The following is a 142,173-nucleotide window of genomic DNA, read 5'->3' as shown; positions in this document are numbered from 1 at the left end:
AAAAGGCCAGCCTGGGCTGCATCCAAAGCAGCATGGCCAGAGACAGAGAGGTGATTCTGCCCCTCTGCTCTGTTCTGCTCTGCTCTGCTCTGCTCTGACCTCACCTGGAATCTGGAGCCCTCAACACAAGAAGAATGTGGACCTGATGGAGGAGGACCAGAAAAGGCCACAAAGATCATCAAGGGGTTGGAGCAGCTCTGCTATGGGGACAGCCTAAGAGAGATGGGGGTGTTCATTCTGGAGAAGAGAAGGCTCCAGGCAGACCTAAGAGCATCCTGCCGGTACCTGAAGGGGCTGCAGAGAGACTGTTTGCAAAGGCCTGCAAGGACAGGACGAGGGCAATGGCTGCAAAATAGAGCAGAGCAGGTTGAGATTGGATGTGAGGAACAAGTTCTGCAGCAGGAGGCTGCTGGAACCCTGCACAGGTTGCTCAGGGAGGTGGTTGAAGCTCCATGCCTGGAGATATTGCAGGTGAGGCTGGACAGGGCTGTGGGCAACCTGCTCTAGGGGAGGATGACCCTGCTGAGTGCAGAGGGGTTGGACTGATGCCCTTTGGAGGTCACTTCCAACCCAAACCATTCTGTGATTTTGAGATTCCTTCATGTTTCTCAGCTGAGGAGCTCTTTCCTGTTCGATTTTGGTTTTTCACATCTGGAAGCAAATCTCAAAAGGGTTAAAAAAAAGGAGGAAAAAGGGAAGAGAGAGAAACAAAGCTTGGAAAAACTCAGTATTTGCCATCAAGGCAATTTCGCATTGTCCTTTGTAAGTCCTTTGCCAATACTTCAGGCCTACAATGCAACATTCTACCTACTACTGCATTAGCACCAAGCTTCTTTTTGCACTGTTTCACAGATTCATAGATTCACAGAATGGTTTGTGTTGAAAAGAACTTAAAAGCTCATCCAGTTCCAACCCCCAGCCATGGGCAGGACACATCCCACTAGCCCAGGTTGCATAATGCCCTCATCCAGCCTGAACTTCACCATTATCCAGGGATGAGGCATCCACAATCTCTCTGGGCAAACCCATTCCAGCACCCTCACTGGAAAGAATTTCATCAATAATGTCCAGTCTAAGCTGGGGAGGGGCCTGGAGCACAGCCCTGAAAGGAGAGGCTGAGGGAGCTGGGGTGTGCAGCCTGCAGAAGAGGAGGCTCAGGGCAGACCTCATTGCTGTTTACAACTACCTGAAGGGAGGCTGTAGCCAGGTGGGTTGGGCTCTTCTCCAGGCAAGCAGCAGCAGAACAAGGGGGACAGAGTCTGAGGTGTGCCCAGGGCAGGTCTAGGCTGGATGTTAGGAGGAAGTTGTTGGCAGAGAGAGTGATTGGCACTGGAATGGGCTGCCCAGGGAGGTGGTGGAGTCGCTGTGCCTGGAGATGTTTGAAGCCAAGCCTGGCTGGGGCACTTAATGCCATGGTCTGGTTGGTTGGACAGGGGCTGGGTGCTAGGTTGGCTGGATGAGCTTGGAGCTCTCTGCCAGCCTGATTGATTCTATGATTCCTTGATTCTAATTCTTTTCCTACTGGATGGCTGTATATATGAAACAAGTTTTTTGGTGTGGGAAAACAAACCAGAACTAAAGAGCTAATAACAATGAATATAAATAATAGAGAGCAAAGAGAAAAGATTTGTGCATCAAAGAATTTCAGGCTGTGCTTTGTTGGCTGAAGGGAGATTGTCCTGGAGGCAGGAATGAATGTGGCTGAGTCAGGAATTACAAAAATAGAATTATATTCTATTTCCTGAAACCCTGCCCCAAACTATCTCCAGAATCAGTTTAGGTTTATTTACAGATTCTAATTCAATTGGGAAATATTCTCACAGGATGCTATGGGCAAAGGTAGAGATTTAGGGAGTCAGGCAATGGAAAAGGCTAAGCTACAAACACAGCTTGACCCCACTATCCATCAGGCTGAGCAGAGAGTTAAGGCAACAGCAGGTTTTACTCATGGGGCTGAGAGAGGAGATTGAAGATGATCCCTTGCCGCATTTCTCTGCAGCTCAGCTGCCTCCTGACACTGCAGGCAATATCCAATAGTCTGGATCTGCATGGCAGAAGCCCAAGGCAAGTGGAAAAGCCACCAAAGGCAGAAGTGTCTCAAGACACAGCTTCCACAAGACAGGGATGCCTGGAAGCAACGCTGCTCAGCAGCAGCAGAGGAGAGCCAAACTGCTGGGATCTGCCCAGTTCGGAAGGGCAGCCAGGAAGTAGGACTGCTAACATGGTCCAAGAGTAGCCAGGGCCAGGTACTGCCACCAGCTTTCTCTCCAATGCATCTCAGGACATGCCAAGCTGCCAATTTGCCACAGAGTGGTGCAAAAGTGAGGAGAACCATCCAAAGGCAGGGTTGGTGTTAAAACCAATTGCTGTGTAAAAAGGTAGGAGCTGCCAAAAGCACGGATGGTCCAAACCAGGCGCTCAGTCACAGCAGGAGCTCTGTGAAGGCAGGAACCCTGTCCAGTAGGGAGCTCTGTCCCAGGTGGGAGCTCTGTCACAGCAGGAACCTGTCCAGGTGGAGCTCTCCCAGTGGAAGCTCTGTCACAGTGAGAACCCTGCCCCAGGTGGAGCTCTGTCAAGGCAGGAACCTGTCAACAGGACCTCTGTCAGGTGGGAGCTCTGTCACAGTGAGAACCCTGTCCAGGTGGGCGCTCTTGTCAAGGCAGGAATACTGTGCATTTCTCCCTTGCTCAATTTATGCTTTTCTAGGAAAGTGTCCACTTGCCATTTCTATACTGGGCAGGACAGAACCCAGCACAAGCAGCAGACCAATTCCAGCTATGCTGGAACTGAAAACAAAGCACTTAGAAATAACTCACTTGGAGCATATGATGATTTCTCACACGCAACCAGGTGTTGATCCATCTGCCCATAGGCACTCCAAACCCCAGTCGCTTTGGAAGCCTTCGGAGAGAAGCTGCCACCCAGGTCTGTGACACAGCAGCCTCAGCCACTCTATTACTGCTCTGGCTGGTGTGTGTAGTGGGAAGGAGAGGGTGGCAGGTCAGCTGCTTGCCCACATGTGAAGTCCATCTGCCAGCTGCTGGGAGTGGCCCTTGGAGCACCATGGGGTCCTCCTGGTGTGAGCAGGTATGTGACAGTGCCCCCAAAGAGTGCATAAACCACAGGGGTACTGAGGTTTGTTAAACTGCTTGTCTGCATCCCAGAATCATGTGGCATATGGTGTTTTGTGTATTGCCCCACACGTGGGCACAGGAGTGGCGCTGAGGTGCAGCCGAGCTGATGCCTGCACGGGTGCTGCTGGCCCTGGTGGCGCTGCCAGCTGGCACAGGGATGTCGCTGTGGTACTGTCAAGGTATTGTGATTAAATTTGGATTATGATGAGGCCGGTATCAAAAATACCTCATTATTCCTTATTAATGTTTGCTTAACCCTCTGAACTTAATTAAAGTCACACGCGGACTGGGTTATCTGGCGGGGAAAGTTCGCTATGCAGAGTGCCTGTACAGGCAATCAGAACGATCCAAACGGCATTAGAACACTGAGAAACAGTAATCGGTTTGAGAAGAGACTCTCGCGGTGCATCTGCCGCTTGCCCTCTAGGGGTAACGCTAAAGGAAATTTCAGCCGCTTACAGTTAAGCGGCAGGCACAAAGTTCAGAGAAAGACTCCATGTACTCACGCTCCATGTCCCGGAATTTCAGTATTGTAACGCAAACAGCGTGCGGCTGCACAAACCAAAGAAAGACAGCTCCGAGCCGCGGAGGCTGCTCCCCGTGGCGGTGGCAGAGGTGCTGCAGAGGAATACCTGGCAGCGGCGCCTGCAGGTTGCGCTGGGCTCGTCGGCTCCGGCGACACGGGCACGGCAGACGACTCCTCGGTGCGGGGCGGCTCTTTCCGTGACTCACAGGGTGCTACCGGATCGGTCAGCTACCCGCGTGAGGCAGGAGCCAAGCTCCCGGGCCTTGGCAGTCCGGTGGATGCTGTGAACGGGGCTGGCTCCGGTCGGCAAGAGCGGTGCCCGACGTCGCAACCCGATGCCGTTAGGCCTGAGGCTGGGGTCGAGCGGTCCGCGACTCGGCTGGGCTCAGGCGGGCAGCTGCTTCCCGGAGCGGTTCCAGCCCCGGGCTCGGTATCGAGACGAGCAGTGCCAGCACCTTCCGTTGGCGGGCAGAGGCAGGGTCTCAGCTCCACACGGTGTGGAAGCAAGCAAGGCGGGGGCAGGCAGCAAGCAGAACCAGCAACTTTACTTACCAAAGCTGAACGTAAGCATTTTGCCCAGAGAATGTTGGTCCAACAGGAACAGATAAAAATTCCACAGTTAGCCAGTCCTGGGTCATGCACACCAGAGATGGAAGATGCAGGTGCTTGGCATCAGCTGTCCCCAGGTAAAAAACGTGGATTCCGCTTACCAGAACCACAAAGCAGGCTCAAAACAAGCCCAGACGCGGCGGGTGCTGTCTAGACTGACAGGAGCCATGGCTACTGTATTTCTTCCCTGCCTTGCCCCAGCCCGGGAAAGGGGGAGAGGGGAGAAAGCGAATGCATATGTTTGTGTGCGCCTGGGGACACGGAGGGACACGTCCTGGAGATGTACTTTGAGCACAGCTTTGGAACTTCTACCACAGGTATGCACAACTGGTTTTGACTTAATGTCATCTCAGCTGTTAGCAGAAAGAACTCAGAGCAGCATCTTGGGCCAGGAAGTCTGTGTTGAGGCCAGATGTAAGGTGTATGCAAAGCAGTTCACCATCCCCTCCTTCTAGCACCAGTCTGCAGTCAGGCTGGAGCCAGGGACCTCAGCACTTTTCAGGTCAGGGAGAGAAAGTCAGCAACAGCTGCCAGTCCACCATTAGGCCTGGAAACAGCACCATCAGACTCATCCCCTTTGAACTGGAAGTGGATACCAAGACTACAGAGTCAAAGGAAATCCTTCTGGACATATGGTTATGTTAGCATCATCTCTTGTCTTACCAACCCATTCGTCAAGTGTGGAAGAATTTCTCACCAGTCGAGGACATAAAGTCATAAACATGGGTAACTGGCGCTGAGAACGTCCTTGGTTCCCAGCGAGGCTAGGAAATCAAGATGTAAACAACTGAGCACCCCACACACAGCTGCAGTGGGCAGAGACTAGATAACCAAGGGGGCTGGAGTGGGTGGTCTGGGAGGCTGACCCTTAGAATGTTGTGATAAGTTAACCTATGCACACCTTACATGTAACTCTGGACCCTCTGACTGTAACCAATCTTAAGCTGAGCACGCCTCTTGCTAGAACGCATATAAGTCACTGTATCACGGAAATAAGGGGATTTGACCATCTAACCATATTGGTGAACAAAGAGTCATCTTCCCATAGCGCTCCACCGAACGTGATTCCCAACAGTCAAGGGCAGATGCAGAGATCATCCTGATCTGCTGTATCCAGTTATTTCCATGGCTCCCAGAGACAGAAATATTATTCTACTTCGTAAGTCATCATAAGGGGCCAACCAATGTCACTGCAGTTGGACAAGAGGAGACACCATAAGGACTCTGGCTCCTGTGATGGAACAGCCTTGTATACACACAGGCTTTGTCCCTTGCATTCAGGTTCATAGGTACCAGCCAGATTCCTCCTGTGACAGCCTCCTCCTAGTATCAGAGGAAAGATTAATTTTGTAGTTCACTAGGTTAAGGAGAGTTTCCACCCATCAATCTCCATGAGTCTTGGAAACTGGTTCATAGTGCCTAGTGAAACCTTCCCGTGTCTGGCTGCACTGGCAGCTTTTGTGTTACACACCCCAAACGCTCATTAAGGCTTTAGTCGAACTCCCATTACAAATTTATTTCCTTCATAGCAGAATGATATCTACAAAGCCCCTCAGTGTACTTTGAAACTACTATAAAAAGGCTGAAGGCTTTAATCCTGAAGGCCCAAAGACTCAGATCCCAAGTATTAATACAAGCCCCTTCCATTAAAACAACTTCTCAAAGTTCAGATGTTAGCCAAGACTGGACTACACACAAAGTAAGCCATGTTTAAAAGGGGACACTTTCTTCCTGCATGTGCTAGTTTGAAGCAAGCTGGAATGTTTTGGTATAAGAACTAGATAACAGGCAGTGAAATGAAAACAATTGATGTCAACTTCTCTCACAGTCTCGCTGAGAACTCTGGGAAGAAGAAAGACTTTTTCTCCATTTTGTCTCTCACTCTTGCCTTTGCCTTAGACCTGGTCACATCTCAGTAACCTTGCTCCTACTAACCCTGCTCCCTAACCTCTTGGCTGCACCTCTCTTCTTCCTGAGAACTGGGGTAAGGTTGAGAGGGCCGGGGGAGGTGTTGGGGTGGTTTGAAAGCCCCTCCTGGGACTCAGGTTTCTGGGAGGGGAGTTTGCTTTTGTATTGTTTATCCTTTGTATATTTCTGTATATAATTGTATATAACTGTATATATTGTAAATAGCTGCTTGTAAATTCTGCTAGCTGTAAATAAATTGCTTCATCTATATTCCCAGGGTCCGTCTGAGTTAGCTGGGGCAAAATTCAAAAAGTGTGGGGGGGCGGGGTAACCCCCAAACCATCACACTGCAGAAGGTCCTGTCTTTAATTTGTACTCCAGCACCGTTCAGGGTAGGGGGAGGTGCTGATTAAAGAGCCTTAATTCTGCTTGGATAATTAATTAATTGATATTCTAAAGCCTTTATCATGCTTTTTGGTGAGCTGCTCTGAGTTTTCAGTTGATGCAACCAGTCACAAGTGAACTGGGAAAAGGTGACATTTCCAAACAAGTCCAAGTAGGAAATGACTCAATGGTTCCACAGAGCAAAACCAACTGTGAAAGACCATTTGCCTATGCCAATGTCTGACCATTTTGCCTGTGAACAAATGCTTCCTAATGTCCAATGTAACCCTGCCCTGATGCAGCTTGAGGCCATTCCCCCTTGTTCCATCACTACTTACCTGTGAACAGAGACCAGCACCAACTTCTCCATAATGTCCCTTCACCTAGCTGCAGACAGCCATGAGGTCTCCCCTCAGCCTCCTCTGTTTCACACTAACTATCCTCAGCTCCTTCAGTCTCTCTTCACAAGATGTACTCTCCAGGCCCTTCCCAGCTTCCTTGACCTCAGCACTGGCTCCAGCACCTCCACATCTCTCTTGTACTGTGATGCCCAAAACTGGACCCAGCACTTGAGGTGTGGCCTCTCTGGTGCCAAGCATGGGGGGGATAATCCCCTCCCTAGATGGATCTAAAGTGCCATCTTTAGTTTCCAGAACATTCGCTGTGCAATGGTGGCAGTTTCTGTCCCACATCTTACTGAGCTGGGACAAGTTAGCAGGGTGAGAAAAAAATCACAAATTCAGCACTGGCCACAGAAGCAGATTCAAAAAACTGAAATTTGGAACATTTTCTGCCCAGCTCCTGTGCACAATTAGGACACAGATTAGCAAGGAATGTAAATGAGAGAGAAAGCACAGATCCTCATGGGCAACAGAGATAAGCAACTAGCCCAAAGGTGTTACTAGAAAACAATGGAGACTATGATACAAATAATAGCCTCAGTGTCAGCACAGACTCCCATCAAGCAACATCTCATTTCTTTGCCTGATTATTTCCAGGGTTGCTGTGCTTGGTTAGATGGATGCCAGTGCTGCTGGGCATCATATCCCTGGGAAAGAAAGTCATGCTTCTGAGGTGCACAATCAAGTCTTGCTTGTGTGCCACCAGCAGGACCAGTGGAAACATAAAGCTCACATCATTCTCCTGCCTGGATCCCTGCAGTTCCCAGAAGAGCACCGCCGTGCTAAAGCAGGGAGCTGCTGGCACATTGTTGTTAGGAGGGTTGAGGAGCCCTGTGACTGGGCTGCAAGATCCTTGCCCAAGGTTTTGCAGTCTCCTCTATAGTGTTCCTCGCAGTGTGGCATAAGAGCACCATGACCAGTTCATACAGATCCTCAACAGCAGCCAGCTCAGGTCCCCATCACACAGATCCTTTGCAATGCAGCAGGCAAGTTGCTGACCCCTGCCCCACAGCCATGCCCCCTGGCAGCCCCTGCACTCCAGCACCTCCAGTCCGTATGGCAGTGTGGCCCTGGCATTGCTGAGGGCAGGGTAGGTGCCACATGTAGGTGTAGACATTCTCTGCCTGATCAGTGCCATGTCAGTGCCAGTCCTCATGTTGGCTGTTGGCAGAGGGCTGGCTCCTCTCACCCAGGCTGTTCTAAGTGTCAGTGCCCCAGGCAGGGAGAAGGGCTCTGAGCACCAGAAACCTTAGACCCTGTCCAAATCTGATGTGGAGATCTCAGTTAAGCACCAGTGGAATCCTGAGTGATTGATGAGCAGAGGAAATAGCAACAGGTTCATGTTACTGTCTGTGTAGTACAGCTCCAGCACCCAGCAGCAGGATCAAACAGCTGTGGTGCCAGAGCAGAGATGTAGACACAGGGACCAACATTTTCCAGAGCTGTGGGTCTGTGGCCCTCACAAATCGTTTAAAGCTGCATGAGAAGGTACTCAACATCACAAAATGGTGTTCTGGAGAAGCAGGGCCTGAGGGGAGACCTTGCTCACTACTACTCCCTGAAAGGAGGTTGGGGCCAGGTGGGAGTTGGTCTCTTTTTCTAAGTAGCAAATGACAGGATGAGAGGAAAAGGCCTGAAGTTTAGGATGGATGTTAGGAGAACTTTCTTCCCTGAAAGAGTTGTCAAGATCTTGAATGGTCTGTCCAGAGAAGTGGCTGAATCCCCACCCCTGGAGCTATAAAAATTCACAGAGATGTGGTGCTAAGGGACAGGGAAAAAGCACAACAGAGAGTCACAAAGATGGTGAGGAGACTGGAGCATCTCTCTGACAAGGAGAGCCTGACAGGCCTGGGGTTTTTAGCTCAGAGAAGAGCAGCCTGATCTGATCAATACTGATCAATGCTGATCAGTAGCTAAAGGATGGAGAGAGGGCAAGAGGCTGGCACTGGGCACTTTTCAGTGGTGCCTAGTGACAGGAGAAGTGCCAATGGGCACAAACTGGAACACAGAACATTTCACTTGAGTGTAATGAGAAACTTATTTACTTTGAAGGTGCAGGAGCCCTGGAGCAGGCTGCCCAGAGAGGTTGTGGAGTCTTCTTCTCTGCAGACTTTTCAACCCCACCTGGATGTGTTCCTGTGTGCCCTGCCCTGGGTGATGCTGCTCTGGCAGGGAGCTTGGACTGGATGCTCTTCAGAGGTCGTTTCTAACACATTGTGTGATTCTGATTCCTCTGGTACCTGTTTTCCTGCCCATAGGAATGATGTCCACTAAGAAGCACCACTTCCTGTTGGTAGAGAAGCTGAGGGTGGATGCTTCTGTGCAAGCACTTTACACTTAGAGAATCGTTTTTCCAGTCAGGCCCTGCAGCAACCCAGGGTTTGTTTGCTTTGTGATCTCAGGGTGACCTCAAATTAAATCAAACCAAAACACATGTTTCTGTACTGTACCTAATGTGTTCCAACAAGTAGTGGCATAGTAACCTCTGCCATCTTCCTCCACCCCCCCTGCCTCAAATAGTGTGGACACTGGATCCTTAGTGCCAACTGTTTCCACTCCACGGATCAACTTCTATTGCAGGGCACCACTTGATGGTGTGGGCATCCATTCAGATGGCCCAGACTCACACTGATTTATGCCTCTGCTGATCCTGTCAGCAGGATGAGGTCTCTGCTGCTTCTGATTCAATTAGAGCATGGCAGCTGACACATCTTCAGCTTTACAAGATGTAAACCTCACTATCTGTAGACTAACCTCAGAGATTGCATGTCAGGGCATCCACGCATTCCTCCTCACGTACACCACCCCACCTCAGCCTCCAGCTCCTGCTTTCCTGACTTGCCACAGCCTTTCCTTATCACTTCTATACTCTGGTGGATGCACTCAGCCCTATTCCTTCCCAAAATACAATCCAAAATCCTGCAGTGTGGCTAAGCACGCTGAACTTAGCATCCATGCAGTCAGCAGGCTTGAGTGTGGGCATTATTACAGCAGAAGGCATTCTGGATATTGTTCAGTGACAGTTTCACCTCACTCAGTTACTAAACATAGTGCAGACGTTCTTCTGTCTTCTCCTCTGCATTTTCCTTGTCCCCAGAGTGAACAGATTAAGGAGTAGATGGCTTCCTGAAGTCCAAAGACTAGCCCATATCCAGAAGTCACTGTTTCAGACAGATAAAGAAGCCATTGAGGTAATATATGGACTTGAAAACTCAACTATAAGAAGCTGTTTGTCTCTTCATGGATGAAGTTCAGTTGAGTGTATCTTGCTTCTAAAATTGTCCTGACAGCACTGCAAATGTTGGCTCCAAGTTAAGGCAATGAGCAAAGCCAGCAGCTCTGACAGGCTCGGTGCTACAAGTGCTGCACAGCCTGGTGCAGAGGGCAAGCTGGACATTCACGTCAGGCACTGCCAGCCTGGGCTGGCATCTTCCATTCTCCATGGCATTACATTCAGATAGAGGAGGATGTATCAGAAAGAGCCTGGGACTGCATGGAGAGGTTGAATCCCCATCCCTGGAGCTATCAGTGACAGGAGGGCTTAAGTAAGAGCTTTCTACTCTTCCTGATGAGGACAGTGTTCTCAGATGTAAGCAGCCTGTGGCTGCTGCAATCAGAAAGGAGTTTGGCTCCAGGCTGCTGCCTATTTCTTCACTACTTCTGCTCCTCGGTATGGTTAGGGAGGTGCAAAGAGACAATGATGTGAAGACAAAAGTAAGTGATTTGCTAACCAAGAAAACACTCAAAAATTGTTCTCACCAAGCCAGAATAAAAATCCCTGACGTACAGCACTCTGACCCAAGCTGCTTCTGAGATCATCTGTGGCAGAAAACAAGGCAAGAGCCCACTCCTGACTAAGAAATCTGTTTGCAGGTGCTTTACAAGCCACCAAACATATTCTCATTTCCCTTGACAAAACCTAGCTTTAAAACCCAACCAACTCAGTAAGTAGGACATGCAGTTGTGACACTTTATCAGAGAGGAGATAGGGCTGCTTGCCCAAAGCCAGCGACCCAAATCCAGGTTTCTTTGCAATGTCTAGTTTCAGACATTGCCAAAAGTTGCTGCCTGCTTCACAGACCTGTGATTTTCACTGACCTCTTGCCTTAATGAAAAGAAGTTTTGTCACTTGGACTCAAAAACAAAACCTTTTTTTTCATGACAACATTTGCTTCCGAAGTGAGCAGATGGAGACTCTCCAATGGGATTGGTGCAGCTCCATCAGTGTCAGGGGAAGATCTAACCTTCTGCCTCAGCAGGCTGGAGAATGGGATGTGTTAAGATTCCTAATTGGAAAAGGTAGCTTCACTAGAAGGCTGGTAAACGTTTGTCAGATTTTGTGACAGCACAGACACAGCACAGCTTTGCTTTGTGCACTGAGCCATCGGCTGAGGAAGGGCTTGGATGCAGCCAAGAGGAAGAGCATGTCTGTGTTTTCTTTCAAGGTGCACTCTGGCTTTGGCTGTCCCAGCTCACTGTTCTTAGAGCCACTCAGGGCCCAGGACTGTTTCAAGTCTCTTCTCCTATTTACTGTCATTTGCTGATCATCCTAGCTCGCTGCTCTCATCTACTCTCACATACCTCCTGCTGCTGTCAGCCACAAAAACAGAGCACTTATCCCGAGCACCTCCATATCTCACCTCCAGAGTCTGCCTTTCATGCCATGAAATTTCTCATCATCTGCTGCTCTTCTGCTGGCAGAGCTTTGGGTAGGTACCTGTCTCTCCTGCTCAACATGGTGCACCTTTCAGAGTGGCTGGGATTCGTAACTGGGACAATCACCAATTGTCTCTTTCCCCTCTGTTGTCTCAGGTTTTCAGCAACAACCTTTCCATCAGTTATTTATTGCTGCTAACACCACGCTGGTTCCTCATCAGGCTCCTGCTGCAAGTGCAGACAAGCAGAGTTTGGGGACAGCTTCAGGGTAGCAGTGTCATTTTGCTTGAGGTGAGATGAGCTATGGGGCTTAACCCTGTCTTGCACACATCTACCCTGCACCAGGATTTAGAAGCATTAGTCTCCAGACTCACAGAATACATCCAGCTGGCAGAGCCCTCCAAGCTCACACAGCCCAAGCCTCCCCCCAGCACTGGAGCCTCAGCACTAAGCCATGTCCCTAAGCACAGCTGAACCTGCCCATCTCCAGCTTTGCTCCATTTCCCCCCAGTTCTGTTGCTCCCCGAGAGCCTAAAAAGTCCCTCCCCAGCTTTTTTGTAGGCCCCTTCAGATGCTGGCAGGCCACAAGAAGGTCACCTGGGAGCCTCCTCTGCTCCAGACTGTACAGTCCCAACTCTTTCAATCTGTCCTCATAGGAGAGGTGCTCCAGCCCTCTGAGCATCCTCCTGGCCCTTCTACCCCCAGCATACTCCCAGCTCCCTCAGCTCTCCTCACACCCAGCTGCTCCAGGCCCTTCTCCAGCCTCGCTGCCCTGCTCTGGACATGCTGCAGCCTCTCAATGTCCTTCCTGGAGTGGCCCAGAGCTGAACACAGCACTCGAGCTGTGGCCTCACCAGAAGCACAGAACTTTACAACTTCATAGTCACTTTACAGCTCAATTCTTCTGCTTTTATTTTTCTGCCAACTAGGATTGTCACAAACAACTTAGTAACATCTCCTGAAAAAGGTTCCCTATTTTACAGCTCTCATGTTGCTTCTGTGGACAGCTGAAATCATTCTCCACAGCTGCTCTCACAGGGTGGGCTACCTAACTGCTCTGCCAGAACATATTTTAAGCTTGTTTCTGACACGTTGCAGTGCTCAAGTGAAGTGGTTTTGCAGGTGTGCAGGTGTCACAGGCTCTGTGTGCCACACACACAAGGAGACGGGACCACAACAGAGACTGCAATGTGTTGGCTTGGAGTGGTCCTGTCAGGGTCAGTTGCTGTGCAGGAGAGCTGAGGGAAGCTACCTGCTTCTCTCCGTTCTTTACATTTTCAGATTCATAGATTCATAGGATAGTTTAGGTTGGAAGTGACCTTAAAGACTACCTAGTTTCAACCCCCCTTGCCATGGAAAAAGACACTTTTCACTAGACCAGGTTGCTCAAGGCCACATCCAACCTGGTCAAGGAAGGGGCATCCACAACCTCCCTGGGCAACCTGTGCTAGTGTCTCCCCACCCTGTCAAGAATTTCTTCCTAATCTCCAGTCCCAATCTCCTCTCTTCCAGCTCAAAACCACTGCCCCTCTCCTATCACTGCAAGCCCCTGTCCCCAGCTCTCCTGTGCCCCCCTTCAGGTTTGTCATCAACTGACACCCCCAAGTCCTTCTCAGCACTGCTCTGGAGCCTCTCTTCACTCAGGCTGGATTTTTCCTTCACACAGTCAATATTTTCCCTTGCTGCAGTAACGACTCTCTGTGCTTAAAAGCTCTAGGTCTGAATTCTCCAGAAGCTCTCTTGATGCAAGGACTGAGACAGTAAATGAAGTAAGACTGAAAAATACAGAGGACACTTTAGAAAAAGAAGTAGTGGATGAAGAGATGAAGAGTTCTGTGGAGAGGCAGTGAAAAATGCAAGAAAGGTGACACTATCCAGAAAGGTATCAGATAAGAGGACAAAGCTCAAGTGACCTTTGTGTTTTCTGGGAAGGCAACAGGAAAGAAGGACGGCCTTGAGGTTGTGCCTTTGCAAACACTGCTAAGAGACAGGCACTGGATTTAGATCTGTTCAGTGTTGCAAGTCTGAGCTGGTGATCAGGCGGCAGGAAAGATACTAAAGGCTACAATCACATCCAGGAGAGAAAAGTACTCAGCAAAGGTATCAGCTTTACAAGAGGAAACCATTGGAGGGCAACAACCTCTGACCGCCACAGCAGATGTGTACTTTCTCTCAACTCCAAATGCATCACAGGCTGTGTGACAGTCACTGTGTCAGAACAAACTGCAGCGGGGATCAGATACCAAAATCAAGGGCAAAAATCAGAACTGGCAGTCCTGAGTGAAGCTGTGAAAAAGCAGAGATTGATTAGCATTAGCAAAGCAATTGCAAGTGTCAGAAGGAACAAAACTCGCTGTTCCAGTGTGGAGGGCAGCCAACCCCTCAGCCACTGAAGGACAGAGGAAAAGGAAGGGATTTCAGCATTTCTACAGGCCAAAGACTGAAAATTGCTGACTTGGTGTGCACCTATGGCAGTCTGAAAGACCATGTAGGAAGTATGTGCTTTAATCACGCAGACTTTGGCCAGGATTGTTGTATCTGTAGGGGAAGACATTGTGTAAAAGCTTGGGTTTAATGTACCCATAAAGAAACAAGTCCTTCACAGGCTGCAGAGTGAAAAAGAAATCTTCCAAAGGGAATGGTGTGAGCAGAGCATCCGAATAGTGGAATCCTTGCTACGTGATGGTTTGTGTCAGCTTGATGCTGGCTTTTGAGATCTCAAAGAGAAAAACTTGTACTACTGAGCAGAGGCATGCTGGGCACAGGCAAAGCAGCTGCCGTGGTGGGTGTTCGAGAGACAATAGGACAAAATCACCTTGAACATTCATCCTCATGGAATGGAGCACTGTGTCCGCTCTAAGCTGGACAGCAGGTCAAATACCCTGGCTCATTAAAACCTGAAAGACTCCAAGAAGACAGAAAGCAAATGCACAGATGAAAAGAATGATGGACACAATAGAGGTGAAGAAGGGGCAGACAAAAAGCTGAATTCTGAGCAAGCAGACAATGAACAGAAATAAGCTAATAAGAAGTACTGTTAGCATTCAAAATGTAAAGCAAAGGGCGAATGGTTTAGGCACAGCGTTGGATTTAGCACAAAACTGGTCTGTGCTCCATACACACAGACTGCACACACACTGCACCTGCCTTCTCACAATGCAGGGCAGCATCTCAGCCTCACCCTCACCTCTTGGCCTCCACACAGAGGCTAAGCTAGTGATAAATACAGTGCCACAGGACTGTCACAGAATGGCCCAGGTTGGACGGCACCTCAGAGATTTACACCATGGGCAGGGACCCTTCTCAGCTAGACCACACCTGAGGTCTTAGGCCACACTTGCAATGCTGTGTCCAGTTCTGGGCTCCTCAATTCAGCAGAGATGTTGAGGTGCTGGAAGGTGTTGAGAGAAGGGGAGCAAGGCTGGGGAGGAGCCTGGAGTACAGCCCTGTGAGGAGAAGCTGAGGGAGCTGGAGGTGTGCAGCCTGCAGAAGAGGCTCAGGGCAGAGCTCATTGCTGTCTGCAGCTACCTGAAGGAAGGCTGTAGCCAGGTGGGCTTGGGCTCTTCTCTCAGGCAACAGGCAACAGAACAATGTCCTGGAGTCCTGTACCCCTAAATTCCTCTCCTGCCCAGACTTCAGGGGGAAGGGGGAAAAGCCGCCTGGTTTCCCTCCCCCCCTCATCTGCCCTGCAGCCGTGAAGCGGGGGAGGACTGCCCCATGAGTTCCCGCTCTGGAGCCAGGCTGGGATTGGCCGTGCGCTTTCGCGCCTAAAGGTGTGGTAACTCTGCCCTTTGTCTAGCCAAGGTTATAACTATTGGGGGTCTTCCTGCCTTTGGGGGTCCCGCTTTGGAGTTTGCCTGTGCCTGGACGTATGTGTCTGCGGGAGCTCGCTCACACACCCCCCTCGACTGGACTGCAGAGAGCTTCAAAGGGATTACTTTCTTATTGACACCTTTGTGTGCCTAACGACCCTTAACGACCTCTTAACGATTCACCTGCAGCCGCTGGAAAAGAAGAGGAAGACAGACCGCATGAGTCAGCCTGAGTGAGTTATTTGGCTTAACTTAATTTAGTAAGAAACCGCTATTAATTAATAGCTAAAGCTATTCTGACTTCCAAAATAGTCAGATTATTGAGGGTGTCCTTGTAGTTTAATTCTCAAGCGACTGAATCTGCTTATTAAATTAAATTAATCTTTGTATATATAGTTGTGGGGGTGGGTTTTTGGGAAAATAAAAATAACTATTTTTGATAAATTCCCAACTCGGCCACATATTAATTCCTGCTCTCTGCAACAGTATGGCGTGGCGTATACATGGTAGTTCAATTGTAGAATTTCTACATGAAAAGGGATGCCTAATCACAGGACTTGATTTAATTTGGGCTCAGCAAAATTGTAAAAACCCAGAGAAAATCCTGGAGAAATTAGCTGAGCACTCAGACCCTGTGATTACTGAGTCTCCAACGGAGTATTTCTCTGTTGTTCTGGGGTCAGTCATGACTCAGACTCTGTCTGAATTTGAAAATTATGAAAAAAGAATTCAGGCCTTGGAAAATGATTTATTAGCAGAAAAAGCTAAGAGCCAAAATATGTGGGAAAACATGCTGGCGCAGACAAAGAGCCTGAGCACGGCACTGACTGCACAGATGAAAGAAAGGCTTGTAATGCCTACAGACACTACCTCTTCAGTCTCCATATCTGAATGTGAATTGAGTGATTCGCACTAGTCGGGGAGAAAAGCAGAGAATGCCCCGAGGGGCTCTTTGGGGGAAAGAAGTTCCCCGAAACCAGGCAGAAAAGACTCTGCTAGAGACTCAGAGAATTCCTCTGCACGTGCCTCTGTGCGGCAGAAAGCCTCAAAGCCACGCAGAAAGCGCAGGGCCTGACCGGACTCCCCCGTGGCTAGCGGAGAAGAGAGCTCCGGTGAGGAGGGCGCCATGGTGCAGAAGCACGTGCTGCCTGTGATAAGGACTCAGTCCGTGAAGGGCAGAAAAGGCGGTGCAGGGACCACCGTTATCAAAAAGCAGTTCACAGACGCACAGCTCAGTGACTTACAAGTCAAATATGCGAGAGATCCTGGGGACTCAATCGCTGACTATGTGTATCGAGTGTCTCGAGCCGGTGGGGACCGGGTCCTTCTAGATTCACAGGAAGCAGCTGGAGATTGGGGGGATGATGTGTTCCTGACACGTGAACCCGAGGGGACACACAGCCTCATCGCCCAGATAGCTTACTGGGCAAGCAGCGTCCGCCCAGCCTACCAGGGGGAGCCGACGGAACTAAAGGTCACCAGCTCCTCTGAGCTCATCACTGCTCTCCGCAGACTTGCCTGTGTCCAGGCTATATATGATAAGGGAAATTATGACTGCCCGTTTTATGCCCCTGTGGACCCGGAGAGACTGCACCCTATTAATGAAGGGTTTGCCAGCAACTCTGCAAATCCAACTAATGAAGAATGTTGAGAAGATTCAACAGGTGATTGCAAAAAATGCAGAGGACGATGCCAAAGAGCATGTAATGACTTGGGCTGAACTGTTAACCAACTTGAATGCCCACGGGCTGCAGTTTGGGTTTGGGTCTCCTGAAGGAAAAGGGACTGGGGAGACACAGTTTTGTGCTTCTCCCCCAGAAAATCCCAGGACTCTGCGCAGGCAGGTCCGGCCAGTCCAGGACTGCCCCCCCAGGGGGACAGGTCCTGCAGGTTTCTCCCCGAGGGGAAGAGACCAACACAGTGACTGGAGATCCAGAGAGAAGAGCAGTTGGTATAGACAAGCCCTGACTTTAGGGGTACCAAAAACGGTCTTAAAGCAGCTGGCAGACTGGCAGCTGAAGGATTTAGTGCGGTGCCTCCAGAGATCAGCTACGAAGCCCAGAGGCAGCCGCGAGAAACCCAGGGCCAGTGGCAGCTGCACACCCAGTGGTGGCTCCCGGAGTGGCACGCCCAGAAGCGGCAGCCCCCCCGCTGGGAACTGCAGCTCGCCCCCAGACAGAAAGGTTAACCCTTTCTCGTCTCCCACACGGGAGGCAAAACACTGAATTACTGTAATAGTGGCTCGGCAGCTTTTAATGGTCAGCAGTCACGGGGAGAGCTACAGAAGCCCCCAGAATAAAGACCTGCTGCCTAGGTGAGCCACGTGGTCACTGACCACCTGCCCCAGTACAAAAGGCCAACCTATAGGGGTAGTGCCAATGGCATGGGGTAAACCCAGAGGCTTATATGCCTGGGAAGCCCTAGATACAAATGGAAAAGGCCACCAGATCAGTGCACGGTGGATCGTCCCCAATTATTAATTGTCAAGCCTGGCCTTTATAGGCCAAGGCAGGTTTTGTCTCCTTACAGGTTAAGGTCGAGGCAGAGGACCAGTTCCTGACCACCTGACCGGCACCTGGGAAAGGGAGAGCCAGCTACACAAGAGACGGAGTCATATCACCGGGGTGGCCAGTGGATGATGGCATCAGGACCCGTGGACTGTGACCTCCAGCCATGGACTCAGAGCATCTAAGGCTCTGCCATGAACTTGGTTGCTCTACCAGGAACAGAGCAATTTTCTAATTGACTGTGTAGCTTTATTTAATACTGTTTGGGGCTATTGTTAAGCCTTGTTAAGTATTGTTAAATATTGTTGGGGCGATTAATGTGTTATATATTGTTAACGTTGGAAAAGGCTAAGCTATATATATATTAATAGGTTACTAAATTGAAGGGGGATCACCTATCACTCAAGTTCTAGACAAAGATGCTCATTACCACCGGGGTGGGATGTCCTGGAGTCCTGTACCCCTAAATTCCTCTCCTGCCCAGACTTCAGGGGGAAGGGGGAAAAGCCGCCTGGTTTCCCCCCCCCCCCCCTCGCCTGCCCTGCAGCCGTGAAGGGGGGAGGACTGCCCCGTGAGTTCCCGCTCTGGAGCCAGGCTGGGATTGGCCGTGCGCTTTCGTGCCTAAGGTGTGGTAACTCTGCCCTTTGTCTAGCCAAGGTTATAACTATTGGGGGTCTTCCTGCCTTTGGGGGTCCTGCTTTGGAGTTTGCCTGTGCCTGGACGTATGTGTCTGCCGGAGCTCGCTCACACAACCCCCTCGACTGGACTGCAGAGAGCTTCAAAGGGATTACTTTCCTATTGACACCTTTGTGTGCCTAACGACCCTTAACGACCTCTTAACGATTCACCTGCAGCCGTTGAAAGGGAGTGAGAGAAACAGACCACACGAGTCAGCCTGAGTGAGTTATTTGGCTTAACTTAATTTAGTAAGAAACCGCTATTAATTAATAGCTAAAGCCTTTTCCAACTTCTGACTTCCAAAATAGTCAGATTATTGATGGTATCCTTGTAGTTTAATTCTCAAGCGACTGAATCTGCTTATTAAACTAAATTAATCTTTGTATATATAGTCGTGGGGGTGGGTTTTTGGGAAAATAAAAATAACTATTTTTGATAAATTCCCAACTCGGCCACAAATTAATTCCTGCTCTCCGCAACAAACAAGGGCACACAGCCTCAAGCTGTGCCAGGGCAGGTTCATGCTGGATGTTAGGAGGAAGTTGTTGGCAGAGAGAGTGATTGGCATTGGAATGGGCTGCCAGGGGAGGTGGTGGAGTCGCTGTCCCTGGAGGTGTTGAAGCCAAGCCTGGCTGGGGCACTTAGTGCTGTGGTCTGGTTGATGGGACAGGGCTGGATGCTAGGTTGGACTGGACGAGCTTGGAGCTCTCTTCCAACCTGGTTGATTCTGTGATTCTATAATTCTAGACTCAGCTACTCCCATTGGTTAGGAACCTCACCCCCCGACACTACTTGAAATTGCCCAAACTAACTCAGATGATGTGGAACGAAGCTGAAGCATTGTGTACATCACTGCAAGAGAAGCAGCTAGACTCAAGTACTTACAATTTTATACGAGTTAGAAGTAATGGAGAAATCCAAACTCCCTCCAGACAAAGCAAACTGCCCAGAAGGGCTCAAGGTTATCCTCCCCCTTCTGTTTCCTCCTCCTATCTCAGAAACCCACACATAAGCAGCTTAGATGTTCACTGCCCAACTTAGTGGTGAGGTGCCAGAACAGGTCAGGGGTAGAAGACAATGACACAGAGACCAGACAGAGAAGTGAACAGGACAACATCCGGGGAGAAAGTGTCCCAACATTACTTATGTTTTGACTTTTTATCCCTCTCAGCAAGCCAGTGAATGATACAGACATCATCATTATTTTCTTTTCACAGCCAATGATCTAATTTGTCTCATTCAAATATTCTACTTAGCCTCAAACCAGCACAGGAGGCCTCATCTGACCTGACCTCGAACAGCTCCAGGGAGAGGCCATCCACAGCCACTCTGACAAACTATCCCAGAATCTCACCACCCTCCTACTGAAAAGGTTCTTCCTCAGCTCCAGTCTCACCCTGCTCTGCCTCAGCTTCAAAACATTCCCCCTCAGTCTGTCTCAAGACACCCTTGGGAAAGGTCTCTCTGCAGCCTTCCTGTAGGTTCACTCCACGTATCAGAAAGCAGCTTAGAAGCTTGGCGTTTTTTTGAAACTGCCAAAAGGACACCTGAAGAGACAGACCTAACTCCCCACCAGATTGCAGAGCACTACTCACTGAGCTGGGACTGTGGCTTTTTGTTTGACAGAGATGCCACCTCCTTACCCACCAACTAACATAAACACAGGGTATTGAAAATCCTTAAAAGGCAATGAGAAGACAACATGTCAAACACAAGGTGTGCATCACAAAGGCCTTCGTAGTCATGGGGAGGTGAATATGAACAGCTCTGCTATGTGGAAAGGCTTAGAGCCCTGGGGCTGTTCAGTCTGGAGAGGAGAAGGCTGAGAGAGCATCTGAGCAATGTTTGTCAATAGCTGAGGGGTGGGGGTCAGGATGAAGGTGCCAGGCTCTGGTCAGTGGTGTTCAGTAACAGAACAAGGAACAACAGGTGGAAGCCAGACCCCAGGAGGTGCCACCTCAACGTGAGGAGACAATTCTTTGGTGTGAGAGTGCTGGAGCCCTGGAGCAGGCTGCCCAGAGAGGCTGTAGAGTCTTTCCAAATCCACATGTGTGACCTGCCTTGGGTGATCCTGCTCTGGCCAGGAGGTTGGACTGAATGATCTGCAGAGGTTCCTTACAACCCCTAACATTGTGTGATTCTAATTTATGTGCAACAGTGAGCATCTACTCAGGAAGCTGTTCTGACCAGCATGGTAGTTTCTGAGTAACAAAAGCCATACAGCTAGAAGAGGACACCAGATTAGTCCGATTCAGACAAAAAGAAGGGAACAGGAGCATGCCTGTATCATAGGGACTCAAGCAGAAAGGCCAAGATGTTGGTCAACAGGACGGCCAGAAAGTGAAGTAAGGACTGAGCAGAGCAGCACAAGGAACAGAGAGATGCCTGTGAGAGGCTCTGAATACCCACCCAAAACTAACTCAGAGAGCAAGGAGGTTTCCGTTTCTAGCCTGCTATTGAGAGGCACAAGCTGACTGGAAGCATTTGTTCAGAGTGGATATAAGCAGCCTGTTAGGTGGGGACACTCACATCTTCTCCCTTCTCTACAGACCTCTCAGCCCAGGTGCTGATCTCCTTCCACACTGAGTCTGTGCCGTGTGCCTCGCAGAATTTCCACCTCTGCCCTGTTCTTAGCTGCTGTGACAGAAGGCTCAGAGGAGCCTTTCTGTACCTTCTTAAGTACAGTAAGATGTTTAAGTGAACTATCCACAGCTCTGGGACAGTACCCAGGCAGCAGAGACCTATTTGCTGGTAGTGAAGCGATGTGCAGACACAGTGCAATTTTCTTTAGACCTGTAAGTGTTTGAGGGGGATGCTGAGAGGATTTTGCAGTAGGGGTTGCAGACAAGGATGCTGCAGGTGAAGGCAAGCCAGTTGTTTGCTTTGGTTTCTGCAGTCTGCCCATCTTACTCCTGCTCCTCCTTTGACTTCTGGAAGTTGGAGGTGTTTGTGCTGTGCATGATCAGGAATGACATGTGCAGAAGATACCTAGCCTGGATTGCTGTGGAGCTTTATCCACCCAGCATTTCACCAAAGACTCAGCTATTGCCTGCCTCGGCAGCCTCAGTTTCTACTCTTACACTCCTAAATCCTCGCCTTTTCTGTCTCCTAGGCACCAGGGTACAGCAGCTTGTGCTGCGCCTGCTGGTGCTGCCAGGGCAGCCAGCCTGTGCACCCCACTTCAGCCAGGAGAGATCAAACCCAGCAGGTACCTGCCCAGCTGCTACCTTTCCTTCATGGGCATACTGACCTGGCTATTCCTCCTCTATTCACACACCAATCTTCTAAAAACCTTTCAGGAACACAGTGTCTGTGGCTGAGACTCACAACTGGGTTGAAAAGCCCTCAGAGACAGGGCAGGAAGAAGCATGAACTGAACGTGCAACCACATGTGTCCTGTTCCTTGGGGAGCCTCCAAGAGATACAGGACTTTTCATTTCTTCGTAGACAAAACCTTCAAAATATGGCATTGGATCCCCCCTTTAGAGATCATCTGCAGCATTCTCCTCTGTTTGCTTCCAGGGGGTTCCTAAGAAATCTGGCCTGGAGAATTGCTCTAGTTAAAAGTGATAGGCAGCAAGGAACCAGTCCTCTGATGGGACAACCACGAGCAGTGCAGATGCAGGAGGCCTTTGTCAGTGTACCTGCAGGGATGGTGCCCTCAGAGCCAGCTATGATCCTTACAGCCAAAGGGTCCAGCTCAGCTCGAATTAGATGTCTACAAAAGGTTAAATGAAGCAAGACCTCTCAGGGCGCATTTCTTCCCCCTCACTCTAAAGGGAAAACAGCAATCTCACCTCACCGTCTCTCTCATGTCACTTCCAAGCAGCAGTGTTCTGAAACAGAAATGCAGAAGGAAACACAAAGGAATATGGTCAGGCACTTTGAACTCACCATCTTGTTTGGCATGGATGCCAACTAAACCAGCCCTGGCGAGGAAGCTGCCAGCATTACCTGTACAGGATGCTCTCCTTCCACCTGCCAGCGGCACAGCGCCAGTAGACCCACACAACTGCGCTGCAGGAAATCCCTTCCTCGGCACAGCTGCTGCCCACACCCTCAGCTGGCTCTGCACTTAGGCCAAGGTGACCCCATCCCCTGAGGAGCAGGGTACAGCACCTATGAAGGAGCAGAGTCAGGCAGTAAGCCAGAAAATGGTTCTCTCTTTACAGCTTCTCAGATGGGACTTGGCAGGGGACGCAACAGTGCAGAGCAAGATGGTGAAGGCCTTAGCATGAGCCTGCTTCTCTGCCAGGCTGAACTGCTTTCACTGAGCTGTGCTACACAAGAAATCTGATGCTTATCTGTGGATGTCTGTACACAGAGATGAGTATGGCTACGTGGAAATGGAGGCAGCTGCTTTAGCATCACTGCTTTGGAACCAGGGCCACTCTTGCAGCAGTCACTGCTGTCAGGGGTGACCACTCTTGCCTCTGACTGACAGCACCGGTGTCCTAATTTAGTAGTAACATTAGGACACCAGGGGTCTGCAGAGGAACCTGGGCAGGCTGGACAGATGGGCATGGTCCAATGCCACAAGTTCTAACAAGTCCAAGTGCCAGGCACTGCATTTTGGCCACAACAACCCCAAGCAGTGCTACAGGCTGGCCACAGAGAAAGTGGCTGGAGAGCAGCCAGGCAGAAAGGGACCTGGGGGTGCTGGTTGGCAGCTGAACATGAATCAGCATTGTGCCCAGGTAGGCAGGTGAGACAATGGCATCCTGGATCAGGAACTGGCAGATGGGGTCAGGGACCAGTAGAGTCCCCCTGCAATCCAGGAGGATGCAGAAAGGGACCTGCTGAGCCACTTGGATCCTCACAAGTCCATGGGATCCATCCTAGGGTGCTGAGAGAGCTGGCACCTGAGCTGGCCAAGCCACTCTCCATCATTTATCAGCAGTCCTGGCTCACTGGAGAGGTCCCCGAAGACTGGAAGCTGCCAATGTGATCCCATCCACAGGAAGGGTCATAAGGAGGAGCCAGAAAACTACAGCCCTGTCAGCCTGACCTCAGTGCCAGGCAAGGTCATGGAACAGGTCACCTTGAGTGCCATCACACAGCACCTACAGGACGGCCAAGGGATCAGGCCCAGCCAGCATGGCTTTAGGAAGGGCAGGTCCTGTCTCACCAACCTGATCTCCTTTAAGGATCAGGTTCCTGCCTGGTGAATGTAGGGCAGGCTGTGGGTGGAGTCTGCCTGGACTGCAGCAAAGCCTTTGACACTGTCTGCCACAACAAGCTGCTGGCCACGCTGGCAGCTCCTGGCTTGGACAGATTCACCCTGATATGGGTCAAGAACTGGCTGGAAGGCTGGGCCCAGAGAGTGGTGGTGAATGGTGCCACATCCACTTGGCAGCTGGCACCAGTGGTGTGCCCCAGGGATCAGTGCTGGGCCCAGTCCTGTTCCATATCTTTACTGATGATCTGGATAAGGGGATTGAGTGCAGCATCAGTAAGTTTGCAGATGACACCAAGCCAGGAGCAGCTGTGGAGCTGTTGAAGGGTAGGAGAGCCCTTCAGAGGGACCTGGCCAGGCTGGATGGGTGGGCAGAGGTGAATAGGATAAGACTGAACACAGCTGAGTGCAGTGAAGTGAAGAATTTCCTCCTAACATCCAGCCTGAACCTGCCCTGGCACAGCTTGAGGCTGTGTCCTCTTGTTCTGTCCCTGGGTGCCTGGCAGAAGAGCTCATCCGGCTACAGCCTCCCTTCAGGTAGCTGCAGACAGCAATGAGCTCTGCCCTGAGCCTCCTCTTCTGCAGGCTGCACACTCCCAGCTCCCTCAGCCTCTCTCACAGGGCTGTGGTCCTGGCCCCTCCCCAGCCTTGCTGCCCTTCTCTGGACATGTTCAGCACCTCAAAATCTTTCTTAAACTGAGGGGCCCAGAAGTGGACACAGCACTCAAAGTGTCCAGTACAACTTGACTACACACCAGTGCTGTGTACAGGGGCAGAAGGACTTCCCTGATGCTGCTGGCCATGCCATTCCTGATACAGCCCAGGATGCCATTAGCCTTCTTGGCCATCTGGGCACACCGCTGCCTCTTGTTCAGTCAGCTATCGACCAATACTGCCACGCCCCTTTCTGCTTGGCTGTTCTCCAGCCACTCTGTCCCCAGTCTCAATCTGCTCTGCTCTACTTTGCAGCCATTGCCCTCATCCTGTCCCTGGAGGCCTTTGCAGTCTCTCTGCAACCTTCTTGTAGTGTCTTCAGGTCCTGGCAGGCTGCTCTTAGGTCACAGCTTTCTCATCCTGTCCTCATAGCAGAGCTGCTCCAGCCCCTTGATCATGTTTGTGGCCTCCTCTGTACCTGCTCCATCAGGTCCATGTCCTTACTATGATGGACTCTAGTGCTGGACCCAGCAGTGCAAGTGAGGTCTCAGCAGAGCAGAGCAGAGCAGAGCAGAGCAGAGGGGCAGGATCCCTTCTCTCCTTCTCTGGCTATGCTGCTTTGGATGCAGCCCAGGCTGCCCTTGGCCTTCTGTGCTGCAGTCTGACACTGCCTGCTCTTGTTCAGCTTCTCCCCCACCAGGACACCCAAGTCCCTTTCTGCAGGGCTGCTTTCCATGCCCTCCTCCCCCAGCCTGCACTGATAGTGAGGGTTGTTCTGGATTTCACTTTCCTGTACATGTTGGCTGCAAGCCTCACATTCTGCCTCTGCTTTATCACCAGGTGAATCCCAGTCTTAATGGTCTGCCCAGATTTAATTTACACACAATCAGTCATAAGCTGCTCCCTTCCATACCTGAAGTTGCCTCTTTCTTCCAGCAGTCAAAGGTTTATTCTATTACACAACTTGGTATGTGACAAGTGAAGAGGCACAAACTTCCACAGGAAGTGGCTGGTATGTGAATCTGTAGACCCATCTCAATCTTCTCTTGCTCATCATTTGCAACTTCTTCTGAACCTGGAACAGACACTTATGGTCAGGCAAAGTCCTATTTTATGGGCCTGGTATCAGCACAGCCCACCAAGACACTACATTGGAAATCAAAGCTTCCCAATGACAGCAGCATTCCAGCCCAGGAATGACCAAGCTGCTGAGAGGGCTGACATGCCCTGCCTATTTTTAATAGGATGAGTCATTAGGCCTAGATTCATTGCAGAAAGAAAAGATACTTCTGCAGAGCTGTGGAGGGAGTTCCTGTGACTGATGTACTCAGACTAGCACAATGCAAGAGTATTGCAAGGTTGGAGCTCTTCTGGCTCCTGGTGTGTTCCATAGGGAGTGGCACTGGGCATGGCTGCACTAGGAAGCAGGTGAGCCACCATGCCACAGCTGATGTGCCACAAACACATCTCTGCCAGGCACCCTCAGCCTGTCCTTTTCCTGGTAAATCCAGATTTACACCAGAGTATGCGCTTGGCTCTGCTCCTCCATGAGGTCCTTGGGAATTCTTCCACTAGCTGCTATAGAAATCTAACTGGTTTAATGCTGACAGAGGGCCACAACAACTAAATCCTGTCCTGTAAATTTAGATCAGAGACCCCTTCTGAAACTCCCCAAGATCTACCTCCCCATTCTATCACTACTGACCAATAGGGTTTAGCCTTTGTAGGCAGTTCAGCAACTTGAAGTTACAACCACTTGGTTCCTAGTTCAAAAGAAGTAGGTGTGAATGGTCACAGATTGCTCTGCCCTACTGTCATGGCAACCAAATCCTCAGAGCTGCCATGGCATTGTTATTCATGGAGCAAAGGACAGTTAGAGGATGTTCTCTGCCTTCACATCCTTCAAAGGTCAACACCACAGCAACATTCTGTTCCAAAACAATGAAGTGTCCATGGCTGTAAGATCTCTTTCAGGACCACTGTAATGGGATTGTCTTCACACATGCTGACAGCTCTTAGACATGCTCCTTCGTGCCCTTTTTCCCTCTTGTCTGCTAACCTATTATCGTTGTTCAAATCTGCTTCTTTTTAATGGAATACAGTTTAAGAAACAGAAAAAGGAAGTCTGGATAGTAGTGCCTAAGACACAAATACTTTGTGATTCGTTGGTGAAGTAACCCCCAATGAAAGCAGATTATTTGTAAGCAGACACAGCTGGTGCCCCGTGCTGAGCGTCTGCACGAACCCACTGTTACATGCCACCAAAAAATCCAGTCAAATCCAACAGATTTTAGAACATGACTTTTAATAGAGAGGAACTGCTGCAGTATTAACAATCTCTAAAACAAATACCTGACTCAATAGCTCAACAAATCTTATCAGCTTTGCAAATAAATAAGTCATTAAAGGGATCACATTCTCCTGGCTGTGTAAACTGCTGCTGAGAAGGCGTTCCAGAAAACAGCAATACTGAGCAGCTGTGCTGCACTTACAGCATAGAGAACCTTAAGCACAATTCCATACATGATACACCCAGTAGGCACTTCTGTACTCACACTTTACAAAGCTATCAGCTCAGAGTGCAGTACACAGAGTCAAGACGCAAGAGAGCTGTGAATAAGAAGGCACTTTTCAGACGATGCAACATGAGGCATTTTACATTTTACAGCTGCAAGTCCACTACCAGCTGCAGGCCTGGACCTGATGGCATGTTCCCAGGTTCTTTGTCTTGGTATAGCCTTAAGCTGACTCATCAGACTTACTGCTGTGGTCTGAAGATAGGTCTTCTCAGTCTGGCAGATCAGGATGAATAATTTTTTGCAGTAATGAATCATCTTCTGCCACCTGTAAAGCCTTCAGTCCTACTGGAGGCACTCAGACCCCTAGCACAGCATCAATGACACAGAGTAACAGACCCACTATTAGGTGTGGTGTCACTGGAGCAAATTGAATGAGGCACCCTTGGCCAGTGGTAATCTGCTACTTCAACTGCCCCGTGAAGCTCAGTAGGCACTGCCAACACTGCAGTTCCCTTCGAGAGCAGAGACCTTTGCAGAAGCGTGAGGGGCTTGTTTCTTAAACAGTCACTGAAACAAACCCAGAACACAGCATTTCAGTGGGCTACAAAAGGTGTTCGTTCAGCGTGAAATGAAACTGCAAGCTGCTCATAATAACACTCTGAGCACACTGCCAAGTACACCTTGGGAAAGAAAACTGGATTTGCAGCAAAGCTTTCAAACTTTGTCTTCAAAACCACATTCAACAACCCTTTATAAACAACTGCAGCCACCCTGCCTGCAAGTTTGCATTTACAAAGCTCTCCTGCCTCGTGCAGAACACTGGTTTGCATTAACTCTTGTCTTTTTCCTAAGGCAGATGAAGTAAGAGCTGAATTCACAGACACTGGCAATGTAATGACTATCTTAAACTCCAATGTGTTGTAAGGATTGCCCATTTATTTTCACTGTAGTTCACTCAGTAATATTATAAACATGCAAGTAGCCAGTGAAGCAAGCTACTGTGAAGAGTACAAGTGCTACAGCCAGAGCAGTAGTTAGACCTGCATCTATTTCTTTCTGGAGAAGAAAGGGCAGATTCCCTCTGGTGACAGAAAATGTCTCCACACACCTCCCTGTTAATTAGTCATTGCCATCTGTCCAGGACCATGAACCTGGCTAAATTTTGTGCTCAGTGGGAATCAGAAGCAGCACACCGGAATGAACCTTAAAGATCATCCAGTTCCAACCCCTCGCCATGGGCAAGGATACCTCCTACTGGAGCAGGCTGCTTAAGGCCCCAGTTAACCTGGCTTTTGCAGTTAACCTGGCTTTTAACACTGCCAGGGTCAGACCCTGCATTTTCTCTGGGCAATCTGTTCCAGTGCTGCACCACCCCCATGGGGAAGAATTTCCTCCTCTTGTCTATTCTAAACCATTTCTCCAAGGCTGTTACTTCTGAACCTCCTTCTCTCTCTGTGCAGAGCAGTGTGTGGGAGCCCTCTTGGCATGCGTCAAAAAAGTTTCAAAAAATGCAGGCTTACAGTGGTAAAGTAGCTGAGCAGAGCAGAAAAGCCCTATACTGAAACACATCCTCTGCACAAAGATCCTCCAGCTGATTTCAGGAGTTCCCTTTGCAGAAGTGATGGTAGCACACTGAACCTTTCCTCTTCTCACAGCCCCCATAGTGGGAGGTAAGAGACATGACATCTATCAGCTACTGCTCACAATGGCCTCAGTTTGTACTGCTCATGCCCTGACGCCACGATCAAGGCTCTAGACACTCTGGGCTGAGCTGTGAAACAATCTACCCTGGAACAGCCCTTCCCAGTGGGAAGAGTGTGTGACTGTTGGGGGGAACCTCAAGAAATCCAGCTGCTTTCAGCTGTAGTTTGTAAGAAGGACCACGTGTTTATGTTCCAACCAACAACAGGAAAGTCCCCTTACAAGCAGGAATCTCCTGCCAAATGCCCATTCCTATGCAGTGTCATCAACATGCTTCCCAAGGTCATGCCCTCTATCAATCCACTCCAGAAGGCATACACTGCACAAACAAGAAAATACCTCTATACAGACAACTGTCTGAAGTCCACATAAACCCAGTGAAGATGCTGATGGCTGAATACATTCCTAACCTGACACCACGAGGAGGACTTTGACGCTTTATAAAACCAGGAATATTGCAGAGAGGAAGACAATAAAGACAGGTGTCAAAAAGGAGTTGGAAAGAGAGCACCATATGAAAATCATACTTCACTTTTTATGTCCACTTCCCAAGCTAAGCAGATGTTTCACTGAAGATTATGTAAGCTACCTAGGATAAGATCTTGGCCCATCTGAGTCAAGTAAGAGGATTTTACCTGCAATTCTTATTGCCTTTGAGAAGATAGTAAAGCTAATATATAGCGATACATGCTGAGGCTTCAGCCAGAATAAAGAAGAGGGAGACAAGAATATTCCTCATTTCTGTAACACATGCCATGGAAACTGATCCACGTGGCAACCTCTCCCTGCTACCAAACACTGAAGGCAATACTGTAATTTTTAGCTTTGTTTTCATTCCCTTATGATTCAGCAAGTATCTTCTGTAGCTGTAAATCACTTTTTAAACTGTACCATTACCCTGCTGCTCTGGCAAAGTACAAACCCCAGCTTGTGGCAAACAGTGCTGTACGTTTTGTCTGTCACACCTACAAAAGGATGTGCAAATAGCTCCTTGACTAACACAGGAAGATATCCTCGGGACACAGTGGGAACAAAGGTTCTGCCCTCCTTACAGAAGCAGCACCTCTGGGATACACTCTGATTAAGCATTTCAAACTCTCATCCTTAAAGCATCCAGTGCTTTTTCAATGAATGGATTGCTGCAGTCTTCAGTGAGCTGCCCTGAAAGCAAAAAAAACATAGAACTTCTTGCTGAGAACTATTGCTACAGACTGCCAGGATGGTCCTCAAGCAGCAAGAAGCAAGGGAAGTTTATAAAATAGCACTGTGAGAACAAAGACAACTGCTGGTCTGACCACCTGGAACACAACTGCTTTGTAATTCAGTGTTGTAATGTCGTTCGGATGTTGAAACGTTAACAATTATAGCTGCATTTGAACCAAAGAATAAATTACAGCACCTTGTGTGATACTTTTTTTTTTTTCTAAACCCACACAGAGTACAGCTTTGGAAGCAGTGAGCAATGCAACTCTTCTGCCTCAAGCCCACTATGCAGCTGGCATTGCAAAGGCAACCAATGTGCATGTAATGAAGACATGCATAAATATCACAACTGCAAGGCACACAAAGGAATCTGGGAGTTAGGGACATTATAAATCCTTGCCTGTTCACCAAATACCTTGATACGCCAGACAAAGGTATAGCCATAGTCTTCAACAGAGTCCCTGGAGCTAAACTCCAGAACAGCCTATCCAAAATGCAGTTCAGACTTGTTTGAGAAAGATTCTTTTCCAGCATTCCATTCATCTCACTTCAAACCTTCCAAGAAGCTGTGTGCATGGGTAAGCACTGCTGAGGCATTCTATATCCTAAGGGAGCTGGTGGGCAGGAGCTGTCTCCTGGCATTCATTGGCCATTTCCCTTCTTCCACATGGATATGATTGGTTCTCACCATGCCTCCATGCTCAGCAAACCTCTTCCTTCACATTCTCTTTTCCATATCACAAACAGTTATACATTCTTAAGGATTCAATCTTTCAGACTTCTTTCTCACTTGCACTAGTTTTGTTACTTTCCTCTGATTTTTCAGTAGATTGACTCAACCCCTCACCTCTGAGGCACTCGAAACGGAAGGCTGTACTCCAGCACCGACCTCAGCAATCAGGAGCATTCTGATGTCCAGCTGTCTGCGTGCACACCCTAGGATACTTCTCTTTTGAAGTGAGCAATGCCAGAAGCCACTTTGTTGCCTGCACTGTCAAGGCTTCTCACCATAGTATTATGTATCAATCTCCTCTCTAGGTATGCCAGTTTCCTCAAGGGAGGAAACTCTTCTCTGAATCTCTCAGGCTGTGCCTAATAGCTTGGACCTCTCCCCCTCAGGTACCACATATTGCAACATCATCTGTCACTTCTATTAATGCACTGCAGATCCTTCTTGCAGTTTATTGAAGACATTAAACAGAATTACCTTAACACAGTATAAACAATTAATGGGGAGTTAGCAATTAAAATTGCACAATGGGATGACTCAAAGCACAATTTGTATTTTAAGACACTGTTTTAAATGCATTTTGTCCCACTTAGCTATTTATAGGAAGTTTGAATAACTCACTATAGCTACAGTTTCTACATGCGGTGCCATTGTCTTTCTGCACAGGGGTCGATGTGCTGAACAGGAAACACTCTGAGAATCAATCTCCTTCCCCTGCAAACCAGCCCCATTCCAGCCACTTATCAGAGAAAGGTGGGCACATCAGGCCCACTCCACCAGTTAATCTATTATTCTACACAGCTTTAAAATTACAAGTAAAAATACAGAGCTATCTAAACTTGAACTGACAAGCAAGAATTCAGCTTCTTTTGAAAGTACTTCAGGAATTCTGCAGTGTTATCCTGCAATTTCAAGAATGAACAAGGTGCTAACAGTACTTGGAACTGGAAAGTTAATCATAAAAAGCTCTGATAACATTTAAGCCACCTAGCCTATAAAAAAATCATTACCTACTTCATGCTCTGCTTTCCAGAAGACTCACTTTCAGTACAACTTAGCAACTTTCCTGTTCTTGGGGATGATTATAGGTTGGAACAGAACTTTCAGAACTGAAAGCAAAGCAGCCAGCTATTTCAATTCCTAAAGCTATCTGTCAACCTAATGAAAATAAGACAAGAATTTGTTTGATGAAATGACCAGTTCAAAACCAAAGTGAAACCAAAGATAAAGAGTTAAGTCTGGAGATACAGTCATGGTACAAATAATACAGTCCATGCTATTTTATGCACAGTTGTTTATTCTTGTTCCGTGTTTTAAAACTTGGACTCGGGTAAGTCACAGTAAGGTTTGTTTTTCTACCCTCTTTTATCCATTAGAAGCACCATAGTGACACAGCTTGACTCAGTCATCCTTTGCCACAACCACCTCTCCGTGAAGCACCCTTCTTCTCTGCCGCAGCATGTGGAAGTAGAGTTGTGGAAATACTTGAGCAGAGCACAGAAGAAAGCAAATTAGAAGTAAAAGGTCAACAGATCACATAACAGAAAGATGCAATTATGCAGATAAATGAGGGAAAACTACAGCAGCAGTGGTGCAGCTGGTTAAAGCACACAGCAGCAAGTCATGAGTGCTGAAGTGAACTGCAAAGCAGTGATTCTGCAACAGGCAGGCAAAGCCCCCTGAATGTACACCCACAACTCCACAAACTTCACTCCAACACTGTATTTGCCATAAACAGCACTTACCCACTTCCTGGCAGTGCGTAAGTTTAAGATAAGCATGTCTGAATTGAGGCTTTGAGGAAGATTCAAATTTATGCCACTTGAACAAGTCTCCCCTGGCCCTATGACATCTATTACTGTCCTGCTGATATATTTGATCCTAATATTTAATGGATACAAAAGCAGATTTATTCCCACGGCATTAAGCTACATAAACAACTGTAAGACTGTTAGTTAGGATATGGTATCTTAGGCATTTTTTAATTCACAAATCTCTCTCATTGGCCTCCAGGATTTCTTGTGACAGAAAAATTTCACAGGCTGTTTGCATATCGTGAAAATCCATGTTTATGGTCAACGTCTTAAATACCTTTTATGGGTGCAGACTAAATCACAGAATCATAGAATGTTAGGGCTTGGAATGGACCTCCAGAGATCATCCAGTCCAACCCTCCTGCCACAGCAGTGTCAGCTGGGGCAGGTCACACAGGAACAACATCCAGATGGGTTTCAAAGTCTCCAGAGAAGGAAATTCCACAACCTCTCTGGGCAGCCTGCTCCAGGCCTCCAGCACCCTCACAGGGAAAACGTTTTACCTTCTGTTCCCATGACACCTCCTTTGCTCCAGCTTGCCCCCAGTGCCACTTGTCCTGTTACTGGGCATCCCTGAGCAGAGCCTGGCTGCATCCTCCTGACACTGCCCTCCACATCTTTGTCACCAGGAATGAGGACAGCCCTCAGGCTCCTCTGCTCCAAGCCTCAAGCCCCAGGCCCCAGCTCCCTCAGCCTGGCTTCACAGGGAGATGTTCCACTGCCTTTTAACCTCAGTTTCCCTCCTTCTCAATCCCTCTGCCTATCACTCGCCTTGTTTCCAGCCTCCCGATGACCTAAAATACTCTATTTGCCTTGTTTGGTCCAGCCTCATTCATGGTGCTATACCTGAATCAGGCTGTTTACTCCTCATCTACACCACTTAGCCTCCACTGGAAGCAACACTGGAAGAGAAAGACAAACAGGGCCTGTAATCTCAGCTTCGGTTAGGCAGCTGATCTGTAGCTCCTGGTATCCAAAAGCACAAGGACAATCTGGTTAAACCAGAGACTGAAGTTTGCAAAGAGGGTCAGAGGTTGGAGTTCTGTGAAAATGAAATCTTGTAAAGCATCACTCCAAGCTTCTCCAGAGCATGCTCAAATGGTGAAGTCCAATGTGACATATAAATGGATATTAATAGCACAAAAGCCAAGGCAAATCTCTGGCACAACTTGCAGGAGAGTTTTTAAGCCACTGCCTCAAAGTGGCAGAGGCACCAGAAATTCTCAGTCACAGTGACAGACATTTCTGTGTGTAAGCCAGAAGAGTTTTTTGACTTTGTCCCACTCTTACAAATGTTTGTAACCATTTTCCCTCAAGTTTTTAATAAGGCTTCTGCTCTGAGGATGTAAAATTGCAGTCTAATTAAAGCACAGCAAAGCTTGGAAGGAGAGAAAGCAGGCTTTTAGAGCAGGAAGTCTTTGGAACATTTAACTGCTAGCAGCATTTCCAGCATTGCTGATAACTGCTTACGATGTTGTCAGTGTTACTAGAGCTAAGTAATACTTACGTGGCACATAGGAGAACATGACAATAATGAGAAAGTAGTAGTAGTCAAAGGAGACGTTGTATTTGTTGGGAAGTCTCAGTGAAAACATTCCTGTTTTCTTCACATAGGGTAAAGCAGCATATATGGTTAGCAGCTCACCTGCAACTCCAGCAGGATACAGAACGATAAAAAAGTTGTATCTGCATTAAAAAAAACCAACAACAAAACAAAGCCACAAAAACAGCCTTGTGAGAAACACTCCAAGAATTTAACACTTCCTCTTGTTATTAGTGGCACAGCAACACATGACAGTAGTTCCAGCACCAGAATGAAGGAACACATCCTGACTTGGCAGAGGACATGATTACTCTGGACAGCAGTGCTTAGCTCTACAAAGGATGCATTGCTCAGTCCTTCTCCTCAGAAACAGGGAGCTCTCAGGGTGTTGGTTGATTCTATGAGAGCCAATGGCATCCTGGCCTGGCTCAGGAACAGTGTAGCCAGTAGGACAACGGAGGTTATTCTGCCCCTGTGCTCAACACTGGTCAGGCCACACCTTGAGAGCTGTGTCCAGTTCTGGGCTCCTCAATTCAAGAGAGCTGTTGAGGTGCTGGAAGGTGTTTGGAGAAGGGCAGCAAGGCTGGGGAGGGGCCTGGAGCACAGCCCTGTGAGGAGAGGCTGAGGGAGCTGGGGGGGTGCAGCCTGCAGCAGAGGAGGCTCAGGACAGAGCTCATTGCTGTCTGCAGCTACCTGAAGGGAGGCTGTAGCCAGGTGGGGTTGGGCTCTTCTTCCAGGCAAGCAGCGACAGACCAAGGGGGGACAGCCTCAAGTTGTGCCAGGGCAGGTCTAGGCTGGATGTTAGGAGGAAGTTTTTGGCAGAGAGAGTGAATGGAATGCCCTGCCCAGGGAGGTGGTGGAGTCGCTGTGCCTGGAGGTGTTGAAGCCAAGCCTGGCTGGGGCACTTAGTGCCATGGTCTGGTTGGTTGGACAGGGCTGGGTGCTAGGTTGGACTGGATGAGCTTGGAGTTCTCGTCCACCCTGGTTGGTTCTATGATTCTGTGTTGGTGTGGCCTCTCCAACAAGCAGGGAAATCTGCACGTTTGCTGTCTCTAGTGAAGACTTCTCAAAAAAAATGTACTGATCCTGTTGGCACCATCAGGATTCAGACCAGGACCAGATCCCAAATTCAGATGCTGCTGCTGCTGTCTTTGTCACAGGGCTTGTACACTGAGTCAGATCTACCTATTAGAATATCTTTGAAGACAATGAAAACTTTGAGAGACATCAGAAGCCTCTTCTACTCACTGCCATATGGGGAACACAACTAGTAGTACCTTGGTCTCTTCTCCCATGTAACGAGCAATAGGATGGGAAGAAAGGAGATAAGTGCCAGGGGAGGGTTTGGTTGGAGATTAGGAACAATTTATTTCCTGAAAGTGGTGAGGGGTTGGGATAGGCTGCTCAGGGAGGTGGTGGAGTCCCCATCCCTGGAGGTGTTCAAGGAGCTGTAGATGTGGTGCTTCAAGATATAGTTTAGTGGTCATGGTACATAGGTCATGGTTGGACTTGACGATCTTGGAAGTCTTTTCCAGCTGTCATGATTCTGTGATTTACCACTAATGGAAATAAATAAAATGAGAGTACCAGAAACTTATCAGATCCATTTTAAATTGGGAAGGAGATGTTCAAGTCAAAGATGAAGGCATTTAGTTTAAAGAAAACAGGGTTTGGTTGCCATAGGCCACATAGGTGGCAAAAAAATGACAACCATTTGTGCTGTCCTCACACATAGCGCACCATGCTGGTGCAGCTTCTCCTTCAAAACAGCTCTAGAACAGGGAACAGCAGCTGACTGCTGCATGGAAAGGTACAGTGTGCAGCCTATGACCAAAGGAGATGAGATCCAAAACAGCAGCAACCAAATACAGAAGCACAGAATGGGTTGAGCAAATGGATTGGGCTGGAAGGCACATTAAAGATCATCCAGTTCCAACACCTCTGCCATGGGCAGGGACTCTTCCTACTAGAACACGTTGCTCAAAGCCCTGTCCAACCTGCATCTGAACACTACCAGGCTTGAAGCCTTCACAACTTCTCTGGGCAACCTGTTGCAGTGCCTCACCACCCTTGCGGGGAAGAATTTCCTCCTCATGTCTAATCTAAACCCAACTTCTTCCCGTAGCCATCCTGCCCCTACACACCTTTGTCAAAAGTCCCTCCCCAGTTCTCCTGTAGCCCTTTTAGATACTGGAAGGCTGCTTGAAGGTCTCCTAAGAGCCATCTCCTCTCCAGGCTGAACAACCCCAGTATGAACTCCTCCTGGGGCTTAGAGGACTCACAGGTCAGAGAACAGGTTAAGGTATTGGAAGGAACTGCTGCCATGACCTAGGCACAGTTTGTCTCTGCACTGAAAAAAAGACCAAAGTAAAACTTCTGACCAAAACTGTAGACCACAGCTATTCCATTAGCAACAGAGAGACCAACCTTTTACAGCTATCAGCTAAAGAGCAGACATTTCCAGCTCCCTTGGAGTACTGAATTTACGCCTCTTTGTACGGTTTGATTATCCACAAACCCTGATGGGCTATTTAGCCTCTATGAAAAGATAATGCATTTGCAAATATTTCCTTTACAGTTTATATCAGTACATCTCTCTGCTGTGAGAACGTTTTTTTCCCCTGTTATCTATTATAAGGAAACAAAAAAAATCTGTCACTCAAGACACACTGCCACAATGGCACAAAGCATACGTCAGGATAGCACTTTCTGAATACATTTCTCTTTCTGAAGCCTACATAAAAAAGAATGAAGTCAAACTTGATTATTTTTAAGTTCAGGATTTAGGGCTTAAGCACAACCAAGCCTTAGATATTAGCAAAAAGAGAGTGTGTAAGAATAGCCACAAGCATCAGAGATGCTGGAGATGTGCATTAGAAGCATCACAGCTGCATTATCTATATGATAAACAGAAAGGAAAATCAAAGCCCACACTCTTTAAAATGAGGGCTGCCTGCGCCGAAGGGAAGTTATTTTCCTTCTGAGTGTGTAAGTCTGTCTGTCTCACATGGACACTGACACTGCTGTTCCAATTAAGACTCCTGATTAAACATGTAGGCTCTAACACACTGCTCCAGTGGCCAACCTTAAGTACACACTCACTACCTGGATCTAACGTTACAGAAGCTCTGATAAAGCAGCTTCTCACAAGTAATACTACATGTACAGACTGAGTGACAACAGCAGCCACAGTTCCAAAGATCTGAAATCCACAGGGGCTACCACAGGTGGTTAATTCTGGCAACTGTGTTTGAAAGCATCTTAAGGAGTCATCCTGCAAGTTAAAAGATTACCCCAAAGATTAAAAAACTAAAAGAAAGCACAGTTCAAAACATGAGACAAAAAGCAAAGAACCCATCACCCCCCAAAATCTCAGCTGTAATGTGTTTAACATCTTAAACCAAGCAGCAGTGATCTCAGGTACAGAAAGGAACACATCAGCCAGGCTCAAGCATGGGCTGTCCCCAGTGTTAGCTCAGCATGCATGAAACCAGCGTGCACAGAACCACGAGGAACTGAAGTGCAAGACATCTCCACCTGGCCCATTTAATGAAGTATGGCAAATGGTTGAGCAGGTTGAATGTGTAGAAGGAATATCGAGTGATCTCTGTCACAGTCCACACAACCAGAAAAAGAACAACGCTCTCCTCATTCTGGATCTGTAGAAGCACAAAGAACCAACACCTTCTTCAGCCAAAAGCACCTTTAATGTGCAGACTGCCACAGACCTCTGTTTCAGATACACTGAACAGAAATAACATCTCGTAAAGGAAGAAAATTCTGGCATAAAAGGATATTCTGAAGCCGTTACCATGCACAGTTCCTCATCACAGAGATTTACTAATACAGTTAGCAGATTGAGCAATCCTTACCCGTTATACAAATACCAAATTACAAACCCCTATAGCCAAGTTTATTCCTCCTCTTTATTCTCTATTTTCATCAGGCTGCCTGTCTCACTCCTTTTAGCTGTGTTTGATTTACTTATTTTCTTTCTCCTCAAAACAGTAAGAAGAAAGCAATGCTACAGAAGACGTGTTCCTTTCACAATTAGTATTTATCAACTCTGCATTTCACTACTCTATGTTTCCTAGAGCCCTTCTCACTTTATCTCCCTATATACTGCACGTTTCCAGCAAGCTTTGGACAAAAGCAATTGCTTAGTATAATCTACTAATGGAAATTTGTTTGCAGAAAATCAAATCTGGCTCTTCAGACTGCTGGAAGGTAGGAAAAGAGACAGAAAAACAGATGGATGTCTGTGAAGAGCAGCTTTGGGTAAACCCACTGTAAGATCTGAGTCATTAAACTGCCTCGTCAGGAGGTAGCACATCTCTCTGCTGTTTCAAAACACCGTTTCTTTTTCACCTCTACATGAGCAGACAAACAGAAGTCCCCAAACACAAAGGCAGCGATTGGGGATTTCTTACAAACTCTACCTTCTGAGAAGAAGCATTACAGGGCAGTAATTTTCTTTTTTTTTTTAAAGGGGGAGAATTTTGTAATACACTTCCATGCCTGAAGACTGAAAAGCTCCAGGGATGTCTGTGAAATAAAGTAACACAAGTTTTGTTAAAATTACAAAAAAAGGACAGGTGCTTTCAGAACTAAGATGCAACACGGTGACAAAACTTAACGCATCTCCAAGATGCTGAAAATCCAGGACTCTGCCATGAGGCCAGAAAAATTCAGTGCTCAGCATCTCATACATTGGGGCCCACAAGGTGTCTGACAGAGAAGGCCTGCTAAAGTGAAGGGACCTCACCGACATCACCAAAGACAAGGAGAGTTAAAAACACGCCCGACTTCACAAACAAACAGCAATAACTGAAGCACAAAGACACCCAAACAAATGAGCAAAGGTGAGGACAGACTGTGGCTGTTCTTAGCCTCATGCAGTTGGAGAAAAATACTGATAACCCACACTTCAATTCATGTTGCAGTGCTAAATCCAAGCAGTAAGTATGCAGTGAATTCCTATCCAGTGTCTTGCAAAGCTCCGGTCAAGCAGGGAGATCTAGGTCTGGCTGTTATCACAAACATACCTCTCACCACATAAAGCGACTGAACATTCATGCCTGCTAAGCAGTAACAGTGTGAAATACAGTCAGACATACATTCAGCTGGTTTGGGGTTTCTGACACAGCTCGACCTACTGCACTGAAGGGACCAGAAATGACAGGATATGCTAAAGAGTTCATCCACTGCAGAGAATAACAAAATGGCAAACGCAGCACTACATATTCCAGCATTTATGTCAGCATTTCATAAAAAACAGACTTGGTAATTTCCCTTAAGGAAAAAAGGATTACACTTATCTTATACACACAAAATAAATCGAAGCTCTGAAAAGCCTGTTCCGTGTTAAGAACAGCGACAGTAAAGGAAAACATGAAGGGCAGAAAACACAGGGGTTTGACAAGCGAGGCAGGTGCCAGAGTCCCCAGCAGCAGGAAGGCAAATGCCATCTGCTGGTGAGACAGTTTAATGGCTCAGCTTCTTCTGGTGTAACAAACTCGGGAGCACAAAACCCATCCCTAAACTCTTACGTGCCCTTCACAGAAAGTAGACCTCAGCAGCTGACCTGCGCGTCCTGTCCACTAGCTGTAGGTAGGCTGCTTGTTTCATTCTGCTAACGAATCACCAGGCTTACAACAACTACCCACAGCCAGGCAAATACACTACAGGACCTTAAGTGTACCTGTGGCAGGTGGATGACCCAGTGAGGTACAGCAAAGCAGTGTGCATGACACCAAATGTCATCACCACCAGAACGTTAAAATCCTGAGAAACTTCCAAAACCAAATTGCAAATTCACAACCACATCTCTCCAGGTGAATGCAGTGCAACACATGTTTGCATGTAGATTGACTCACTAAGTGCTAAGTGAAGGTTCTGAAAGGGAAGAGGTGACACTGGTAGCCTTGCTGATAAACAACAGCAACTGATCTCACTTAGACCAGCATGATACCAAAGCTAGCACTGGTTCACAGCTAAGACCCAGAGTCGATGTCCTAGGGAGAAGCACACAAATTCCATACTGTAACCCCAGCTTCCAAAAGCAGACTCAAGTACTTCAGCATTCTCTGTAGGAACATCTGTAATTTTTCACTTGGTCTTCCTTGTGAAATGACAACTGCGTTAGTAGCTTCTCCTAAAGAACGTCCAGCACTGCTTGCTCAGGCACATACCTGTTTAATGCTATGTGCAATGAACCACACCATGAAGATTCTCGAACTCACTTGGACCCCAGTCACAAGCACAGATGTGCGAACTATCCCTTAAGAAGAGAAACATGTTATCTCTGTTCCACCAGACAGCTGTTCCTTAGTTACAAGAGAAACTAAAACAAATCACTCACCAACTGCACAGTGGACTACCTGTAAATAAAAACAAGTTACAGGTTACTGATGCAGAGCATGTTACTGCCTACCCTATCACCATGGCTTTCCAACAGCAATACAAACCTAGGCCTAACTCTGAAGGCTTTTTGTCTCCAGCTAACAGTGCTTAAAGGAAACACACATCAAAGCCCTGCTCACCAATGCGGTGCTGGGCTCAGTATCTGATCTGCACACACAAAAGCATTTTCTTGTCCTGATTACCTGCATATGTTACACACGTAGAGGCAAAGCATTTATTTTGCCAGCTGTTAAGCCTCCCTTCCATTACCTGATTCAAAGAAAGACCTGCAGAACAGCGTGGAGAGAGTCATGTAAGGGATGCTCTGTATTCACTGCAAACTAACACTATTACACTTTTGCCAACAAGAGCTACGAAGCATCAGATTTACTGTACTTCCTCATCATGAACGCTCAGCAGATGACTGCTTCTCATTATTTTGGCAGATTTGAGTAGAATTACTTATTGTGGAAGTTTTACAGCATAAAAGCCTATTTACAGCCAGCCACGTGATTTTAATAGTTGTTTGAACTACAAATCATGGAATAGTTTGGATTTGAAGGGACCTTAAGGACCATTCAGTTCCAACACCCTGCCATAGGCAGGCACACCTGCCACTAGACCAGGTTGCTCAAGGCCCCATCCAGCCTGGCTTTCAACACTGCAAAGGCTTAGCGCCATTACAACTTCTCTGGGAAACCTGTTCCAGTGTTTCATCACACTTGTGGTGAAGAATTTCTTCCTAATGTCTGCTATAAATCCACCTTCTTCCAGTTGTGGGCAGACTGAGAAATTAAAATGTAGATAGTCCCTGCTGTGCCTGGGAAAGAACAGACCCAACAGCTTTGTTCCACAGATTTGCCATAAACTGAGCTCATTGCTAGGCAAAAGTCCTATCATTTAATTAATACTTTCCACAGCTTCAACAGCCTCTGTCACAACAGACTGAGTGGGGCATATTCATCCGAGCTGAAAGTCAGCTGTAGCAGCACAGAAGGCCAGAGAACCAGTGAAAGGTGACAGAGGGAAGCCCTGCTCTCTGGATATGGAGATGAAGGACCTGCTATGCTAGAGGGCCAGTCTGCTGGCTGGAATGCCTCCAGAGATTTTTTGGGTTTGAGTTGAAGACTTTAAAATCACAGCAAGTCCCAGGCAGCATTTGATTTAGCAAAATACTAGAACCATGTCTGAAGAAATGTGCTGATGTGTTTCAGCTGAGCACCTTGCTTCTCCTCCAAACACCTTCATTACACCAGAAAGTCCAAAGGGCCTTCAGCACTAACATATTTGTATATTAAATAATGTTCTGCCTATGGGTAAGCAGCATGCAGGAAAGCTAACTCAGTTTAACATTTACCTCAAGCAAAGCAAACGTCTGGAAAAACTTCAGCGTCCTTTGAACGTTTCTGAATAAGCCTCTATGTGTTCCTTTCTGTACACAAAACCGCACCATGGCAATACCCAACACCAGCCACCTGCAAGAGAACGAGAAGGGATGCAGTTCAGATCAGAATTCCAAAGATACCCATCCACAGGAAGAATGCAGCAGAATGGTTTCACAGAGCAACTTTGCTTCTTCACCCCTCAGTATTTTCAGGACATTATTAAAAACATCTTCAGCTATAAACCTTGTATGAAGTTATGTAAACATTGCACAACATCGCAGAGTGCTAGGGGTCGGAAGGGGCCTCTGGAGATCATTGAGTCCAACCATCCTGCAAAGCTGGACCACCTGGGGCAGGTCACATGGGAATGCATCCAGGTGGGTTTTGAAAGTCTCCACAACCTATCTGGGCAGCCTGCTCCAGGCCTTCAGCACCCTCACACCAACGAAGTTTCTCCTTATGTTCAGGTGGAAGTTCCTGCATGTGTAAAAGCCATGGGGGCAATCAACAACACCTCAGCTGAAAAGTTGTAATTCAAATTTAAATACGCACACACACAAACCTCAGCACTTGACACCATCTCAATTGATTGTTACCTTCAGAGGACTGACATGAACTGAGGAGATCCCCCCAAAACCATGGCCCCATCCCTAGCAGTGCCTACCCATTTTCACTATGAAATCCTCCTGCACCTTTACTGTGAACTGCTGTTATTTGAGGTCATAAAGAATGTGTCACTGAAAGAACTACTTTGGGAAGTAAAGGACCAGAACGTGTACACACTCTTTTAACATTTTTAGTGGGCCCTTGGTCAGAGTTTTCATCTGTGACGACCTTCGTGCATTGAGTTGAATGCTGCTGTAATCCACACCATGCTGCAGCCATGCCAGCTTCAAAAATGAAAGTGTTCACTGCAGCAAAGTATGATGGGGCTTGAGGTTCAAACTGCAACATGGGGGGCATCCTGCTCTGACTGCTGCTTCTGGGCTCCAAGTTCTTGGGTGTTGACTCCTCTGCAGGCACGGTGGCAGAACAGGTGGCAGTCAGGTAGCTGCTCACTTTGGTTTTCTCTTTTATGCCTTTTTTTTCCCCCTGCATATTTCACTGTGTTTTTTCCTGCAAGTAGGCTGAGCTAAGGCAATTATGCATCATATTTTTAGATGAATTAGATTATTAGCTCAGGTGATGATGATATATCATGTTCTATTAAACTCTTATCTGTTTATCTCAGCCCTGAGTATGTGTGTGTTACTCTTCCCTCACTTCCGTCTTGGGGCAGCAGGCACGTGCTCCAAGGAGGGGCAGTGACAGCAGTGGATTTGGGCAGGAGACAAAAGGGTTGAGATAAACGAGAAAAAGATTCAGTTACAGACTGAAGCTTGTTAAGAGAGTTTTGTGTAAGCTTTCTTTCATTGCTTTTTTTCCCTTGTTCTGTGGTGTGCTGTATTTCCTTTCCAGAGGCCAATGTGCTGGGGTCCTGTGTGTGCTCGCGGTGGTGGAGGTAAAAAACAGTATAAAGCAGTTTGCAGAAGATAAGGATGGAGAGGGGACCAGGAAAAAAAGAGAGCTGTGTGCTCACTCAGTTCTTCAGCTTACCAGGCTATGGAAGATGGCCATGGCATGTGGATGGAACTAGCAAAGGCCTCAGAGAGGTGCGGAGAAAAGGCAACAACAAAGGACAAAGGACAAGGAAAAGGCAGAGGTGCTTAACACCTTCTTTGCCTCAATCTTCAATAGTGAGACAGGCTGTCTCCAGGACAGCTGGACTCCTGAGCTGGCAGATGGAGCCAGGGACCAGTAGAGTCCCCCTGTAATCTAGGAGGATGCAGAAAGGGACCTGCTGAGCCACTTGGATCCTCACAAGTCCATGGGACCAGAGGGGATCCATCCTAGGGTGCTGAGAGAGCTGGCACCTGAGCTGGCCAAGCCACTCTCCATCATTTATCAGCAGTCCTGGCTCACTGGAGAGGTCCCCAAAGACTGGAAGCTGCCAATGTGATCCCATCCACAGGAAGGGTCATAAGGAGGAGCCAGAAAACTACAGCCCTGTCAGCCTGACCTCAGTGTCAGGCAAGGGCATGGAACAGGTCACCTTGAGTGCCATCACACAGCACCTACAGGACGGCCAAGGGATCAGGCCCAGCCAGCATGGCTTTAGGAAGGGCAGGTCCTGTCTCACCAACCTGATCTCCTTTAAGGATCAGGTTCCTGCATGGTGAATGTAGGGCAGGCTGTGGGTGGAGTCTGCCTGGACTGCAGCAAAGCCTTTGACACTGTCTGCCACAACAAGCTGCTGGCCAAGCTGGCAGCTCATGGCTTGGACAGATTCACCCTGATATGGGTCAAGAACTGGCTGGAAGGCTGGGCCCAGAGAGTGGTGGTGAATGGTGCCACATCCAGTCGGCAGCTGGCACCAGTGGTGTGCCCCAGGGATCAGTGCTGGGCCCAGTCCTGTTCCATATCCTTACTGATGATCTGGACGAGGGGATTGAGTGCAGCATCAGTAAGTTTGCAGATGACACCAAGCTAGGAGCAGGTGTTGGAAGGTAAGAGAGCCCTGCAGAGGGACCTGGACAGGCTGGATGGGTGGGCAGAGGCCAATGGGATGAGATTTAACAAGGCCAAGTGCAGGGTTCTACACTTTGGCCACAACAACCACAAGCAGTGCTGCAGGCTGGGGACAGAGTGGCTGAGAGCAGCCAGACAGAGAGGGACCTGGGGGTGCTGGTAGATAGTAGCTGAAGATGAGCCAGCAGTGTGCCCAGGTGGCCAAGAGAGTCAGTGGCACCCTGGCCTGTACCAGGAACAGTCTGGACAGTAGGACAAGGGAGGTTATTCTTCCCCTGTACTGGTCAGGCCACCCCTTGAGTGCTGTGTCCAGTTCTGGGCCCCTCAATTCAAGAGAGATGCTGAGATGCTGGAAGGTGTCCAGAGAAGGGCGACAAAGCTGGTGAGGGGCCTGGAACATAAACCCTATGAATAGAGGCTGAGGGAGCTGGGGGTGTTTTGCCTGGAGAAGAGGAGGCTCAGGCGTGACCTCATTGGTGTCTACAACTACCTGAAGGGAGGCTGTAGCCAGGTGGGTGTTGGTCTATTCTCCCAGGCAACCAGCAATAGAACAAGGGGACACAGCCTCAAGTTGTGCCAGGGGAAGTATAGGCTGGATGTTAGGAGGAAGTTGTTGGCAGAGAGAGTGATTGGCATTGGAATGGGCTGCCCAAGGAGGTGGTGGAGTCACTGTCCCTGGAGGTGTTGAAGCCAAGCCTGGCTGGGGCACTTAGTGCCATGGTCTGGTTGATTGGCCAGGGCTGGGTGCTAGGTTGGACTGGATGAGCTTGGAGGTCTCTACCAACCTGCTTGATTCTGTGATGTGCCTCCTCTGTCCAAGCCTCTGTTTCAGCCATACAGAACAGCTGCTGCCCTGTCTGAAGGATGGAATCTGGGAGGTCTACACCCTGGTGAACTCTGTGGTTTTCCTTGCTGTGACCACAGGGAGGACATGAAGAAGTGGGATGGAAAACCCCCTGCAGGCCTAGTACCCGAGTTACAGGGGGATTCCCCTGAAGATGCTGCCTCAGTGTTCAGTGAAAAATCACCCAAGAAGAGCAGACAAGATGCTTCTGATTCTTCTGAACGGACTGCCAAAGCACCTTCACAAGACACAGGTGATTCTAGTCAGAATTAGAGGGGCTCTGCCTCCAACCAGGTGGAGGAGAGGAATAACTGGGTTTGCTGGACTGCACGGCACCAACAGCATGGGAGACCGGAGAGGTGGAACCCATTGGTATGGACAGAGGGATGTCCACTCCTGTGTGCGCTGGAAGCTGAGCACCGGAATGAAGTCACAGTTTGCTTTCACTTGGAGAGGTGGAAGGAGTCACTGGACTCAACTGCCCCACTCGACTACCCCAGGGGTGGAAACACAGCCCTACCATTTTGATTGGTCATGGACTGATCCAGACTGCACTAGAACAGAGTGGAGCTCCAGAGCATATGCAGTGAGCAGTCCCCTATGTACTGCAAAGCAATCTCACTTTGAGCGAGGATGGACAGGGACTGACCTACGATGTCTGTTGTTTCATGTTGATTGCTGTTGGGCATGATGCAGAGGGCACAGAATAAGGGGTGGAGAATGATAAGTTGAACCTGTTGCTGTTACTCACACAATGCTGCAGCCACACCAGCTTCAAAAATTAAATTGTTAACTGGAGCAAAGTGTGATGGGGCTTGAAGTTCAGACTGCGGTGTGGGAGGCTTGCTGCTTCTAGGTTGCGGGTTGTTGGGTGTTGACTCTGCTGCAGGCATCGTGGTGGAACGGGTGGCTGTCAGGCAGCTGCTGGCTTTGGTTTTCTCTTTTATGCTGCTTTTTTTTTTCCCTGTGTATTTCACTGTGATTCTTCTGCAATAGGCTGATCTAAGTGTGCCAGTTTGAGGCTGGGTAGTACTTGAAGACCACAAAGTTGAAGACCTCCTAGTGCATCCAGAAGGTGCCCTGGAAAGCATAATCCTTGTATTTCATACCCATAATCCTGCATCCCTATAAAATCTGGCTGCAAAGTCAGTATCCTCGCTTTTTACCTTTCTCTCTCCTCTCGGGAAGGATACCCAGGTTCTTATCTCCCATGGAAGAGAGAGGCCTGGTTGTTGACCTTGGCAATTCTGCCAGTTAGGCCTGAAGCAGCTGGGGCTGCCAAGCTGAATTTTGTGCTGCATCACAAATGCTTTTGGTATGGGGGTAGAGAGGTATGGTAGGGAAGGGGCGTTTGAGGCCTGTGGAACTGAGGTCTGGTTGGGAGGAGACTCTGCAAGGGTCCAGCCTAATGAGACTGTTGTAAGCCCAGGTTGCAGGACTAGGCCCAGGCTGGACATGAATTTGTGTATTTTCTATGCTTTGCTGTGCTCACCACTATGCAGAACTGTAAGACCACTGCTGGTGAAGTGCTTTTCCATTTAAGCTTTCAAACAGTTCTCCAATCCATTGTGTGTGAGCATTTTCTGTTGCCCCTTTTAGTGCAACAGAGTGATCTGTCCACTCACTGAACCACAACACTAAGGTAATCATGCATTGTTGGTTTAGATTCATTAGATTATTAGCTAAGGTAATCACACATTGTGCTTATTATTGTCTCATGTTATATTAGACACTCTGAGTTGCATGTGTCACTCTTCCCCTCACTTTTATGTTGGGGGTGCTGTGGGAGCAGTGATCTGAGTGCTTCTGTTTGTGGCTAAGTGAAGCTACCATTACGACTTGGCCCTCGAAAGTGCTGAGAAGTCACCTTCAAACATTAGGCTCCAAAGGGCTGAAAGACCGGTGCTCTGTGCCCCTGCAGGTGTACTTAAGTATCTGAACATAGAATCATTAAGGTTGGAGAAGACCTTTAAGATCATCAAGTCTGACTACTATGACCACAAAACTATATCCTGTAACACCACATCTACAGCTTCTTGAACACCTCTAGGGATGATGACTCCATCACCTCCCTGGGCAACCTGTTCCAACACCTCACCACTCTTCCAGTAAAGAAATTCTTCCCAACCTCCAACCTAACCATCCCCTGGCACAACTTAAGTCCATTTCATCTCACCCTATTTCTGGTTACTTGAGAGAAGAGACTAACACCACCCTCAGTTCAGCCTCCTTTCAGGTAGCTGTAGAGAGCAATGAGGTTTCCCCTCAGCCTTCTTGTCTCCAGGATGAACGAACCCAGGATGTTAGCTAATTCTGAATTTTTTCCAAGGAAACTGAACAGTAACACCAAATGCCAGCCCTCCCAGTGGAAAGGAAAGCATCCTTTAATCAAAGAGGAACTGTATGTAAAACTTACGTTACGATCTCTAATGGAAATGGAGACTAAATAAAATGAATTCCTAAATTGTGTTGGCCTGATACTCAGCACCCAGGCTAGTACCAAGACAAAACTCAAAGCATGCACAGTTCTTGCTACAAAATTAGCATCTCTAACATATTTAGGATTTTCAAGCTCCTGTGCACCCTTAATGAAAGAGCTGTACCACATGCTCAAGAACACTGCTAGCAAGATGATTTGAAACTTAGGTTGAAACTTCATGAAGACTAAAAGAAGTACAAAAATTCTTTACCATAGACCTAGAGGCATAACCAAAGCTACAGATGGCTATTTTGAGAGTAAAAAAATACAAAAATGATAACTTCAGTTTAACTGCTTTTTTTATGGTATTGGGAACTCAAGTCCCTTCATTCTACATAAAGTCACAGCAAGCACATACAGCAAGGCAAGCTTTGGCACAGGAAGGGTCCAAGTGACAAGGCAGAAGGGTCTGAGAAATGTTCAGAGGCAGACTCAGAGGATGTTTAAACATTTGGAGAAATATTCATATAAGTATTTGTTTAAATATTTAGCACATCTGTCCTTACACTCTTCCCTAAGCATAAGGTACTGGCTAACACTGGAAGAAGGTCCCAGAAACACTGATCTCTGGCCAGATCTGTTATGCTTTAAGGGCATGTGAGTCCATAGATGGTGACAGCCCTCTGCTCACCTCGGGTGGCATGTGCTTCACTATCAGCCCCTTAGCAGCTCTTACCCACAGTCACTTGGTGTGGCCCATTCCAGCACTTCATGATGGCATTTCAAAGTCACATAGAGTTAGTCAGGCTTCCCCACACAGTAGGGATGATCCCTTGATCCCTTCTACTTTAGGCCCGTGAATCCGATCTGTCAGAGCTCCAAAATCTGCCCCCACAAGTGTTACTCAGATTTTGCATGAGGTTTGAAACCTCAGTGCATTAATTTGAAGTTGTTTCCCACCACTGTGGAAACATGGAATTACTTGGGTATCACTGCTAGGACTTCACAGTCTTGTTTTATAGCGAAGTGTTTGACAAGAGGAAGGTGACAGTGTCTTTACATCCAGCTGGCAGCAGGAATGGTGACAGCAACAGCTCTGTCCTAGCCCTCAGCTGATAAGTTATAGCAACAAGGCATTTTCTGCACAAAAATGGGCTGTAGAGAGAAGTAATCTTGGACTGCACTCAGAAATAAAGACTTCAAATACCTTTTTATTTGGACATGCATTTCTGCAGATCGAATTATTTAGTTGTCAGTGGCTTTGAATTTGGATCTCAAGAAAGCTCTGGTATTGACCACTGAGAATCATGAGGAAATGGAAAATACTTTCCATAACATTGGGTACTAACCTGTCACTTTAGTTCCCCAAACCTTTGTTAGAATAAGCAGCGTGTTTTTTATTAGAATGGATAACATGCAATTAAGTATTAGTTAAAGGTCTTTAACCATTTTGCTAAATTGCATGGGCTGAACAAATGGAGAGATACACAGCTCTTGTTACTTACCCTGTGCCCTAGTTAAGTACTGCTGTATTTCAAATGTTTCTTTTTCTCTTAAATTGTATCCATAAAAGATGTTAAGAATCTATTCTTATCTCCTACATCTCTGTTTCCACATAAGATATGCTATTCTACATATCTTAGTCCCTTTGGGTAGCAATGGAAGATGGGAGAGAAGGAAATGGGAGACTCTGAATCAGCATCTAAGGTCAAAACTAATACAGCTTGATAATCTGCTACAGACACAAAGAAGTCAGTGGCAGGACTCAGTATTCATTAGCAAATTGACACATGAAGCACGAGGCTGTAACGTTTCTGCCAGCTAGAAACAGATTTCCCCAAGTAAAAGCACTTTTGAGAAGGTATTGCTGCGGTATAGGAACAGCCCTGGATACACGCTCAGGATTCAGAGATGCTGCTGAGAAAAAAAAGCCACTCCGATCATATTCCTGCACCACTGCCTGCGCTCCTACTTCTAGCACAGCCTAGCAGTTTTGCTCTGCGGGATTCAAAGGGCAGAGTTCACCTGCTGGTAACGCGGTGAAATGGTTCTCATGATGGATGTCAGCCTGGGACTTATAAAAGCACTCCTCCGTTTTAAGCCTGTGGGAATTAATAGGGGTTGGGTTTTTTCATTTTCCCAACAGGACAATTTTTCAAGTGAAAATATGTGCTTTAAGCACTAGCCACATAAACCTGGCTGCTCTTATGGTCTGATACTCAAATTAAACTTAACCTCCTTCCCTCAGAGCAAAGCATCGCGGCAGAGAGCAGCGGCTCCAACGAGCCCCGTCCCGGTCCATCCAGCCCCCGCTCCTCATCACAGGCCGTTGGCGCTGGGACCGCGCTTGGCTGTGGCAGTTTCTGTCGCGCACGGAGTCGAGGGAAAGCTCTGCTCGCTTAGTCCCCGGCTTCCGATCCCTGAACCTGCTGCCCCACAGGGTAACTTGGGTCGTGAGCACACAGAGCCAGACGCAGGCGGGACCAGCCGCCCCGGACAGGTCTCCCTGAGGCGTCTGCACCCTCTCACCGCTCCGAGGTTCTGGCGGCAGCGAGGCCGCTTTCTCTTGCCCGCGGCTGTTCGGCTACTCCCTCCCGCCAGAAGAAGGCCGCGGTGGAGGGGAGCTGGTTGTGCGAAAGCGCGGCCTGCGCGGCACCCTCGCTCGGCATTCCTGTCCCGGCTATACTTAACCTCTGCGGCGGGCGCAGGGTGACGCGCTGGCGGCCGGCAGCGCTGCACCGTATTAGGCAATGCCCAGCAGGCGAGGGCTAGCACCGCTCCCCGCGGCTCTCCTGCACCCCGACTCTCGCTCCTTGCTGTCCCACGGCTAACGCCAGCCTGCCGGGGCCCCGGGACCCTGCCTCGCCTCGAGCGGGCCACACGCGGCTCCCGCAGCTCCGCGTCCCGCTGAGGCGCCGGCCCACGGCACGCCCGCTTACCCTGCGGTCATGGCGACATTGTAGAAGATGAGCCAGGCCGTGGCCAAGGCGCCCAGCCTTCTTTTCTTGCCATTCTCCTTTTCCTCCATCGTGCCGTTACCGCCCCCGTCCTCCTCGCTAGACGCCATGGTTCCCTCGGCCATGCAGCGAGAGTCGCACGGCCGCGGGGAGGAGGAGCCCGCCCGGCGGCTCGACTGAGGCCGCGCTGCCAGCCGCTGCCCGCCGCTGCCCGCTGTCCCTCACTCCATCCGCCTTCCACGCAGCCCGCTGCCCGCCGCCAGCTGCTCGCACTACACTGCGCGCCCCTCCCTCCGCCCCGCGGTAGCTCCCCGACCGCGCCAGGCCCTCCGGGGGCGGGACGGCGGAGCTTAGCTGCGGCTCTTGCAGAGGTCCCCGGGGGGGCTCGGCGAGCCCTCATTTTGATCCACGGGTCAAGGTCTCGAGTCGCGCTCCTCAGGTGTGGCCCGCAGGCGTCACGCCGCTGCCCCCTCCCGTGTCAGAAGCTCCGCATGGGCTGGTTACCGCCTCTGCTGCCTCGCTGGTGATCGTCGGGCAGCCTGAACGAAAGAGACCCAAACCGCCGCAGTTCTAGCAGACCGGCGTGCTGGGGCTGAACATCAGGCAGTCTGCTCAGAGACCGGCTGCTGGGAATATGCCCACGCCCAGGCCCCCACCTCAGAGCTCTGCCCGACAGCCACCCGCCAGGGTAACCCTGGGCAGAGGACGCACTCCAGCCTGCTGGGTCTCCATGAGCACAAGCCCTCAGCACACAGAGGGCTAAGGCACACACCTCAGAAAGCAGGACATTCTGCTTAGGGCCTGAAGAGACCCTGCTGGCAGACTGCAGGGTGATATTCGACTATGCATGTCATCTTTTAAGTCTGCACTTTGGCTTCCACGGGGAGGCAAAGCCAGCACAGGGAGCTTACACATAACTTTGGGCTCCTCATTTCCGCAGCTGACCATGATGACCACTCAGATCAAGCACCTCACATGCAAGTGTATATAAACAGGAGAGATCCCAAAGTGCAGCAGGATTATATTTGAAATTATATTTTTGCAGTCCTAAAATATTTCAAGAGACCAAGTCTAAATGCTTTGGTCTGGGGTAGGTCATCTCAATATTGAAAACACCTGGATGGTTTCAGCTTGTGGGCCTTTGGGTAAAAGATGAGTAGATAGACTCACAGAAGGTCTTCAAGTCCAACCACAACCCATGCACCATGATCACTAAACTATATCCTAAAGAACCACATCTACAGCTTCTTGGACATCTTCGGGGATGGTGACTCCACCACCACCCTGGGCAGCCTGGCCCAACTCCTCACGACTCTTTCACTAAGTGAAATTTTTCCTAATCTCCAACTGACTGCTCCCCTGGCACACATTAATCTCGTTTCCTCTCAACCTGCTGGTTACCTTGGAGGGGAGACCAACACCGCCCTTGCTGGATCCTGCTTTCAGGTAGAATCATAGAATCATAGAATCAGCCAGGTTGGAAGAGACCTCCAAGATCATCCAGTCCAACCTATCCCCCAGCCCTATGCAGTCAACTAGACCATGGCACCAAGTGCCTCATCCAGTCTTTTCTTGAAGACCTCCAGGGACGGTGCCTCCACCACCTCCCTGGGCAGCCCATTCCAATGCCAATCACTCTCTCTGCCAACAACTTCCTCCTAACATCCAGCCTATACCTACCCCGGCACAACTTGAGGCTGTGTCCCCTTGTTCTATTGCTGGTTGCCTGGGAGAAGAAGCCAACACCCACCTGGCTACAACCTCCCTTCAGGTAGTTGTAGACAGCAATGAGGTCACGCCTGAGCCTCCTCTTCTCCAGGCTGCACACCCCCAGCTCCCTCAGCCTCTTCTCATAGGGTTTATGTTCCAGGCCCTTCACCAGCTTTGTTGCCCTTCTCTGGACACCTTCCAGCACCTCAACATCTCTCTTGAATTGAGGGGCCCAGAACTGGACACAGCACTCAAGGTGTGGCCTGACCAGTGCTGAGTACAGGGGCAGAATAACCTCCCTTGTCCTGCTGGCCACACTGCTCCTGATGCAGGCCAGGATGCCATTTGCTCTCTTGGCCACCTGGGCACACTGCTGGCTCATCTTCAGCCTACTCTCCACCAGTACCCCCAGGTCCCTTTCCTCCTGGCTGCTCTCAGCCACTCTGTCCCCAGCCTGTAGCTGCTTGGAGTTGTTGTAGCCAAAGTGCAGAATCCTGCACTTGGCCTTGTTAAATCTCATCCCATTGGCCTCTGTCCACCCATCCAGCCTGTCCAGGTCCCTCTGCAGGGCTCTCCTACCTTCCAACAAATCAACACCTGCTCCTAGCTTGGTGTCATCTGCAAACTTACTGATGCTGCACTCAATCCCCTCGTTCAGGTCATCAATAAAGATATTGAACAGGACTGGGCCCAGCACTGATCCCTGGGGCACACCACTGGTGCCAGCTGCCGACTGGATGTGGCACCATTCACCACCACTCTTTGGGCTCTGCCTTCCAGCCAGTTCTTGATCCAGCACAGAGTGAATCTGTCCAAGCCATGAGCTGCCAGCGTGGCCAGGAGCTTCTTGTGGCAGACAGTGTCAAAGGCTTTGCTGAAGTCCAAGTAGACTACACCCACAGCCTGCCCTACATTCACCAGGCAGGTAACCTGATCCTTAAAGGAGATCAGGTTGGTGAGACAGGACCTGCCCTTCCTAAAGCCATGCTGGCTGGGCCTGATCCCTTGGCCATCCTCTAGGTTCTTTGTGATGGCACTCAAGGTGACCTGTTCCATGACCTTGCCTGGCTCACAGGTCTGTAGTTTTCTGTCTCCTCCTTTCGACCCTTCCTGTGAATGGGTATCACATTGGCAGCTTCCAGTCTTCGGGGACCTCTCCAGTGAGCCAGGACTGCTGATAAATGATGGAGAGTGGCTTGGCCAGCTCAGGTGCCAGCTCTCTCAGCACCCTAGGATGGATCCCCTCTGGTCCCATGGACTTGTGAGGATCCAAATGACGCAGCAGGTCCCTTACTGCTTCCTCATGGATTAGAGGGGGACTGTACTGGTCCCTGACTCCATCCACCACTTCAGGAGCCCAGCTGTCCTGGAGACAGCCTGTCCCACTATTGAAGACTGAGGCAAAGAAGGTGTTAAGCACCTCTGCCTTTTCCTCGTCCTTTGTCACTATATTCCCCTCTCTATCTAACAAGGACTGGAGCTTGTCCTTGGCCCTTCTCTGCCATTCAGATATTTAAAGAAACATTTTTTGTTCTCCTTACCAGCAGTGGCAGCCTAAGCTCCAAGTGGGCTTTTGCCTCTCTAATTTTTCCTCTACAAGACCTAGCAACTTCCTTGAACTTTTCCTGGGACACCTCCCCTCTTTTCCAAAGGTGATACACTCTTTAATTCCTTCAGCAGCTCCCTGCCCATCCAGTCTGGCTGCCTCCCTCCTCAGCTCCTCTGCCGGCTCAATGGCACAGCTGCTCCTGTGCCTGCAGGAGTTCTCTCTTGAAGCAGCTCCTGCCTGCCTGCACCCCTTTGTTTCTAAGGGCTATTTCCCAAGGAACTTTCTGAATTAGTTCCTTAAATAGGCTGAAGTTTGCCCTTGGGCAGTCCAGTGTGGAGGTTCTGTTGATCCCCTCCTGGTTTCTCCATGTATTGCACACTCTATAATTTCATGGTCACTGGACCCCAGGCAGCCTCCAACCACCACATCCCCTACCAGCCCCTCTCTGTTTGTGAGCAGCAGGTCAAGCAGGGCTACCCCCCGGTAGGCTCACGTAACAGCTGGGATAAGAAGTTGTCTTCCACACATTCCAGAAACCTTCTAGACTGCCTCTTCTCTGCAGTGTTTAAGTCCCAGCAGATGTCTGGTAGGTTAAAGTCACCCACCAGAACAAGGGCAGGTGATCTTGAGGCAGCCTCCAGTTGTTTAAAGAGTAATAAATCAACCTCTTCTTCCTGGCTGGGTGGTCTGTAACAGACTCCAACCAGGATATCAGTCTTGTTGGCCTTTCCCTTAATTCTCACCCATAATGACTCAACTTGATCATCCTTGATTTCTACCTCCATGACATCCAGAGCATCCCTAATACACAGTGCCACTCCCCCGCCCTTTCTCCCTTTCCTGTCTCTCCTGAAGAGTCCGTAGCCATTGATTACAGCACTCCAATCATGTGAGCCATCCCACCACGTTTCAGTGATGGCGACAATATCATAGTTTTCCTCCAGCACCAAAGCTGTAGAGAGCAATGAAGCTGTAGCTGTAGAGAGCAATGAAGTCTCTTCTCTGGGCATGTTCCCCCTCCTCACCAGTGCACACAAGCAGGTGTACAGCTTTCAGCCTCGAAATACTTATCCACTGACAAGAGTAAGAGTTTAATGTGTGCAAGCAAAATGACTAATTGGCAAAACAGCACCATATGCATGCCACTAAGATTATAGTAACTCCTGGTATATAGACACAGATGCCTTTGCATGTTTGTGGTGGTATTGTTATTAAGTATTAATGATGACAAGGCTGATATTAAAAATATTCATTATTCCTTATTAATATTTGCTTAACCCTCTGAACTTACTTAAAGTCACACGCGGACTGGGTTATCTGGCGGGAAAGTTCGCTTTGCAGAGTGCCTGTACAGGCAATCAGAACGATCCAAACGGCATTAGAACACTGAGAAACTGTAATCGGTTTGAGAAGAGACTCTCGCGGTGCATCTGCCGCTTGCCCTCTAGGGGTAACGCTAAAGGAACTTTCAGCCGCTTAAAGTTAAGCGGCAGGCACAAAGTTCAGAGAAAAGACTCCATGTACTCACGCTCCATGTCCCGGAATTTCAGTATTTGTAACGCAAACAGCGTGCGGCTGCACAAACCAAAGAAAGACAGCTCCGAGCCGCGGAGGCTGCTCCCCGTGGCGGTGGCAGAGGTGCTGCAGAGGAATACTTGGCAGCGGCGCCTGCAGGTTGCGCTGGGCTCGTCGGCTCCGGCGTCCACGGGCACGGCAGACGACTCCTCGGTGCGGGGCGGCTCTTTCCGTGACTCACAGGGTGCTACCGGATCGGTCAGCTACCCGCGTGAGGCAGGAGCCAAGCTCCCGGGCCTTGGCAGTCCGGTGGATGCTGTGAACGGGGCTGGCTCCGGTCGGCAAGAGCGGTGCCCGACGTCGCAACCCGATGCCGTTAGGCTGAGGCTGGGGTCGAGCGGTCCGCGACTCGGCTGGGCTCAGGCGGGCAGCTGCTTCCCGGAGCGGTTCCAGCCCCGGGCTCGGTTCGAGACGAGCAGTGCCAGCACCTTCCGTTGGCGGGCAGAGGCAGGGTCTCAGCTCCACACGGTGTGGAAGCAAGCAAGGCGGGGGCAGGCAGCAAGCAGAACCAGCAACTTACTTACCAAAGCTGAACGTAAGCATTTTGCCCAGAGAATGTTGGTCCAACAGGAACAGATAAAATTCCACAGTTAGCCAGTCCTGGGTCATGCACACCAGAGATGTAAGATGCAGGTGCTTGGCATCAGCTGTCCCCAGATAAAAACGTGGATTCCGCTTACCAGAACACAAAGCAGGCTCAAAACAAGCCCAGACGCGGCGGTGCTGTCTAGACTGACAGGAGCCATGGCTACTGTATTTCTTCCTGCCTTGCCCCAGCCCGGGAAAGGGGGAGAGGGGAGAAAGCGAATGCATATGTTTGTGTGCGCCTGGGACACGGAGGGACACGTCCTGGAGATGTACTTTGAGCACAGTTCTGGACCCTCTACCACAATGTTCAAGTAGTCATAAATATATCCGAATTTGTGCCACCTATATTCAATAAACCTTGACAAAAGAATTTGCACACAGGTTTGAACAACCTAACTCAGAAATTTTTTTGCCAATTTTGGGCTTCAGAGGAAAGTACAAAAACACTGTAGTAGGCAAATATGTGATAATCTGAATTTTATCTCAATGTAATAGTTATAAATTGGATCAGTTCTGTAGTCGTTTAGTATTTTAACTCTGGATATTTCTATTTCCACTCGAATTTCACTTCTCTCTTCAAACCTTTCTGTCTTCTTGGCATTGTCAGTGCATGTACTATGTGTGACTAAATTGTCTCGGTTCTAATTAAAATTCCCAGAGACTCTAATAAATTTGATAGAACCAATAACAATTTGTAGAGTGTCCTTCCCTCTCCTCCCTCCCTTCCCAAAAGAAAGGAGTTAGAAGTAGAGAGGCAAATAAATCAATCTCACTCGATTTGGAAGCTAAAAGGAAAAGTTTAACAATAACTTAGAAAGAGGTATCTGAGGTAGGGAGGTTACAAAGGTATAGGGAAGGGGGAAAAAAAGCAAAATACAAAAGGTATAACTACAACCCGAGTTTGTGATGGTGGCTTTGGCTGCCTCGTGTCTGCCACCTGGTATGCAGGGAACGGAGTGATGCAGAGAGTGAGGAAGAGAGATGCAGAGAGAGAGGAAGAGAGATGCAGAGAGAGAGAGAGAGAGAGAGAAACAGGAAGTATCCCTGCTTTTATGGGACAGGAAGGGGGGGAGTGAGCTAACCATCACCTGGTGGTGTCAGACCCACCCCTGGGGAGGGGTCAAGACCCCTAGGGTCAGGTTCAGGGTTATTCCCCCTGGAGTGTTAACCCTATACACAAAGGCATGATCTGATCCCAGTCACTGATTGTGACTTTTTAACACTTTTAGGTATCCTTTGCCATGTCTGTTTTTGTTTTGTTTTTTTTTTGATTGGTTGGTTCCATGACCTGTGGAATGAACCCCAAAACTCGTGGAGATTTATGAAGTAGATATGTTTATTACAGTGCCAGGTGACAGGGGGGATATTTCCTCCAATCCTGCACACCCTATGCTGGCACAAGCCACAGTTTGTGTTACAAGATCACACATGTATATGAGAAGAGGTATGATTATTACAATTATTTCTTAGAATGGGCTGATTATTAAAATTAATTCTTGGAGCTCATTAGCATCGGTGTCCTCCTCCCATTCGCTGCCCTGGTTCCACCCTCTCAGTGGTCTTCTGGTGGTCATCTGGGATTGTGATAAATGGGCGCATGATTCCTGCTAGGAAGAAACAAAAGGGGGAGATGTGCCTCCCTGGGATGGGCAATTAGCATGGGAACCAGTGGGGGTTTTCTTATTGCATTTGTGTCAGGGGGGTCAGAGTCAGGAGGACGCAAAGAGAAGACCACCAGAGGTGACTGGACGATGCAGGCGCATGATGGATCGCTGTTGCAGCAAGAATTTCAAGGACTCATTTACATATTCCAAGAAACTTACTACATGTGCATAAACTGAATGTATATACAGGAGAGGCTGTTCTGTGTTCGTTGCATAAGTAGGTAGAGCGCAGACCGCCTTCATGCCCAGCGCTGCTTGCTTCTGTTTTATCAAATAAATATTATACTGTCTTTGGTACTGATTGGTTTGTGCCTAATATCATTTATAACAAATTCTTGGTAACTCTGATGTGGCCTGTGGGTGCTTTCAGAAAAACCAGGCGCACAGAACACACAGCTAAGGTGGAAGCAAGGAAAAAAAGCTGCCCTGGAGGGCCCATAGGCCCAAAATAAGCTAACATATGCCTTGCCTTGCCTGGACATGTTTTTCTGCCCAAACCAGAGGTAAACACATAAACTAAACACAAAGGGGCACAATAGGCCTGGTGCCATAAAGTCTGGCCTGCCCAGGGTCCAGGTTGTGTAATGTGGTTGTGTAAAGCGGTTGTATAAGCCCACATGCTCAGCTTATGCTTACCGCGTGCTAGGCCCATGCTCTCCCCACATATGGGAGGTCCAGGCCTGAGGCTCTCATCTATTATGGTATTGCTTTGGCTAACTGCCAAGCTGATTGGTCATTTTGGTGGCCAAGGGGCCACTAATCTTGGCCTACATTTGATAAATAGAGGTACACAGGTAAACAACGTGCTTGCTTGCTCTCATTATCCTGCTTAGACTCACCTGCACTGCTTTTTGCTTATGCCTGCTTGCCTGCCTGATTGTTTGCCCGCAGTGCTCACCTGCAGTGCATCTACTATTCCCTACAGAGACACATCTCCCATAGGCTCCCAGCCAGCCATGCACACCTGCACAACACTGCGGTGAGTTACCAGGACTACAGCCTGTATTACCTGCCTCTAGGGAGTTCAGTCTCTTGTGCAGCCGTGCACCCCATTGCACACCTGCTGCCTTATCACTGTCTGGTAGGCTCCACTGCCACAAGTTAACAAGGAGCAGACCCCGGATTGTCTGCACGCAATCAGCCTGTGTGGCAAGCATGAGACCATGCTGACACTGCACAACATCCTGCCTCTGCACCTGAAGGTCCTGCCTAAGAATCCCTGGACAGAGCACCCAGAAGAAGCCAGGAGAACAAGGTCAGAGATTGTCCTTTCCCCTGAAGCCGGGAGGATTCCAGCCTCAACGTCCACAGGTAGAGTTCCTGAAGATTGGACACAACCGTGTAAGATCCTAGATAATATTAAAATTCAGTGGTTGAGGTTGGTGAGAGTTCAGAATACTGAAGTTAATAAATTATGTATTTGTATAGAATATCATCTCGCACCAATTAATTTCTCCCCTCTGCCACAATTGGCATAGGCGGCAAAAAAAGCAGCTCGCCAAGAAATGGCCACAAAGTACCCCTAATTCTAAGTGCACAAAGACTCAGGCAAGAAGTTGCCAGATGGCAAGGCACTACCTGACTGTATCCTGTAAGGGAAGTGCTGCTGGGAGGAAATCAAGGTGGAATAGGCTATGTGAATGTTCCTTTGAACTCCAGAGAGTTACGAGCTTTCAAGAAAGAGATGGGGAAACTTCTAGACGATCCTCTAGGAGTATCAAAGAGGTTAGACCAGTTTCTGGGACCAAATACTTATACATGGGAAGAAATGCAGTCCACCTTGAGGATTCCCTTCATCTCAGAAGAGAGACAAATGATTAGAACATCTGAGATGAGAATTTGGGAGAGGGGGAATCAGCAGTTAATCTTAATTGGAATCAAAACCAAGCAGCTGACTGGCAACAAATGGCAGATGATAGAACATTTATGATAAGGGGAATAAAAGAAGCAGTTCCTCAGGGACAGAATATTGCTAAAGCATTTAACACTAATGGAGAAAATGATGAATCCCCCATAGACTGGCTGGAGAGACTTTAAAAGGATATGCAGCAGTACTCAGGGTTAGAACCCTGCTCCCTGGCAGGCGAGGTACTCTTAAAGGTGAATTTTGTCAGTCAGTCCAACTGGGACATCAGACAAAAGTTACAGGAATTGGAAAGGTGGCAGGAAAAAAGTTGACAGGAATTATTAAGAGGAGCACAGAAGGTATACGTTAGGAGGGATGAGGAAAAGGCTAAGAATAAAGCCAAGATCTTTGTGGCGGCAGTCAGGGAGACCCAGCGGACAGGGCAGCCAGGGAAAGCACAGCTGTAACCAAGGAATGGTAGGAGTGGCCCCCGAACAAGTACCGCAGATGTACAAGCTAGGGAATGCTTTCACTGTGGGAAGAGGGCACACCTAAAGAGGGACTGACTTAAACGACAGCAAGATTTGAAGACATCGCAAGAGTCAGAACAAGATTAGGGGGGTCAGGGGCTCTTCCTCTTGGGGGTAAATGACAAGATTGAGCCCTTGATAAAAGTAAAAATTGGAGCCCAGGAGGAGGAACACGAGTTCTTAGTTGCGCTAGTTTGAAGCTAGCTAGAGTGTTTTGGTGAGAACTAGATTACAGGCTGTGAAAGGAAAACAATGGTGATGTCTACTCCCCTCATAGGCTTACTGAGATGTAGAAGAACAAGAAATAAAAACATAGATAACCACTTCTGCTGCTGGCAAGCTCCAACCTGCATCTCTCTCTCCTAACTGCACCCTCTGTTTCTTTTCCTAATCCACTTTGCTTCCTAACCCCCTGGCCAAATCTCCATTCTTCCTTGGGACTGGGTTGAGAGGGGTAGGGGGAAGGTGAAGGGGTGGTAGAGAGCCCCTTCTGGGGACTCAGGTTTCTGGGTGGGCTGTTGTGTTTCTGTATTACCTTTTATCTTGTATATTTCTGTATATATCTGCATATACTGTAAATATCTGCTTGTATATTGAGCTAAGATGTAAATAATAAGCTTCATTCATATTTCCAGAGCTGGCTGAGTCTAGTCTGGGTGATTTGCAAAGTGTGTGGGGGGCAGGGAACACCCAAACCATCACATTAGTAGATACTGGAGCTGAAAGATCAAGGATTACACAGATACCCCAGGGGTATAAAGAAGGAAAGGAGACTGTAAGGGTAATTTGGGCTAGTGGGGAGAGGTTTGAAGTGCCAGTTATTAAAAAGGTAAAGATTAGGACTGGGGAGACAATCATTGTGCAAGATCTACTCTTTGTACCTGAGGCAGAATGTAACTTATTAGGCAGAGATCTCCAGATACAATTGAGAATTGTAGTGGTTCCCACAGCAAAGGAAATGGTAGTGAATCTAATGAGTTCAACAACTGAAGATGAGAAATGTTATAAACCTAGGGGTGGGGGCCACAGATGGTAATTTTGGAGAACTACATCTAGAACCAATTAAAATAAGGATCACAGAACCAGACTACTCGATAAGGGTAAAGCAGCATCCCATCTTGCCTGAAGGGAGGAGGGGGCTAAAGCTCATAATAAATTAATCAGGGAAGGGAGCCTAGAACCTTGCATGTCATTACAGAATACCTCCATGTTCCTGGTAAGGAAAGGGCATGGCACCTACAGACTGGTACAAGACTCATGTGCTATAAACCAGAGAACAGCCACCCAGTTCCTGGCATTGAATCATGTACACATTATTGAGTCATGTACCCGCCAAATACACCTGGTATAGTGTGATAGACATAAAAGATGCATTCTGGGCTCGTCCACTGGGCAAAGAAAGCAGGGATAGTTTTGCATTTGACTGAGAGGATCTGGACACTCAGAGGGAACAACAATTACGGTGGACTGTATTACCCCAAGAATCTCCTAATTTATTTGGTCAAACCCTGCAGAAATTACTGGAAGCATTCAAAATACCTGAAAAGGTGGTTCTGGTTCAATATGTGTATGATCTGTTGGTAGCAGGAGAGACTCAGGAATCAGTCAAGGAAAACACAATAAGTCTGTAAAACTTCCTTGGTGACAGGGGGTTGAGGGTCTCTAAACAAAAAGTGAAGTTCATTGAACAGAAGGTGAAATATTTTGGTCACTTACTGGAAAAGGGATCAAAGAAATTAGACCCTCAGCAGGTCTGAGGAATATTAGCCCTTCCACCTCCCCAATCAAAAAGGGAAACCAGGCAAGTTTTGGGTTTACTTGGGTATTGTAGACTGTGGATTTCAGGGTATATACTCAGTTGGTAAAATTTATGTGTGAAAAACTTGTATCTGATACCATTAAATGGACACAGGAGGATGAGGAACAGTTCAGTAAAGTAGAAGAGGCATTGGTGACAGCACTGGTCTTAAGCTTGCCAGATTTGAAACATCCTTTCCAGTTGTTTGTAAGCATAGAAGAACAGGTGGCCTACAGAGTTCTTACTCAGGACTGGGGAGGCCACCACAAGCCTGTGGCACACTTCTCCAAATTATTAGATCCTACAAGCCACAGCTGGCCCACTTGTCTCCAGGCCGTGGCCACCACAGCCTTGCTTGTTGAAGAGGCTCAGAAACTTACTTTTGGGAGCATTTCAACATAGTGTGGGAAGTATTCTGGAGCAAAAGGTAGAAAGGTGGTTAACTGATGCCAGAATACTGAACTATGAGGCCACTCTACTGATGCCAGAATACTGGGGAACTGAAATTGGCTGCAACCTCAACAACTAATCCTGCCCAGTTCTTGTATGCTAGTCCTGAGGGGATAGGAACATTAGAACATGACTGCCTAAATCTCATGCAAATGCAGACCAAGGTCTTTTAGGACTTAGAAGAAACAGAATTAGAAACAGAAGAAAGACTGTTCATAGATGTATCTTCTAGTTGCATAGAGGGGAAGCGAAACTCAGGGTACGCTGTGATAAATGGTCTAAGCATGGAGGCGATCCACAGCAGGAAACTGAGCTCAGCCTGGTCGGCCCGAGCATGCGAGCTGTACACACCATGGAGGGCTTTGGTGTGGCTAAACAATGAGTGAACCACTTATACAGATTCGAAACACACTTATGGGGTGGTTCATACGTTTGGCAATGTCTGGAAAGAGTGAGGATTAATCAGTACCCAGGGGAAGGGTTTGATCCATGGGGAATTAATCAAACGAATACTGGAATCATTGAAGTGGCCCAGTGTGGTAGCTGCAGTACATGTAAAGGGGCATCAAAAGGGGCTGGCCTTCCAAATAAGGAACATGGGCTCCTATCCAAAAATTCTCAAAAATTGATGGCAGTGTTGGATTTCTGAATTGGCGAAGCAGATCACCTGTGACTGTTAGACTTGCCAGAAGGTAAACAAGAAGGTCATGCATCAAGTCTTTGGTGGGGGAAGACAGTTATGATACAGGCGTTTTGGAAGGATCCAGGCTGATTACACTGAATTGCCTCAAGTAAATTGGTGGAAATATCTCCTGGTGATAGTGGATCAGTTAACCCACTGGGAGGAAGCCTACCCTACTGCCAGGGCAACTTCCCACTTTGTGACCAAAATGCTACTGGAACAAATCATCCCTGGGTTTGGAGTAGTAAGGACAATTGACTCAGATGGGGTATGCATTTTACTTCTAGAGTCATCAGTGACTTTATGTCTTGGTTCCAGCTTAAATTTCCCAGAGACTCAAGTATAGTTAATAGAACCAATAACAATTAATGGATGCCTTTCCCTCCCCCCCTTTTTTTTCAAAGAAAAGGAATTGGATGTAGAGAGGAAAAGGTAAAACAGACCCAAATAAATAGTCCCGCTTCTATTTGGAAGTTAAAAGAGAAATCTTTAACAATAAGTAAAAGTTAGTTGAGGTAGGGAAGTTATAAAAGGTATAGGGAAGGGAAAACAAGATACAAGAGAAAAAAAATATATACAACCAGATTGATGGCAATAGGTTTGTCCACCTCGTGGAATGATGGCCACATGGTAAAACAGAGCAACAGGGAGGTAGTGCCGGCAGGCAGAGAGGCAGAGCAAGAGAGAACAAAACAGGAAGTTCCTCTGTTTTCATAGGGGGCTAGACAGGCAGTGGGAGTGGGCTAAGCACTACACCTGGAATAAGGTTCAGACCCACCCCTGGGGAGGAGTCAGGGGGGATCAAGACCACTCCCCCACTAGGGTTAACCTTTTACACTTGACCTCAGCCTCAGAAATTAGATGGGACTATCATACCCCCTGGCACCCTCAGAGTTCAGGACAGGTTGAGAGAATGAATCAGACCTTAAAGCAAACACTGACTAAACTAATGGTAGAGACACAACTGTCATGGGTAGAGTGCTCACCCCTGACCTTACTGAATATTAGAACAGAACCCTGCACAGACACAGTTATTTGTTCTATGAGTTACCCTATCTATGCCAGGAAGGAGGGGCCACACTAGAAATGATTGATACCACCCTGGGAACGTATGTTCAGGGAATTGCTAAAAGACATGGGGAAATGAGGGTCCAAGGGCTCCTAGCCCAGTCACTTCCTTTGGGGTTTAAGACTCATAAGGTTGAACCAGGAGATTGGGTTTTAGTAAAAAGCTGGAAAGAGACAACTCTAACCCCTTGTTGGGAAGGGCCATTCCAAGTTCTCTTGACCACCGAGACAGCCATTGGAACAGCTGAAAAAGGATGGACTCATGCCAGCTGGCTCAAATGATCAGTTAATTCGCTTTGGAGTGGCATCAGACCTGGGGAACTTGCGAGTCCAGATAAGTAGAACCTGAAGCTGGCTGATTTACCTCACTTCTTTGGTGTTCCATGCCTTCTGCAGCAGAACAGAGGGTTGGGACTCTATCAGTTACCCTATGCAGAGATGCTCTCTAAAGCATCAGCAAAATTCACAGCGGGAATCCAGGGATAATAAGGGGACAACAGCTGGGATAGATGTATCTGTAAGGTGTGCAAGCTGTAAGTGGAATTGCATCTCTTACCTTCGGTGGCCATACTGCCTCTCTTCAACACTATTGTTACATGAAGTTTCACAGTTCAGGGATCCAATTAAATAGAGGGCTGGGTTGATGCTGAATAGATTTGAGAGGGAAACATGAATCAATACACAGAAAAGGAAGAGGGAGGATTGTGACAAATAGGAGAATGATTTGTGTTGGGAGGAAACAAACGGGGGAAATGTGCTTCCCTGGGACAGGCAATTAGCCTGGGGACTGGCGGGGTTTTTCTTACTGCACTTGCACCATGGGGGTCAGAGTTGGGAGGACACACGGAGAAGACCACCAGAAGTGAGTGGATGACGCAGGCGCACGAGTCATCTCTGGTGCAGCACGAATTTCAAGGGCTCAATTACATATTCCAACAAACTTACTACATGTGCATAAACTGAATATATAAATAGGAGAGGCTGTTCTGTGTTGGTTGCACGAGTTGGTAGAGCACAGACTCCCCTCCTGCCCAGTGCTGCTTGCTTGTTTTAACAAATAAACGTTATATTGTCTTTGGTACTGATTGATCTGTGCCTAAGATCATTTATATTGTCTTTGGTACTGATTGGTTTGTGCCTAAGATCATTTATAATAGCCTTGTTGGACTCTGCACAATATTTATGTTCTTTATGAGCTATTTGGGACTGTACCACTGTTTCCACATGCCATCACTTCGTTGCATTACTAGCTTGGATAGATTTTGATATACACCAGTCCCACAGGCTGCAATCTATGCAGCTGGCACCATTGTACATTACACAGACTGGCTGTAGTAAGAAGCTTCACTCTCCTGTTCTGGTTATACAGTTAGACATATAAAGTCCTCCAAGCTTAAAATTAGTACCATTAATTAGTACCATGAACAGTACCAATGCTGTTCCTGCCAAAGAAAGCACTAGGACAAAGGGTTCTCCGTGGCAGTGTCAGCAAGCTGGCAGAGAGTGATGCTCCTGCCAGCATCTCCAGGAAAGCCAAGGCACCCAGAGGTCTCAGCAGCTCCTAGATTATCTGCTTCTTACGGGAACACCACAATGCACTGTCGAAATTGTATGCCCAGAAAACGGAGAGTCACTGGGTAAGGAACGTGCAAATCCCATAGCATAGTGGAATTCCAGGAATTCAGGGAGCAGTGACCTGCAGGAGTCCTCTCAGAAGCCCTTTTTTACAGTGCCCTAGAATCCCCAGCATTACAGAGTCCTAGAGTGTCCTTAACAGAAGTAGTTCCAGAAGCCCTTAAGCTGAAGTAGAAGACCCTAGCAGCTCTAACCCCCCAATTGCTCCAGTAGCTGTTTAAATACTTTTTCTTTTCAATCACTTAACCAGTTAAACCTAGACACATATATAAGCTAAAGCATGCTCCCAATGAAAGATGCTAGCATGTAAAGACGGTTAGTTATGCAGAATGTTTACTTTTGAGATGCTGTTGGTTTGTTCTTTGTAATGTGTATCAGCTAGGGAGCATTTTGCATTCTCATGTGTTGCACATGTGCAAGCTCTCACCTTGCGGAGCAGCTGCTGCAACAAGGCGCTGTAAGCTTGCTAAAGCAGAGTATAACCACAGTTTGGTGTTTGGTGAACTCATTATAAACAGCATTCTGCTAGGTAAACATAGAAAGTGTTCATCATAGAACCACAGAATCATTCCAGTTGGAAAAGCCCTTTCAGATCATTGTGTCCAACCATACTCTGTCAAGGCTGGGGCTAAACCATGTCACTCAACACCATCTCTCTGCATCTCTGAAACACCTGGAAGATGCCTCTTCCAGGGCCTGAGAACTCTTTCAGGAAAGAATTCTTTTCTGGTGTCTGACCCAAACCTTCCATGGTCCAACCTGAGGTCAATTCCTCCCATCTTATCACTTGCTACAAAGGAGAACAGACCAATCCCACCTCATGGTGATTTCTTTTGCAAGTACTGCTTTGAATACAGAAAGATTGAGGAAGATACAAAGACTTGCTCCTGGCACCTACATGTGCAAATATTAGGTAGAGAGTTGCACATTGCAATTGTTGTTTTGGCCAGGGCAAACTTAATTGCTTTACAAAGTTCATTATTTGAATACTTCTCTAGTTCTAACCTGGATTTGAGGAAGTCTGGCTCTACACTTCATGTAATCCTGAATACTTCATAAATCTTAAGGCCAAAAATAATTTTAGCAGACTTTTTGTGTAGCAGAAGATCCCAGACTTAATGTATCATACAGTCTTTTTGTACAGGGAACTAGACAAGAACACTGTAAGCAAGCCATGCAGCTCGGGGCACTTGTAAAATATTAGGACGTGCAATAAGGCTGCATACAGGAAGTAAATCACTGCAGCCCAGCACTTACCACATTCCCATGTGGCCAGAGACTGCGATGAGCTTTGCCTTTGCCCTGTCATTGCATTGCTGTGCAGTACATCTTGTATGCCATCCAAAATTATGCTTGTATGCCATCCAAAATGACTTTGTCCTTGCCCTGCCAAAGACAAAAGCTGCAATTAAATGGCCTGCTGGCACATCATCTGCTCTGAACCTTCCTCTTTTCCTTTGATTTTCTTCTCAGCCCAGCACAGAAAGGTGTGTAACTCCAGGAAACATTCAAGACACTCTTTAGCTGTTGGTCAGTGCTGAGAAGATCCCCTCTCTGGCTGCTCTTCTCCAGAATAAAGAGCCCAGGTCTCTCAGCCTTTCCTCCTCACAGAGATGCTCCAGTTCCTTCAGCATCTTTGTGGCCCTCCACTGAATTCTCTCAAATAGTTCCCTGTCTCTCTTGAACTGGGGAGCCCAGAACTGGACACAATACTCCAGTGTGGCCCCAGTAGGGCAAAGCAAAGGGGGATGAAAACCTCCCTACACCTCCTAGCCACACTCTTATACCCCAGGAGACAGTTGACCTTCATGGCTATGAAATTACATTGCTGGCTCATGGACAACTTGTTACAAAGCGCTGTCATTTGAGCTGACGGTTGTCTAGCTCTTGGGAGCCGCCCTCAGCACTGCTTTTCTGTGCAGAACTGGGATAAATAACCCACCTCTGCTCTGGGTGTGTATTGGCTGTTCCACAGCAGGTAAATGACTCTGATTGTCGGATAACAAGTTGCTCTTACCCTCTCCCACCAAAAGATTAAAGGGAAATGATTTACTGCGTATCATCAGAATCTAGAACTGACCTTGGTACAGATAAACCCTTGCCATAATTTAAAAAGATAAGTAATAAATCAAGCGACCAAATGAAACAGTTACTTGGGCAGTCTTTAAAACTGCCCTGTCAGGCAGCTGAATGCCTGCCTTTATCTCTTTGCAGTCTGCAAGGCCAGACCCATCTCCTACCATGGCAGACTCTCTATTTTAGACAAGAGTAGCACGCATTTTTAAATACACCCTATCTAAAACTTGCTCTAGAGCTGAGTGGAGACAAGTCCCAAGTCAGATGGGTAGTCAAGCTCCAAGTCTGCTATCGAGATGAGCTTCTCTGTGATATCAGTACAGTCAGACTACTGAAGAGACCAGGTCAGAATAAGGTCTGAAATAGAACAGACAAATAATCCCCTGGACACGCCTATTTTTCGTGATCCAGTCTGGTTAAGTACAGTCTTCCCACCTCTTCCTTTGAGTGGGATCTAATTGTGAGGTGAGTCAGATGAGAGATGTGATCCAGCAGGGAACTTCTGTCATGGATGCATTTTTCAGTTGGATCACCTGATTGTGCAGCCACAAGTGAATCAGTTAAATTTCCAAACCTACTGTAAGAAATGTGGTGGCAGCACACTGCTGTGGGCACAAGGACTGCAGTGCTGCTACATTCTCTGCCAGCTGTAGTCATCCTGAAATTAGATGCAATATGACACTGCACCTTTGAACTACATTCCTTACTTTTAGATAGCTAACTTAGGCAGCACTAGTCCCATTTCAAATGCAGTAGGAAATAATACAAACACTCTGAACTACATCCAACAAAGGAAGCTTAACACACCGTTTTTAGCAGCAGGAGTGAAAAAGCTGGGTTCCATAGCCATCGCTGTCTGAGTGCAAACCTCACTGCCCATCCCTGTGCCATGGAAGAAGGCTTGAGCCACAGGATGGTGAAAAAGAGGGAGCAATACAGGGTACTCAATGGACTGGATGAGGCACTTAGTGCCATGGTCTAGTTGACTGGACAGGGCTGGGTGCTAAGTTGGAGGTCTCTTCCAACCTGGCTGATTCTATGACTCTTGTACTTCGTACTGTGTTCAGCAGAAAAAAAAATGTTAAACAAACACAACGTGAGCCATGGCTACAGAGCGAGATGCTCCCTGAGTACAGACTACTTATTTTGAAGTGTTGAGTAGAATGATCCCTGGGAAATGCAGCTGGGTTGGAGTTTCAGGCTGAAGATGGTCTAAAACCCCAGCTGCCCCCATCTCATGTGTTTATTCTTCGTGCAGGACTACTGCATAAAAGCTCTGCCTGTTTTGCAAGGATTATTACAATTCATTTTGAACCCCATTGGCGGGGAGGGATGAAAAAGGAGGAGACAAACCAGGCTCTGAGAATATCCAGTATTTGTCTTTTGTGAACATAGCGGGAGATGATGAATGATGAGGAGGTAAAAGCATCTTGAGAGAATGTCTAGCAGCTGTCATTGAATCGAGGCAGAATCCATAGAAAACATGCAATTCTTTACAAATAGTCAGTGCTACTGGTCAGTGCTGGTCTGTGTCAGCTGAAGAGTTGTTGTGGATAAGGGAAAAAAGGCACAAGTTGAGATTCTGCTACAAAATTTTAGTAAAGCAAGGAAGTGCTTTGTGCTCGTCTCCTCCTGTGTGGCCTGACCTAGGTGATCCTGCTTTGGCAAGGGTGTTGGACTTGGTGATTCCCCAGAGGTCCTTCCCAACCCCTAACATTCTGTAAGTCTATGTCTGTAAATCCCTGTGGAAGAGGCTTGGTGTGCAGTTCTCTGGTGTTAGAAGCCGCCCGATGCACGCAATTGGATTCATTATGGAGCCTGCTTAGTGCTGTTGGTTACAGCTATTGTCTTTGCCCTGCAAACAGCAGGAGCATCCTTCTCATTTCTTGTTCGGTCTTGTGAGGTGCCCACGTTGCTCCTGTAAGTCTCTGTGACTTTGCTCATGTGTGTGCATGTGCCCTTTTCCCTTGCTTCATTTGTGATCCAGCTGGTTCAGAGGTACAAGACAGCACTGACGTTTTAAGGAAAACTACTCAACTTGCACGGGACGGCAAGAATGGGCAGAACGTGTCACATCCTCTGAGTCGAACTGTTATCATGGGATATGTCATAATTAACAGGCACAAACTGGTGTTCATGCAAGTTAAGGCTTTAATATAAAGTTGCAGGAATCAAGCAATGTACAGGCCTGGGTGCGAGGAGAGACTCTGATCTACCCCAACGCACACCCTTTGCCTTCAGCTTTCTCTTTTTATACCCTATTCTATTACATATTTACTAAGTTCTAAGAAAAGGTTGGGTTTTCTTTATCAGTTCTTAGGAATGTGAGATGTCTCTTCCACACAGGCCTCCTTTTATCCGGTGGTCCCTCTGGTAATGTCTGATGAAGTAAGGGGTCTTGCTTAAGTGTCTTCCTCATGAACTTCAAAGTCCTGGTTCTTCTATTTGCTCATACAGGAAAGGTGGCACCAGAAGGAATGCATTTCCATTTCAATATGCAAAAGACTATCTCTTCCACATGCCTCCCTCCTTTGTCAATCTAATTACTCTTATCTTTAAGCTTATTGAGATGGTGGTGCAAGCAGGAATGCAGTTACATTCAAACCCCCCCCCCTTCCTCCTTGTCTGTGACCTCTTGCCACGAATTGATCGGATCAAACATATGATTCTATATATTTATCACAATCCCCCATTTGCTTTTTGATCAGATTGATTCGTGTTTTAGCTTCAAATCGGGCAATTACTTGCTCTAGAGAGTTTAACTCTCCATCTTTCCTCCTTTCTTTTATCGCCTGAACAATCATTATAGGTTGGGGTTTGGTTCTCTCTTCTGGGTTATGGGGTACAAGAGTCACTTGCATTCCTTGCACAACCATCGTGATCAGTCTTACAAACCATGGAATGAGACAAGGTACAATTAATATCACAATCAGCACTCCCCCTCCCACTAAAGCCAATTTAGTCTAATTATTCTATTAAGCATATACATTGGGGTTCCATATCCCCAAGATCCATCTTCTGCCCACGTTGCAGGGTCATAATAGGCAATGATCCTTTCAGGAGGCCACTCGTTGTCTTTCCAATTTCCTATTTGGAGATCCCTCCTGGCCCTTCTTGGCTCGTCAGTCTCAATGTACAGCTGTTTGCCTAATCTTACTCCCTTGGAGACAGGCAACAGGAAGAAGCTGGGTCTCATTATTCCCAATCCGATAATATCCAACCAGGGCTGGCCACCCATTTATGATTTTGCTACCATTTTACCATGTAACCCCCTTCACATTCCAAATTCCCTATAAAATGACCATTACCCAGTCTCTGCCAGCAACTTCTTCCAATTATATTGGTTTGTAGGACCCACTGGTGCTTTCTGTTACCTCTCTCCACTTTCCAGGATGTTTGCTTCCATTGATTTCCAGGGCCATCGATCTCCTTGATTGGTACCTCCACAGACATAACAATTGGTTACATTCAAGGATTTTGCAATATTCTCAGATAAATTTACAAACAATATTTTTAGCAACTGTTGGAATTTCATACTTAACTCCTGATTCTATTTCATGATAAAATGAATGAAATACCAAATGTTGTGATTTTCTCTACGATACTGGCAGCACTGGCCAGGATCCTCTGGGCAAATGTATTTTTCTTGCACACTATAATAACATCTGCACCCCATATTCCCACAATTTGAAGCACCGTTGTTGTCAATAGCCTGGCAAGCAGCAAAAGTGACCCAAAGGGGTTGGCTGCGGTCAGTAGCCATTTGGCTTCTTCCTAACAACTTTCCTTTCTCATCATTTGCACTTACTTCTACCCACCAAGGATAGGAGCTCCTTCCTTTGGATCATAACAAGTGATTTTTAATGTCTCATTACCCCTCGTTTTTATAACAGGGATCTAACTTTCATCCTTCGTACTCATAAATTGTATGGTACACCAGTGTTTGAGACACAATTTTGCCCCTCCGAGTCGCAGCAATGCAGTCACTGCAATTCTGGGCTTGTTCCAGGACAGGAGGCTTAACCCAAATATGCACAGCAGAGGTCCGGTCAGGGCCATGTCACTCGGCGGTCACAGCCCAGAGGGGTTGCAGCCCTCGGCAGACCTTCTTCAGCCGCAGCACTGGTTCCCACTCCGGTCTTGCCCTCTTTTTGTTTCCTTGGGTGCCTCTCACTGCCCTTTTTGCTTTCCTTGAAATATGTGTCACAAGTTAAATTAAAACACACAAACAAAACAAACAACTAACTAACAGGCAAAACAACAACAACAACAACAAAAAACCTCTTCCCCACTACACAATCCCTCCTGTTTGTAACAATTTCAACACTTTCCGTCAGTTTGAGTATTGGTTATGAAGTCTCAATTAGTGCCCCCCCCCAGGAGTGATAAGTATTTAGAAATTCCAGCAGTGCTTAGCCTTAGTGTCACTTTGTTTCTCCTGGGTCCAAAGTCACTTGTCCCTCCTGCACAGGTGCTTTTACTCGTGAGGCTGTGTCCGTCTTTTCTCTGCTGTTCTGAGCGCCGTTCCTGTGGTGAGCAGCACAAGAAAAGAGCCTTCCCACAGAGTTAACCAAGTTTGTTCTTTCCAAGTCTTTATCAGTAAAGTATCCGTGCAGGACACCCCCCATCCAACGAGAGACTCCCTGAGTTTCCCTAGGTGAAGCTCTTAACAGAGTTGACTTAATTACTTTGAATGGGCCTGTAAGTGCTTTTGATCGTTTCAGCTTAAGCCAAGCTAAGCACAAACCCGAATCCACCTCCCAAACCCGGTACAATTTCAGAATTGACTGGTGAGCTCACAGATCTCTATGCTTCACCCCCCCCCCCCCCACTCACCACAGAGGGGTGAAGCTCTCAGTTCCTATGAGGCACACCTGTCCTCTTATCGAGGGTGGGCTCAGGCCAGTGCTTCACAACCATTTCTAACTGCCTCGTGAATAACCCGGCAATCACTTCTTTTGGGATCCCTTTCTTTCGGCCTACCCATCACCAATACTGTCTAGTATTCAGATGCTCCCTTCCCCCAGTCGAGTGTCGCCTGGGGATTCGAAGCATCTGGCTCCGGGGGTCTGGACTCGGAGGTGGGCGATTAATTTTCACCTGCCTCAAGCCTCTAGGCTCAGGCTTATGTACTTCCTCAGGCACCCCATACTGCCTGGCATAATCTAATAGCTCTCTGGCCACCTCCTCCCACGTCCATTGTCTGCAATCAGGCTGCCTCCTCCCAGGTGTTAAGTTCTCCCTCAGAGCAGCTTGTATTCGAGAGGTAGGTGGGGTGTCAGCTATCTCCTTTTGAAGCTGGATGCCCTTCATCTTAAGGGAGTCAGGAAGCCCCCGACCAAAGGAATCATTCGCTTTGGGTCCACCAAGAGAGAAAGGGGTGATTCAAAATGATGTTTCAGTTCTCGATCATAGACCATTTGCAAACAAGCTGCCTTCTGCACATTTTCCATTATCTGATTCATGCCTCCCCTCAGAACTAGAGGCTCTCCTCTCTCTTTTGAGTCAAAGCCCCCAGCCCAGAAAGCTGCTCGCTGAGTAAGGCTCCAGGGACCACTCCTATTGCCCGTAGTTAGGAACACATTAGCACCCCAATAGCCTGTGGCTTCAGCTTCTGTCAACCTAATTTGATCACCTCCAGTTTTAGAAACACGCCATACATATCCCACCTCAGACTCCCCAGCAGAACGTGTAAACTCTTTACGCTGTTTGGCCAGCTCAGTGGAAGAAAAGGGTATCTCTTTGGTTGTGATGGCAGGGGTGCCATCCTCATCCTCATACAGCATCTCGGTTTTAATGAGAGGACGCATGTGAGCCGCAGCTTCCTCTGCTGCTGCCAGCTCTGCCTGAGGGTATGTGGAGGCAGGCTCTGCCTGCCGTTCTTCCTTCTTCAAAAACCAATTTTGCCACTTCTGCTCTGTTTTTAATCTATCCTTAAGATCTGCCACTTCGTCCTTTAAAGTTACAATATGCCCTTGCAGGGAATCTACCAGATCCTGCAAGGAGGAAATGATTTTATTCTCTCATTCGTTTTGGCTTTGCTTTTCATCTCTCGAAGCGGCGAAACACGCACCCAAAACTGCACAGATGAAAACTTTGCCCTTTCCCGACTTGGCCGTGCCTCCTTCTGCAGGGCCACAATCTGCTCCTCACACTCTGAAAGTTACTCCAGTTCTCACGGGCCCAGCCCTTCCACAGATGGGCGAGCTCCATGAGCTTCCAACAGACACAAAAACCTCTCCACCGTGGCCATTGCCTTTAAGGTAAGAGCTCCACGGGGAGGTCACAACAACACAAAAGACCTTATACCTCAAAATCTTCCCTACAAAAACCGCTCAAGGAAAGCTCCCCCACAAACACTGTTCCCTGGGAAAAAAAAAACGCACAATAAATTCCTCCAGGGAGATCCCACCAAGATCTGGCTTCTTGGAGAGGGCAGTCACACTTTTCCCCATGAGGACACATTTTACAACAAAGAAATTTCTCAGTTTTGTTTTTTTCTAATTAATTTTGAGGTAAAATGTGTCCCTTGATCTGAATCAATATGTTCCACTTCCCCATATCTTGGTATTGTATTTTCCAATAATACCTTTACCACCATATGTGCAGTTGCTCTGCTCACTGGGTAAGCTTCCACCCATTAGGTTAGGTGACCTACTATAACTAATAAGTATTTTACCCTTTTGCAATATCCTTCTACCCATTGTCTACAATATCCAAGGAGTCCCAATAACTGCCTGACTCCTTCTTATTTTCTGGAGTCTTAAACCCCAAGATCCCAGATGTTCTTTCAGGGTCTTGTTTCTTTCCCCTTTGCTCAACCAATGCACTAAATACTTTACTTCTTATTCCACGAATTGTAACTTCTGTTTTGGACACCTTATGTCCTTTTGCTCAAAAAAATAAAAATAAAAAAAATAGAGTCTGTACGGTGGCTTCCCGGACTGCTTCTTCAGTTTTTCCTGCTATACTGTAACAATTTTATCTCTTCTGGAAACACCAGCTGTTCTAATACCTTCTCCAATGTTTGACCAAATAAGTTGGGGAATTCTGTAAATCCCTGGGGTAATGCCGTCCACCTTAACTGTTTTCTTCTCCCTATCTATGGATCTTCTCATTCACATGTAAAGGGATCCTTTGATCCCTTCTTTAGTGAACAAACCCAGAAGGTTAATCCCTGTCCCACTGAAATTCTGGAGGGAGATGGTTCCTTTGTAGGTTATGCTCTGCCTCCAGTAATAATAACAAATCATTTAGACAAATTTTATCTTCTGCTTCCATTTCTACTTCCTTTAAAACAGATACTTTAAATGGTTCTCCTTTAGCTCCTGTGTCCACAAAAAAACTCCTCTTCCTCCTTATGGAACCTATTAATAATTTTATCAAGGGCTCAGTAGATGGTGAGGTCCCCAAAAGATACAGCCCCTGACTCCCCTGGTCTTCCTTGAATGATTTCTCATCCTGTGTCCTTTTGCAGCGATATTGCTGGATATGTCCCTTCTTATTGCAACAATGACACACAGGAGGTTCTTTCTCTTGAATTCTGATTTTCCAGAGGCCACTTGGGCCCCATCCTTTTTAATTCTTTAGTTGTAGTTTGTACTGTCCAACCCTCCCTCACTGCTGTTACAAGGATCTTTAGCTCTTGCTCTCTATTTTTCTGCGCCCCTGTGGACAGATAACTTCTGGGCTTCTCTAAGGAATTCCTCTGATCCCTCTCCGGCCGTTTTGCCACTGGATTGAGATCTATTAAACTCTTTTTCAGCCTTTCCACCTAGTCTCTCAGCCACCCCTCAGGGATCATCCAATAACGTTCCGCCCCCTGAACCCTTAGTGGGTACAGGCCAGCCCCAACATTCTCCCTTGTAACATTAGACGGCACTGGGACTGGAGCCGCCGGGAAAAAAAGGAACTCGACGAGAGAGAGAGACAAGCGGCAGCGGCGGGGCCGGGGTGGGGCTGGAGCGGCGGCAGCAGCAAGGGAGAGGCTGGAACGGGCAGTGAGTTCCAGCCTAAGGACTCCCGTTCCTCCCTCGTCTTCCGAGCATACAGCTCTGTAACTTTTCTTTCTGCTTATAGTTCCCAGAGCTCAGCATATTTACCCTCCTCCGGGCTAAACGTTTTCCTGTTTCTCACACATTCTACCAGGGCTTGACCAACCCAGTCCTCTAAAAACTCAAACATAGACCACTGAACATGTGGCCGTACTGGCTCCTTTGGCCAAATTCTCATACAGTAATAGACTAATTTCAGTTTTGGTTTTGCTTTTCTGGGGCCCCTATCATTCCAATATTTAATCATTAATCTGGTAATTTTGTTTTGCTCCCTCTGTTAGGGTCTTGGGTCCTCAACTTGACCCATCTTTCATGACTGCCTAAAGAGTGTCTTGCAGGGGGCTAAACGACCCTCCTTTAACCCACCCACGAATCCTATAGGAATCGCTTTGAATCCTTTACCGGCCAAATCCCTCGCGGGAGTTTGGAACCGCGGCTTATCGGACCTCCGCACTCGCTTCGGAGTCAGACTCCGTCTCAAACACACTCTTTCACAGCAGGCAGTCGAATCCCACCCAACCGAACGGTTTCCGCAATACTCACGACTCTGTCGTCTTCGCTCGGGTCTGTGCACACAGAGTTAAGGGTCTATAAAAGCGGCTGCAGCCTCATCAGGGAGCTCAAAAAAATGTATTGGTTGATTCCGGCAGAGTTCAGGATATCACCAGCCCCGTATGAGTCTCCCCAGGGAGCCACCAAAAAAGGTGGGGCGCCCCTCCCTAGGTGAACCCCCAGAGTCTGGTGATATCCCGGACGAGCCCCCAATTTGTCATAATTAACAGGCACAAACTGGTGTTCATGCAAGTTAAGGCTTTAATATAAAGTTGCAGGAATCAAGCAATGTACAGGCCTGGGTGCGAGGAGAGACTCTGATCTACCCCAACGCACACCCTTTGCCTTCAGCTTTCTCTTTTTATACCCTATTCTATTACATATTTACTAAGTTCTAAGAAAAGGTTGGGTTTTCTTTATCAGTTCTTAGGAATGTGAGATGTCTCTTCCACACAGGCCTCCTTTTATCCGGTGGTCCCTCTGGTAATGTCTGATGAAGTAAGGGGTCTTGCTTAAGTGTCTTCCTCATGAACTTCAAAGTCCTGGTTCTTCTATTTGCTCATACAGGAAAGGTGGCACCAGAAGGAATGCATTTCCATTTCAATATGCAAAAGACTCTCTCTTCCACATGCCTCCCTCCTTTGTCAATCTAATTACTCTTATCTTTAAGCTTATTGAGATGGTGGTGCAAGCAGGAATGCAGTTACATTCAAACCCCCCCCCCCTTCCTCCTTGTCTGTGACCTCTTGCCACGAATTGATCGGATCAAACATATGATTCTATATATTTATCACAGATACATCCCATCAGCGCCAACAGTGCCGCTTGGACAAAGGCAAGCAGGTCACGGGGCCGAGCGTCCTGCCAACAACCACTGATCTCAGCAGGACCTAACCCTGGAGCAGCGGCCGGCTGCCACCCCGCGCTCAGACAGCCACTGCCGTAACCAGAACCCCGCCAGGCCACCGCCTCAGAAGCAGCATGGTGACACCTGCGATGGCAGGCCTCGGGCAGCCCGCTGTGTAGGGAAGCTCTGCACGCTTTCTACACGGCGCACAGACATTTGGGCAGGAACCCGACCAGAAACCCCCTAACGAGGGGGGCGCGACAGGGCTCAACGGCACCAAGTAGAACACCCAACCCAGCTCGGAGAGGCCCTGCGGCGCTCGGCTGCCTGGCCTGGGGCAGGCGAGACACGGCGATGCCAGGCGCAGTGCACCCACCTGCCGAGCGCGGACACCGCACCAGCAGCGGCTGCGGCGCGGGCGCGCTCCTGGGCTCGGCTCGGCTCGGCTCGGCTCGGCTCGGCTCGGCTCGGCTCGGCTCGGCTCGGCTCGGCTCGGCTCGGCTCGGCTCGGCTCGGCTCGGCTCGGCTCGGCTCGGCTCGGCTCGGCTCGGCTCGGCGGCCCAGCCCCGCTCTCCCGGCATGCCGCGCGGGGGGCTGGCTGCCGGCCCGGGAGCGGGCGGCGGCGGAGGGACGCGGCCGGGCGGGAGGAGGAGCCGCCGCCGTCTGCTCGCGCCGCTGCTGCGCTGCTCGGAGGGGTGGCCGCGCCGTGCCCCCTGCCCCGCGATGCCGCTCTTTGCCACCAACCCCTTCGACCAGGATGTGGGTGAGTGGCTCCCGCAGCGGCCCGGCCAGGCCTGGCCCTCCGCCCGGCTTTTCCCTGGGGTACTTCCGCGGCCGGCCCTCTCTCCGACCCCGCTCCTGCCTCCAGCTGCCCGCCCCCTCCCCACGCTTCCACACTCCTGTTGCTGGGGCTCGCTGGCGCCCGCCCGGCATCGCGTGTGGCGGGGTTACGGACGAGGTCGGCGGCCCTGGTACGGCGGAGAGCCGCCGGGCCAGGGGCGCCTCCGAGAGCTGGCGGCGGCGGCTGCGGCCTGATCGGTGACAGCGCGGGACGGCGGAGGCTTCTGTAGGCCTTGACTGGCAGAGGGGGCTGCGGGAGGCAGGATGGCCTGCTTGGAATAACGCTGCAACGTGGCAGACCAAGGCAGAAACGCTTGTGGGATCTGGAAAAATGGATATAGAAAGCATCGTCTGCAGTTGCTTCACAGGCTGCCATAAGAAAATTGTTGCAACATTTTATGTTCAGTGTTTTAAATTCTTGGGGGAGCTTACTTTATCCCGTCCACCAAGGGAAACGTGATGCCCCACGATCAGGTTTCATCCCCACTTTGCAAGAACAAAGTAGATAGGGAGGAAATATCAGGCTTTACTCGACAAAAACGATGCTTAGCGCTGGTGTGTGCGAACTAAAGATAAAATAACATACAGGCAGTTGCGAATTATTTTGCGATTGTGTAATGCAGTTACCTACCTGCTGCTGACCTCCGTTTTACTGTGAATGATAAAACACTTTGGGGAATGGCATAATACAAAGGAGACTTTTTTCTTGTATTTGTATAAGAGCCGCCCCCCGCCCGCATCTCTGCACTGTTTTCTTACAGCGGTCGAGCACTGTGTTTGTTTCTTGGAACAAAGTTTTTTACTAGCCTTACGCTAGTGCTAGTTTTTGCTTCTTGATGTTTATCCAACTTTAGAAGTCAGAGCTGCAGTTTAATTCTTCCAGCTCTTCAAAAAACTCACTCGATCTGTTCGAACAGGGGGAAGTCTTAATGCCCAAAGGAAGAACTGTGGCAGATTCTGTATCTATGTCTGTTACATCTTAATGTAAGTGTAGCTCACTTTTACCCTTTTTGAGCAGGTATGAGTACTTTTACTGCCGAAGACTGCCCATCAATTTATAATTTTGGTGGCAAAGTTGACAATGACTTGTTTTGGAAAGCAGTAAAAGATTTTTCCCTAGTTGTCTTCTAGTGTAAATTGGTAGTTGGAAATGAAGAGGAGGTTGCACTGCTTGCCAGTTTTCCATGGACCGTTAAAGGATGGAAAAATTGGTAGCATCATCTGTGAAAATTATTTGAATAGTAAGATTACAAAGCAATAGGTGAGGTTCTAGGAAATGTTCATTTTTTGACTTCTAAGGCTTCTCTGTATCAGTGAAGGTCTGACGGCTTGAGTGGGTTTCTCTTGAGCTAAGTCTGATGGATGTTCTCATCACTGCTATGAGTTTCATAATGCACTCAACTTTTACTTGGGTGCCAGCACTATCACCAGAAGGTATTGTTCAGGTCGAGCACTGGAAAATAACCACTCAATCCTAAATTGTTCTTGGGAAAGCTGGTAGTGCACATTGGGAAAGCTGGTAGTGCACATTGGGAAAGCTGGTAGTGCACATTTGGCTAATTTTCACCAGAAACAGAGCCTCTTGCTGTTAGCCTTTTTGTGGTGTCCTGAGTGAGACCAAAGGAGCAGCAGGTTGCCAGCTTTCAGGAGCCTGCAGCCTTGATCCATCTCTTAACTGGACTGTGTCAGGAAGATGGGAGTGGGGAAGTTTCCCTGAAAGTGTCTCCTGGCCCTTCTTCCTTGAGCTCCCTTGGGAATGTGCTATTGTCTGGATGAATGTCTTGGCAGGCTTGGTAAGATAACATCAGCTGTGAATGGAGCTCTCGGGAAGCTTCCAAAAGTTGTCAGCAGTAGCGTTAGTTTTCAGTTCTTTTCTTGGAATGGAAGTTGAATGCTTTGCTTTTGTTCTGGCCCACAAAGAGAGTTTTCTTTGGAAAACCAGGTTCCTGAAGCAGGAAGACAATCACAAGCTGTTCTTAATTCTTAAGAATGTGTAGTTGATAGCATTGCTGTGATAGCTGGGAGCTTTCATCTGCTGGACATTCAGGGCTTCTGGGGTCGTTGGAAATGATTTTGGAACCCTTTAGGGTGACGGATCGCAGAGAACACATCTGGGCCAGAGTTTTCAATTCTCTTGAGAAACAGAAATGCGTTCGACTTCAGAAGGAGACGTTGCCCCGTTTGCCTGCCAGTCATCAGCATTTGGCTAGTCCTGGCACATGCTTCTGCTGGTCAGCCTCATCATCCATTTAGCTGGCACTTTGCAGAGACATTTGAGGGGTACATCTCTTCTTTAGGTGTGGCTGGCAAAAGAATGTTTACCACCACTGTTAAACTAAGAATATTAGAGAAAACTGTAAGGTGCCCAAGTAAGCCATTAGCATAATAAAGAGTCCAAATTTCTGGATGAAGCCCAAATAATTTTTGTTCTCAGAACCTTCTTTTTACCATATTTATTTTTTTTTTCATCAGGAAGGTGACATGAGGTAGTGTGGATTTTTATTATTAAGTTCTGGGACCTTTGACAATATGTCAAAGAAACAGAATGCTGGAATTTAACAAAAGAAAAAAGCCTTAAGGGCTGGTCTGCTGAGGTTATAATTAAGAGACTGTAATTTCTGGAGAACAGTGCAGAGGGGAGGGACCTGGGGGTCCTTGTGGATAGAAGGATGCCCATGAGCCAGCAATGTGCCCTTGTGGCCCAGAAGGCCTGGGGTGGTGTGGAAGAGCTGTGGTGAGTAGGTTAGCAGTGATCAGAGGGGTTCTCCTCCCTGTCTGCTCTGCCCTAGTGAGGCCACATCTGGAATATTTCATCAAAGAACTGCTTGAAAGAGTCCAGCCCAGAGCCAAAAAGCTGCTGAAGGCAGCAGAACATCCCCTGTGAGGCCAGGTTGAGGGAGCTGGGGCTTGGAGTAGAGGAGACTGAGGGCTGCCCTCATTGCTGTGCTAAAGATGTGCAGGGCAGTGCCAGGAGGATGCAGCCAGGCTTTGCTCAGGGGTGGCCAAGGACAGCACAAGGGGCACTGTGGGCAAGCTGGAGCAGAGGAGGTGCCAAGGGAACAGGAGAGAAAACTTTGTCACTGGAGCAGGCTGCCCAGAGAGGTTGTGGAGTCGCCTCTGGAGACATTCAAAATCCACCTGGATATGTTCTTATGTGGCCTGCCCTGGGTGATGCTGCTCTGGCAGGTGGGGTTGGCCTGGATGATCTCTGGAGGTCCCTTCCAGCCTCTAGTGTTCTACGATTCTGTTTAAGTCTTTAGAGTTAACAATGTTCTTAGTTTGACAGGAGGTCTGTTTCTGTCATGGTAACCTTCATTGGGAAACTGCTCCCAGAGAACTTCCTGAAAAGTGCAGGTTTAGCTGGAAGTTTGATGCAGCAAAATACTGATGAAATGTGCTTTAAGAACCAGAGAACTGTCTGCTGTCACGATGGGCTGATGTAGTGGTGGTTAGGCTATGTTTGATGAAGAACTTGATGATAAAGTAGTTCTGAAGTGTCACTTAGGTGTTCTGTTTACAGTGAGGGTGGTGGGACACTAGAACAGGTTGCCCAGTGAGATCCCTGAGGGTGTTCAAGGCCAGGCTTGATAAGGCCTTGAGCAACCTGGTCTAGTGAAAGGTGTCCCTGCCCATGGCAGGGGAGTTGGAACTGGATGATCTTTAAGGTCTCTTCCACTTAAGCCATTCTGTGAATCTCGGGAATCTGTGACTCTGAAATGAGCACGGCACATGCTGTGTCCTGCGGCATGCCAGGCAAAGTGAAAGAACTTTGTACTCATTCATGCTGAAGTTTTTGGTTCCGGTTGAAACAACTCTACAGTTCTGTAAATACAGTTTCTGGTAGGAATTGTCAGAAGATCACACCTGATATTAAGAGGAGATGTTTCAAACCACAGGTGTTTTTGCACGAGTCTTCTCCCTTAGGCACAGTGAGGAGTGAATGAAGGCACTTCTTGGGTTGGCGTTGGATGTGGCCCAGTGCTCTGTGTAGCTGGTTCTGTTAGGACAGAGTCATTTTCCTCACAAGGTGCTGGGAGGGGCTACCCATAGGACAGACAGCTGAGACATCCAGTGGGGTGCTCAATGCCGTGCTGGCGTTTCTCCTACTATGTCCTGAGCAGGTGGCTGTGGAGTGGGGTGGGGCAGAATTGGGCAGCTACGCTGGGCTATATTTTTGTATCACTTGCTTCTGTATTGTTCAGTAGTGTTCTGGGTATTCACGAGTGCATTTATAGCTTTGTGGTGTTCTGTTAAATTCTCCTTATCTCAGTCCACAGGGTCTGGCCTCCATCTCCCAGTTTTCCTTCTCATCCTGCTGGGATTTGGGGCAGTTGTGTGAGTGTCTGCATGGGGCTCAGCTGTGGCTGGACCTGAAGCATGACAGTCCTTTTGGAACCCAACATGAGGCACAAAGAGTTGAGATAAGGAGACATTTGCCCAGAGCCTTATAAAAGCCGAGGGAGGCTGTGGATGCCCTCTGCCTGGAGGCTGGATGAGGCCTTGAGCAACCTGGGCTGGTAGGAGATGACCCTGCCTGTGGCAGGTGGTTTGGAACTAGATGAGCTTTAAGATACCTTTCAACCCATTCCACAATTCTAGAATTTTTGGAAATTGTTGCAGAAGAAATTCCTGACCCTGGGTAATTATGGAGACTGCAGACTTCTGGCTGCAAGAAAGATGAATTCCAGGGATTGATTCAGCTTGTCATGAGACTGGCACTTGTTTTTCCAAGTTGACCTTCCATTTTTTGTAGCATCATTCTTGGGAGAAGGATGTTGACTCTTCAGTACCAGGAAGGCTGAGTAGGAAATCTGTGGAAAAGGAGCTGTAGCCACCTTCCTTTGCAGTTATTTCTAGAAAAAAAAAAAAAGAGACACACACTAAAGACACTTTTGGGTGTTCTTATGGAAAAATGGCAACTCTGACAGCAGCCCACAAATAATCTTTTTCAGTATCTTTCTGAAAAGGCTTCACCTGAGTGAGTTCAGCTGTGCAGGTGGAAGCCAACAGAGTATCCTCCCTAGGCAAAGGAATTCTTGTAGTCTGCATTTTCCTGTTAATTCTGTCTTTCCTAGAGAAAAGCTCTCATCTTAGTGCTGCCCCTCATTATAGCTGCAATAGCCTGCATTTGAACACCAAAATCCAGAGGAATTAAAACTATTCTCCATTAAGTAAAATTTGTTCCTCTAGCTGATAAAAATAGCCCTGTATGTTTAATGTGAAAAGTTTAGTCTCTGGCGGATCTTCAGTCATCCTCCTATCCCTGCTGCTCTGTTGGAACGTCTCTGGCTGATAGCTAGCTTGAGTGCCCTGCATTTGTTAGGGTTCACATTAGATGTCTGAACACTGAAATTTTTTTTGCCTGGCTTCTCTTGCTGTTTCCAGCATTATCTTGAGACCTTTTTGTCACGGAAGGTAGTTTGGGAGGTTGTGGGGAAAATACGTGGAGACTCATTTGTGGATTTTCAAGTGATTTATTGCTCAAACACGGAGATCCCCTCCCGAACTAAATTCCCCACGTGAGTTCTTTTAGGATTGAAGTTGTAGAATAACAGTTCAGAAAATAGCAGATAAAGGAGAGTCTGTGATTTCTTTAGAGTTCTTTTGAGTCTTTAAAGTTATTCAGTCTTTAGGTAAAGAGTTCTTTCTTTGGTTTACTCACGATTCAGCGGTTCAGATTAGCAGGATTCGAAGTTTGGGCGGTGTCCCTTTGTTCGTCAGGATCGGGCCCAAGCGTGTTTCAGGCCTCTGCGGGTCCCTCGTCGGGCAGGGCCGATCAGTAACGTGAGGTCACCGGAGCAGGAGCGAGGCAGGCAGGCAGGCAGGCTAGCGAGCAAGCAGGTAGGAGCAGGTACCAGCAAGCTCAAGCAAGCAAGCGCCGATCCAGGCAGGCACACCATTTTTATAATGTTCAAAAGAGGTGTAACCCTCCAGCCCAGGCTATTTTACGTTATTCTTACAGATTGGCACAAATTATAATTAACTTATATAATTGGACAATTCTTACCAAAACAACCTGTAGGACCACCCAAAGCTCAGCCCATCAGCAGTGTGCATGAGAACCAAGGCCGATGTTTACCTTTTATCTCCTCTAGGGAGGAAACTTCTCATGGGACTAGAAGATTGTTTTGGTTTTACGATGCTTCTGGCTTAAAATGTGAGACACTGCAACTTTTACAACCGGGAGGCCTGCTAAGGGCTTCTGCTACCCTCCATGACACTTTTGTCATCATTCTGCTCAGCTTACTGGCTGGCCACTGGGTTCACTTCCTGGTGCCACAGTACAGGAAGGTATCCAGAGAAGACCAGTGGGGATGGAGAGGGATTAGGAAGGTGTCATACAAGGAGAAGCAGGGGGAAGTGGGATTGTTTATTCTGGAGAAGACTGTGAGGAAACCTCATTGCTCTCTACAACTCCCTTAAAGGAGGTTGAAGTGAGGGTGGTTGTGATGGGTTAGGAATTTCCCCCCCCACTATTGGAATTTACCAGACAGCTTGGAAGTAAGCTGAAGGTCTGTTTCCAGCAAAGCTAGACACCCAAGCATACATAGACAATGGATTTACAAGTGTATACGCATTAGAAATTATACAGAAATCCAAACTCCCGCCCGAACAAGGAAACTGCCCAGAAGGGGCTCAGAGCCTCTCTCTCTCTCTCTCTCTCTCTCTCTCTTCCTTCCCTGATAGAAACCAAAACAACTAGCAAAGCTTATCTGGTTAGCCAAGGTTAGTGGAAGATATTAGAGTGGAGTGAAGGGGAAGCAAAGGGAGAAGTGTCCCAGACCAAAGAGGGACAAATTCTTTACATTTTGGCTTTTTATCCCTTTCAGCAAACCAGTGAATGATACAGACTTCAGAATAATTCTTTTCAGAACCAATGGTCTAATTTCTCTCATTAAAATATTCCAGGCAGTCTCAAACCAGCACACTGGTCTTGGTCTCTTCTCCCAAGTAACCAGCAGCAGGATGAGAGAAAATAAGCTGAAGCTAGACCAGGATTAGGCTGGAGACTAGGGAAAAAATAATTTGCTGCAAGAGTGGTGAGGGGTTGGGGCAGGCTGCCCAGGGAGGTGCTGGAGTCACCATCCCTGGAAGTGTTCAAGGAGCTGTAGATGTGGTGCTTCAGGATAGAGTTTAGAGGTCATAGTAGTTGGACTTGATGACATTAAAGGTCTTCTCCAGCATTAGTGAGTCTATGATTCTGGGCACCGTGAGGTCCTACATAGTCATCTGAAGAATTGAGATGAGGTGAGGTAGCCTCACATCAGCCAGCTCAGTCACTGCTGCTTGCTTAGCCTTGCATCATCTACCAGTACTTTCATAGGACATCTACAAGTGCTCCCAGAATGACCTTTTAGGAATACTGTAAATGCAGACACTATTCTAGTGGGTACAGAAGAGGGCTGGAGAACTTCCCCTTTAGGGACAGGCTGAGAGATGAGCTGTTCAACCTGGAGAAGAATCCAGGGAGACCTTAAAGCAGCCTTCCAGTATTTGAAAGGGCTACAGGAGAGCTAGGAAGAGACTTCTGACATGGGGTTGGAGTGACAGAAATGAGGGGCAATGGATTGAAGCTCAGGGAAGGCAGATTTAGACTGCAGATGAGGAAGAATTTGCTTGAGAGTGGTAAGACACTGGAGTCCAGGGAGGCTGTGGATGTCCCCTCCATGGAGGTGTTCAAGGCCAGGTTAAATGAGGCCTTGAGCAACCTGGGCTAGTGGGAGGTGTCCCTGCCTATGGCAGGAGGTTGGAACTAGCTGATCTTCTAAGGTCCCTTTCAACCCAACCATTATATCTGTTTATGCTTGCAAAATTCTAATAAGGCAGTGAAATGGTTTTGTTCAGCCACGGAAGTAGGGCAGAGAAGTCAGGTGAGTAGAACACAGCTGCATGGCAGATCTGCAGCAATAGTGCTGTTTCTCCTAACAGCATCTAACTAGTCAGCCACTGAGTTTGTCAGCGGCTTTTTTCAGCATGTGCTGCATTTCTTCTGTCTAATGATACTTCAGAAGTCTGATAATCAATTTCTTTTAGGATAATGAGTTAGTAGGAAATTATGTTTTTTCTTTCTGTCCTGAAATGGCCAACTGCAATTGTGCTTTGCACTTAGTAGGGAACTTCCAGTCCAACCACACTGCAAATAGTTTGCTTTGTATATAATTTTCAAGTAATGCCCAAACCAGAGGAGGCAACAGACTCTCACTGATCCTCCAAGCCTTCAGTTTCTTGTATTGGGTCTGTGTCTGAGAGGGGTTTTGGTAAGTAGTGGTGTGGCTTCTGCAAGAAGCTGCAAGTAGGGCCCACAATAAATGGCTTAGGTTGGAAGGGAACTCACAGAGCATCTGCTCCAACCTCCTTGCCTCTCAACTAGACCTCATTGCTCAAGGACCCATCCAATCTGGCCTTGAACACCTCCAAGGAGGGTGTGTGTGGAGAGTTTGAGAAATTACCCCCCAAATTAAATTTACCAGACCAGCTCAGATGGCTTGGAAGCAAGATAAAGCCGTATTTTACACTCCTTGGTGTTTGGCAGACTCACAAATTGCATCTGGTTGGAAGGGACCCTCAAAGGTCATCTGGTCCAACCCCCTGCAGTCATCTGGGACACCTCCGACTAGATAAGGCTGCACATGGCCACAGCAAGTCTGATCTTGATTGTCTCCAGGGGTGGGGCCTCAACCACATGCCTGGGAAACCTGTGCCAGTATTTCACCACTCCTATTGTAAAGAACTTTTTCCTGATGTCCAGCCTGAATCTGCCCTGCTCCAGTTCCAAAGCATTGCCCTTTGTGCTGTCACCACAGGCCCTTCTGAACAGTTCCTCCCCAGCCTACCTGTAGGTTCCCTTCAGATACTGAAATGCAGCTATAAGGTCTTCCTGGAGCCGTCTCTTCTCCAGGCTGAACAGCCCCAACTCTCTCAGCCTGTCCCCATAGCAAAGGTGCTCAGCCGCTGATCATCTTCGTGGCCCTCCTCTGGACCTGCTTCATCAGGTCCATGTCTCTCTTGTGTTGAGGGCTTCAGAGCTGACACAGTGTCGTGGATTGAGTTGAACCTGCTGCTGTTATCCATACCATGCTGCAGTCATGTCAGCTTCAAAAATGAAAGTACCGACAGGAGTATTATGTAGGTTGAAATTCAAATTGCAACATGGGAGGTGTCCTGTTCCGCTTGCTGCTTCTGGATTCCAGCTGCTGGAGGTCGCTTGGCAGTTCACTTGGCGAAGCTCAGGGTTTCACAGCAGCTCTTGTCTCTGCAGCTCTGGGCTTGGCCACAGTGGGGCTTGCCTGCTAGGAGAGGCTCTTCAGCTGCAGCACCTCTTGTTGCTTGTCCAGGTGAAGCAAGGCAAGGCAATCGAGTTGTTTACCATCTTGGCTTGTGTTTAACAATGTCGAAGGCAATTAATGGCCGAGAGAAAAAGAGATTAAAGATAGAAACACAATACCTTAACCTATGGAACCGAGTTTGCCCAAACTTGGCCTGATGATGCAGGTAGTATGTAGGTATGCCACAAAGTCAGACACACCTGCAGCCTGTGCACTTGGTTTTCCTGGACCCCAGCACATGTCCAGGCAACTCTGGGCCATGTCCCGTTTACCAGACTTGCAGGCACCTAGCCCACTGTCTCCTTCATGCCAAAAAATCTCCACCTCCAGATCGGAAAAAAGAGGGAGTTTAAGGCTTGGCTTACTGGGACATGTTTTGGGCTTACTTTGCCCTGCCACCACAGACGCCCATCCTGTCCTTCTGTCTTATCAGTTGCACCACTCAGTTTGGTATCATATACAGACTTACCGAGGGTGCCTCGATTTCTCTGTCTGTATCATTGATGAAGATACTGAACAGCACTGCTCCCAGTACCACTTGTCACTCATCTCCATCTGGACATTGAGCTGTTGACCACTACTACCCTTTAGATATTGTGATGGTTTGGGTGTTCCCTGCCCCAACCCCCCAACCCCCCCCCCGCACTTTGGAAAATCACCCAGACTGGGCTCAGTCGATCTGGAAATTGAATGAAGCTTTATAGCTACAGCTTAGCACAATATACAAGCAGATATTTACAATATATACAGGAATATACAAGTTAAAAAGTAATACAGGAACACAGCAGCCCTCCCAGAAACCTGAGTCCCCAGAGGGGCTCCCAACCACCCTTCCATCTTCCTCCCACCCCTCTACTTTACCCCAGACTTTGCCTTACGTTCAAAGGTGAGTTTGGAGGATTGGCCAGGGGGGTTAGCAAGTTAGGGAGAGAAGTGTCTGCAGCCAGAGCCAGAGCCCAGAGAGAGATTCCTTTATCTATATTTGTGTTCTTGTTCTTATACATCTCAGCAAACAATTGCCGTTGTTTCCTTTTCACAGCCTATAATCTAATTCCTCTCACCAAAACATTCTAGCTAGGCTCAAACTAGCACAGATGCCTTCATCCAACCTGTTCCTTCTCCAGTCCTCACAGCTGAAAAGAGACAGCAAAGTGTATCAACCAGTGCAGAGGTGGGAATGAAGAGAGTGTAGCTTTGTGACAAGTAAGGAATTGTTGAGTCCTCCCCACTGAGCTGTAACACACTGACAAGAAATGCAGGCTGCTGCAGTACAGTGCCTATGGAAGTGGTCAGTGCAGTTGTGCCAACAGTGAGCTGATGCTTTGGGTTTTCTGTCGTAGTTTTCTGGGTATGTCTTTAGTATGTGGGAAGGCAACACTCAAATGTATCTTTTTCTGCTGAGTCTAAATTCTTGTCCGCAAGGGAACACTCCAAAATTAAAAAGAATGAGGTGTAGCAGTTCTGATACATGAGTTTGTTAAACCCAGGGATTTGTCACACATCCAGCAGTACACAGAGAGGTCACACTGCAGTGTCTGTGACAGTTATGTTAAATCCTGTTACCTTTGTGCTTTGGAATTTATGTTTTGATTTATGCCTGCTTTGTTTGTCAGAGAAAGCAACCAGTGAGATGAACACCGCAGAGGACTGGGGCCTCATCTTGGACATCTGCGACAAAGTTGGGCAGTCACGCACAGGGTAAGTGACTTTGGAATTTGCCTCCCCAAACTGGTAACACTTTGTTATGTCAGTCTTGTACTCACAAGAGAGGAATGACATTTTTGTTACCTTGTATAGACCCATGCAGCAGCTGAGCCTAGCAGGTTGCTAAGGAAAAGGTGTGGATTTTCTGCTCACCTCTTTCATGATTCTTCCTCTTGAGATCCTCTTGGCCAATCTGTTCAAGTCAGGACTGGTGTACAGCAACTCTTCACCCGTGTGACAGAATAAACAAACTCATCTGCTTCAGCAGTGCCACTGTAAGCCCAGGAGACCTCAGTAGGGATTCTCCTTACAGAATCATCTGAAGTGACCTCCAGAGGTCGTCTAGTCCTAACGACCCGGCTTGAAACAAGTCTAATTAGATCAGGTTGCTCAGGACTGTGTGGAGTCTTGAGTGCCTCCAAGGTCAGTTTCCACAGCCTCTGTGTGTGGCACGTCTCAGCCTGTAGCTGCCCTGGCAGTAATGAATCATCCTGCAATCAGATTAGCATTGCCCTGTTGCATCTTCTCCTATGGCTGTGCAGCTCTAAGCAAGGAGTCTGGCTGGGTGGAGGAGGGTATCCCTGATTAATTAGTTGTAGGAAGCAGTAAGATCCCTTTCAGTCCACCCTTTCCAAAACTGAAAGCAGTTCCCTGTCTCCACCTCTTCTTGTGTGTGACTCTGACCGTCCTGGCAGCTGTCCATTGCACCTACTGCGGTGCATTGAGATCCTTCTTGCACTGGGGAAACCCCAAATGGGCAGAATACTGCAGCAGCAGTCTTGCAAGTGCAAGATCAGAGGGGAAGGATCACTTCCTTAGCTCAGGTGCCTGCACTAGTTGTTTGGCCCAGGATGTGGTTGGTTGTCTTGGCTGCCAGGCTGCACTGCTGACACTGGTCAGTCAGTAGAACCTGCAGATCCTTTCTGACCAAACTCATGTTCAGGTGGTCATTTCTCCATCCTGTGCAGATCCCTCTGGGAAGTAGCCTTGCCCTCCAGTATGTTTATTGCCCCCCCCTGCAGTGTGCTGTTGCCAGCGAGATTCCCATGTGCATTACCTCCCATTGTTCAGGTTGGGCCCAGCATTTGCTCTGCTGGTGACAACTCTTGTTTTCCACCTACCTCATCATCACTCGGTCCGGTCATCTTGCAGGAGCTGGGTTGTAAGGAGACTGAGCTTCCGCTTCATGGTAGAACTTGGCTAAACCCAAGGCAAAGTGCATCTGCTGCCCTTCCCTTGTCCTCACCACCAGACCACCAGTGTCTTTGTCACAGAAAGCAACAAGGTTCTGTGTTTCTTTCCCTTCTTTTGAGAAGCTGTCCTCTGACTTGAGAGCTTTGATCCTGTATGTTTGAAAATGTGATGCTGAATAAAGCACAGCTTAGCCTGTGCTGCTAACACACCTGCTGCTGGCTCCTTACTGAGTTCTTGTGCACATTATGCATGTGCTACTGGTTTGGACTTGAAAAATTGAGTATAATTTGAGTTAGTAAATGAAAACGACTGTTTCAAACCATCATTTCAGCTTATGCGTATCTCCAGTGTTTGTATTCAAGATAGTGTTAGGCTTTGGAAATCTTTTAAATTCATCTTCTCCAAGAATTACTTGTAACAATCCAGATGAGTAGTGGCTTGTAGTGGGTTGAAATCAACACCAAAATAAATCACCAGACTAGCTTGGAAGGTTTGGAAGCAAAATGAAGCTATATTTACAAAACCAAGGTGAAATCTAGAAGTATAAAATGCAATGAATATCTACAAAATATTTATTTACATATATTTACAAGTAAGAAACAACACAAGGACCCCTTGAATTGTTTCCCACCCCTCTGGGCTTGTCCTGCTACCAGCAGCCTCCTTCTCTCCCCCTTTCCCTTCCCTTTTCAGTACCTCACAGACACAGTACGCTAGCAGAAGGTCAGGAAAGAGGTAAGGGAGTAGTGCAAAGGAGAATCGCAGAGAAAAGTGAAAAGGAGAGAAGAATAGTTTATGCAGTAAGCTTTATCCTAGTCAGCAAGCAAATGGAATGATAAAGACTTAGCAGTATTGTTCTTTTGTATCCATTCCTTTTATTTTATTTACCTTTAACTATTTTCTACTCAACATGTCTGGAATTTTCCTATTCTTGTTTGTAATTAAGACCTAGGCCTGACTGTTAGTTTTGAACTACTGCACGGCCTCAAACAGAGAGTTGGGCCAGTGCTGCTTTTTAATGAAAGGCTTCTCTGCTGATGACTTGGATTGCCTTGTAAGACTTAAGGAAAAAAATACAGGATGCCAGGCAGCAAATCTCTACCTGGGACTTTTTATTGCAAAGGACAGATTTGCATATAGGCTTATTCCTAGGATTAGACATGGTCTTTAGAGGACTACTTCTAAATAGTGTGGCATATCGAACCTCCTATGCTGCTCTGTGGAACAGCAGTAGAGGTGACAGCTGACAGGTTATTAGTAATGCTTCAGATTATTCCATGTGTGTAACACTGCAGTTCAGTTCCTTTGAATCACAGAATCATTTCAGCTGGAAAAGACCTTTCAGATCACCCACTCCAACCATTCCTGAACTCTGTGTCCCAGGTTGGGGTGGATCCCTCCCCCGTAGAATAAACTCACTACAACATGGAGTTTTGGAAAGTCAGGGGAAAATGAAATTGTATTTCTGATAGTTTAAATATAGCAGTGTAAGGAGAATAAACTGCTACAGAAATATAATAACCTTAAGGAAGATGGGGAAGGGGTCAAGTGGCAGCGAAGCAGCAAAAGCAGCAGCAGCCAAAACAGCGGCAGGGGAAGATGGCAGTGGGCACAGCAGAAGCAGCAGAAGCAGCCAGGGAAGGTCCAAGCTGTGCTTCCAGACACAAAGCTCTTGAAGCTCCAATGAAATGATACTCACTTACCCATCGTTGCCATTCTGTGGCAACCTCTCCACGCAGAGCTTCTGCTTCTCATTTTTTCTGTTCCAAAGAGTTTTATGTCTGAGCTACAAATCAGCTCAAATGGCCACACTGCCAAGGCTGGTGCTACGCTGTGGCCCTTAGCACCACATCTCTGCCTCTTGGAAACACCTCCAGGCATGGGGATTCAAGCATCTTCCTGGGTAGCTTGTTCCAATGGTGGAGAACCCTTGCAGAGAAGTTTCTTCTCATATCCAACCTAAACCTCCTCTGGTGCAACCTGAGGCCATTTCCTCTGGTCCCATCACTTGTTACTAGGGAGGGGAGACCAACCTACCACCTGGCTCCAACCTCCTTACCCCTATAACAGAGAAATGAGGTCTCCCCTCAGCCTCCTTTAGTACACAATTCCCATGTCCCTTAGCTGCTCCTTAGCAGCCCTGTTCTCCAAACTCTTCACCACCTTTGTTGCCCTTCTCTGGACACACTCCAGCATCTCAATGTCTTTCTTGGAATGCAGAGCCCAAAATTGAGCCCAGTACTGAACTGAGTGTACATGTTGATGTTGAGCTTGTAACGATATCACTGTAGGGTACAGCTTTCTAGTTAAGCACTGAGAACACTTCCAGAGGCAGGACTGCATCCCACAGCAGTGTAGCCTGAGCAGTGCTCAATTGTGTGTAGCTGCAAGAGAGAGCTCCTTGGCAATACAAAGCTGGAGACCTGCTGGAAGTGTGCAGCTAAATTTCCCTAGGGCCACTGAAATTTCTGCTATGTTTTATGAGTTTTGTTTGTTAGTTCTTGGGGTTGGTTTTTTTGGTGTGTTTGGGGAACTTTAAAAACTAAACCAGTGGTTTTATCCTGGCTGTGATTTAACCTTTGTAATACTTCCCTGCTTGCAGCAGGCTGCCAGCTGACTTGTTGCTCAAATTCAGATGCCATTAAAACCTGCTGATGGGGAATTTTCTTTGTTTTGCTGGCTTACGTCATAGGGAACTGCTTGAGAGAGTCCAGCACGAGCCACAAAGCTGCTGAAGGTGGTGCAACATCTCCCTGTGAGGCCAGGCTGAGGGAGCTGGGCTGAGAGCTGGCAGCAGAGGAGCCTGAGGGCTGCCCTCAGTGCTGTGCTAAAGATGTGCAGGGCAGTGTTGGGAGGATGCAGCCAGGCTCTGCTCAGGGATGACCAAGGACAGTACAAGGGGCACTAGGGGAAGGTTGGAGCAGAGGAGGTGCCATGGGAACAGGAGGGGAAACTTTGTTAGTGTGAGGGTGCTGGAGGCCTGGAGCAGGCTGCCCAGAGAGGCTGTGGAGTCTCCTTCATTGGAGACTTACCAAACTCATCTGGATATGTTCCAGTGTGCCCTGCCCTGGGTGACCCTGCTCTGGCAGAGGGGTTGGCCTAGATGATCTCTGGAGGTCCCTTCCAACCCCTAACATTCTGTGATTCATCACAGAACTTTCCCCCTTCTGTTTCTGTACTGTTCTGGCACATTCCACACTTCCCTTGATAAACAAAACATTCTGTGATTCTGTGCTCATGTCATAGCAAGGTAAAAAAAGACGAAGTTCCTCAGTGACAAGTTTGAAACCAGTACGTGACAATGTCTGAAATTCTCTTACAGTTTGAAGTTCCTGAGTTCTGGTCCAAGGCAGGCCACCTGTTACTGTTTCACTCAGAGCTTTAGGTTAGAAAATCTCTGGTTTGTTGATTTTCTTTGCACCAGTCTGTGAGCTCCATTACGTTTTCGATCCTCTGAAGCTGGAGTAGACCAGGGCTGCTCTTCATTCAGTAGCAGGTTTTGTCTGTTAGTGTTACGTGACACGATCTCTCCTTTAGGTCTGTCAGCCACTTCTTTGCATTCAGAGTCCTTTTTGGAAACTTCTCATCCTTCAAAGATGTTGCATTTTCTCTTCAGGTAAATTAGTTACAGCTCAGTAACAGAATTGCTCCTGTTCATTCTTGCGCTGAAATGCTTTGGTTACGTAGAATGTCCAGCAGCTGAATGTTTTCTTTCTTCTCTTAAGCCACCTAAGCCAGGTTTTACCAGATCAGGATCTTACCGAATCCCTCTCTATTTTCCGTATTGTGAAGTCCAAAGTCTGATTTTTAGAGTTGATTCCTGAAATGTTATAGAAAATACTGGAAGGAAAATATATTTGCAGAGTCATAGAATGATAGTGGTTGGAAGAGACCTCCAGAGATCATCCAGTCCAACCACCCTGCCCAGAGCAGGATCACCCAAGGCAGGCCACACAGGAACACATCCAGATGGGTTTTGAATGGCTCCAGAGCAGGAGATTTCACAACCTCTCTGGGCAGCCTGCTCCAGGCCTCCAGCACCCTCACAGTAAAAAGTTTTCCTTTATGTTTAGATGGAACCTCCTCTGCTTCAGCTGATACTTGTTCTTTGTCCTGTCACTGGACATCCCTGAGCAGAGCCTGGCACCTTTGTCTTGACACCCACCCCTCAGATATATGTAGACATTGATCAGATTCCTCTCAGCCTTCTCCTCTCCAGACTAACCAGCCCTAGGGCTCTCAGCCTTTCTTCACAGCAGAGCTGTTCCAGTCCCTTTGTCATCTTCATGGCTCTCTGTTGGACTCTCTCCAGCAGGTCCCTGTCTCTGTTGAATAGGGGAGCCGAGAACTGGCCACAGTATTGCAGGTGTGATCTCAGGAGGGCAGAGTAGAAGGGCAGGAGAACCTTCCTAGCCCTGCTGGTCATACTTTTCTTGATGCATCCCAGGATGCCATTGACCTCTTGGCCACAAGGGCACATTGCTGGCCCATGGAGAAGTCGCTGTCCACTAGGACTCCAGAGTCTTTCTCCGTGGAGCTGCTTTCCAGGACAGCCCCTAGCTTATACTTTCAATAACATGCCATTTTGACAGCTGTCAAGGTCTAAACAGTGGACTTGTGGTGGTTTGTTAGTGTGATCTCAAAGTGCAAAACACAGGCAACTCATGCCAAGGGGTTTTACTTCAGTCAACCCTGGAACTTTATTCTTTGGCCATAAGAAATAGAGGAGAGTGAGAAGACAAAGGAGAAGAGCAATGTGAAGAGTGAAAAGGGGAAGAGATCCTGTGTCTACCAACAATGCGAAGGTCCCAAAGATGTTTCTCTGGTCCTACGGTTCAGTCCTGCTGGTCCTCCTGTTCTTCTTGTTGTAACCTTCTTTCTTCTTGTTGCTGAAAGAGACCTCCCTTTTATATTCAACTTCACCCCTGCTGATGATCGAACTCCCCTCTCCCTTCTCCTTGTGCCCCCCACCATGTAAGATTTCCATGCATGCTCGAGGACGTGTGGTCTGGGCCTAAGGAGGCAGGCCCAAGGCGTGGCCTGCCTTGGAGGCAGGTAGCTTGAGGCCAGGAGGTATGTTTGGGTATGAGAATGATATTGTAATGAGCAAAGTTCACTTGAGTCCACAGTTTCCATAGCCATGCTAAAACATCGGTCTCTGATGAGGGCAACTCCATCCTTAGGTTTCCAGAGGATGCTCTCAAACAGTGGAACCCTCCATCGGATGGGGCAGGTACGCACCCTTGGTATCAGACTGGTTTCTTCCTATGAAGTCTTGCATCTGTACCAGATTCCACTGTGTGGGAACAGCAACTTAATCAGTAACTTATTGTGGGGTAGGCTGCTGCAGACTCATGCTAACATGTTAGCATGACTTTTAAGCAAAGTACTTGAAGGTGAGGGGATCCTGATTCCTGATGGCAGTGATGAAACAGAGAATGCTCTTCAGTCCACTCCTTACAAGAATCATCTAGACTGTGCAGTTACCTTGCTACTTGTGTTTTGCACATCATCTTCTTCAGATCTTCTAAAATTTGGTTATGAGGTCAACGCCCCATTTTTTGATCTCTGAAATTTGGTTTAGGAGCTCAAATAGCTCAGCAGTTGCCTGTTGCATTGTTTGCTTTCTGTTTTGAGGTGATATTGTTAGATCAGTGAACAGGTTGAGCAGGACTGGAACAAAGGTTTTACCATTAGAGACAATCTTTTTTTTCTCCTAACTTTATACAGTGTTATAAAATCCTGCCTTGTTTTTAAAGCTTTGGTCATATTTGACTGCATGCTTAATCGTGGTGCTGTTTAACGTCTTGGTTGGCAACACAGGCAGTGGGATCGAGGCACCCACAGCAAGTCTGCCAACAGCACCAACTGCATGGTGAGGTTGATGTGCTGGAGGGAAGGGATGGCATCCAGAGGGAGTTGGAAGAAGCTGGAGGGGTGGGTCCATGCCAGTCTCATGAAGTTCAACAAGGCCAAGGGTCAGGACAGTTAGAGAAATAAGTAAAGAAATGTAGTGATTCTAAGGCAGAAGATGGGTGTGGACTGACTGTTCAGGTAGGACCAGGCTTAGTTAGGAAAGTGGCAGATGCCTGATCTGTCTACAGGTTGCTCAGGAAAACATGCATAAGCTTGTAAGGGTTGTTAATCAATTTAGTATAAATAAATAAATAAACCCCACAAAACACACACACAAAACCTCAAAAAAAACCCAAACCCAAAACCCAAGCCAACAAAAACCAAACCAAGCAACCCCCCCGAAAAAAAAGCCAACAACCAAACCAAAACAAAACATCCTTCCAATAGCTGAAGGGATCCTGCAGGAAGGCTGCAGAGGGACTTTTCATAAGGGTGTCTAGAGACAGGACAACAGTGAATGGTTTGGAACTGCAGGAGAGTAGGGGTGAACTGGATCATAGGAAGAAGTTCTTCAGTATGACATTGGTGAGACTCTGGAATAGGCTGCCCAGGGAGGTTGTGGATGTCACATTCCAGGGAGTGCTCAAGGCCAGGTTGGATGTGACCTTGGGAAACGAAGTGTACTTAAGAGATGTCCCTGCCCATGTCAGGGAGGTTGGAGTAGATCATCTCTGAGATTCCTCTCCCAACCCAAGCCACTCTGTGATTCTGTGAACTTGGCAGCTGAGAGACTCCAGCAATGGCTGGGAAAATGTAAGTATTCACTGCAACATTCTGTCCTGGGGGTGGGTGCTGGAAAATTTGCATTGAGAAACAGTCTGCCTGTGTTGCTGCCTGGTAACTATGTCCTGAATCCTTATGGATTAGTCACTGCCTCCATGAGTCAGGATTGTGGTTAGCTGGTTCTCCTTTGCTCATCTCTGTGTGTGTTCATAGAAGAGAGGGCAGTGAAGTTGTTTCCTTGAGAGTCTTCCAAACTCCAATTGTTTTTTTAATGTTTTTTGGTCCACTCAGATTACTCCATCAGTAGCATTTTGCAGTCTCAGTCTAACATGCTGAGCAGGAAACTCCTTGACTATCTTGCTTGAGTGCCAGTCAGTTACCGAAGAACAAATGCAGTGTTTGTGCAGAGTGGTATTTCGGATTCCATTTGGTGTTAGTTTTGTCCTTAAACATAATAAGATCGAATACACTGTCTTTTGCACCCTCAAACTCAAACTGCAGTGTGTGGTGACTGTGTCTGGGTCTCTCAGTAAACAATACCCTGCCTTCTCTTGGAGGCAGGGTATTGCCCAGTTTTTTTTCTTGGCATATTCAGGTTAAAAGACCCCCATACTCCCCTGCCCCAGAGGCCAGCACTCTTGCTGCAACTCTTGGGCAAAATAAACTTTTGCCTCCATTTCTCAGTGCCTTGATAAGGCCTTGCTGTGACTGCTCAGAAAGTTAAAGCCATCAAGTGGCTTAATTGTACTAAAGTGATAGATAAACAATGTTTGGCTTGCCAGTGACTACTGCAAAGGCACCCATGGACCAGCATAAGTTGGGGACTGGCCTGTTGGAGAGCAGAGCAGAGGAGATTGACCTGGGATCCTGGTGGACAGAAGGATGCTCATGAGTGTGAAGGTTTGGGCTCTTACCCGCCCCCCCGCACTTTTGGAATTGCCCCAGCTAACTCAGACGGCCTCTGGGAATATAAATGAAGCTATTTATTTTACAGCAGCAAATATACAAGCAGCTATTTACAGTATATAGTTATATACAGAAATATACAAAGGATAAACAATACAGAAGCACAACTCCCCTCCCAGAAACCTGAGTCCCCAGGAGGGGCTCTCAAACCACCCCAACACCTCCCCTTGCCCTCTCAACCTTACCCCAGTTCTCAGAAAGAAGAGAGGTGCAGCCAAGAGGTTAGGGAGCAAGGTTAGTAGGAGCAAGGTTAATGAGATGTGACTAGGTCTGAAGGCAAAGGCAGAATGAAAGACAAAATGGAGAATGTTTACTTCTTCTTCCCAGAGTTCTCAGCGTGACTGTGAGAGAAGAGACACAATTGTTTTCATTTCACTGCCCATTATCTAGTTCTTTTACCAAAACATTCTAGCTTGCTTCAAACTAGCACAATGAGCCAGCAATGTGCCCTTGTGGGTGAAAAGGCCAAGGGCATCGTGAGGTGGATTAGAAGGGGAGTGGTGCACCACTATTGCTGACCCTGGTACCAGCGCTCCCCCTGAGATGCCCCTCTCATGGGTTTTATGCCACAGCCCAGGCTGTCCCTGCCTTCTAGGTGACATTTAACATGACTTGGGAGGGCCATTGAGGAACACAGAGCTGTTTACCGTGCCTTGATTTTCCTGGTTAGCACTCTGACAGGTGTTACCCTTTGTATTAAAATTGCCGTTACTAAGGTAAAGGTTGTCAGCCGGGCCCTGGAAAGCTGCTTTGCAGTTGGGTGTATCTGTTCTCTGAGCCCTGCTCCAGCAGTCACAGCCAGAACAGGGCTGCTTGATCTTCATGAGACTCCCTGCTTCACCTCCTTGGCATCAGCTTGATTGATCTGCTGATTGTGAGGAACCTTGGTCTGGAACCTGCTAAAAGTGACCCTGCCTTCCCCATGGCCAGCTGGGCAGTTCAGGACACCCCTGCTGATCTGTTATTGCCACTCACTGTGCCACCTGCAAAAGTTTGCTAGTGGAAGCATTGGAGCAGACCTGCAGCCCAGCATTTGCCCACCATGTTCTGGAGAGATGTCTGATGAACAGCCAGAGCTCTGCTCTGGCAGGGTGGCTGCCTTCCCTCCAGTTTCTGCACGGGGCTTCTTGCCATTTGCAGACTAAACTGCATGATGAAAGGATCTGAAGTAAAAATAAGGCTTGCAGGTCTGTCTAGAGGAGGTTCCTAGGCTGGTAAGCCTATATGGGGATTTTGGTGCAGATGAAATCAGAAGATTTTAAATCCCTTGTGATTGTTTGGGAGTTCCCCACCCCCCACTCTTATGAAATCACCCAGACTAGACTCAGTATATACAGTTATATACAGATTAAAAGTAACTCAGAAGCACAATACCCCTCTGAGAAACAGTCCCCAGGAGGCTCCCGACCTAAACCCCCCGCCCCCTCTCTTTTCCCCTCCCTTCAGAAATAATCAGATCAACCCATGTATATCTCACGTGATAAACCTGGACATCTGAGGTGAGATGTCAAAAAGACGACAAGGAGGTTAGAGAAGGGGAAAAAAAGGGTTAGGTGGATTAGAGAATTAAGGCAGATAGAGCCACAGAGAGCAGACCACCAGAAGGCAAGTGCAGCCTGAAGTGAGAGCTGAGCAGTGTGTGAGCAGTGAGTGTCTTATCTATGTTTTGACTGGTTGTGCTTCTCAGCAGAAGAAGGGTGATCTAGGGTATGCTTGGCTTTTTGCTTTCTTCTCACAGCTAAGGATTTCAGTAAAAATATTCCAGTCAGGTTCAAACCAGCACACCCCTGTCGTGGTTTAAAGAGTGCACAGACTGTAATATCACTACCCCGGAAGAGTGGAAGAAGAGGCTCGCATGGAACTGGACAGGAGTACAGAATTGTATCTCAAAGAGATTTCTCATTGGAATGGGCTGCCCAGGGAGGTGGTGGAGTTGCTGTCCCTGGAGGTGTTCAAGCCAAGCCTGGATGAGGCACTTAGTGCTGTGGTCTGGTTGGTTGGCCAGGGCTGGGTGAAAGGTTGGACTGGATGAGCTTGGAGGTCTCTTCCAAGCTGGTTAATTCTATGCTTTTATGACAAGCACAGAGCATATAAATCCTTAACACCTAATACAGCCAACTAATCTACAAGCCCCAGTGCTCCTCTCTCCTCAGTGCCTCTGCCACCTTTGGGCCTAAACAAGCCTCTGAAGGCCATAGCCAGGCCTCTGCAAGCCATAACCAGGTCACTGCAGGCCATAACCAGGCCTGTGCAGGCCATAGCCAGGCCTCTGCGGGCCATAACCAGGCCTGTGCAGGCCATAACCAGGTCACTGCAGGCCATAACCAGGCCATAGCCAGGCCTCTGTGAGCCATAACCAGGTCACTGCAAGCCATAGGCAGGCCTCTGCAGGCCATAGGCAGGCCTGCTCCCTACATGTTTACTAGATAAGGAGCTTCCACTGCAGGTAGCAGGCAGGAAGGAGAAAAGGAACATGAGTTGTTCATGCTGCCAGCTTATGAAGAGACAGCAGAATTATGGGATTGAAAACACTATTACACTTTCCTGGGTCTGCCTCCAGGACTATCTGGTCCTTGAAGGATTTTTCAGCTCCATGGTTCTTAAACCTGTAGCACCCCCAGTGTCCGAGCTCACTAAAACATTGACATTCAAGTGTGATCATTTCTGACAAACATGGAATCATAGAGGCGCAGAATCAGTTTGGTTAGACTCACAGAGGAAACCTTTGAGATGCTATGACAAGACCTCAGACAGATCAACAATCCCTCCCAGCTTAAAGAGATTCTCTTCAAGGTGTTCTTAGGAGTGACTGAAGGCTGCCTTGGGTTGGTGATGGTAGTGGTGGTGGTTGGGATTTTCAGAATTCTTTTCAAAATTGTACTTGACGTGAGGAAAATGTCCTCTGGACCCACTGTGGCAGAAGTCTATAGGAGGCCACGAAGGTAATCAGAGGGCTGGAGAACCTCCTCTCTGGGGTCAGGCTTGGAAGAGTTGGGGCTGTTCAGCCTGGAAAGAGAAGGCTCCAGGGTGACCTCAGAGCAGCCTTCCAGTATCTGAAGGGTGTATGGGAGAGCTGGGAGGGACTTTTGACAAGGGCTGGGAGTGGTAGGATGAAGGACAATGAACTGAAGCTTGAAGAGGGCAGATTGAGACTGGAGATCAGGAAGAAATTGTTGAGAGTGAGGGTGATGAGGGCAAGCTTTAAGGTCCCTTATGATCCAACACAATCTATGAATCTATGGGTCTGTGAAGATCCCTTTGAAAGCTTTGAGGCTTTCTTGTTAACTTTATTCTTTTTTACAAAGCCTTTGAATTCCTTTATAAAAGAACTCTTAGGCTAATGATCCTGTTTCTGAACTGCAGAGCTCTTGGTCTTGCACCCAGTCATGACTTAGCAGTTGATGGAAGTGCACCTTTTGTGCCTGTGCCCCAGGTGCCATAGCAGGTTTTCTTGAACATTTTGGCTTGGGCTCTTTCTCAGGTGAAGTGAGCAAAGGAGAAGTCTCGAATCAATAATAGATGAAAGGCAGTGCTTGCCTTGTGGCCTTCAGTGGGAACTGTTGGCTCTAGGAGGGGGTGCACTGAGCGTCAGGAAGTCTTGCTGTGTGATAGCATTCTCTGTAGTTGGCACTGCTAGCATGAGGTGGCCGTTGCAGTCACATGTATACACTGCCCAATGCAGGGCTGCAGCTTACAGCTAGGGCTCATGTCAGTTCTTGGTTGTCAGGTCAGGATTGAAAGCACAGCACTGAAAAGAAAAATGTTACCGTGAGTACTCCAGAAATGCAGAAAATTTCTTAGTTTCATTTTGTCTTCTCTTATTCTCCTTCCTTCCTTACCCTCTTTTACAAACATCTTTTGAGGGGTATTCATAGAATCCCAGAATGGCTCAGGTTGGAAGGGACCCCAGAGATCATCTCCTCCAACTTCCTTGCCATGGACAGGGACACCTCTCAGCTAGACTCAGCTGCTCACGGCCTCAGCCAGACTGGCCTTGAACAACCCCAGGGAGTAGCCATCGACGACCTCCCCTGGGCAGCCTGTGCCAGAATCTCAGCACCCTCAAACTGAAGAACTTCTTCCCCAGCTCCAGTCTAACCCTGCTCTGTCTCAGCTTCAAACCATTCTCCTTGGCCTGTCTCTAGACACCTTCAGCAAGACCCCCTGCAGCCTTCCTGCAGGATCCCTTCAGCTACTGGCAGGCATCTCTAAGGCCCCCTGGGGTCTTCTCGTCTCCAGGCTGCACGCTCCCAGCTCCCTCAGCCTGTCCTCATGGCAGAGGTGCTCCAGCCCTTGGGCTATCTTTGTGGCTTCCTCTGGCCTCACTCCAGCAGCTCTGTGTCCTTCTTATGCTGCGGCCAGCAGAACAGGAAGCAGGATTGGAGGTGAGGTCTGAGCAGAGCCAAAGGGCAGAATCCCCTCTCTTGCCCTGCTGCCCACACTGCTCTGGGTGCAGAGGATAATGGTTGTAAGCCATGGCAATTCCTACCTCAGGTTCACTGGACCTTCCAGTATCTTTAAAGAGAGAACAAAATCACAGAAGGCCACAGAGATGTTGGACACTGAGCTCTCTAAAAGTCCCATTCCAAGTGCAGCAGGAGTAGTTGCATGGCCTGCAGAGCATCCCGGTTCTCTAACTGAAGAGCTTTTGGGCATTTCTGGGCTCTTTACACTAATTCCATCTCCACAAGAGGTCACAGAGCTTGCTGGCGGGTTTTGCTGGCTAAGGAAGCTCACAGTTCTGGCCACGACTCTCAAGTAAAAACAGAATCACAGAACATCAGGGATTAGAATGGACCTCTAAAGATAATCTAGTTGAACCCCCCTGCCAAAGCAGGATCACACAGATAAATCACCCAGGAACATATCCAGGTGGGTTTTGAATGCCTCTAGAGATGGATACTTCACCACCTGTCTGTACCAGTGCTCTGCCAGCCTCAAAGTGAGCAGTGCTTTTCCTTAATTGTCTGTGTTTGTTTTGTGTAATGGTACCTTTTACATGATGTTACTGAGTCCTTCCCTGATGATGTTTGGGAGAACTGCTGTCTGTTAGTTGTCAGGTAGTAGAAACTGTTGACTTCATTGTGTTTTTTCCTCCCTCCCTTGTGTCTTGTAGGCCTAAGGACTGTCTCCGTTCTGTTATGAAGAGAGTGAACCACAAAGATCCCCATGTTGCTATGCAGGCATTAACAGTGAGTTCTTTTGAACCTTGTGTTTCTCCTTCCTCCAGAGCTCTGCAAAAAGTCTGCTCTGAATTGGAACCTTTCCTTCTTCAGCTTCTAGGAGCCTGTGTATCAAACTGTGGGAAAATCTTCCATTTAGAAGTCTGTTCAAGAGATTTTGCCAGTGAAGTAAGCAATGTGTTGAATAAGGTAAGGTGTCTGCAGCTGGCAGGAGGGCAAAGCCAGACACAGCTGGGCTGAAAGTGGAACAGAGTCTGCCTTCAGGAGGCTGGAAGTTGCGTGGCAGAGGGGAAGGGCACAAGATGACTGGGAAGAGTGTGGCTGTGAAAAGGATCTTCCTGAATGCCACATCCTACTGCATTTACTCATGTGTTCTGTCTGGGAGAGGTGGGGTCTTAATTTATAACTATAGCAATTAATTTTCACATGGGATAGCAGCAATGAAACACTAGAGACAGGTGTGGTGAACTGGAGATTAACACAAGGCTTGTCTGTAACCTTGCTTTACTTGATTTTGGGTTTAGTGCTTATCCAAATACAAGGCTTGGGCACTGTGCTCCCTTTCTGATAAAGATATCCCTTAGGAACACGGTGGGCTTCAAGCTAAAGTGCCAGGAACATGAGATGATTTGCAGTGGAAGGTTCAGAACAAATTCCCACGTTGTTTAACTCTTTTCTGCTGTTCTTGTAGGGTCATCCAAAGGTTTGCGAAAAGCTGAAAGCCCTCATGGTGGAATGGACTGATGAATTCAAGAATGACCCACAGCTTAGTTTAATATCTGCTATGATTAAAAACCTGAAGGAGCAAGGAGTTACTTTCCCAGCTGTTGGTTCCCAGGTATGTTCCATGTTGGGTTGTTCCTAGAGGGTATCTCAGTTATTGATTCTTTTGGTCATACTCAGTTCTGTATTTTGCAGTTTGGAGCCTTGAGTTCTAGAATGTGTTTAGCAAACAAAATTAAATCTCTCTTGTCTCAGTGAAGCTTTCCTTTGACAGTCGACTCACAAAATCATTTTGATTGGAAAAGACCTTTAAGGTCACTGAGTCTCTACTGGAATACTTCTTGCCCATGGGGGTGGGGGGCTGGAGCTAGGTGGTTTATGATTCCCTGAAACATTCTTCAACTCTGCCAAGGCTGGTGCTAACCTGTGGCACTCAGCCTCTTGGAAACACCTCCAGGCATGGGGATTCAAGCACCTTCCTGGGCAGCCTGTTCCAATGGTTGAGAACCTTTTCAGTGAAGAAGATTCTTTTCATAACCAACGTAAATCTCCTCTGGTGCAACTTGAGGCCATTTCCTCTGATCCTATCACTTGTTACTGGGGGAAGAGACCAACCCACCACCTGGCTCTGATGTCCTTTCAGAGAGCTGTGGAGAACAAGGTGGTCTCCAGACTAATCAACCCTGCTGCTCCTCAACCCTTCACCAGCTTTGCTGCCCTTCTCTGCACCTGCTCCAGCACCTCAATGCCTTTCTTGGAGTGAGGGCCGCTAAAGTGAAGCCAGTACTCAAGATGTGGCCTCCCAAGTGCTGAGTCCAGGGGAGCAATCAGTCCCCTGGTCCTGCTGGTCACTGTTGCTGATCCAGGCCAGGATGCCGTGATGCAGGGTGCTCTGATGTACTTTAGATGTTTATGTTGCAGATGAATACAGATCCAGATGGCAAACTTTGTGTGCTGCCAGTTTGTTGTTGAATTCATTTTTACATCTTCACTTCTGCCTAGGCTGCAGAACAGGCAAAAGCAAGTCCAGCTCTGATTGCCAAAGATCCTGGTACAGTGGCCAACAAAAAGGAAGAGGAGGATTTAGCTAAAGGTGAGTGCTGTATTTGCTGACCTAAGGAGCACATTGGGCAATAGTAAGTAAAGCAGGAGAACAAGTCCTTCCCCTCCTTCCTCCACAATCCTGCTGTGTTTGAGGGTTGTGGTAATCCTTTCTGTTCCTTTCTTTTTGTGCACTTCCTGGAGGGTTGGATATTAAAACTGTGGACAAGTGAAAAAAAATAGGAAGAACTCCTCTTTGTTTACTTGTTTCTCCTCACCAGAGTGAAAGACTACAGTAAAAAAGTTCCCCCGTTAAGGACTTGCTGCACTCTGGATGTGTTTGATCTGAGTTCTGTTCTTGGATTTTCCCTCTTGCAGCAAGTGAAGCACATTCATTGCAATTTAAACACTTGTGAAAGGAGAAAAGAAGGATTACAGCATGAGTGTTATGCAAAGATTTGGGATCTTTTACTTGAACATTATACTCCTTTGAGTGCTGCCTGCTATCCCTGGTATCCTTTAAGGGTATCTTGTAAGGATAAGTGGCTATTACATGTCACCCTGTGGGCCCAGTGAGCAAAACAGAAGCTTTCTTTTGATTTACTGTTGTACCCAAGTATATTTAAAGGTCAGTTGTGGGTTTTTGAGGTGAAACTCCAGCAACGTAAAGCCCTTTTATATACTGAGTTCTCCATGGACCAGTAATGTGCCCTTGTAGCCAAGGGGCCAGTGGCATCCTGGAGTGCATCAAGAAAAGTGTGACCATCAGGGCTAGGGAAGTTCTCCTGCCTCTTTACTTTGCCCTGCTGAGACCGCACCTGCAATACTGTGGCCAGTATCTCAAGAGAGACACGGACCTGCTGGAGAGAGTCCAACAGAGAGCTAGGAGGATGCTGAAGGGACTGGAACAGCTCTGCTGTAAAGAAAGGCTGAGAGCTTCAGGGTTGGTTAGTCTGGAGAGGAGAAGGCTGAGAGGAATATGATCAGTGTCTCTCAATAGCTGAGGGGTGGGGGTCAAGATGAAGGTGCCAGGCTCTGTTTGGTGCTACCCAGGGATAGGACAAGGAGCAGTGGGTACAAACTGGAACCCAGGAGGTTCCACCTCAACAGGAGGAGACATTTCTTTGGTGTGAGGGTGCTGGAGGCCTGGAGCAGGCTGCCCAGAGAGGTTGTGGAGTCTTCCTTGCTCTGGCTTTGTGATTCCATGAATACTATGGCTTTGGGCTATAAAGTTATGCCAAAGCCTGTTGACAACGTGAGGGAAGTTCTTGCACTGGCAGTTGTGGATGCTTACAGTTTCTGTCGCTGGTAGAATGTGTTGTTGGTTAGCTATTGTCTAGTAAACATTGACTTATTTCAAACATCAGCAACCCCTCCGTGCATTTTACTAATAGTTTCTTCAATAACTGTCCCACCAAAATCTGCTTTTAAAGGGGTAGGTTCTCTAATGTTTGTTCTCTTGGAACGAGGACCCCAAAACTGAACTTGGTATTCAAGTGGCCTTCCAAATGGGTTTTGCGTCCTACTTTGTCCCTTCTTAAACATAATCATTTTTTCATAAACATGGAGGAGCATTGTGGTGGGTTAAACTTACCCCCAAAACAAATTACCAGACTAGCTCAGAAGGTTTGGAAACAAAATGGGGCTGTACTTACAAATGCAAGCTGCAGTCTGGCAGTATAAAATGCAATGAATATGTGCAGAATCTCTTCACATACATTTACAATTCAGAAACAATACAGAGGGGCCCTGGACAAGGGAGGAGTAAAACACTTCCCCTCCTGCCCCTGTCTAAGGGACTGTTGTAGTTGGAGGGGTCCCAGGTTCCCCGAAGACAGCTGCAGGGACCAAGCCCTGTCCCAGGGAATGGATCTGTGCATCCCAGGGGAGGGATCTGTGCGCCCCAGGGGCCAGATCTAGGCACCCCAGGATACTGTGGCATTGTTACTCCATTCCTCTGTCCGATATCTCAGCTCATCAGGCAGCGCCTGGCCCATCTCAGGCTCCTTCCCTCCCTGCCTCTTCTCCCCTCACTCTTTCTCTCTGGGCAGAGCCTTCCTTACCTCATGATCTGTGTGGGGAGATGGCTCTAGCTGGAAGAGAATATTGAGCTGTGTCGTGTGGCCTGCTGAGACCTTATAGGCCTAAGGTGCGGGTGCAGTTCTGGCCTACTGTCAGCCTGCTGAGGGTGGAACAGGTGAAGGCATTCTAGATGGATTTAGTCCAGTGGATTTGGCTTAGCCTGTGGATATGTTCATTCTACCTGATTGCCTTTGGCATATATGCTCTAGTAAATAGAATCTCTCTTTAAACTTCCAACCAGTGTGCGGTGTTTTCATTCTTACTCTCTAAAAGGAGTTAAAGTCAGTCCTGTTGTCCGGTCCTGGGTTGCTCATGGCCTCAAACTGCAACAGGAGGAAAGAGAGATACCAGAGAAGTCCCCACTGCTGCAGTGTGCTTAGCCATAACAAGAGCCTCAGCCAAGGACAGTGTGGCTATGCACAGGCATTAGCCAGCAGCCGGAGAGAAGAGAAGAGGAGAGGAGGAAAGAGCAGTTTGTGCAGCAAACTAAATCCTGATCAGCAGGCGAATGGAAGGATAGAGACTTACCTGATATTGTTCTTTCCTATCCAGTCCCCTGTTTTATTTACCTTTTACTATTTTTCTACTCCATGTCTCTGGAATTTCGCTGTTTCTTGTTTATAGTTTAGCACTAGGCCAGAGTGTTAGTTTCAAACTACCACAAGTGGAATAGGAGTGAAACCTTTCTGCTCAGTCAAATTTAATTGAGAATGACCAAGAGAAGTAAAATTATTCAAGGAAAGATGGGGAGAGACAAATGGATAAAATTTTCCTTGTCTAAGCAAAAATCTTTCTCTTAATTATGAATTAATGAGGCAGTTTTTTACCGTGAGGGTGACTGAGCACTGGCACAGGTTGTCCAGGGAGGTTGTGAAGTCTCCATCCTTGGAGATACATAAAAGCCATGGGTACACAGTCCTTGGCAGCCAGCTTGAGGGGATCCAGCTTGAACAGAGTTTTGGAGAAGATGACCACCAGAGGTTCTGCAAAAGTTCAGCATCATGTCAGTGTAGTGGGGATGTGGCTAGAGCAGCTCAGGGTAATAGCAATCATGGCCCAACGAATGGATGGCTGCAGTGTGGTATCCCATGGGGCTGCATGTGCTGTTCAGTTATGCTGCCCATGGGGAGCAGCAGTAACTGGGCAGAGCTGTGCTCTCTAGCTGTTTCCTGCTGTTTTTTCTAGGTAAAAGGCAGAAGTTGCTGCTGCTGCTGCAGTTAAATTGTCCTGTGGTTCAGCCCCTTTCTCTAGGAAGTGCTCATGTGAGTTACTCTTCTTTCACAGCTATTGAACTGTCGCTGAAAGAGCAAAGGCAGCAGCAAACAGCTCTTTCCAGTCTGTACCCAAGCACCTCAAGCCTGCTCACCAATCACAAGCATGAAGGCAGGAAGGTTCGTGCCATCTATGACTTTGAGGCTGCCGAAGATAACGAGCTGACCTTTAAAGCAGGAGAGCTCATAACTATCCTTGATGACAGGTAAGTTTTAGAGAGTGTCTACTAGAGGCCTGTTAGACTGCAGAGAAAAGTCATGTCAAAAGCTAAGATAATTGTCATGTCTGAAGAAAGAGACTTTGGGGTGTTGGTAGCTCAGCAGCTTCCCCAGGAGCCAGCAGTGCCTTCATGCAGCTCAGCAGGCAGCTGTGTGCTGGGACACAGCAGAGTAGTGTGGGCATCAGGGTAAGAGAAGGGATTCTGCCCCTTGGCTCTGCTCTGCTCAGACCTCACCTCCAATCCTGCTTCCTGTTCTGCTGGCCGCAGCATAAGAAGGACACAGAGCTGCTCGAGTGAGGCCAGAGGAAGCCACAAAGATGATCCAAGGGCTGGAGAAGCTCTGCTGTGAGGACAGGCTGAGGGAGCTGGGAGTGTTCAGCCTGGAGAAGAGAAGATCTCAGGGGGCCTTAGAGCTGCCTGCCAGTAGCTGAAGGGATCCTGCAGGAAAGCTGCAGAGAGACTTGCTGAGGGTGTCTAGAGACAGGCCAAGGGGAATGGTTTGAAGCTGAGACAGAGCAGGTTTGAACTGGAGCTGAGGAAGAAGTTCTTCAATGCGAGGGGTGGTGAGATGCTGGAACAGGTTTCCCAGAGAGGTTGTGGATGCCCCTTGCCTGGAGGTGTTCAAGGCCACGTTGGATGAGGCCTTGAGCAGCCTGGACTAGTGGAAGGTGTTCTGGAGTAGATGATCTCTGAGGTCCCTTCCAACTTAGTCCATTGTGTGATCTCTTCCTTGTAGAAGCAGACAGTACAATACAGTGTCAGTAAGATCTATTTACACATTCAATATTTTATTTAGTGATTTATTTTTTTTACATACCAAGTTTTTTTACATACTTAAAGCTTGTTGCGTGAAGCTGTGTCTGTACAGGTTGTGCTTATGTGCACAAAAAGAAACTCTTCAAGGACTGGAAGAAATGACAGCTAGAATGGGGTTATATAAGGAAGCTGCCCAAGCAGCAAGAGACCTGCTTAGAAAAGTCAAAGCTCAGTTAGGATTAAATCCAGCCAGGGAGATGAAGTGGAACAGCTAAAGTTTCTATAGGTGCATTAAAGGCAAAAGGAAGACTAGGGAAAGTGTGGTCTCCCTCAGAAAGTAAAGGGGAGAACTGGTGACAAGTGACATGGAGAAGGCTGAGATTCTCAACGATTTCTTTACCTCAGTCTTCACTGGCAAGGGCTGCAGCCACACTCCCAATGTCACAGAGGTGAGCGAAGGGCAGGTCTGTGACCATCTGATGAACCTGAAAGTGTTAAAGTCCATGAGACCTGACACAGGATACACCCATGGGTGCCGAGGGAACTGGCAGACGAGGTCACTAAACTGCTCTCTATTATATTTCAAAATCCATGTCAGGCTGGGGCAGTCCCCACTGACTGGATAAGGGGAACCCTAACCTCCACTGTCAACAAGGAAAAGAAGGACGATCCAGGGAGCTACAGGCCAGTCAGGCTCACCTCCACCTGCTAAGATCATGGAGCAGATCCTCCTGGTGGCACTGCAGAGACAGAAGAACAACAAAGAGGTGATTTAGTACAACCAACACATCTTCACTGAGGGCAAATCCTGCCTGACAAACCTGGTGGCCTTCTGTGACCATGTCACAAGATCAGTAGGCGAGAGATGAGCAACTGACGTCATCTGCCTTGGCCTGAGCAAAGCCTTTGACACTGTCCCTCACACATCCAGGTCTCCAAGCTGGTAAAACATGGGATTGATGGATAGGCAACTCAGTGGATAAAGAACTGGCTTGGTGGCTGCACCCAAAGAGTATCTGTCAGTGGGTCCATGTCCAAGTGGGGGCAGTGACAAGTGGAGTCCCTCAAGGATCAGTACTGGGACCAGTCTTGTTCAGCATCATCAGTAACATGGACAGTGGCATCAAGGAACCCTCAGCAAGTTCACCAACACCAAGCTGTGTAGTGTGGCTGACAGCAAGAGGGAAGGATCCATCCAGAGGGACCTGGACAGGCTGCAGAGCTGGGCACAAGCCAGTCTTATGAGGTTCAGCAAGACCAAGTGCAAGGTCCTGCAGCTGGATCAGAGCAATCCCAGGCACCAATGTAGGCTGAGCAGTGCCTGGCTTGAGATCAGCCTTGGGAAGAGGGACCTGGGGGTGCTGCTGGATGAGAAGCTCAACATGAGCCATCAGTGTGCACTTGCAGCCCAGAGAACCAACCAGAGCCTGGACTGCAGCAAGAGCAGAGTGGGCAGCAGGGCAAAGAAGGGGATTCTGCCTCTCTGCTTCACTCTGCTGAGACCCCATCTGGGGCACTGTGCCCAGCTCTGGAGCCCCAATTACAAGAATGATCTAGAGGTTCTGGAATGTGTCTAGAGAAGGCCATGAGGATGCTCGGCGGGCTGGAGCTACTCTGCTATGAGAACAGGCTGAGAGAGTTGGGGCTGTTCAGTCTGGAGAGGGGAAGGCTCCCAGGAGACGTTCTTGTGGCCTTCCAATATCTGAAGTGGGCTACAAAAAGCTGGGGAGGGACTTTTTAGGGTGTTGGGTAGTGATAGGACTGGGAGGAATGGAGCAAAACTAGAAGTGGATAGATTCAGACTGGATGTTAGGAAGAAGTTCTTCCCCGTGAGGGTGGTGAGACACTGGCACATGTTGCCCCGGGAGGTGGTGGAAGCCTCATTGCTGGAAATTTTTAAGGCCAGGCTGGATGTGCCTCTGAGCAATCTGATCTAGTGTGAGGTGTCCCTGCCCATGGCAGGGGGGGTTGGTACTGGAGGTCCCTTAAAACCCTGACAGTTCTGTGATCCTGTGAGTATCAGTTCCTGTACTGTGTAGTTCCTAGGAGAATTCCATTTGACTCTCAGATTTTTTTGACATATGAAGGTTTTAATTTATTTTTTATCTTTAGTGATCCTAATTGGTGGAAAGGTGAAACTCATCAGGGAGTAGGATTGTTCCCATCAAATTTTGTAACAGCTGATCTTTCTGCCGAGCCGGAAATGAGTAAGTAACATCACATTTATGTGTGTGTGTTGAGCTTGCCATGTGCCCCAAGGGATATTGGTGTAGTGATTTATTTTCCCGCCTTCATTTCCTTGATGGTAGAGTTCAGTGGCAAGTTAATAACTCCAGATCATAAGCCTTTGCTGTTAACACCATTAAATCTAACACTATTCTGTGAGGAGAAAGCAAACAAACCAACAGTCCCAGAACAAGTTTGAGACCTTAGTATTTGTTCTAAAAGTACTCTTTAAGCCTCAGTGATTGTTTGCTGCTACCCTCACCTACAGCTGTACCTAAATGGAAAGTCCAATGCATGCATGAGGTGCTAATGTCTGCATCTGGTCATTTACAGTCTCTTGGAGAAAGCAAAAGTAGCTACAAATGGCAGTGTGCCAGAAAGTGGCTTCTTGGCCAACAGCATCACTTCAGCATGCAGTGACCTGGTTCATTCTGAAGTGGTCACAGTGGTTGACTCTTGCAAGAGGCTTTGTGTTTGATTGTGGCACATCTTGTGGTCCATGTGGAGATCAAGGTTGAATGTTAACTGATTTTCCTGACACTTTGGAGGTCTTCCTGTTTTTCTTTAGGTCATGGCAGCACTGTACAGGTCTAAAACCTCTATGTGTCAAGCCAAAGTTGCCAAGCTGGCATCTGCTGAAAAATATTTTGCCATCTACTTCTGGCTTTGGCAGTAGCTTCTCTGAGCCTCATTTGACAGCTCCACCCGCACCTAGGTAAATGTAGGCAGCAGCAGGTTTTTCCCAAACTGCCTTTTTCGTGATGGAGGGAAAACTGAAGGCCCCTGGGCAGTCAGGAGCGGGAGTGCAGACAGTTGCAGAATGCTGCTGGGCAGTTGTGTGCGTAACGGCAGGAGGGCTGCTTGCTGCGTGCTTCTTGCACCTCTTTATGGCAGCCACCTGAAATACAGACAGGCTGATTAGACAGGGCCTGGAGGGCCTATAGCCCATGGCTGTAAATCTAATGGCTGTGCCAGACCAACGTCTTGGGAGCTGATCCCATGTGTAGTAGTCATCTGCTCTCTGTTCAGACTAGCTGGTAAGAGGAGTGTATTAAGAGTAGCACTGGTCAGCTTGGCTGTTGTTGTTCTGTGACTGAGGAGTGAGATGCTTTTGCAGATGCTACTTGTTGTGCCAGGGGAGGTTTAGAATGGAAAGTAGGAGCAATTTCTTTCCTGAAAGAGTGGTGAGGGGTTGGGACAGACTGCCCAGGGAGGTGGCAGAGTCACCATCCCTGGAGGTGTTGAAGAACCTGTAGCTGTGGCGCTTCAGAATTGAGTTTAGTGGTCATGGTAGTTGGGCTGCGGTTGGATTCAATAAGTCTTTTCCAACCTTAGAGGTTCTGTGATTCTGTGAAGGAGGGAAAGAAGCAACATTTGAGAACTTTAGGTTCTGTACTTTGCAGAACAGAGGGCTCTGGTTTGTCAGAGCTGCTCTCACTGGTTTTCTGTTAAACCCGACTCAGCAGCCCCATTGCTTCCAAACCCTGTCCCTCTCCTTGTTTTCCTGGTTATTGAAGTGTGCTATGTGCAGGGGCACCATGATCAAGACATTCCATTTGCTTGCTAAAATCTGTTCTGTTGGCTTTGTGTGGACTGGTCCCTCTTGATGCACTTCTAACTGTTTAAGGAAATCGTTTCCTGCTGGGCAGATATTTTGGCCTTCACCTGTCACCAAATCAGAGTTCTTCTAATTATTTTTCCTTTGGGTTCTCATAGTAGATGTTTCAGATGCAGAGCCCTTAGGCATCAGGCTGACTGTGTAACATCTATCTCCTTTTTTGGTTTGGGTTGGGTAAAATTAAAACTTGCCCCTTTATCTTACAGTGAAAGCTGAGAAGAAAACGGTGCAGTTCAGTGATGAAGTACAAGTGGAGACAATAGAACCTGAACCTGAGCCAGTTTATATTGATGAAGTAAGCCTGATGAGCTGTTGGGGAACACGTTCGGTGGAGCGCTATGGGAAGATGACTCTTTGTTCACCAATATGGTTAGATGGTCAAATCCCCTTTATTTCCGTGATACAGTGACTTATATGCGTTCTAGCAAGAGGTGTGCTCAGCTTAAGATTGGTTACAGTCAGAGGGTCCAGAGTTACATGTAAGGTGTGCACAGGTTAACTTATCACAACATTCTAAGGGTCAGCCTCCTAGACCACCCACTCCAGCCCCCTTGGTTATCTAGTCTCTGCCCACTGCAGCTGTGTGTGGGGTGCTCAGTTGTTTACATCTTGATTTCCTAGCCTCGCTGGGAACCAAGGACGTTCTCAGCGCCAGTTACCCATGTTTATGACTTTATGTCCTCGACTGGTGAGAAATTCTTCCACAATGAGCCTACTTATTTCAGCTGCTGGTACCTTTGCATCATCTGGAGTTTAGCCCTTTCACCTCCACTTCTAAACCAATTTGAAATATCAGGGGAACATAATCAAAGGGGAATGGGAAGGAAAAGTGGACCTGACTCAACTAAGCTGCAGTGTTCTCATTTTGTCCTGCATCTTGAAATGCTTAAGGAGACTCCAGGGGGCACCTTCTAACTGCCTTCCAGTACCTGAAAGGACCCTACAGGAAGGCTGCAGAGTTGACTTTGCATGAGGGTTTCTAGAGACAGGCCAAGGGGGAATGGTTTGAAGTTGATGGAGAGTAGGGCTGGACTGGAGCTGAGGAAGAAGTTCTTCAGTGTAAGGGTAGTGAGACTGGGAATGGGCTGCCTAGGGAGGTTGTGGATGCTCCCTTCTGGGGGTGTTCAAGGCCAGGTTGAATGAGGCCTTGGAAAACCAAGTGTAGTTGCAAGGTGTCCCTGCCCATTTCAGGGAGGTTGGAGTAGGTGATCTTGAAGTCCCTCTGAAGTCCCTTCCAATCTGAGTCATTCTGTGATTTCTGAAACTGAATTTGGAATCTGCATTCCTTTGAGGGGCTTTCTCCAGGGTTCTGCAGCTGCTCACTTCCACTCTAGAAGCTTGGTGTAGAGTGACACATTCGCGTTCAGATTTTGCTTTAAGTACTTCAGGATACCTCAGAGGTACCCATCTTGAGCGCTTCTTTCCAATATAGTTCTCACTGCCTTGCCCTGGCATGAGAGCTGTCTTTCCTTTGAAAACTCTGAGCTTTGTGTTGCTCTGTAAGAGGTCTTTAGGAAGAGCCACTCAGCCTGAGGGCAGTGACTCTGCAGAGTGCCCAGGAACTCTCAGCCCAGCCACCTTCTTAATTGTTTGGTTTTTCTCTTCCTATTTGTTGTAAGTTTTTCCTCTGCTTCCCATAGGGCTTAGAATTCTCTTCAGAATTTTCCCTTTTCTCTCACTACCTTCCATTTCTTTCTCAGCTAGGCTTCTGCCACTGGTCTTTGAAATAAAAACCAATGCCCTTTGGTGTTTTTATAGATTGCCCTTAAACTGGTATTAAACAAGGGCGATTTACTCTGAAGGCAGCTATGCAACCCCTCCAAACATCATCTGTAAAACCTCATTCTGTGTGTGTCAGCAATGCCCTTGCTCACGTGCTGACAGGCTTCACGGACTTAAAAAATCCAGCATTGTTTTCAGTGGATTTAGTGCCCATGTCTTAGTTTTCATTTCCCCAGTTCAAAAGAGTCAGGGATCTGCTGGAGAGAGTCCAAAGGAGGCTATGAAGATGATGAAGAGACTGATGTGAAGAAAGTCTGAGAGGGCCTGGTGCTGTTTAGTCTGGAGAGGAGAAGGCTGAGAGGGCACCTTAAGAATGTCTGAGGGGTGGGTGTCAAGGTGAAGGGGCCAGGATCTTTTTAGTGGTGCCCAGTGATAGGACAAGGAACAGTGGGTACAAGCTGGAGCCCAGGAGGTTCCACTTTGACATGAGGAGACACTTCTTTGGTGTGAGAGTTTGTTGGAGGCCTGGAGCAGGCTGACCAGAGAGAGTGTGGAGTCTCTTTCTCTGCAGACTTTCCAAACCTATCTGAACGTGTTCCTGTGTGACCTGCCCTGGGTGATGCAGGGGGGTTGGACTGGATGATCTCTGGAGGTCCCTTCCAACCTCCACAATTCTGTGATTCTTTTCAAAGCTCTCTGCATATTCTGTCACAACATTGCCACTAAATCCACTAGGTGGTGGCACTGCTTGTGCCATAACTGGAGTGGGGAAGAAGAAACTGCTCAGAGGACCTTTTAGAAGGACTTCTAGGAATAACAGAGTATTCTGCATGTTCCACTTGTTACTGCTGATTGGCTTTCCTTGTTCAAGCATCTTTACTCCTCCAAGGCAACATGTATTTTAGACTTAGATATTGTTAATCTATATAATTTCCAAGTCCCAGGGATCCAAATGGCTGCTGTAAATTGCTGTCCTGGAAGGGTTAATTCTCTCCTCCAGACATGCTCTGATTGCATGATTTTTGTTCCAGGATAAAATGGACCAGCTCTTGCAGATGTTACAAAGCGCAGATCCATCAGATGACCAGCCAGATGTCCCAGAGCTGCTTCATCTTGAGGGTAAGACAATCTCATGAGGCTTTTTTTTGTTATTGTTTCCCACTAGTAGGAATCACCAGCGATTACTTCCATCAAGACAAATTGGCAGTGGGCTGCAACTGCTTGAGCTTCATATGTGCACCACCAGCATGCGTGACCAAAGGGCCTGATTTGTAATTTTCTTCTCTCTTTCTTTTTCCCACATCTAAGAGACCAAAGTTTTAGCTTAAAACAAGCCAAATCCTCTCTCAAGAGAAATATATTCCACTGTCTTTCCCTTTTCAAGGGCCAAGAATACCTAATTCAACCTTACTCATCCTTTCTTTTCCTCCTTCCTAGAGTAGCACAGCATAAGTTGCAACAGGAGTGTAAGGAGGATTCTGTGAGAGGAAGCAGAAGTACTGCTGAGGCTCAGAATAGAATCATAGAATCAAGCAGGTTGGAAGAGACCTCCAAGCTCATTCAGCCCGACCTATCACCCAGCCCTAACCAGACCATGGCACTAAGTGCCTCATCCAGTCTGTTCTTGAACACCTCCAGGCATGGTGACTTCACCACCTCCCTGGGCAGCCCATTCCAATGCCAATCACTCTCTCTGCCAACAACTTCCTCCCAACATCCAGCCTGAACCTGCCCTGGCACAGCTTGAGACTGTGTCTCCTTGTTCTGTTGCTGGCTGCCTGGCAGAAGAGCCCAACCCTACCTGGCTATATCTGTGGGCTTTCACTTCCACCTCACTTCAGTATTTACAAGTGATTTCAGTCTGGTCCTTCAGGCTCCGGTTTTTCAAACCACCTCTGCAAACATATGTTACAGATCAGTCTAGACCCAGCTGCTGGAGTGGGTCCAGAGCAGGCCACAAAGGTGATCAGAGCACCTCCGCCATGGGGACAGGCTGAGAGGGTTGGGCCTGTTCAGCCTGGAGAAGAGAAGGCTTTGGTAGACCTTAGAGCAGCCTTCCAGTACCTGAGAGCTGGGGAGTGACTTCTGACAAAGGCATGAAGGGACAGGACAAGAGGTGGTGGCTTCAAACTGGAAAAAGGTGGATTGAGATTGACATGAGGAGAAACTTTTCTCCATGAGGGTGGTGAGGTTGCCCAGAGAAGTTGTGGAGGCTCCAAGGCTGACAGTTTTGAAAGCCAGGCTGGATGGGCCCCTTGAACAACCTGGTCTAGTTGGAGACGTCCCTGCCCGTGGCAGGGACTAGATGAGCTTTCAGGTCTCTTCCAACTCAAACCATTCTGATTCTGCTTGGGTTGATGGATGCACCAGAATTTTTGGAAAGGATCTTTGGAAAAGAAGAAAATAAACTTCTTAATTAGCTGGTTGAGGAGACAGAAGGTGGCCTTAAGGTGACAGTTCAGACAGAGCTGGACTTTAAGAACTTGCCTTTGATATGACTCCTCTCTCACTTGGAAATGCTATCAAGGAATATATCACTAATGCCTTTCACCCACCATGGCCTTGAGGCTTTCAGGGCCTTCTCCATCTCTCACTGGGAAATGTGGAAGATGACAGTGTTCCAGAGCTGCCTGTAATGCATTTAGATCAGCTTTGTTGCTTGAATCTTTGTTTTTCTCCTTTCTGAATGTTGAGTAGCTCTAGAGATAAACACATCTCTTGGTTAGTAAACAGTTCATTGCTTGACTGAGTAGCACACTCTAGATTCTGGAGCAGGGTTGGACTGCAGCATCCCTTCCCAGATGCCTTGTCTGTCCATGTTGCATGTGACAAAATCTCTGCCAGTTAACTGTGATTTGCTTGGCAGCTCCATCAGCTGAAAGCTGACAGGGTGCATTTCCAGCTTACTTCTGCTAAGCTTTGGAGATGTTTGCATGAGTTAGAGGTTTGCAGTGGCCTTTTCCAAATGAGGATTACAGTGAGGAGCAGTGGGTCTTAGTGCCTCTGACCTGCAGGAGGTTTGAATCCTTTCAGCCTGTTTTCCCTTGCCATGCTGTCAGCCTTGTTGTAGTCACCCTAGCTGAGCATGTGATGAAGGTGGCACATTTCCTTCCGGGCAGAAGAGGCCACCTGAACTTCCATACACGAAATAGTTCTAGCTCTACACTCTGCATCTCAAATGTGTTTTGGTTAGCTGCATTTTGATTTTATTTTGAAGCTGCAACACTACTGAACACTTCTGTGGATTTCTTCAATTTGCCATAACACCACCTCTGTCACCAGAACCCTTTTGGCACACAGATGGCAGAAATGATTTTCAGACCCTTTGGGCTGGCATTTACACATCTCTATATAGAGTGTGTTTTTTTTTGAGGCTGCCTTCTGACTGTGCAGCATGGGAATCTTTATTACTCTGATCTGTTTTATGTCTTTGTGTTCTAGCAATATGCCACCAGATGGGACCTCTCATAGATGAGAAGTTGGAAGATATAGATAGGTAAAAAACATCCTGTGTGTTGAACTAGCAGTGTTGGTGCTTGGTGATTTCTGAATTGTCTCTGTGAATACTGGCAAAGAAAAGTGGGCTGCTCTTTGGGAGATGCTCTCATGAAACACCACCTGCACCACTGCATCCAGCTCTGGGCTAGAGCAGGTCCAGAGGTGACCAGAAGACGATCAGAGGGCTAGAGAACCTCCCTTATGGGGACAGGCAGGGAGAGTTGGAGATATTCAGCCTGGAAAAGAGAAGGCTTCAGGGAGACCTTAGAGCAGCCTTCCGGTACCTGAAGGGGCTACAGGAGAGCTGGGGAGGGACTTTTGACAAGGGCTGGGAGTGCCAGGATAAGGGATGATGGAGAGACACTTGAGGAGGGTGGATTTAGACTGAAGATAAGGAAGAAATTCTTGACAGTGAGGATGAGGAGACACTGGAACAGGTTGCTCAGAGAGGTCTCCCTGGAGGTGTACAAGGCCAGGCTGGATGAGGCCTTGAGCAGCCTGAGCTAGTTTAAGGCATCCCTGCCCATGGCAGTGGGTTGGAAATAGATGGCTTTTAAAGTCCCTTCCAACCCTGTGAATCTGGGAGGAGCCCCAAAGGTTGTTTTTCAGCCCAGCCATGTAATACTTGGTAGTTTTGCACCACTTGTCAGCCTGGCCTCATGTTGCAGGCAGCAAGAATATGTTGCTTATCAGATGGAAGTGCCCTGTGTTGTCTGTTCTGTGTTGCAGAGTGAGCTGTAAACTCTCTTTTCTAGGAAACATTCAGAACTCTCAGAGCTCAACGTTAAAGCAATGGAGGCTCTGTCGTTGTATAACAAACTGATGAATGAAGACCCGATGTGCTCCATGTATGCAAAGCTGCAGAACCAACAGTACTACCTGCAGCCAGCTGGTGCTTCTGGCTCTCAGGTATGTATGCAGCCCCCAGCAGCCATGGATGTTGTCAAGCTGGGGTTGGTTTCTTGGGAATTAGTAAGGAGAACTTTTCCCTGTGAGCTCAAGCTGCCTAAATGCTTTTTTACAGTACACAAAAATCCAGCCTGATATATAAAGTGTGATGGAGCACCCTGATTGCAAGTCATGTTTTGGTTCTTATTCTTGCCCATCTGTTCCCATCTCTGAGATGGAAACATCTTTTTATAACTTTTGTTACCTCTGTGGTGCCTTCCACCCTGAGCTGCTCTGTGCTTGTGTGCTGCTCAGCTGTCATCTCAGCCAAAGGAGCACTGTTAAAACAGAAAGTTTGTTTACTTTGGAGTCTCCTTTTGCAGGTTCTCGCACTTTTGGTTCTTTTCTGTTCAGTTGCTTTTTGTCAAGGAATAAACCCACCCTATGCTTTGAGTTGCACATAAAGCTTCAGATGCCACCCTTAAAGCTGCGACTAGCTGTGCACAGTGGGCCAAGGACTGCAATTCCTGCTTAAAATTATGCCCTGCCCAACCTAGAATCAGCCTCTTCTTTCAGTGTTTCCTTCTGCTTGTTTTCTGTGACATCAGTTAGGACTATTTAGCACTGAAATGACTGAAGTTAGAAAGCTCTGAGGAGCTCTTCTCCTGCCGTAATTCTTTCATGGCAGCATCATTGTTACTCTGAGGAGTTCTTCTGGTTTATTTGCCTGCCATGGTATTTTTAAAGGCCTTGTAAGCAGCTAGGTGTTAATTCCGTGGTGTAGTGGACACTTGCTCACATTCTAGTGGCCACTTGCTGTGATCTTTTCCCTTTGAGTGGAAAACAGAACATTTCCAACTGTTTTTTCAACAGGCACTTGATTTTGAGCAAGTGAAGAAAAAAAGTGAAGCCAACATCTTAGTGCCTGGGCAGTGCTGTAGAAACATTGAAGCAGATTTAGGTCTTTCAGCTTCCTACAAATGTGCACTATGAAATTTTCAGTGTCTTTTAAAAAGAAGCTGGGTGTCTGTCGTGCCCTTGAGGCATTTCTGTTCATGTCTCATGAGCAACCATGTTGACATCTTCTCAAGTATTTTAAATCAATCATGGAATCAAGCAGGTTGGAAGAGACCTCCAGGCTCATCCAGACCAATCTAGCTCCCAGCCCTAGCCAGTCAACCAGACCATGGCACTGAGTGCCCCAGCCAGGCTTGTCTTGAGCACCTCCAGGGACAGCCACTCCACCACCTCCCTGGGCAGGGAGCCAATTCCAAAGCCAATCACTCTCTCTGGGAAGAATTTCCTCCTAACATCCAGTCTGAACCTGCCCTGGCACAGCCTGAGACTGTGTCCCCTTGTTCTGTTGCTGGTTGCCTAGCAGAAGAGCCCAACCCCACCTTATGGGGGATTCTTATAGAGGACAATTGGATTCTGGAGGGAAATTTAGTCAGTACAAAGTTCCAAAGTTAGAAGGTTTGTTGCAATTGCTACCTTCTAAAATCCTGCTGCCATATCACTAAGCCTGCTCAGAATGTGTCACCTGAGATGCAGGGATCTCAAGACAGAGGATCTGTGCACTATAAACTTGTTATCAATTCAGTTGTGCATGGATCTGGTCATTGCTTCCAGTCATTTGTGTTGAACCAAGTAATTAATCAGTAAACCAAAGCAGAGCCTTGATTGAGCATATGGTTGGCACATCAAGTTCTGCATGGGCCAGCAATGTGCCCTTGTGGCCAAGGGACCAGTGGCATTCTGGGGTGCATCAAGAAAAGTGTGTTCAAGAGGGCTAGGGAAGTTCTCCTCCCACTCTGCTCTGCCCTGCTGAGACCACGCCTGCAATACTGTGTCCAGTTTTGGGCTCCCTAGTCCAAGAGAGACAGGGATCTGCTGGAGAGAGTCCAGTAGAGGCTATGAGGATGATGGAAGGGACTGGAATATATCTGTGCTGAAAAAAGGCTGAGAGCTCTGGGACTGTTTAGGCTGGAGAGAAGGCTGAGAGGGGACCTGATCACTGTCTCTCAGTATCTGAGGGGTGGGTGTCAGGATGAAGGTGTCAGGCTCTTTTCAGTGATGCCCAGTGACAGGACAGGGGTACACAAGCTGGAACCCAGCAAGTTCTTCCTCAACATGAGGAGACATTTCTTTGGTGTGAGGGTGCCGGAGGCCTGGAGCAGGCTGCCCAGAGAGGTTGTGGAGTCTCCTTCTCTGCATACTTTCGAAACCCATCTGGATGTGTTCTGTGTGCCCTGCCCTGGGTGACCCTGCTCTGACAGAGGGGTTGGCCTGGATGATCTCTGCAAGTCCCTTCCAACTCCTAGCACTCTGTGATTCTGTGATCTCCTAGCAAGCTTTCCCCCTAGCTGTCTGTCAAACTCGACATTATTTTCAGCTGCCATTTCCTTAAGGCTCTGATGGAGAATTCTTGTTAGCAGAGGACACAGAAATGATAAACATGAGCAGCTGTGCTGGGAATGTCCTTGAGTCCATCCTGGGAGCTAGATACCAGGCACAGGGTGGCTTCCCCCTACATGCAGCTGCAGGGGGTGGAGTGCAGGTGGGCAGGGATTAGCCAGCCCCCCGAGGCTGACCCTCAGATTGTTATGGTATACTGACCTATCCATGCCTTACAAGTAACCCTGTACCCTCTGATTGTAACCAATCTTGGTGGAGCAGCCTCTTGCTAGAGTGCATATAAGTCACTGTATCACGGAAATAAAGTGGATTATGACCATCTAACCATATTGGTGAACAAAGAGTCATTGTACCCAGGTGCTCCACCGGCAGGGCTCTGCCAGTTCCCCAGTGGCAGTGCCAGCAGTTGCATGCAGTGCTCAGGTACCTCTGACACACAGACCCGGGTTGTTGGCTATCCTTCAGCCCTTCTGCTTGCTGGATCTGGCCTTCATAAAGTGTTCTGCTCTGGGCTGCTCTTTGGTACTTGATTAAAAGCTGTCCACATGTTCTGGCAGAAGCAGAAGCTCTTTGTGAGCATTAGTGAAAGTCACTGAACTAAACTTTGGAATACAAAGTTCCAGGGAATTCTTTGGCCTTTTTGAGACTGGAGCCTAAGGGTAGAATGTGAGCTGTGTCCTTTGAACACCTGGGGTTGTTTTCTGCTGCAGCACATAACAGAAGACAGTCTGTTGGATCGTGCTAAAACAAGACAAGATTGAGAGGTGGTCCTTAAGTTCTCAAGTCAGCTCCTAAATCACAAGCTTTTCTTTATTTTGTTTTAAATATTCCTTTCTTTACCTTCCCAGGTTTATGCAGGGCAACCTCAAAGCAGTGCTTACTTGGTGGCAGGGAGTGCACAGCTGGGCCATGTTCCGGGCTACAGCCTTCCTCCTGAACAGCTCTCTTCTCACAGCCAAGGCACAGGGACTCCATCTGCCAGCTCAGTGCTGCCTGCTCAGCCTGCACAGACGTCCTACACAAAGTAATTTCTAATGCTTTGCTTTTCAGGTGTCTAAATCAATCAAGTTTCTCTTCCACCTCAACATGAGGAGAAACTTCTTTGGTGTGCGGATGCTGGAGCTTGGAGCAGGCTGCCTGGAGAGGTTGTGCAGCCTCCTTCTCTGGAGGTTTTCCAACCCCATCTGCATGCATTCCTGTGTGCCCTGCCCTGGGTGATGCTGCTTTGGCAAGGGGATTGCCCTGGCTGATCTCTGGAAGTCCCTTCCAACCCCCACAATTCTGTGTTGCTCTGAACAGAAAGGACTAACAGAAAATACTAACCACAGAAGTTAGAATTTTAACCACAACTGAAAGAAACTTGAGTGCTGTTATTTAAACTTTGCCTTTTATTGGCTTCTCTGATTTTTTCTAGATGCCAATTTTGTCCGGAAGAAATCTGTCATGTGTAGACATTTCTTTTCTAGACAAGAAAAATGACAGAAAATGAAGCTTGGTTTTTCTTTCTAAATTATTTTTCTTTAGCTAACTTTCTGTATCCATTTGTGGTGAAAATTGCCTGCTGCTCCAGCTGCCTTTGCATGACTCCTGAGATGGTGTCCATAGTATTGTCCTTTTCCCAAACAACTCACTGTGGATCATTGTTGGAACCAAGGGAATGAGCTCTGAACACTAACTGCAGCTTCCCCAGGAGAAGGGGCTCCTGTTGCTTTTCTAGTCTGAGTAGGTGCCCAGAGATGCAAAGCTGCAGCTGAAGCACCTCTATTGTGAACAAAATTGGAACAGACCTTAGGACAAGGTCATGGTTCAGGTTCCTGACTCTCTGTACAAAGTGACTTTATTTTTGAAAGTTGGAAGAGGCAGAGAATCCTCGAGTGCTTTGGGTTGGAAGGGAGCTTAAAGATCATCCAGTTCCACGCCCCCTGCCTTGGGCATGGACACCTTCTACCAGACCAGATTGCTCAGGGCCTCATCCAGCCTGGCTTTCAACACTGCCAGCCTTGGAGCCTCCACAGCCTCCCTGGGCAGTCTGGTCCAGTGTCTCAACACTGTCATAGGGAGGAATTTCCTCCTCATATCTAATCTAAATCCAGCTTCTTCCAGTTTGAAGCCATTTCCCCTCCTTCTGTCACTCCCAGCCTTTGTCAAAAGTCCCTCCCCAGCTCTCCTGTAGCTGCCTTCAGGTACTGAAAGGCAGCTCTTAAGGCATCCCTGAAGCCTTCTCCCAACTCCTTCAGCCTGTCCCCATGGTAGAGGTGCTCCAGCCCTTTGATCATCTTTGTCGCCTGCTCCGTATCTGCTTCAGCAGTTCCATGGTCTCATTGTGTTGGGGACTGCAGAGGTGGACGTAGGAATGCAGGTGGGGTCTTATCAGAGTGGAGCAGTGGGCAATATCCTCTCCCTCAACCTGCAACCCAGGACAGGGTTGGTTTCTGGGCTGAATGCACATGGCCAACTCACATTGAGCTTCTCTTCACCCAGCACCCTCAACCTTGAGTTAGTGACTGACACTCTTTGAGTGCAATCCTCAAGGCAATTCCCTATCCTTATCTCTGTATGCTGGCTCTGATGGTCTGGTGAAGCACAGCGTGGAGTGCTGCAGAGAGTTTCTACCTGCTGCACCTGACTCCTGCTGTCTCACAGGGTTGGGGGTTGCCATTTCTGATGAGTGCAGTGGACAGTGGATGGGATCCCACAGAATCAGTGAGGTTGGGAAAGAGCTTTGACATCATCTGGTCCAGTTGTAACCCGTCTGCTGTACAGACCCTGGGAGGATGTTAGGTGTCTTTAAATCTGATTTGGACTGCTAAGTGGTATGTTCACTGGCTACACTCTTGAATCTGGCAGGAGATGTTTGTGTGTACCTGCAGGTGGGCTGAAGCCAGAAGAAGCTGTTGCTGTTCTGTTGGTAACTTGTTGGTTAACTCAAGTGTCCTTTTTTCTTCTGTTCCAGTGCCATGGGTGGCTCCGTTGCTGGACACACTTACTCTAACCAGGCCTCAGTGTACAGCCCACCACCTCCTGCTGTTGATGTTGCTGCTTATCAGAATGCTGGAACTAATCTGTCCCAGGTGCCAAACTATAGCTCAGCATCTACAGCTCTGCCACAGCCAGCAGGCAGCCAGCAACCACCTCCACAACAACCACAGCCTCTGCCACCTCAACAACCCCAGCAGAGTTACTCACAGAAGGCTTTGCTATAGGATCCAGGACTTCCTATTCCTCATCTTCCCTAAGCTCTGCTAAAGGCAGTTGGCAGTTGTATGAGTTTCTTCCTTTAATCTCTTCGACCTTCTTTACCCTCAGCTTACTAAGAATCCATCCTGGTGAACAAGTTCAATTTGCACTGACATTTTAGGGTTTGTGTTTGTTTGGTTTTTAATGTTGCAGAGGAACATACCTATTTGGGACATTTGATTCCTTTGCCTAGAAATTGGTAGATGATGATTTATGTCTGGTAAAATTGTCTGCTCTGTGAGAACTCAACACTTGCAAACTCTTGTGGCATTTGTGTTGTGTCCCTGGGGCGTGGGACTGCCCTAGTGGCTGCTTCCTAGAGCCGCGGTGATCACGGGAATGTATTTCACACGAGGTTTCAAGAGAATCGACTACTTTTGTTTGAAGGAGGATCTGACAACCATGTTTCAGGGTTTTGCCTAGTTTTGTGACAGTTGTGATGTCTTTTTCCGAGGCAGAAGGAGCAGTAATTCTGCACATCATGGTTACACTTACAAGCTAAAGGTCTGTCTATGAATTTACAAACTGATTGGAATCTAGGTTGGGTTCCCAGATATCTCCTGACCATTAGATGGCTTCTCTACCAAAGGACTAGATGACTACGAAGTGATCTGGGGGGATAACAGCAAATTGTGATTCCTTAAACTGTTATTCAGAGGCTGCTAAACATATCATGGGACCATGCAAGAGGTCAGGATCTTGCATTTCATCTTGAGAGGCAGGGAATCTATTCTTTCCAAGTTGTTTTGCACAAGGAGCACCAGAACTGTTCTCTCTGTGGAGCTTACACCAAGGACAGAGGAAGTGAGATGGGAGAGAAGTGATGGAGTTTGGAAGTGGAACACGCACCATGAATAGCACTACTTTAGTCAGTCCTCTTCATTAGAGCATGGAGAGTTTTAGACACTGAGATCACTTTGCTGAACGAACCTTCAGGGCTTTCTTTTCTCTTGTGGCCTTGCTTAGCAATTTGTTCTGTTTGCTCTTCTTACACAAACACTTCTGCCTTAAGCTTCTGTTCTAGCTTCTACCCTCTGTGCTGCTCAGCCCTTCCACAGTCTGAATAGTTTACAAGGCATCTTCTTTGCATTCCCTCCCAGGTTGCTTTGAATTCTCTTCTGCAGCAACCCGTGGTAGTCTTTTCCAAACCCTTGCATGCCACAGGGATGTAGCCAAGTGGCTCTTTAAGGTGTGGAATTTTCCTCTGTGTCCGAGATGCTGAAAAGGAAGATGGTGAGGGAAGGCAGCTTGAGCAGAGCTCCTTCTGCAAAGGCTGCTATTGCTTTGCAGTTGTATTCATGCTGTTGATGCTTCCTGCTTTCCTCTGATCTTCTCCAGACACTGCTTCCTCCCAGAGCAATCCTAGATGGCTTCACCATCAGGTCTGTGTTTGCAGCCTTGTTGGGGCCTGTGTCAGAGATTGTTTGCTTTTGTGTAGTGCACTGCAGTGTGATATTTCTGGAATGAAGTCCTGCAGCTGTACCCTGCAGAATAAGCTGGCCTCAGCTGTCCCACACACTCCCGTGTCTGGCCACAGACCTACCATGCCTTTGTCTCACAGGTGTTTGCCTGGCAGTGCTTCCTGATGACTGCTTCCCATACTTCTAACTAGGCTGGTTGCAAAAGGTGCCCACAGCTGATGTGTTCCAGGTAGGGACGTGGAGCCAGCTGGCTGCTTGCTTAGGAGTTTTAATAGTGGGTTTTCACATGTTGCTCTTCTCAAGAACTCTTCAGCACTCCCTCAAACTGTCCTTACTTCAGCACTTGGTGTCAGCACAAAATTCTGTGCAGTGGGAAGGGAAATACTGAAAATAAATAACAAAAATCCCCAAGATCTTGTGTCAGGTCGTTGTTGGCAGATTGACGAGGTGATTTCCCTACCCAGGGGCATGTTGCAGCATTTGGATAGTGCTCTGTGTAGCCCTTAGGTACCTCACTCCCAAATCAGAGAAGCAAGGTGTGTGCCATGTGGCATTGGCAACAGAGGGAGGAGAACTTACTTAGACCCTGATTGAAGGAGGAGCTTGGAGCATCACAATAGGCCCGCTGGTACTAACTGGCGCAGTTCTTAGGTTTTCACATGTTCCCTGGTAAGGGCCTGTGGAAGCCCTACTAGAAGTGACTCAGCCAATGCACCTTTTGTTACTCCTTTGTCTTTGGTTTTACAGTGTGTGCAGTTTTCTTGCCTTAAGAATGCTTGTTCCTGGTTTCTGCTCTGAACACTGAAAACTTACCTGCAGCTGACCTTTCTCTGCTTTCCAACTGACTTATTTTGGGAATTTATCCATCTCTAAGAGAAGGAAGGTCACCTTCCCTTTCTGTTCATCAGGACCAAACCCCACTTGCTAAAATGCAGAGGCACCATAAATCTAGTAAATAAAAACAGGGCAGAAAAAGGTGCACAGCTTCTGTTTTCCTTCATGCCTGCTCTGAGTTCTCTCCTGTTAGAAATGGTCAGATTTAGTGCACTTGAAATCAGTTTTCATTGTCCACAGCTGGTGCAGTAGATCACTGGATGTGCTCGGGTCAGTCCTAGCATTCCTCTTGTATCCTGTGTTTCCCTGAACAGGTGCACTGTTCAGATGAAATCAAGTTTGGACCTGGATTGCTTCATGATGGTTTTGTTTTCATTTACCAGCAAAGATTGTCTTCTCACTTGATTGTGTCTCATATGTCAGCTACTTTGTATATATAGTGATGCCTCCTGCTACCTTGGCAGAGCTGTCACTGCACTAATTCCTTCACTCATCCTTTTGTGCCCTCCCTATGGTTATTAGCAATTGCATTTCAGTTCAGCTCCTCTCTGCTGTCATGAACCTGGAGATGCCATTGCTGGGGCTTGTCTGCTGTGATTTATCCTCAGATCCCTTCTTGTAGGTTGTTTTGGCCCAGTCCATGTGTGCTCTGTCTGACTGTGGTATTGGGCACTGACACACTGTGGGGAGAGAAGTGTAGAAAAGCTTTTCAGCAGCTATCAGCAAGCAAACCTGTTGGAAAGTCCAGAATCCCTGTGGGTGGGTGGTTGATCGGTTGATCACGTTCCAATAGAAGGCCTAATGGTGAATGGCTTCTGTACTGTCAATTGTCAATGGAATGCTGCAGTGTTTTGATAATCTTTTGTATAACTCTTTGCTGTGTAACCCTCTCATTATGGGATACAAAAATGGTAATGAACTTCAGAAGAGGTATTTTAGTGGCTTGGTTATCATGAACTGGAGCGAACTCTGGAAGATGCCTCCTGTGCACCCATGTGGATCATCTCAGTGTCCGTGGGCATACCAGAGATGTTGCTGCAGAGCATCCCAGGGAAGCCAATGAGCAAGACTGGGATTTTCCAGCCTGCTGTTGTGGAATGGTGCAGGAGCAGCAGCAGCAGCTGGTCCCAGCTCTGCTTAGCATTTGGTGCCCACAGAGCTGTGTGCTTTGTGTCCCTGACCAAGGGCAGCTATCCAGCAAAAGGGAGCAACCTGCAACTGTTGGGCAGCTGTGGAGCAGCCTGTGGCCCTCATGGGGCAGTTGCTGTTCCTGAATTTGGAGGCAGGGAGAACTGGAATGAATTTGAGTAGCAGAACTCCAGAGACCTCTGGCAGATTACAGGTGCTGAGGTGTGGCACAGGAGAGAACTTTGCTTTGGCAAGCATGGCCCCATGCTGCTGATCAGATCTGAGCTGCTGTTCCACTTCTCTGACTCCAGCTAGGTGTGAGGACAGCAGATTGACACTGGAGAACTGCTTCATTCCTCGCTCTCAAATGTTGTTAGTGTCTTCTCTAACACCACTTACCCTCTCAGTCACACTTCAGAGTTAGAAGTGCAGCCTTTATTTGTCAAGGGCTTACTTTGTTCCTTGGCTACTGGGTTTTGCAGCCAGAATGAAAAAGAACATCTGGAACTGCATCAGCTGCCGTGGCACTTGGGGCCCACAAAGGTGCAGCTTCCTTTGAAGATGTGTATGTCTCTTTTGAAGAGCAAAGGAGCTTATTTTTTCTAGTTACAGACCAAGGGGAGAGATTTATGGAAGAAAAAAATAGAAGTGACAAAGCCTCCATTGCTAACAGCAGGCTGAATCATTTTTCACTCTGTTATTGAGTCTTGGAGCAGCTGACCAACTCCACACTACAGCTGCTCTTAATGCTTCATCACAGCTGAAACTGCAGATGAGCCTTCCTGTGCCTGGTGCCCCACAGCAGGGTGAAGCACAGGAAGGGCTGGACAGCAGAAGGTTTTGCTTCCCTAGGTGAAGAACACTGGACCTTTCTGCAGCCTGCCCTCTGGAATGGGTTGATTCAAAACGTTCCACTCGTTGCTGTCTAGAATTGCAAATCTAAAGTGCCCTGCTGATGCTGCTGCCTTGGCAAGAGGAGCATTCAATCATCACCCTTGCATGTGCTGATGCAAACTCAAATCTTTGTTGTCTCTGCCACCACAAAGAAGCAGCTTTGGTTTGAGTCTGCAGAGGAGTAGGACACAGTGCTGAGGGGGGCTGCATGATGCTGCCGTTGGCCTGTGGGAATCTTAGCTGGGCTGCACTGCTGCACAGGCATGGGGTAGGGAATGGCCCTGGGTAGCAGCCCTGCCCTGTTTGAGGATGAAGGGAAAGATTAAAGGTGGAGCTTTTAGTTCACTGTGTGACAAAGTCAATTCATCCACTGCATCAAATTCATCAGCTTGGGCCAGCAATGTGCTCATGTGGTCAAGGCCAATGGCATCCTGGGGTGCATAAAGAAGAGTGTGTCCAGCAGGTCCAGGGAGGTTCTCCCCCTCTGATCTGCTCTGCTAAGATCACACCTGCAATACTGAGTCTAGTTTTGGTCTCCCTTGTTCAAGAGAGAAGAAACTACTGGACTGAGTAGTTCCATGGACCTCCCTCAAGCTGGGGAGACTGGAAACGTACAAAGGCAGGAAAGATGTGAAAGGCCCTGAGGGGCCAGTCACAATGAATCTTTCCTCTTGGAAGAGCTAAATTGTGAGAGAGTCCAACAGAGAGCCACGAGGATGACAAAGGGACTGGTACATCTCTGCTGTGAAGAACGACTGAGAGCCCTGGGGCTGATGAATCTGGAGAGGAGAAGGCTGAGAGGGGACCTTATCTTTTCAGTGGTGCCCAGTGATAGGATAAGGAGCAATGGGCACAAGCTACAGCCCAGGAGGTTCCACCTCAACATGAGGAGACACTTCTTTGGTGTGAGGGTGCTGGAGGCCTGGATCAGGCTGCCCAGAGAGGTTGTGGAGTCTCCTCCTCGGCAGACTTTCCAAACCCACCTGGATGTGTTGCTGGGTGACCTGCCCTGGGTGACCCTGCTCTGGCAGGGGGGTTGGCCTGGATGATGTCCAGAGGTCCCTTCCAGCCCCTGTCGTTCTGTGATTCTATGGTTTTATGGGAGAACAGCAAGAGAAGACCTTCCTCTGCCGGAAGGACTTGGAGATGCTATGGCCAAGGTCTGTTCAGAGTACTTTGCTTGGAGTTTAGGATTTCAGGTGGAGTGGAGCTAGGGGTTTGGTCATTCTGGGGTGGAGTGTTTTGGTGTTTCTCTTAAGTTGCTTACACAGAGGTTACATTAATTCTACTTTTAAGCTTTTTAATCTGTCATTAGCTACCTTCAGCTGAAATCCAGTCAATTCACTGTACCCCTTAGCTCAGGAGCACTGCAGGCTGGTAAGAAATACAGCATGAGAGTGGGGTGGTGAAGAGCAGAACTGCTGCATGCAAAGCAGTAGGCAACTGGATAGGAAATCCACATGGCTGCGGATGGTTGCCTCTATTGCTGATGGCAGACACACAAGGTAAAGCCTACTTGGTCCTTTGCAGCATGTGAAATGAATTGGAGGTCATAGAATGGCTTAGGTTGGAAGGGACCCCAAGGATCACCCAGTCCAACCTTTTTAGGTGATAGTGGAGTTGAAATGATCTGGCTCAGCCGCCTGTCAGGCTGAGTCTTAAACTGTCCCATACAGGGAACCTTAAAGATTATCCTGTCCAAACTCCCTGCCTTGGACATGGACACCTTCTACCAGACTAGATTGCTCAGAGCCTCATCCAGCCTGCCTTTCAACACTGCCAGCCTTGGAGCCTCCACAGCCTCCCTGGTCTGGCCCAGTGTCTCAGCACTGTCACAGGGAAGAATTTCCTCCTTGTGTCTAATCTAAATCCAACTTCTTCCAGTTTGAAGCCATTTCCCCTCCTTCTGTCACTCCCAGCCTTTGTTAAAAGCACCTCCCTAGCTCTGCTGTAGCCCCCTTCAGGTGCTGGAAGGCAGCGCTGCAGTCTCCCTAGAGCCTTCTGCAGGCTGAGCAGCCCCAATTCCTTCAGCCTGTCCCCATGGTAGAGGTGCTCCAGCCCTTGGATCAGAGGCTAAAGACTGATTTGAGTCAGCATTACTGCTTAAAATCCTGTCACAGCTGGAACTGAACTTTGACAGATGTGTGCTGTGCACTTGGTGTGAAACTTTGCAGGTGTCTTGCATAAGTCAGTGTAAGCATCTGAGACCCCTTGGGGAGGAGTGGGCAGCAGATGATCTGTTTGGCCTGTCCTTAGGGGCTCTTCCTAGCAATGGTAACTCCTGCCAGCAATGTTGCACCATATCCTAGCAGAAACTCATCTGACAGCTCAGGGCCTCTCCTCACCACTTTGGGCTACAGGAAGCACAAGCAGCAAGCAGTGGAGTCCCTCTGGTTCATACAGCATCTTCTCCAGCAATTTCCTATGCTGGACTCACCAGTGAGCAGGCAGCTCTGTCCTGTCTGGAGTCCATTTCTGGTGGGTGCTGATGGCCTGCTTCTGCTGACTGCACTCAGGTGTTTGAGGCTCAGCCAGACTCGTTCAGCCCTGCAGCTGCTGTGCCTGGCTGGTGCCTTGCTGTGCCTCACCCAGGAGCGTGAGTGTTCAGAGTCTGAGGCTTGATGTTGTGCAGGCTTGTGATAATTGCCCCAAGTTGGTCTGCTGGCAGGCTGGCCAGCCTGGCAGCTGCTAGGCAAGTTAGTCTGCTGGCAGGCTGGCAGGCTTTATATCTCTGGTGCCATGCTGCTGTAGCTTGTGCTGAGGAACTACGGCAGATTCTGGGTCACCTATCCTGTCTGCTCCTCCCCACAGGTGCCACCTCTGCCATCCTGCCCCCCAGGGTGGGGTGCAACTGTGGCAGTGTCCTTGATCTGCAGGGGAGCAAGTCTCTGGCAGAGCCTTTCTGCATACAGCCCTTGGCAGGAGCTTTCCCCATCAGCTTCTCCCTGCTAGAAGCAGCCCTTAACCCTGCAAACCTGCTGCTGGAAAGTGCCTCAGTGAGCAGAGCCTGATCTGGGAAGGGACAGCACTGAGCAGAGCTGCTTCTGGGCTGGCTCAAACCAGGACAGATTACAGGAGAAGTAATTCTTATGCTGGGCCAGGGTTATGTGGTCTGAAAACCAGCCAGTGGTGGCTCCCATTGGGTACCCTCATTGTTAGTTTTCCCAGCTCAAGTGCTTTGGCCTTGATTTACAAGGTGCTAATTATCTCCATCCTGAAAAAGTAGAAGGAAAGGGAATGGGGTGCAAGACCTGACCAAAATATGTTGCCCAGGGGGTTGTGGAGTCACCACCCCTGGTGGTGTTCAAGGACCATGTGGGCATGGCACTTAGGGATGTGGTTTGATGGCCGTAGTGTTGACAGTTGGATCCAAGCAGTTCTGTGATTCTGTAGTTTCATTCAGGCTTGCAAGCAAGCCCCTGTAGCCTGGGCAATCCTGGTAATGATTGACATAAGCACAGGATGTGCCTCACAAGAACACAGGGAAGTCTCAGCTCAGCTGAGGACATAAAGTCGTGGTCCTCTGGAACTCTGTAAGAGCACAGGGTCAGTCGCAGCCACCTCGGTGAAATCTGCTACTGAAACATTCAGATTGGTGGCTTTTGGAGAAACCCTGGGTGTTGTCTGAAAGACTCCTTAGGGGGACTCTTCCTCCTGATGTGGTGAGGACGCCAGGCTCTTTCCAGTGATGCCCAGTGATAGGACAGGAGGCAATGGACACAAACGAACCCAGGAAGTTCTTCCTCAACATGAGGAGAAACCTTTTTACTGTGAGGGTACTGGAGGCCTGGAGCAGGCTGCTCAGAGAGGTCGTGCATCCTCCTTCTGTAGAGACTTTCCAAACCCACCTGGACATGTTCCTGTGTGCCCTGCCCTAGGTGGTGCTTCTTTGGCAGGGGGTTTGGATTGGATAATCTCTGGAGGTGCCTTCCAACCCCCACAATTCTTTGATTCTTTTTAAAGCTCTTTGCATATTCTGTCACAACATTGCCACTAAACCCACTAGGTACTAGTACTGGCTGCCTGGCAGGCTGCCTGGCTGGCTCTGCCTGAGTGGGCACACATGGCGGAACAAACCAAGGACCTGTGTGAGGACACAGAGGCTCTAGAGCTTGTTCAGAAAAGGGCAACCAGCCTGGCGAGGGGCCTGGAGCACCTGGCCTGTGAGGAGCATCTGAGGGAGCTGGAGGTGTTTAGTGTGGAGAAGAGGAGCCTGAGTGCAGAGCTTATTGCTCTCTACAGCTCCCTGCAGGGAGGTTGCAGTGAGGAGGGGGCAGCCTCTTCTTGGTGGCAAGGATCAGGAGCAGAGGAAATGGCTCCAAGCTGCCCCAGGGGAGGTTCAGGCTGGATTTCGGGAAATATTTATGCACTGTTCTCAAGCAATGGAACAAGCTGCCCAGGGCAGTGCTGGAGGCACCATTCCTGGGGGGTGATCTAGTGCTTAGGGCCATGGTGTAGTGTTATCAGCTTCAGTGCTGGGTTGAAGGTTGGACTGGATGAGCTTGGAGGTCTCTTCCAACTGGCTGTGTTCTGTGAGTCTGTGTGACCTCTTGCACTGACCTGAGTGATGCAGAAGTCTCACTTCTGGGGTTGCCAGTGGAGGTGATCTCTGGGCTTAAGTGCAGGTAGCACTGGCAGCTACCTGTCAGTGTGGTTTGTCTGCATCCAGAGGAGTGAGAGCAGCAGCACAGGGAGGCACGGGGCTCTACTGAAATCCCACCTGCTTCACTGCATCCTGTTCTGGATGCAGCATAAGAAGGTCGTGGCACTGTTGGAGAGGGTCCAGAAGAAGGCCGTAAAGATAAAGCACCTCCCCTTTGGGGACAGGCTGGGAGAGTTTAAGTTCTGAGAAGCCCCAAGGGAAGGTGCTGGAGAGACCTTAGAGCAGCCTTCCAGTACCTGAAGGAGGCTACAAGAATGCTGGGAGGGACTTTTGAGAAGGGCTTGGAGACAGGACGAAGGGCAACACACTGAAGCTTGAGGAGGGCAGAATTAGACTGGCGATTAGTGAGAAATTCTTTTTAGTGAGGGTGGTGAGACACTGGCACAGGTGGCTCAGGGTGGTTGTGGCTGCCCCCTCCCTGGAGGTGTCCAAGTCCAGGTTGCATGAGGCTTTGAGCAATCTGTGCTAGTGGGAGGTCTTCTTTTCAAAGAGGAGACTACAGACCTGAAAAGATTTCTCCTCCTCTTTCATTTCTCTTCTTGGCCTTTCTTGTGCAAGGACAGACAAGAATGGAAAAAAAAAATGCAGAGATACTTGTTCTCCTCCTGCTCTCTCTCACTTAGCTTTGTGCTTTCAACAAAGGCCAAGAGGACAAAAGAACATTGAAAATATTTTTCCCCTCCTTCTCTCTTGATTTTCTCTGCTTGGCCATTCAAGACAAAGATGTGCCAAGAAGAGAAAAGAAATTCAAAAGACATTTCTCCTCCTTTGCTTTTTAATTCTTCTCGTGGGGTGTATTTGTGCCAGAAAGGCCAAGACTGGAGAGGGAATTTTAATATATTTCTTCTTCTCTCTTGCTTTACTCTACTTGAACAAGAAAGGCCAAGAAGAGAAGAGGAATTGGAAGACATTTTTTTGGCTGCTTCTCTCTCTCTTTTCTCTGCTTGGACTTCCTTGTACAAGAAAGGTCAAGAAGAGAAAATAAATTAAAAAGACATTTCTTCTCCTTGTCTTCTTCTTTACTCTGCTTGGCCTTGCTTATTGAAGAAAGGCCAAGAAGAGGAAAGGAATTTGAAGACAATTCTACTCCTCATTCTGGTTTTTTTCTGCTTGTACTTTCTTGTTCATAAAGGTCAAGAAGATGAAAGAAAATTGAAAGTATTTCTTGTCCACTTTGTCTCTACTTGGCCTTTCTTGTTCAATAGAGATCAAGAAAGGTAAAGACAGTGAAAAAAACATTTCTTGTCTTTTCTCTACTTTACATTTCATGAGCAACTCCATTATTCCAGAGTTGAATTCTCAACAGAATGATTTGGGCCCTTTAGAAGTAAAATGCTGTCACTCTATCGTTTATGACCAGGAACTTACTGCTCCTTGGTGGTTTTCAAAAAACAACTTAGCAAGAAGCTTCCCCTCTCTGTGCCACTGTAGGATAAAACCCTTGGAAAAAACAGACTGATGCTCTCTGGCTCTGCTTCTCAAGCCTGCATCCTCCCTCCTGCTGCAGCTGGATTTAGTTTTCAGTGCTGTGAAGTTCCTGGGTACAAAGCAGTGGCCAGTGTGAGCACCAGAGTATTCTTCTAGATTGCTAACACTGATCCCTTGGAGATACTCCTGAAGGTCTAGGCGCTCTTGCCAGGGATGAGGAGCATCGAGACGTCCTCCACTGTGGGCTGCTGAGTGGGCAAGAGTCAGGCAGAGGAGGAAGGGGCAGAGAGAAGCACCAGGGCAGTGAAGGTCTCCTGCCTGTGGTGAGTCCTGTGTCCTGCCACACACATCCCGGTGAAGTTCCCCATGATGTGGCTGACACGCAATGGATGTTGGTGCAAGGAGCAGCCATTAGCATCACCAGCCAGAGCCACTCTCCCAGTTCATCCCTTTGCAAACACAAAGCCTAGAACAGAGGAAAAAGCTCTCTGCTGCTTCTCTACCAGCCTTTTTACCTGTGCTGGTACCTTCCAGAGGGTTGTGAGAAGGGTTGTGGGTGGGCCCTGGGGTACAAGAGCCACAGCCTCTGCTTAAAGAGCTTATTCTGCTCCCACAATTTGCTGGAGAAGAGGTGAGTCAGTGCCAAGGCAAGGCATGGAGCCTTGGTTGGCAGGCAGGCAGGCAGTGGGGGACCACTCGAGGGAGTTCAGCCCTGGGAGTGCAGGCCAAGGCTGCATTTTTTCTGGTCCTTCTTTCTATCATCTACTTGGCCATTCTTGTTCAAAAAAGGCTAGAGAAAAGAAATAGAAAAGACATTTTTCTCCTACTACTCATTATTTTATCTACTTGCCCTTTCTTGTTCAAGAAAGTCAAAGATGAGGAAAGAAATTGGAAGATATTTCTCCTCTCTTCCCTACTTGCCTTTTCTCATTCAAGAGAGGCCAAGAGGAGATAAGACATTGAAAGGCATTGCCCTCTCCCCTTTCTTCCTATATTTTCTCTACTTGGAATTTCTTGTTCAAGAAAGGCTAAGAAGAGGAAAATAATTTGACAGTATTTCTTTCCCTCTGTCCCAGTTTTGAGCCATGAGCTGCCCAGGGCAAAAGGACAGAGGAGTGTTTTACCCCAGAGGAGTGAAATAAATCACAGAACTGGAGGTCACCTATGAGTGCTATTTACAAATCATACAGAAATACAAGAGGGGAAAGGAACAGACACACACACGGCCAGGTTCTCCACCTGGACCCACTAGGCCAAAACTTCCCGAAGCCTTCCAAAAACTTCCCCCTCATTCAGCCTCAGCAGGACCAGGAGCAGCCCAACCTGCCCCCCCAACAAAGAGAGGCCTGCTAAACCCCAAATACCCACCCCAGGCTGGACACACCAGTCCCCGACCAGGCCAGAATGCCCCCCTCAGGCTAGACCACAATTGCATAGCAAGAAATGAGCTTGGCAACCAAGGCTGCCACCTCCCCCGGACAGCAGAGATGCCAGGAGCAGGGGCTGTGAACTCTCCTTGCATCGGGAGAGCAGAATAACAATTACCATGTCCTGTGTCCTCCCCAGAGACTTCATAGTCCCTGGAGGACTTTTATCTCTGTGCTAGGATAAGCTGCCCTAACCCCCCAGCACCCTTTGTTTCCTCTGCTTAGCCTCTTCTGTTCAAGAAGTGCCAGGAAGAAAAAAGAAATTGAAAAGACATTCCTTCCTTGCTTCACCTCCTCCTTTCTCTCTTTACTACAGGAAAGGAATTAAAGGAATTGATAAGTATTTCTTTTTCTTTTCTCTACTTGGCCTCTTGTTGTCCACGAAAGGCCAGGAAGGGAAATTGAAGAGACACTTCCCTTTGAAATGTTAAGAAGTTTCTGCTGTGAAATGCTGGGGATGGCAATTACAGACAAAGATGTTGGTCCTGGCAAAAAGACTGCCCCGGGTAAGGGAACACCTGCCCTGCCACAGGACCAGTGTGAGCTGGCTAGAGTCACTGCTCCCATTTAAATGCTTCTGATTTCACTAGCTGTCGGGTTTGAGACTTCACATTCAGAGTTAAACTAACGCCTGGGCTCACACTTTTGAAGTCATTTGGATGCTCAACTCCCAGTGGAATGATGCTGATCTCTTGCTTCCAGCCAAGGCACCAGGAAAGGCCTGCCAGGTTTGGGATTCCTCCAGGCACCTTGCACTGAATGTTCTGTCCTCTGTGCCATCTGGGGGTTTAGCTAGGAAATGTCTTCTCCACCTGTAGAAATGCCTGCAACAGCTGGAGTCCAGCCTGTACCCATGTGAGAACAGAAGGTGAAGGCTCATGAGGTTCAACAAGATCAAGGGCAAGGTCCTGCAGCTGGGTCGGGGCAATCCCAGGCACCAATATAGGCTGAGCAGTGCCTGGCTTGAGAGCAGCCCTGGGAAGAGGGACCTCAGGGTGCTGCTGGATGAGAAGCTCAACATGAGCCATCAGTGTGCACTTGCAGCCCAGAGAGCTAACCAGAGCCTGGGATGCAGCAAGAGGAGCGTGACTACAGGGCCAGGGAGGAGATTCTGCCCCTCTGCTCCACTCTGGTGAGACCACACCTGGAGCACTGTGCCCAGTTCTGGAGCCCCTGTGACAGGAAAGATCGGGAGGTGCTTGAACATGATCAGAGAAGGGCCACAAGGATGCTCAGGGGGCTGGTGCTGCTCTGCTATGAGGACAGACAGAGAGTTGGAACTGCTCAAATTGGAAAATCACAGAATCATTCTAATTGGAAAAGTCCCTCAGGATCACCAAGTCCAAACCATATCCCTACTCTGCAAAGCTCACTCTAAACTATATCCCCAGGCACCACATCCAAACAACTTTGAAACACACCCACGGTTGGTGACTCCACCACCTCCCTGGGCAGTTCATTCCAGTGCTACTCTTGCTGGAAAAAAATGTTTCCTAATGTCCAGTCTAAACCCACCCAGTCATAGCTTGAGGCCATTATCTCTTGTTCCATCACCAACCAGCACCAACCTCTCCACAAGGTCCTTTCAGGTAGCTGCAGACAGCCATGATGGTATCCCTTGCTAACACGCCAGGGGCATGCCCAGAAGCCACTGGGACCTATCCTGATGGTGAGGTATTGAGAGTCTGGGGCAGACAGAGGAGACAGGCAAAGAGGACACCACCTGCAAGGAAGAGGTGGTGCTGAGGGGGCTGCAGGAGTCCAGCGACGATCAGGCAGGAGCCACACGAGAGGACAAGGGCAGCACAATGCAGAATGAACACAAGAGTGACGGAGCTGGCACCAGGGCCCTTGGTGAAGCACTGTGGCTTGGCATCTTTGAGGAGCCTGGCTGCAGAGGGGCAGCACAAGAGCTGAACTGTCCCCAACAAAGCAGACACTGCAGGCCCTGCTGGGTGCACCAAGAGCAGCCCCACAGCACACCTGCGTCCTCCACTAAGCCTGGCACACCTAAAGGAGAAATCAACTCTTTGGCCACAAGAGCTGCGCCAGACCTGCCCCAGCACCTTCTTGGTTGGGTCGAGAGCAAGGAGGCCTCCGTGTTCCCTTGTCCGGGTTCTAACTGTAACTGTCTAAGTGTGACTCTCTCTGGTGCCTGTGTGGAGAAACCCTGCAAAGGCTGCAGGCCAGGACATGGCTGTGGTCGTGTCCATAGCGACCACCGTTGCTATGCCATGCCCATGGTGATGGACAGCTGAAGAGGCCAATGGGGATGTCATAATGATGGGTGTGGCCAGGCCCAGCAGCTATAAAAGGAGGCCTGGGTGCCTGGGCTGGCACTCCTAGAGGAGCACCTCTCTCAAGAGGCAGCATCTCCCCTGGGTGCCCACAGACACTCTGAAGCAGAAGAGGCTGAAGATGCCTGTGGAGAAGCAAGCAAGCAGCAGCTCCCAGCCCCCCAGGCGGCTGCTGAGCCGGGAGCAGCAGAGTCAGCAGCAGCTGAGAGACAGGACAGGAGGAAGAGGCCAGGGCAGGGACGGGGCCACGGTGCCAAGGCAGCGGCGTCCATCCCTCACCACCTCCTCCTCCTTCCCCTGCTCACAGGTGTGCCACAGACAGGTGCAGACATCACCTGTGCAAAGCTCACTGCCGGGCAGCCACAGCCAGGACTTGCCCATCTGTAAGGGCTTGCTCCTATCGCTGTCCTCCTCTTGGAGCTCACTGAGCTCAATGAGTTCACTCAGCACTCTCAGTGACACAGAACAGAAGGTAAGGCAGAGTGGGAGACCACCCAGGCAGACAGAAGGTGTGGGAGGGAGGGACATGGGGTTGGGCACAGCTGCTTCTGGGAGTGAGGGCAGCACTGGAGTTAGGGGGTGTCAGGAGAGCCCTGTTCCAGGAGCTCTTTCAGCTAGGGAAAGCAGGATAGAGGGCATGGGCCAGAGCTTTCATGACACACAGCTACTCTGCTCATCTTCTCTTGCAGAGTGACAGTGAGAGCCACGCGTGGACCATCCCATCTGGCAGCAGCAGGCTGAGCTGGCACAGCAGCAGCAGCAGCACAAGCTCGCCCAGCACCTCCAGGAATGCAACCCCCGAGCCACCCGCAGCTCCAGCACTGCCAGGTGCAGGCACCGCTGAACGGCTGCTATCTCTCATGCCCTCTGGCAGCAGAGGTAGGCTGGAAACGGCCACCGGCAGCACAAGGAGTGGCCCAGAGCCGAAGGTGAGCAGCAGCAGCAGGAGGCTGAGCCCCAGGGAGCTCCCCACACCTCCGGCATTGACAGGTGCTGGCCCCTCGGAACAGCTGCCTCCTATCACGGCCTCTGCCAGCAGCAAAAGCAGGCTGCAAACGGCCACAGGCAGCACAAGGAGTGGCCCAGAGCCGAAGGTGAGCAGCAGCAGCAGGAGGCTGAGCCCCAGGGAGCTCCCCACACCTCCGGCATTGACAGGTGCTGGCCCCTCGGAACAGCTGCCTCCTATCACGGCCTCTGCCAGCAGCAGAAGCAGGCTGCAAACAGCCACAGGCAGCACAAGGAGTGGCCCAGAGCCGAAGGTGAGCAGCAGCAGCAGGAGGCTGAGCCCCAGGGAGCTCCCCACACCTCCGGCATTGACAGGTGCTGGCCCCTCGGAACGGCTGCCTCCTATCACGGCCTCTGGCAGCAGCAGAAGCAGGCTGCAAACGCCCACCAGCAGCCGAGCCAGCAGCAGCACAGCCCTGATGGTGAGCAGCAGCAGCAGCAGGGCGCTGGCCCCGCACGGCCACCCAGGCACTGCCCAGGCGGTGCGAGCGGCCAGCCGGGACATGGTGCGTGAGGTCCTGCGCAGGGTTTGCCCCAGCAGCCAGGAACAGGTCCCCGCTGGGCTCTCTGCACCTGCGCTCAGCACTGCGCGGGGCTCCAGCGCTGCTGCTGCGCCAGTGAGCCCCGACAGGCGCACAGGGACAGGGCAGCAGCAGCGCCTGGCAGCGGCGCTGCACCCTGCGGCAGCAGCGCTGCGAGTGCGCTGCCGCCTGCTCAGCGGCACAGGGCAGCAGGAGCAGCAGCAGCAGGAGCCTGCCGTGAGGCGCCACACGCTGCTCTCCCTCCAGAGGAAGCCCAGAGCTGGGCAGGAGCAGAAAAGCAGCAGCTCGGCCTGCAAACTGTCCCCGCTCAGCACCACAGTCACCCTGCAGCGGCAGCCTGATGGCCTGGGGCACAGCCAGCTGCGCCAGGGGCTTGCCCAGGAGCCACTGGGACCTATCCTGAGGGTGAGATGCGAGAGCCTGGGGCGGTCAGAGGAGACAGGCAAAGAGGACACCGCCTGCAAGGAAGAGGAGGTGCTGAGGGCACTGCAAGGCTCCAACGATGATCAGGCAGGAGCCACACGAGAGGACAAGAGCAGCACAGCAGCACAGAATGAAGGCCTGGTCTATGAGTGGATCAAGCCCTTGGTCCCAGAGCTCAGCCAGGACCAGGACCCTGCTGCTGCTGTCCAGGAGGAGCCCAGCTCTGGACCCAGCGTGCCAGACCCAGAGGAAAGGCAAGTGGAGAGCAGGTCTCCTGAGCCAGCGGGGCTCCCAGAGGCCCAGCCATTGGCACCAACCCTGCACAGAGCTGCTGAAGAGCCTCTGCAGAGCCAGGCTCCTGCCCCACTCAGCCCCACAGCCAGCCAGGACATCTGGTTTGAAACAGACACATTCATTGTGCACAGCAGCGTGAGCTTGGCTGTGGCGCTCGAGATCACGACTCTAGAGAAGGAGCAAGACCTAGCCCAAAGTCAGGAGGAAGCTGGGGCTGCCAAAGCACTGGCAGCCCTAGAGGGCTCTGAGCCCCAGTGTCTCTTGGCTGAGGAGACACATGCAGCTCCTCCTGCTCTCGCTCCTCCAGCAGAAGAGGACAAAGACGCTTCTGAGTCACCTGTGCTTGCTGAGCAGGTCGGCACACGGGAGGAGGAGTGCCAAGACCCTTCCCCGTGCAGCCCCACGGGCAGCCAGGAAGCGTTCCTGGACTCACACCAGTTCATCGTGGGGGGCATCATGCGCCAGGCTCTGCTCGTCACCCAGCAACACCTCCACCAAACCATCAACAATACTGCAGAGGAAACACCACCAGCAGCCCCTCAGTGCACTGACTCCTTCTTGGAGGAGGGTGCTCCTCGGGTGGCTCCTCGGGTGGCTCCTCCACCTGCTGCCATGGCTCCAGCGGACACTGCCGAGGCCCAGCTGGCCCCAGCCAAGCAGCGCCGGCCCTCCATGTTCAGGAGGACTGTGAGGGCTCTGAGCCATGCACTCCATGCTTTCTCCTGCCTGAAGGCACAGAAAGATGACTAAGAGCTGCTGGCAACCTCACAACAGGTATCCAGAGATGGCACCACCTGGACCTCTGAACTCTCCATGCCCAGAGGCAGTCAGTGCGGATGCTGGAGGACACACAGCCAGCCCCAAGGGGAGGCTGGGGGCATGGACAGTGCTCCCATGGCATTGCACTGCCCTCAGGACATGGTTCTGTCAGCACTGCCTGGCCCTCAACCGGACACTTCTTCAGCTGGGCTGAAGGTGCCCATGGAGAAGAAAGGCAAGAGGAGCTGCCAGATCCCCAAGCAGCTGCTGAGGCGATGACAGCAGAGGCAGCAGCAGCTGAGAGATGGCTCTGAGAGTCCAAATGGTCTCTGCCAGCTTCACATCAAACCAGAC

At 48.4% G+C, this 142,173-nt stretch overlaps 2 protein-coding genes across 5 annotated transcripts; one reads left to right on the top strand and one right to left on the bottom strand.

Annotated features, from left to right (window-relative positions):
- Positions 1 to 26,733: 26,733 nt before the first annotated feature.
- On the bottom strand, positions 26,734 to 77,626 carry HACD1 (3-hydroxyacyl-CoA dehydratase 1). 4 transcript variants are annotated; one of them, XM_064162291.1, is made up of 9 exons: positions 77,531 to 77,626; positions 66,883 to 67,011; positions 64,547 to 64,636; positions 41,715 to 41,832; positions 40,317 to 40,335; positions 40,147 to 40,235; positions 37,493 to 37,614; positions 33,920 to 34,098; positions 26,734 to 32,082 (listed from the first exon to the last, which is right to left on the bottom strand). In XM_064162291.1, the coding sequence occupies exons 2-9, from the start codon at positions 66,987 to 66,989 to the stop codon at positions 32,000 to 32,002; spliced, it is 807 nt and encodes a 268-aa protein (XP_064018361.1). In that variant the 5' UTR covers positions 66,990 to 67,011; positions 77,531 to 77,626; the 3' UTR covers positions 26,734 to 31,999. The 4 variants fall into 4 exon arrangements, with proteins under 4 accessions (XP_064018361.1, XP_064018357.1, XP_064018358.1 ...); XM_064162287.1 differs by having other exon boundaries at positions 40,147 to 40,229; positions 77,531 to 77,614; XM_064162288.1 differs by lacking the exons at positions 64,547 to 64,636; positions 66,883 to 67,011; positions 77,531 to 77,626 and adding exons at positions 50,513 to 51,069; positions 51,187 to 51,332.
- A 140-nt stretch (positions 77,627 to 77,766) lies between these two features.
- STAM (signal transducing adaptor molecule) lies at positions 77,767 to 127,886 on the top strand. Its single transcript, XM_064162286.1, has 14 exons — positions 77,767 to 77,917; positions 88,934 to 89,018; positions 102,940 to 103,015; positions 103,100 to 103,195; positions 103,698 to 103,844; positions 104,732 to 104,822; positions 108,137 to 108,329; positions 111,213 to 111,307; positions 113,151 to 113,239; positions 115,698 to 115,785; positions 118,108 to 118,162; positions 118,920 to 119,073; positions 122,316 to 122,491; positions 124,421 to 127,886. Exons 1-14 carry the CDS (start codon positions 77,878 to 77,880, stop codon positions 124,668 to 124,670), a joined length of 1,635 nt encoding a protein of 544 aa, XP_064018356.1. The 5' UTR covers positions 77,767 to 77,877; the 3' UTR covers positions 124,671 to 127,886.
- The last annotated feature ends 14,287 nt before the right edge of the window (positions 127,887 to 142,173 follow it).

The sequence above is a fragment of the Pogoniulus pusillus genome, chromosome 23, assembly GCF_015220805.1.
Source record: "Pogoniulus pusillus isolate bPogPus1 chromosome 23, bPogPus1.pri, whole genome shotgun sequence".
Lineage (NCBI taxonomy): Eukaryota > Metazoa > Chordata > Aves > Piciformes > Lybiidae > Pogoniulus > Pogoniulus pusillus.
The sequence above is the reverse complement of the archived record's forward strand: the minus strand, read 5'-3'. Positions and strand labels throughout refer to the sequence as shown.

Excerpts from the sequence above, each read along its gene's own strand:
- STAM (XM_064162286.1), top strand. The coding sequence starts at position 77,878 with ATGCCGCTCTTTGCCACCAACCCCTTCGACCAGGATGTGG. Across the intron at positions 103,845-104,731 it reads TCCCAGCTGTTGGTTCCCAG|GCTGCAGAACAGGCAAAAGC; the intron begins GTATGTTCCATG and ends ACTTCTGCCTAG. Across the intron at positions 118,163-118,919 it reads AAGTTGGAAGATATAGATAG|GAAACATTCAGAACTCTCAG; the intron begins GTAAAAAACATC and ends TCTCTTTTCTAG.
- HACD1 (XM_064162291.1), bottom strand. The coding sequence starts at position 66,989 with ATGGCATACAAGCATAATTTTGGATGGCATACAAGATGTACTGCACAG. Across the intron at positions 41,833-64,546 it reads AGGCAGTATGGCCACCGAAG|GTGGCTGGTGTTGGGTATTG; the intron begins GTAAGAGATGCA and ends GTTCTCTTGCAG. Across the intron at positions 34,099-37,492 it reads TACTTCATTAAATGGGCCAG|ATACAACTTTTTTATCGTTC; the intron begins GTGGAGATGTCT and ends TTTTTAATGCAG.